Here is a 144,179-nt window from a genome sequence, read left to right on the forward strand (position 1 = left end):
CACGGCTGAGGTTTCGCCCGCCATGGCGACAATCCGGTCGAGCTGGCTCCGCTCCTCGCCAATGACCAATGACTCGGCCAGCTTGGCGCCGTCTCTGGCGCACTCCAGGGACTTGCGGTAGTCGCCGGTAATGGTGATGAGGCCCTTCGGACCCGGCATCTTCATCTTCAGATACACGTAGTGGGGGACCGCTTTGAATTTGGCGAGCGCGGGTCGTCCCAGCAACGCGTGGTATGCGCTGGATAGGTCCACCACCTCGAACCATATTGGTTCACGCCGGAAATGGTTGCTGTCACCGAACAGGACATCGAGCCGGACCCGGCCAATGAGAGAGCAGGAGAGGCCGGGTATGATGCCGTGGAATATTGTCCTGGTCGGTTCCAGGTCCTCGGCCTTGAGGCCGAGCTTGGTCATTGGGTCGCGGTAGAGGATGTTCATGCTGCTGCCGCCGTCGATGAGGACTCGGGAGAACTTGCACGTGCGCCATGCGACAATGGTGGGGTTGAGGGTGAGGGCGTAGCCACTCGGATTCGGCATGACTGTCTGGTGGTCCTCCCGGGTCCAGGTGACTGGGCGACGGTGTTCACCTCCTATCGAAGGAGGCGCTCACTACGCTTGTCATCCCCGAGGCTGGTGAAGACGACGTAGGCCGCGTTCTGGTCCGGGTAAGCGTCGTCGCGCATTGCAGCATCGGCTGGAGGCGGTGGTGGAGGCGGAGGCGGTTGCCCCGCGCCTGGAGCCCGAGCCGGAGGAGGCGGGATGTCGCCCCTCATGATGTGCTTGGTGATGCCGCACTGCCAAAGCGTGTGTGTGGACGGCCTTGTGCCACTGTGGTGCTTGTAGGGGGCTTCGAGCATCTCTTCGAAGCTCATGGCGGGCTGCCACGCTGTCTTGCCGGTCTGTCGGCGCTTGCCTGCCGGTTCCGTCGTGGGCTCGGTGGCCGCAACGAGCCGGTTGTCGTAGCGCTGCGCTGGCTGATCGGCCTTGCGCTTTTGCTCTGGTGATGCTGTTGCCGGCTACTTTTGCCGGCCGGCTTCGGAGGGGGAACCGGCTTTGCCTTGCCGGCTTCATCCAGTGCCACCTGGATCTTCGTGGCGGAGTCGGCATTGACGTATTTGTCCGCTATCACCATGAGCGCGGCCATGGTGGCCGGCTCGGAGCATAAGAGCTTGTGCTTGAGGAGGGTGCCGTCTCGACACCCGTTGACGAAGTACTAGATTGCTTGGACTTCATGGACGCCCTTGCAGCTGTTCCAGATCTCGGTCCAGCGTGCGAGGTACTCACGACCGGTCTCCGTAGGCCCTTGCACGCATATGACAAGATGGCTAGGGTGGCCGGGTCGCTTGTAGGTCCCCATGAAGTTGCAGACGAAGGCTTGCTCGAAATCGACCCACGTGTTGACGCTGCCCTTCGGCAGACTGTTCAACTAGGTGCGGGCTGACCCTTGGAGCATGAGCGGTGCGTAGCGCACATCGAGTTGGCGATTGGCACCGGTGATGCCAATGGTGATGGTGTAGTCGGTGAGCCAATCTTCTGGCTTCATGGTCCTGCGGTACTTGGGCGTGTCGCGGGGAAGTATGAACCCTTTGGGAAAGGGCTCTTCCCGGATGCATGGGACGATGCACGCCGGCCCAATAGCGCCACTTTGCTCCACCTCCAGGGAGTGAGCGAGCTGGTCGAGGCGGTGGCGAGCATCGGCGTCGTCGATGGCGTGCGGGCCGAGTCGACTACCGACCAGGCCACGGGGGGCCGGGTCAGTTGGAGCCAGACGACGGCCATGTTGGCCGGGTCCGCGCTGGATCTCTAGGATGGACTCATCACCCAAACCGCCGGCGGCCATGGCGGCCAGGTCGCACCGAGTCCGGGCTCGGCCGGAGTGCGCCTCGCCAGGTGGCGAGGACGCTGTGTGCTGAAGTTCGACGGGTCCACCGACGCGGGCGGAGCCGGATCCCGCCGGCTTGGCGAGCTGGTTGAGGCATTACTGTTGGGATTTAGCCGCGTTGAGGAGGTCAGGCATCCGCCCGATGCGCTCCTTCAGTTCTTCGCCTGTGAGCTGATCCAGGTCGACTGCGGCTGCCTAGGCAGCACGCATGTTCTTCGCTGGGGTCTCGTAGACGGTCGGGACGGCGCCGAGGGTCCGGTCGATTGCACCTCCCCGGGTGCGCATGTCGGCGACCCGGCTCGGCTCGGCCATGGTGGGCGTGAATCCGTAGGCGGCATTGCGTTCTAGCTGAGCGGAATCCAGGCGACGCTGTGTGGCGGCAAGCGTGTCGAACAGGTCCAGCATCTGTTGGCGCCCTTCCTCGAGCTAGGCTCGGGCCTCAGTGACGTTGGTGGCGTCGATGTCGGTGCCGATGGGGACACGGAGGCTCTGCATCGTGGTGCGCAACAGATTGGACAGCTTGGTCCGTTCCGCTGCGACCTTGGCTTCGGCAGCCTTCCTCGTCCTGCTCGATGAGGACGAGGCATCATCACTTGTGGCTAAGACCTCCACGTGGACATCCATTGCCCGGGCGGAAATGCCACCGCCGAGGAAGAGGGGGGAGTCGGAGTAGCTGAGTACCTTGCTGGGGTACTCGTCGGCCACGGGCGCATCAGAGACGCACAGCGCGGCGACGGAGGCGGCGAGTGCATCGACGACGTCGTTCGCCAGCATGACAGACTCGTCGGAGTAGGAGAAGGGCCCCGTCTGAAGCATGCTCCCGGCCAGCTCCTCGAGCTGCCCCGCGGTTGGCACCAACTGTCGTGGTGGGTGCACGGCAGATGCCATGGGATGGATAAAGAGAGGAGGAGGCTTGAGGGCACTGGTGGGCTCCAAAGGCAGGGTTGGCATGGGCGAGTGCGGGGCGCAAGACATACCCAGGTTCGGGGCTCTCCGGAGAGATAACGCCCCTAGTCCTGCTGAGTGTAGTTTGATGTGCGACAATACAAGGTTGCTCCTAGAGCTGTCTGGAGGAGGAAGGAAGGCTGGCCAAGGCTTAGGCTGCTCCTTCTCCCCGGGTGGATGCTACAGTTTGGTGGCTAGTTCCTCTATGCTTTCATGCTTGCTTACATCTCTACGTGCCCGTGTATGCGTGCGCTCCTGGGGGGGTTTATAGGCCAACCCCCTAGGGATACAATGGTAATGTTACAAATTGGTTGGTCTGGGTCGTCGGCGTCTCGGGACCCGGGCTTGGGCCCGCTGGGGGCCTATGCTTCGCCGGGTTCCCCTAGGTGCGGGCCCCACGTGCCTAGGGTGACTGTGCGCCATCTTGTTGATCGTCAGGGCGTGGCTGAGTCGAGTCATGTACAGTGACGCTCCGTCAGGTCGCCGCCTGCTGTCGTCAGCAATGATGATGGGGGCACTGTAGCCACACCGGCCCTGGTCAGCGGGTAGGTGAGGGGCACTGTTGCCACGGTCCGGCTGACCAAAGGCATGGGCGGTGCACTACTGCCTTGGTCATCAATGGCTGAACACTCGTCCCATCGTATGGCCTGGATGGGACAGGAGCTGACCCATGGCTGGGTTGCGGAACACGCCACGGGTGGAGCTGGCTTGTTGAGGAAGCCTTGGTTGTGCCGGGTTCGGCTGTCTTGTACTAGTTGTTGAGGCCGAGTCGATGTGCCTGGTCGGGTCGGAGATTTTGGCCGGGTTGCGGGGTTTGGCCGGGTTGAGCGACCTGGCCAATCGCGTGACGGCTTGAGGGGCGACACCGGCCCCGTTGTTTTTAAAAAGGATCCGAGTTTCGTTGCCTGCCTGGGGTTCATCCCCCCGACACTCTGCCTCCCAGCCGTCACCCGCACGCGAGGAAGAAGACGATGCAGGGCCAGGGAGGCAGCCCTGCAGCTGGGCCCCATGAGTTAGCGACCCGCCGGCAGCTACGTCATCTAAGTGGAGGCGGGTTTGGCTGCTGGCGCCTCCCCCACACTGCTGGCGCATTCCAAAAGTGCACCATCGACATTGCCTGGGTGCCCCGCACGGCGGAACCACTGGGCCGACCCACGGCTATATCTCGCCTTGTGCGCATGTTAAGGGTAACTCCTTACTTTTTTCTTTTTCAATGAATGTGGTAAAATCCATAAACAATTCAAAAGAACTCCAAATTTGATGATTCAAATTTCTAGTAATTCCTAAATTCATACTCTATCACATGGTGCTATTTGCTCATTTTTCGAGAAACATTTACTTCACAAATATTTATGAAATCCCATTCTTCAAATTTATGTGATAAACTTTAGAAAATAACAGAGAGGTCAAATTTGATCCAACTGCCATGATTCAAATTCCTAGATACTTATAAGTTCAAAGCAAACTCCTAGATGCTTCTAAAATCATTCCTTGTTAAATGGGTGCCTTTTCTAATTTTTCAAAATATATTTCTGTATACTTCTTGCAAATCCATAAAAACCTTGAATCCTTCATATTGAAATGTTCCAAAAATATCCATTGGTCCAATCCCAATGAAACCACCTTGGTCATTTTTCATATGACCAAAGGTATCCTATAAAAGTCCAATTGACATTTTTAGAGCACTTATATTTTTGCCTTGTTGTGTTGCTTATCATGACTGTTTCCGACGTTAGTTAACGAAGTAGAAGGAATACTCGAAGATGGACCAGAAGGATTGAAGACCTTGTGGAGCCTGGCAAGCAGCCCTTTGACCATGATACACCTCTCTTGTTCATCCATGATTTTTTTGTATGCATGATGATGTGTTGATTATGAGCTTGATATAATCGTTGAATTGATGCATGCCCGTTGGTACTTGCATGTCCGTAGCTCTACTTGTGCTAGAGATGCGATGAAAAATATTTGATATTGACGCATGATGTTGCATCTAGGCCATGATCATTTATTTGTTACAATCCTTTGAAAACCCCATCGGGTGCCCCTAATGCCCGTGCGTAATGTTGAACTAGGTCACCACTTGATGAAGAAGTGGTGCATCGAAGCAAGTGAACAGGTGTTGCTTACAAAGACGGATTAGATTTAAAGACTAGTTGACCGTCCCAACCAAACTTGCGCAACCACTCTACCCTTATATGGGAAAGGGCATTATTGATTACCTAGTTCATGCTAGCATGGATGCCCACATTACTAGTGACAGGAGTGCCGTGTTCACTCTCGGGACGGGGTCATGCTTCGATAGGTGGCCATGACTGTTTTCACAGGGTACCAGACACACCATTGGTACCCTGTCCTTGTGTTATGTGATGACTATGGGAGCATGGCTCCACAAAATTTATTATGTGACAATGTTTGGTACGGGGGCTGCTACCAATTGATTGGACTCTTTGTTAGTCACAGGTAGGGAAAGGTAGTGATCGGGTGCTTACCCTGGGTACTTGAGGTACCGCGGGTCGTGGATGACATGGAAGTTCCCCGGATCTTGTGGGTAAAGTGTGCAACCACTGCAGAGTGTCAAACTATTCGAATAGATGTGTCCACGGTCAAGGACAGTTGGTTGGTGCTGCTGAGACTATGTACATATGTTTATGAAAAACAACACGGTTTGGTAATATTGTTGATATGATTCATGAGAGAGTCACAATGAGCTTGAGCATGAGTAGTTCATATCTCTTTATCGGTGTTGATGTCTGTAACCTCCTAATACTTGTTGCAGACGCATTCATGTCCTTCATAAATTTTGATTATACTTGCATGAGAAATACTAGCTTTCCGTAAAAATGCCAATTTAGCAGTAGAGCCTTGCATAATTATTTTGTTATCACTCATGGGTTGCTTGCGAGTACATTCACTCATTGGCTTGCCATTGGTTATTTTATTGGCCAGGCATAAAAGAACAGGATATAATGAAGAGTAGCTTGGTGACGAACATGTGGTCAAGGACGCTTCCCAGTCAGAATGCCTGTATGGTTAAAGCAGATGGCATGGGTTCACGCTATTGTTGAAGATTTTCCGCTACGAGTTTATGAAGACTTGACCATAATGGTCATAATTTGTGTAAGATGGTATGTGTGGATGTAAGACTCTTGTTATTCAGCTTCTTTGTGTTCAGTGAGCATTGATCTTTGGGATCACTGTACACGTGCATTCGGTGATCATGACTTATGAGTCGGGGTCCCCACAAAGCTGGTATTAGAGCCATCCTGGTTGTAGGAAGCCGTAGTTAGCATGGTCATTAGTTAGGGTAAAACTATTTTCAAGACTATCGCTAATTTTCAAAAACTATCTATACTTCCCTTCCCTTATGAAGTTCTCAAAAACTAAGATATATTTTCCTTATTGATCTGTTCTCCTTCAAAATTTTGAAATGGTCGCTAGTACCCATAACCCCATGACCACTGGATTCCCTATAATCCTCGTGGGTAACCTAGAAGGTAGACGCCTTGCCAGACATTCACCCACATCTTTTGGACAAAAGGCTAGCGACACCACGACAAGATGATACCAACAGAAGATACCTTCTGGAGGAATGAGGACGTCAAGATTTAGAAGATGGTGACACCCTTTACACTACCCCTGGATGATGCAACCTTGCCCTACGATGATTAAGGCATAAGATATGCAAGATCATGATATACATCGCTAACAGAGCAACCCTGTCCTTACCGTTGTTGAATCGGCTACCACCGGTGGATGAGAACCTCACCATTTGGTCCGCCTCACTACTGTGAGCAGGAAAACGGTGCTCTTCATCCCCCACTCTTGGTGTCGATCTTGTCCTCAACGTAACTGACAGGTTGGACCTCTACTATGCCTTGTTAATGTCATTGCATAAAGGATTGCCTACCTGGTACCGTCGATGCCTTAGAAGGCAAATGTCGGATTTCGAGTTCCGCAAACCGTTGATAGGTTCGAACTTTGGGGTGCGTGCGGAGATCTCACCCTACCCATCACGCCTACTCGCGATCCTCTAGGCCTAGTGCGTCGAGATCAAAGGGACAAAGAGACACAACAGTTTATCCTGGTTCGGGTCACCTTGCTGTGTAAAACCCTACTCCAGCATTTTGGTGGATTGCCTCGAAGGGCTGAGAATGAACTAGTACATTAGATGAACTGGCCTTAGGAGGTGAGGTGTTCTTGAGATCAAGAGAGCTGGTGAGGTGGTCGGGTGAGAATGGATCTGATGCCCCTCTATAGTGGTGGCTAAGTCCTATTTATAGTGTGCTTGGTCCTCTTCCCAAATGTTGGCGGGAAGAAATCCCACAACGGCCAGATTTGAAGGGGGACAGTAAGTACATCCTATCCTAACTAAAGTGGACTTCGCCTGCGAAAAGCCTCTGGTCATGACGTTGCGGTGGGCTCGGCGATGACCCTTGTCCTGTTGTCCTGGTGGTCTTGGTCCTCTTAGACCAGAATGGAAACCTTTGGCTGATTCCTCGGGACTCCGTGCCTGCTGCTTGCCTCCTTGGCTCCAAAGAGGAAACTGGTACTCTGCGCCTGCTGGCGCCCGCCTGGCACCCGCCTGGCCTTGTTCGTCATGGCTCACGTCAGCCGAGCCTCGTGAGGTGCACCTTGCATAGAACTCTCCGCCCCTCGGGAGCCAGCCTGACAAGGCCGATCCCCTTGGAGGTCTTGGCGTCGTCCGCCTCGCGAGGGTCTTGAGACATTGATGTTGAAGCTGGGCCGTACCAGGCCGTCGATGGAGCCATGCATTGGGCCGCAGGAAGGCAAGTCTGGGTACCCCCATATCCAGAACGCCGACAGTAGCCCTAGGGCCCAAGGCGCTCTCAGATTTGGCTTCTAGGCGAAGCCAAAGGGAAAGTGCGGAGAGCCATGGGCCTAACCACCTGCGGCCTTGAACGACGCGTGGCGATTGACGGGATGTGGGCATCTCCACTTCCACATGCTGCCTTGAAATCCGCCAAGCCTGGCGGCCGCCCATTGCCAGAGCAGCTCGCCCTTGTAGATTGTCGCGCTTGGCCTTCGTTTCTTCTCTTCCCAGGCCTGTGACTCCTTGTGCAGATCTGGTTCTAGTGCCACCCCCCTTCCTGGCTTCCACCATGGCTCCGCAGCAGAGGAAGAAGAAAGGAAGTCGCGCGCCCTGGCTGGACCCCCGCCGTCCTTGGAGCCAGCCCTCAAGCGGTCGACGGTGATCAATCAGGAAGGCTGAACAAGGTTCGCCCCGCTCTCACAGCCGATTCCAACGAGTGGAAAGCGACGGCCATCCGGCCTGCATCTTGGCTTGTGGATGACATGAGCGCCACCAAGATCCCCATCTATCTCCATGCTCTCTTCACGGGTCTGATTCCCCCTTTCTCCTTTCTTTAATGTCATAATTTCGCACTACCAGATCCACCTGCTGCACCTGGACCCCCGCTCCATCATCCTCCTCGCCATCTTTGCCTTCCATTGCTCGGCCATGGTAGGCATTTCTCCTTCCATGGCCCTGCTTCACCATTTCTTCTTGCTCCGACTGGTCGATGCCCGCCAATGCTTAGGGTGCGTGACCTTTGAAGCTGTGATGGCGACTGCTGGCTCGGGTATTGAATTTGATATTTAGCCTGCCGCAAAGGGGTTTCCGAAGCAATGGTTGTTTGTTGATGTTGGTACGTGTAGCCCCCTGCTTCTGACCCCTCGAGCGCTGGCCGCGCCCAGCTCCGGCTAGGGGCATGTGAAGCTCGCCTACCATCATCTTACCCGCGTCTGGAGGAGGTTGGCTAGGCCGCAGGAGCTAGAGGTGACAGCGTCGATGGTGGTGAAGGAATTCGTCCGACAGCGCGTTGCCCCGCTCCAGCGCTATTCTCGCCTGATGTGGGACCTTGCTAGCGCCGACGACTCCATGTGGCTCCAGAAGTCGTCGCTGCTGTCAGGACCCCGACTCAATGCCACATCGATCTAGCATGTAACACCTCATATCACTTTGCGGCCTCACGCACGGTATTCCCACGGGTGTCGCCTTACCTTTGCCCGGGACCGTTTGCGCCTTTTGGCACACGTATATGACAGTGTCGCTAGCATCCATATGACAAGGAGCCCGGGGCTGACATGGCTAGTCGTAAACCCAAAGTGGCACAGACTTACAGGGACAGGCATCCATGACCCAGCATCGAACGTGTCGGTCATCAGCGAGTGAATCCAGGCTGTAGCACTGGGCTAGCAGGACTCCGGTGAACCGGGCTATAGCGGGCTAACAGGACTCCGGTATTCATCGCGTGACATTTCTCCGAAGGGACAGACACAGGAACGAAGAAGGACACATGCCGGCCAGCCTAAGTGTTCCGGAGCAGTAGCAAGCTACCATGGCTCGGTGGAAACACTAGGAGACATTTCCCGATAAGAGAGGCTACTAAAGATAAACAACTAGATAGTCAGATCCCACACATACCAAGCATTTCAATAACATACACACAATATGCTCGATATGTGCAAACACAACATGGCATCACAACATGACTCTACGACTCAAGTAATTTATTCAATAGGCTCCGAGGAGCGAGATATTACAAACAGGGGTCTCATGACCCAACATTCAGAGCATACAAATCAAAGCACAAGCGGAAGCTATCATGTCTGGGTACAGACATCTATAAATGAAAAAGGCTGAGAAGCCTGACTATCTATCAGATCCTGCCGAGGGCACAAGATCGTAGCTGAGGTAACAAGCTAAACGTCGAAGTCCACGCGAAACTACTAGTGAGACCGAAGTCTCTCTGCAAAAACATAAAATAGGCAAACGTGAGTACAAATGTACCCAGCAAGACTTACATCAGAACTAACTACATATGCATCATTATCAACAAAGGGGATGGTGGGGTTTAACTGCAGCAAGCCAGCTTTGACTCGGTGGCTATCCTGAACTACGACTGCAAGCGACTCTTTTGAGGTGGCGCACACGAGTCCACATATTCACCATATCAATACACCACTATGGATCCGCTCCTGTCTCCCTACGAGAGCGCCATCCATAGCACTCACGCTTATCTTGCGTATTTTAGAGTATCCACTTTCACTTGTCTATGAACTGATATAAGCAACCCAGAAGTCCTTTACCGTGGACACGGCTATTCGAATAGATGATGTTAACCCTGCAGGGGTGTACTTCTTCATACATGTTTCCACCACTTAGCGTCTGCACACGACATGTGCTCGGCAGACTTCAAGCGAACGCCGACGTGGGTGTAGACCACGACCTACCTAAACACTCGAGTCTCTAGTCCAGGTTTATCGCCTATTCGGGTTCCATCCATGAGGAGATCCGGCCGGAGTTTCGCTCACAGCCCCAAACGATGTGAACAGGGTTCCGTGACACCAAACGGGCGCCCGGTATACCCGGCCACGTGCCTACCGCATCACAGCCCACCCCTACGGTCAGCGCTATCCACGGCCTCCAGCATACTACAAACACCAGAAACTACTTGCAACTCCTGGACAGAGGACTAGGGTGAATAAGAAGTCGAGCGGGGTCATATTTCAGGGCCCAATGCATGGTAGTAGCTGAATCATGGATCACAAACACAGAACTCAGTTCCTAAGGACGGCTTCAATGGGACAACCCACCATGTACTCCTACATGGCCTCTCACCGACACCTTTTACCAAATCGTGTTCTCACACTTAGCTCACACATAGTAGGACATGTTCACACACCTCTGATTCATCCCCGATGAATCAGACCTGACTCAACTCTAAGCAGTAGCAGGCATGACAAACAAGCATGAATGAGTAGGCACATCAGGGCTCAAACAACTCCTACTCATGCTAGTGGGTTTCATCTATTTACTGTGGCAATGACAAGTCATGCAAAGGACAAAGGGGTTCAGCTACCGCAGCAAGTAACAGATAAATCGTTGTTGTCCTAATGCAGTAAAAGAGAGCAGGAGCGAGAGAGTGGGTTTGTATCGGAATGAACAAGGGGGTTTTGCTTGCCTGGCACTTCTGAAGATAGCATTGAGTCTTCATCAGTGTCAACGATCACATCATCGGTATCACGTCTATCGAGAGGGGACAAATACCGGCAACATAGAAGGGAACACAATCAATGCAATGCACAATATGATGCATGATCATGACATGGCAAAATGAATGTGTTTTGAGCTAATGCAACTAGCAACAGATTAAATGAAGTTGGTTTGAATACAAGATTCAAATTTAAACTCCATATGTGATTATTCAAATGCCATTTAATTGATTTGTGCTAAACAGCAGCTATAAGTTGTTCTAACATGCATGAAAATGGTACAGATGGATTCCTTGAATTTTTCTGATAATTTTTCATATATAATTTATTTAATTTGGAGTTACGGTTGAATTTCTATGATTTTTAGAAGTTTAGGGCATTTTCTGAAATTCCTGAATAATAAATAAATCCAGAAATGATTTACTGCGTCAGCACTGCGTCACTGTGACGTCAGCAGGTCAACAGACGCTGCTGGTGGTCAAACCTGACCAGTGGGGTCCACTGGTCAGTGACTGAGGCTGGTTAGTGTCAATGGCAGGTGGGGCCGGGTCAACAGACACGTCAGCAGGTCAATACTGACGTGTGGGGTCGGTCAACGTCCATGTCAGCATGGTCAAAGCTGACGGGTGGGGCCCATGTGGTTAGTTAAACTAAACAGAAAATAAACTAAGATTAATTAAGGCGTGGGGCCCAGTGCCAGTGACACGGTGCGGTGATTAGTGGCTAACTAAGCCAGCCACGTCAGCAAGTGACGCCGGCGACCACGGCGACGGCGAGACCTCGCCGGAGTTGCTCGGGACGGTGCTACAGCCCGCGGCTGGTCGCGCTGAGCGCACCAAGAGTGAGCCCGTGCTCCCGCGCATCTAGGGGGACCCACGAGAGGGCGTGGGGTGGCCGGAGTTGAGCGCGGCATCGACCCCGGCGGCGGCCGGAGCTCGGGGGTTCGCGGGACCGGCGCTGCGGTGTGCAAACGAGACGGTTGTCGCGCTAGTTTTACTCTACGGGACGTAACGAGTGCAACAGACGCATGCGTGGGACCAAAAGGTCACCGGGGCTTCACCGGCGACGAGCCCGTGCGGCGGAGCGTCTCGGCTCCGGTGGAGGGAGCGGCTGGAGCTCGAAACCGGACATGGGGTTAGGGGGAAACGAAGCAGGGGCTCACGGAGATCACGATGAGACGGTCGGCGTGCTCGGGGAAGGCCTGGAGCGACAGGACAGCGACGGCGATCTCCGGCGACCGAAGCTTGAAGACGAGTCGATGCGGTCGAGTTGGGGCGTCCGAGCGCTCGGGGCTTGCTCGAGGCGACGTAACAGGCGGTGGCGGAGTTTGCAGACTACACGGGGAGGCGAGAGGAGCATGGTGGGCGTGGTGGCAGCGAACGATGGTGGCGGCTCTCTGTTCGGGCGAAGAACGAAGAGGGAGAGGGGAAGGAGAGCAGCGAGTGAGGGAGAGGAGAGAGGGCCACCAGGGGGGGTTCGTGGCATCGTGGTGGCGTGAGGGGGAGGCTCGGGAACGCCTCGGTAGAAGCAGGAGGTGGCCGGGGCCTCTCGGGCGCGCGCCACGCCTCGCCTCTGGTCGTCCTCCTGGCAGAGGAGGAAGATGACAAGGGGGAGGAGGTGGGCTGGGCCGAGTCGCTGGAGGAGCTGGGCCGGCTGGGCTGGACAGGTAAGCGCCAGGTAAGTCTTCTGCTCTGTTTTATTTTTTTCTTCTGTTTTGTTTTATTTAATTTATCTTGCCACTGTTTTGAATTTAAAATAATTCAAACAATGCCAAAAACTCCTCTGAATATTTTATATTGCTAGATGGACTTTTCCAAAAGCTTATAAAATATTTCAGGGGGTATTTGAAATTATATTTTAATTATATGAATATAATTCAAATTCAAATAGCTAATGAATAAAATCCAAAGTCCCAAAAATAATTCCTTAAAAATGTTCAATATTTTGGTTGGGACCAGAACCCTTACCAAAAATTATCAAACATTTAAGAAGAGCATTTTGGAGCAATGAATGAGATTTCTAGGGTTTTTGTCCCTCTTTTATTTAAGTTTTTGAGGCTTCCAAAATTCCTCAGTTCAGGTTTAAAAAAATTTAAACATGATGCTCAGATGGAAGCAGGCATAGGACAGGCCAGAACTAGGGATGTGACAACTCACCCCCACTAAACAAGAATCTCGTCTCGAGGTTCAAGCGTAGGGTAAGATGAAGGGGAAACGCAAACTAGTATAATCTTCATGATCCAGGGTGCACTTCAAATGAATGTTGATTCGATCACCATCATTGTCTTGAAGTCTTGCTCTGAGAAATCCTGCCAACATGACCTGGAGAGAAGGAGACTCTAGAAGGGTCGATCTCCTCGAAGATCGAACAACTCACGGAATGAGACATAGGACCATCTCTCGGGTTGAGACACGAGATACACATCAAGAGGGGTGGAAAGAAACGGATGACGAAGGTTCACTAGGTAGACAACAATTCCACACTTAAGAAGGTGGTAAAATATTGTCCACGTAGCGAGGAGTTTAGTTGCCATGATACCACAACGAGGCATCTTAGGAATGGTGACTCGTAGATATATCCCCCTTAAGTGGCAAGAAGAATTACCTTTGATTCAGAGATCATTGAAACTCTTTAAATCAGCCTAAGACAATTCTCGAGCGATCGTTTGGAGGGGGTCGGTAGAATGGCATACTCAAACTTGGATGATGTGGATTACCTTGTTGAAGACAACGCAATGTATGATTTTTGCTTATCACCGGAAATGGAAGAGACCCATGGTAGAATGACACATTGGCGGTGCAAGCTGGGAACAAAATGCAAATGCTGGGAATGATTCTGGTAACTGGGGAAGAACCCAACAATAGAGAGTGAATTCACTGTTTGAGAAGGTCACAGCATTGCCGAGGGAACTAAGAGCATCCCAATTAGAGCCGATGATAACACGTAGCGCTTGTGCGTGCTCTCAAGAACTTGAGCATTTCCACAATTGTCAAGGTTTTATCAACAACCGCGTCAAGGGTGGTGACAACACAACATACTACCATGATGAACAGCGATGGACGATGCAGATGCAAAGGAGGATAACACTTTCTCAGATATCACCTTAGCGAGCCAAGGAACAAAATCTGGACGATCGACCGAGAGACATTTAGCACTCCCCTTCTAATGTTCTCCTTGATGTACTAGCGTATCCCATTCCTTGAAATGGTCTGGTATCTAGAACATCAAGTAAAGGTCGGACTTCGGGAGCACAAAAATCCATAAGGAACAACTACGGAGTAGATCCTACGAAATCCTTATGGGGAGGTGGCCAACTTCCTCAATCAAGATATTATAATAACAGGTCTTCCGGCTGGGTGTGTTGGCCACGACATCCACTTTACCGGTTTTCGAGGGACCGATATTATAGTTCTTGGGAAATGTTCCAAACCATCATATCTGCCTGAGATTCAGATCTGGTTGGTGTCAGGATATTCCAGACTCATCGAGTCTAGGAAGAAAAACGAAAGTTTGCAACACAAATCGACAGGATGACGTTGCGAGATTCTCGGGGAATGAACTACGATAGTAAGCTCCAAAACATGAGCTGGTTCTGCTACAAACATGTGAACACGTTGTCCCAGACAAGCATGACCACGTGGTAGTCTTATAATAAAACACTATCGAGTTCAGGTGGGGAACCATCAACGAGGATATCGAAATCCTTGCATAAGGCATGCTCTTAAGAAGGAACTTCTTCTCTTTGAACAAATCAATCAGTGGCTTGGTGTGCTCGGAACACATATGGAATGAAGGTTGCAAGTCTCCAAACCATAGAATACTCCGCACATATGCATGACTGACTTGGGATGATTCCAGAGGAAGCAAAACTAACTTTCTCAAAATCATGGCGGCAACTTTCACCAAATGCACGTGTATAAGGGGAAGTCACTCCTTTCATCAAACAAATACTTCATGAGCTAGCATGAAGAAAATGCTTTCAAAAGTTTCCAACACTAGCTTAATGTTCAACAACATCATGGAGGAGATAAGGATGTTGCCAATGGGCTCAACAACAATTCATCTAGGTTTCCTTTTAAAAGGAATTCCATAGTTAAGTGAACACGGTGATAGCATTGGTCAGACCAAAGAGGTAATGGTGTATGCTCGAGGGATTAACCACGAATAAGACAACATTACGAGAATCGTTGGTACTGATTTGATTTGACGATAGCCCACACTCAATCAAAGGATTGATAAGACAATAGGTCCAGCAACTGATCACAGGGACCAATCGATGAAGATATCATCTTTCTTCAACACACACTACACAAGAATATCCCTTTGGGACGAACTAAGTCAGGCAAGCTTTTATCTTCCAACCCTCCAAGTTGCTGTCTAGCTTAACCAACTAGCTCAGGGATATCCAACACAGATTCTTGGAGAAGGGTGGTTCACAAGAAACCAACTTGATCACGAGCTCAACACAGCGGTTAGGTGGCAACCCGGTAATACTTCCGAGAAGATCTTCGGAAAATCACGAACCACCGATATGTTACTAAGCTCGAGAACAATCTTGCTTTTGAGGGCAAGACGATATGATCAAATGAGTGAGGACTAGACAAGATCCTAACTCATCAATCGAAGGGTGCACCGAAATAAGGACTAGGTAGCACGATCAGTCTTAGAATGATGATTCAAGAACCAACACGCTAAGAATGAAATTATTATCCTTTAACTACCAAGCAACAGAGTTGCTAGCAGTATTGATTTCACACGCCATGATTCATTTGTCAGCATTCCGGTTACAATAACACAGGAACCTAGGAATGAACAATGATGGCAAAAGTATCACTGTACCAAGAGTTCATAGGATGGTGTGCAATTCCTATAACAATCCCGATATAAAAGATGGTAATACTCCAAGGTAGAACAGAGCAAAAGCTGGATTGGCATTTTGATCTGCGGAGCACAATTGTTTTGACCCAATCCTAGATATGGAAGAGGTACTGGAGTTTGTTTCTCCTAGTCATTCCGCGATAGAATGGCTTGACGGACCACAAGAGTAATAGGCATCGATAAACGAACGCACGCATACTCTTGACTATCAGTTGATAGACGAGGGTCAGAATGCAACTAAAGAGAACATCTCAAAGGAACATATAATTTTTCTGAGTTGTGGATGCATAGATTAGTATGTCGAACCAAGTTCAACATATTTCTTCCGGATAACCCATGCAGAAAGGTAGAACTGGCAGAGTCACGATTTATGAATGGAGAACTCCTCAAGAGTACTCTAATTGTGATTTTTTTTGATCCAATAAACATCTGCCATAAGTAGTTCATGGTATTTGGAAGAAGAAGATACCACGGACTTCAAGGACTATCGCAAAGGTTACTAATATCCTAAAGGCACTAGCAATTACTATCAACATGAAGTAGGTAGAGTGAATCTCGGGTTCAGAACCCAGGAGTAGAATACCTACTACTAAGTAGCATCACGGGATGCTTCCGAGAATAAAGGCCAGAATCATCACACTGGGAACACAGATCATGGCTAGACCACTAGATGATCCCCTAAGCACTTAGGGTCATAATAATAATTCCAACATATATGTCGAGGCAATAATTATCTCAACACACCGATTAGTGTGGTTAATCTGGCCCAAAGGAACATCGAGGCGGGAGGAAGGAATTTGCAAATTGCTTCAAACTATTTAGAAACCTGGGATGACTCGGACAGCATAACGGCTATAATTGCTCAAAAAGATTTGAGACAATCACAAAATGGTGGCATAACCACTCAGAAGCACAATATCACGGTTTCGAGATCAACAGTTAACGTACGGAAGTAGTAGAAACTGAACTCAAGCTTAAATCCAACAATCTTATAAGTCTACGGATTAGTAACACGTGATCCTGATAGAAAGAAGAGATAGCCTAGTTCTTAATCCCCGTCGGAAAGATAGGATGACTCAGATCAGAAGGGCATAAGGTATAAAGAGTAAAAAGAGCCTTACGTTCCATCCCACAATCAATTCCCTTATATAACTAAAGAATTTCTAGACTCAACTTCGATCAGTTTGGCTTGGTAATCCTACAGGCAGTCAAGCTCTGATACCAACGCTGTCAGGACCCCGACTCAATGCCACATCGATCTAGCATGTAACACCTCATATCACTTTGCGGCCTCACGCACGGTATTCCCACGGGTGTCGCCTTACCTTTGCCCGGGACCGTTTGCGCCTTTTGGCACACGTATATGACAGTGTCGCTAGCATCCATATGACAAGGAGCCCGGGGCTGACATGGCTAGTCGTAAACCCAAAGTGGCACAGACTTACAGGGACAGGCATCCATGACCCAGCATCGAACGTGTCGGTCATCAGCGAGTGAATCCAGGCTGTAGCACTGGGCTAGCAGGACTCCGGTGAACCGGGCTGTAGCGGGCTAACAGGACTCCGGTATTCATCGCGTGACATTTCCCCGAAGGGACAGACACAGGAACGAAGAAGGACACATGCCGGCCAGCCTAAGTGTTCCGGAGCAGTAGCAAGCTACCATGGCTCGGTGGAAACACTAGGAGACATTTCCCGATAAGAGAGGCTACTAAAGATAAACAACTAGATAGTCAGATCCCACACATACCAAGCATTTCAATAACATACACACAATATGCTCGATATGTGCAAACACAACATGGCATCACAACATGACTCTACGACTCAAGTAATTAATTCAATAGGCTCCGAGGAGCGAGATATTACAAACAGGGGTCTCATGACCCAACATTCAGAGCATACAAATCAAAGCACAAGCGGAAGCTATCATGTCTGGGTACAGACATCTATAAATGAAAAAGGCTGAGAAGCCTGACTATCTATCAGATCCTGCCGAGGGCACAAGATCGTAGCTGAGCTAACAAGCTAAACGTCGAAGTCCACGCGAAACTACTAGTGAGACCGAAGTCTCTCTGCAAAAACATAAAATAGGCAAACGTGAGTACAAATGTACCCAGCAAGACTTACATCAGAACTAACTACATATGCATCATTATCAACAAAGGGGATGGTGGGGTTTAACTGCAGCAAGCCAGCTTTGACTCAGTGGCTATCCTGAACTACGACTGCAAGCGACTCTTTTGAGGTGGCGCACACGAGTCCACATATTCACCATATCAATACACCACTATGGATCCGCTCCCGTCTCCCTACGAGAGCGCCATCCATAGCACTCACGCTTATCTTGCGTATTTTAGAGTATCCACTTTCACTTGTCTATGAACTGATATAAACAACCCAGAAGTCCTTTACCGTGGACACGGCTATTCGAATAGATGATGTTAACCCTGCAGGGGTGTACTTCTTCATACATGTTTCCACCACTTAGCGTCTGCACACGACATGTGCTCGGCAGACTTCAAGCGAACGCCGACGTGGGTGTAGACCACGACCTACCTAAACACTCAAGTCTCTAGTCCAGGTTTATCGCCTATTCGGGTTCCATCCATGAGGAGATCCGGCTGGAGTTTCGCTCACAGCCCCAAACGATGTGAACAGGGTTCCGTGACACCAAACGGGCGCCCGGTATACCCGGCCACGTGCCTACCGCATCACAGCCCACCCCTACGGTCAGTGCTGTCCACGGCCTCCGGCATACTACAAACACAAGAAACTACTTGCAACTCCTGGACAGAGGACTAGGGTGAATAAGAAGTCGAGCGGGGTCATATTTCAGGGCCCAATGCATGGTAGTAGCTGAATCATGGATCACAAACACAGAACTCAATTCCTAAGGACGGCTTCAATGAGACAACCCACCATGTACTCCTACATGGCCTCTCACCGACACCTTTTACCAAATCGTGTTCACACACTTAGCTCACACATAGTAGGACATGTTCACACACCTCTGATTCATCCCCGATGAATCAGACCTGACTCAACTCTAAGCAGTAGCAGGCATGACAAACAAGCATGAATGAGTAGGCACATCAGGGCTCAAACAACTCCTACTCATGCTAGTGGGTTTCATCTATTTACTCTGGCAATGACAGGTCATGCAAAGGACAAAGGGGTTCAGCTACCGCAGCAAGTAACAGATGAATCGTTGTTGTCCTAATGCAGTAAAAGAGAGCAGGAGCGAGAGAGTGGGTTTGTATCGGAATGAACAAGGGGGTTTTGCTTGCCTGGCACTTCTGAAGATAGCATTGAGTCTTCATCAGTGTCAACGATCACATCATCGTTATCACGTCTATCGAGAGGGGACAAATACCGGCAACATAGAAGGGAACACAATCAATGCAATGCACAATATGATGCATGATCATGACATGGCAAAACGAATGTGTTTTGAGCTAATGCACAGATTAAATGAAGTTGGTTTGAATACAAGATTCAAATTTAAACTCCATATGTGATTATTCAAATGCCATTTAATTGATTTGTGCTAAACAGCAGCTATAAGTTGTTCTAACATGCATGAAAATGGTACAGATGGATTCCTTGAATTTTTCTGATAATTTTTCATATATAATTTATTTAATTTGGAGTTATGGTTGAATTTCTATGATTTTTAGAAGTTTAGGGCATTTTCTGAAATTCCTGAATAATAAATAAATCCAGAAATGATTTACTGCGTCAGCACTGCGTCACTTTGACGTCAGCAGGTCAACAGACGCTACTGGTGGTCAAACCTGACCAGTGGGGTCCACTGGTCAGTGACTGAGGCTGGTTAGTGTCAATGGCAGGTGGGGCCGGGTCAACAGACACGTCAGCAGGTCAATACTGACGTGTGGGGTCGGTCAACGTCCATGTCAGCGTGGTCAAAGCTGACGGGTGGGGCCCATGTGGTTAGTTAAACTAAACAGAAAATAAACTAAGATTAATTAAGGCGTGGGGCCCAGTGCCAGTGACACGGTGCGGTGATTAGTGGCTAACTAAGCCAGCCACGTTAGCAAGTGACGCCGGCGACCACGGCGACGGCGAGACCTCGCCGGAGTTGCTCGGGACGGCGCTACAGCCCGCGGCTAGTCGCGCTGAGGGCACCAAGAGTGAGCCCGTGCTCCCGCGCATCTAGGGGGACCCACGAGAGGGCGTGGGGTGGCCGGAGTTGAGCGCGGCATCGACCCCGGCGGCGGCCGGAGCTCGGGGGTTCGCGGGACCGGCGCTGCGGTGTGCAAACGAGACGGTTGTCGCGCTAGTTTTACTCTACGGGACGTAACGAGTGCAACGGACGCATGCGTGGGACCAAAAGGTCACCGGGGCTTCACCGGCGACGAGCCCGTGCGGCGGAGCGTCTCGGCTCCGGTGGAGGGAGCGGCTGGAGCTCGAAATCGGACATGGGGTTAGGGGGAAACGAAGCAGGGGCTCACGGAGATCACAATGAGACGGTCGGCGTGCTCGGGGAAGGCCTGGGGCGACGGGACAGCGACGGCGATCTCCGGCGACCGAAGCTTGAAGACGAGTCGATGCGGTCGAGTTGGGGCGTCCGAGCGCTCGGGGCTTGCTCGAGGCGACGTAACAGGCGGTGGCGGAGTTTGCAGACTACACGGGGAGGCGAGAGGAGCATGGTGGGCGTGGTGGCAGCGAACGACGGCGGCGGCTCTCTGTTCGGGCGAAGAACGAAGAGGGAGAGGGGAAGGATAGCAGCGAGTGAGGGAGAGGAGAGAGGGCCACCAGGGGGGGTTCGTGGCATCGTGGTGGCGTGAGGGGGAGGCTCGGGAACGCCTCGGTGGAAGCAGGAGGTGGCCGGGGCCTCTCGGGCGCGCGCCACGCCTCGCCTCTGGTCGTCCTCCTGGCAGAGGAGGAAGATGACAAGGGGGAGGAGGTGGGCTGGGCCGAGTCGCTGGAGGAGCTGGGCCGGCTGGGCTGGACAAGTAAGCGCCAGGTAAGTCTTCTGCTCTGTTTTATTTTTTTCTTCTGTTTTGTTTTATTTAATTTATCTTGCCACTGTTTTGAATTTAAAATAATTCAAACAATGCCAAAAACTCCTCTGAATATTTTATATTGCTAGATGGACTTTTCCAAAAGCTTATAAAATATTTCAGGGGGTATTTGAAATTATATTCTAATTATATGAATATAATTCAAATTCAAATAGCTAATGAATTAAATCCAAAGTCCCAAAAATAATTCCTTAAAAATGTTCAATATTTTGGTTGGGACCAGAACCCTTACCAAAAATTATCAAACATTTAAGAAGAGCATTTTGGAGCAATGAATGAGATTTCTAGGGTTTTTGCCCCTCTTTTATTTAAGTTTTTGAGGCTTCCAAAATTCCTCAGTTCAGGTTTAAAAAAATTTAAACATGATGCTCAGATGGAAGCAGGCATAGGACAGGCCAGAACTAGGGATGTGACAGCTGCCCTCCGAGACCCTGAGCAAGGTACTCGAGCTTCTGATGGGCGAATCCAACCCCGCCGATCTTCCAGGAAACGGCTGCCTCCTCTACCAATGCTCGAACAAGGTGGCCTTCGTGGAGCACATAACCCTATTCGATGAGTGGGGGTTACGTACGGAATGCCTTGATGGGCCTTGTGAGAATCCCATCCTCGTGGATCCCCTACTGCTCGACCCTGCGGCGTGTGCCTCAAGTGTGGAAGCAGGGAGGTGCACGCCACCAGCTGCTGCTGAAGGTACCTACAAAGATCCTGCACCACCGGGGGCTCCGGAGTCCGAGATTCCTGAGACCCAGAAGAGGGCCACTACAGGGTCGGTGCAACCCGATGCTCCGGAGGTAGAGGCTCCTGAGGTTCGGGATGATAGTTACAACATGGCTACTGATGGTGGGGCGCCCCCTGGTGGCTCCGAGGCTGCCGCCAAGGAACCCTACCAAGTGCTTCTACTCCGGAGACCACCGCCCGGGGTACATGTCGGATATCGGGTTCCGGCAAAACCCTTAAGGTTCGAACTCTAGGGTGCGCGCAAAGATCTTCCCCCTACCGATCCACGTCCCAACGCCTCACTGAGAATCTAGCTACACGATGAACAACACAAGGGACACAAGGTTTATACTTGTTCGGGCCACTGTTGTGGTGTAATACCCTAATCCAGTGTGTGGTGTGGGGGATTGCCTCAGGGGCTGATGGTGAACAGTACAAAGGAAGAACAGACTCGTGAGAGGTGTTCTTGGGCTGGTGCGGTGAACTACTTGGGTGAGTTTGATCGCCTCTGGATCTGATGAGAACTCGATACCCTCTACTGTGGTGGTTGTCTCTATATATAGAGGCCCTGGTCCTCTTCCCAAATATTGAGCGGGAAGGGCGCCAACAACGGCCATTTTGAAGGGGAACATCTAGTACAAGTTACCCTGACTAAAGTTGTCTTCGGCTGCCAAAGGCACTGGCGATGACGTCGTCTTGGGCTCCACGGTGACCTCCGTCCTGCCGCTCTGCTGGCCTTGGTCTCGTTGCACTGAAATGGTATCATTTGCTTGATGCCTCGGTACTCCGCGCCTGCGCTCGCCCCCTTTGCACCAAAGAGGAAACAAGGACACTGCGCACGCCGGCGCCCGCCTGGTGCCCGCCTGGTCTCGATCGTCATGGCTGGCGTCAAGAGCACCTCGCGAGGTACCCTTGCCTTGATCTCTCCGCTTCCTCGCGAGCCTGCCTGGTGAGGCTGTTCCTGAGGAAGCCTTGCTTCGTCCGCCTCGCGAGGCTTGGCCCCTCGCGAGGGTCTTGAGCTTGAGTAGATGAAGATGGGCCGTACTGGGGCACCCCTTGAGCCATGTCGCAGGCCGTAGGCAGGTAAGTCTAGGGACTCCCGTTCCCAGAATGTCGACAGTAGCCCCCGGGCCCAAGGCGCACTCACACTTGGCTTAGCGATGAAGCGAGAGGGCAAGTGTGGAGCGCCGCGGGCCCCAATAGCATGCGGTCTTGGTCGCCGTGTGGTGGTTGATTGGACGTGGGCGTCTCCTACATGCAAAAATGAGTCATGATTACCTGCGATCGTGGAGGCCGACGGTTGGCCTCCTCTGGACTATAAGTACGGAGAGGCGTGAGCCCCCGCAGTCCATCTCTTCTTGCTCTGCTCCTTCTTCCTTGATCCTCCTCCATCTTGACGCCAATGGCGCCGATCAGACGGTTCTCAGCCGAGGAGAAAGGAAAGGCCCCTCGAGAGGGGCCTGACCCACTCCCACCGAAGAAGCGGCCGGTCCCCAGCCGCCGTGACGAGGTTGCTCGGCCGGAGAAGTCGAGGCCTTGGTACGAGCGGCCACCTCCTGGGTTTCCACTGCCTTTGTATGCCCGGGCTAAGGGCCCTAGAGAAGAAGACGCTGAGCGGCGCCGCCCGTGTCGTCGACGGCGTCGACGGGTCACGGCGGTGCGGGCTGTCGCTCATGGAGTCCACGCCGCGGACTCCTCTCGCGAGCTCGTGATTCACGCCATGCCTCCAAGCTCCTGGATTCGCCTTCCTTCTTCCTTTGACTTCGAGATGCCGTCGAGGAGGCCTCTTGAGCGCTGGCTGCAGCATGCCGACTGCGGTACCCCCGTGACTGAAGCGGAGGTTGAGGTCGTCGCTCCGGGCAAGGTCTACATGACTCGAGGCTGGGGCGAGATTGCCCGGGTCTGCTGAACGGGGGGAGCCTTCGTGATTCATTTCGAATACGATGGCGCCTCCTTGATGCTCTTCAAGGTCTTCGGCGCGGAAGGACGCCGACTGGAGTGCTGCCCCAGAGGAGGCGGCTAGTACACCGGCATGGCAAGGGCCAGGACACCGGCATGGCAAGGGCCAGGCCTGCCTTCCGCTTCCTCAGCAGCTCCTCTAGCAGCAGCGGAGATGCCGGAGGGTCGAGCGACTCTCCCGAGCTTCTTGTGACTCCGGAGACGAGCGACGACAGCTATGAGCCCCCAAGCTCGCGCTGCACCCAGAGCAAGCGGCTGCGGCAGGCCGTCGACGTGGCTGATCTGGATGGGGTTGCCGCCGGCACCTGGTGGCCCACTGTTGATGATGGCGTTAGCCGTGGAGGCACATGTAGTCAGGGCTCCTTAGGATTTGCGTTTTTTGTTTCCTGTGAGGAACCAAGGAAGTACCCCATGGGGGCATGTAAAGCGTCTGTTGTGTCTTTTGTTGATATTATCCTTATCGTGAAGTGGTGCAAGATGCTTGTCCTGTTCTAGCTTGGTTCCCCCTTTCTAACCTCACGACGACCTGGTGCTCTATGCTGAGAGGTCTTGGTCCCCAGGCAGGCTTCAGCCGTCGCTGGTATGCCAGGTGGCCATGCCGTGGTCAAGGCTAGGAGGTGAGCGGCGCGAGGTCCAGTAAGAGCCCCTGAGGCGCGATGCTCAGGAGGTCCTCTTTATCGCTCGAGCAGCCGCCGCTGGGCGAGAAAGGAAGGCAACATCGCCATCACAGAGCCGCATTAAGTGAGGGTTTGGTGTCGCGTCGATTAGCTATTCTAGGAGCGTGACTTATCTCAAAATCTTGGAGCCGTTCCTTCGCGAGGTGCCGGACCTGCGTGTCGGCAGCTGGGATGTCGCTGGGTGAGGCTGTTGTGAGGTTCTCCTCCCTTCCCCGCACTCTCCTTCGTGCTCTACGTCCTCAGGTCCCGGCCCTCAAGCGAGCTCAGCCACCGCTGGTATGCCAGGTCGCGATGCCGTGGACAAGGCCAGGGGGTGAGGGCTGGAGAGCCAGTAAGAGCTCCTGAGTCGCGATGCTCAGGAGCCCCCCTTTCAAATCGCGAGTGGATCGCACGGGTAAGAGAGAGAGAGAGAGAGAGAGAGAGAGAGAGAGCTCGCGACGCCCCCACGTTATTCCTTAGGTGAACCCTGTAAACCAATACGAGGGAAGCAAGGTCTGCCATTAAGATTGTTGGTGAGCCAGTGGTTGCTCCGTGGGAGTGATGAGGGCACTAAGGGCCTAGTGAGGTAGCGCTTTGCGGGGCTGCCGCGGCCAGAGCTCGACCACTCAGGTTTGTTGACGTTGCAGGGACGGACCCATGTGCAAGCGCTGTGCCAGAGCGAGCGGTTCCAAAGGAAGATGTCAATCGAGCAGGCGACTATCACAGATAGGTTAAGCATGAAGAGCAAATCAGCTTAGATAGATGTGGGAAAGATACATGTCACTGGGTCAGGCCCGAGCGGCTTGGGGATGATGCAGCCCGAGGGGCGCCCCCAACAAGGTAAGCTAAAGACATAAGCAAAACGGATACATGCCGCAGGGACGGACCCACACGACCTGGGAATAATGCAGCCCTGAGGGTGCTCCCAGTTGAAATGAAACTCGAAAGATGTCACCTGATATCATTGCAGGGCGGGTGTTGGAGTAGCTGACGACGCACGGTGAAGAAGCCGTTCCTCACGAGCCATCGGAGCCCTGAGCCTCGGGAGGTTCTGAGGGTTTCGGGTGGCTCCCCAAGGTCCATCTCCATCTCCGCCAGGAACGCGCGGTGCCTGACCTCCTGAGCTTCCAGAATGCTCCGCATCAGGCGCTGGTGGGCAGCAGTCGCGTTCGGCAGGCCGAAAGGCATGCAAACGTAGCTGTGTGGTGGACCCTCGCAGCATCCCACCTGCGAAGGCCAGAAACACTCCTGAGACGCGACTCGGTTGAGCCCTGGGTAGTCGATGCAGACGCGCAGCCCACCATCCTCGCCTGGATGGGGAGCTACGCCGGGCAATTGGCGATTGCCGCGCATGACTCTTAATTCCTGCAACTCCTGAGTAACCTTGGTGATGAACACCTGAGGGCTGGGCCCTCCTTGCCTCATGCCTTCCTGAGGGAAACGTGCCGCGAAGCACACCTCCAAGTGGTGCCCGAGCGCCTCCCTCGTGACCTTGTCAAAGTCTGAGGCCCTCCAGGAGAGAGCCCTCAAGCCTTGCCCGAGGAGGGCGCCAGGCGCGCCTTCCTATGCGACGGAGGGAGGCGCCCCTTGGACGGGCGCAGATCCTGGCGTGGCACCTCCGGAGACGCCCGCCTCCTGAGGCCTTGAGCTGGGTGATGTCTTCTTCTTCTTGGGAGCTGCCTCGAGAAGGTTCCCACTCTTGCTGTCTGGGTCCTCAACTGATGCAGCTTGGAAGGCACGCTCGAGAGAGAACACCGCATCCTTCTCTTCGTAGGGTACTATAATAACTCCACCGCTTCCCGGCATCTTGAGGACATTGTATCCATGGTGAGTCACTGCCATGAACTTGGCCAGGGCTAGATACCCGAGGATGGCATTATATGGCAGGCGAAATTGGGCAACGTCAAAGTCGATGAGCTCGGTATGGTAGTTCTTGCGCTGTCCAGAGGTGACAAGGAGGCGGACTTGCCCTATCGGGGTGGTGGAGCCGTCAGTGACTCCTGAGAAAGGCTTAGTCGGCTGAAGCTCTTCATATGGCACTTGGAGATTGTTGAACGTCTCAACAGACAGAACGTTGAGTCCTGCACTGCCATCGATGAGGGTCCTGGTAACTTGCACATTGTTGATGACTGGGGAACAAAGCATTGGGAGGACCCCGGCTGTAGCCGCGCACTTGAGCTAGTCCGCTGAGCTGAACGTGTTGGCGCACGTGGACCACCTGAGAGGGCGCGTGGCCTCAAGCTTGGGGAGGACTGCATTCACCTCGCAAGCAAACTGCTTGAAGATGCGCTAAGAGGCTGGGGCCTGGGCACCGCCCAAGATGCAAGCCATAGCACGTGGCTCCTGGAAGCTCCCAGCCCCTCATCCTGATGATGGTCGTCATTCCTTCTTGGTGGTGGTGGCAGAGGAGGAAGGCCTGCATTGCCCTACTGGTGATCCTCGCGAGGCTGATCCCTCCAAGCCACCTCACGAGGCTGGTCTTGCCAGCGGTCCTCGCGAGGCTGGTCACGCCACCCTTGGCGACGGCCTCTGTCGTCCCATCGTCCTCCACCTCTTCCTCCTCCTCGGCCATAGCCCCGATCGTTGCGCTCGAGGCGTCGACCGATACGTCCTTCTCGCACGGCCCTGAGCTCTTGGCATTCGTTGGTGTTGTGGGTGTCGAGGTCGTGGTACACGTAATACCGGCTGCCCTTGGATGACTCCGGCTGGTCCCTGTCGTGCTTCGTGTCTAGCTCTACTGCGAGCACGGCTGCTCCTTTGCGCTTCACGTCCTCGGCTTTGGCTTTCTTCTCTTAAGGCTCAGCAGCTGGGAGCTCGAGAAGGAAGAGGCGTCCCTCCTTATCCCTTGTGCACTTGGTCGCTAGGTTGAACAACTCCAGAGATGTGCACAAATCCTCGTGGATTGCTAGTTCCTCCTTCATCTTGACGTCGCGGACGCCATCAGAGAATGCTGAGATGATGGCCTCCTCGGTCACCTTGGGAATCTTGAGGTGAGCATTGTTGAAGCGATGGATGTACTTCTGCAGGGTCTCTCCAGGTTGCTTCTTGATGCGGCGCAGGTCACCCACGACCAGAGGACGGTCGCGCGTGCCTTGGAAGTTGGCGATGAAGCAGGTGTGCATCTCGTCCCAAGAGGAGATCGTGCCGGGAGGCAGGTTCAGGAGCCAGGTGCGGGCACCGTCTTTGAGCGCCATGGGAAACCAATTCGCCATGACCTTTTCGTCTCTGATGGCTGCCTCGATGCCCAGCTCGTAGAGCTGCAGGAACTCCGCAGGGTCGGCAGTGCCGTCGTTGCGAGGAGGCAGATCCGGCTTGAACTTGCCCGGCCAGGCGACACTGCGTCGCTCGGTCGTGAAGGCACGGCAGCCTGCGGTGGCCACCGGAGCCCTTTGCTGACGCGGGGCTTGCTCCTGGGGATTCCCGTGCGCCGCTGCCAGTGGCAGCACGGGGTCTTGACGTGCTGGCGCAGGGATGCGGGCATGGCATGCCAGTGTAAGGAGCACGCGAGCACCTTCTTGGGGATGAGGGATTTCTTGGCAGCTCCTTTCTTGTTGCGCGGGCGCTGGACGCGGTGGGTCTCGTCCAGGGGCCGCGCGCCTTGGAGCCAGGGCGCCTTCTTGTGGAGGAGGTGGCGGAGGCACCTCCTGAGCTGCATCACCCATGCAGGACGGGGGGCGAGGAAGCGAGAGGGACGGCCCAGGAGAGCCCCCTGCGGTGTTGACGAGATCGGTGATGCGAGCGAGCCACTCCTCGTAGAGGTCGTCTACGGGGCAGTAGTACAGGAGCTCACGTGCCAGGAGCAACATGGCATGCGCGTCTGTGGGTGCACGACGGGCGTGCGACGACGAACCAGCTGGAGTCAGCGATGGACTGGCGGTGCGGCCTTCCCGCCACACCGAGGGATGCAGCGACGACGCCTGCTGCTTGATCCCCGCCGGGCCGATGGCGGCGTTGGCGGCAGGCAACGGGGAATGACGGGGAGGCCCACCGACGGGAGCCATCTGGGCGACGCGGGCGGCGAGAGCAGCCCGATGCTCGGGCGAGCTCGGTGAGCATCAACCATGGATGCGACGAACGATCGAACACGGAAGAGCAGAAGAAAGATTCCGGCGCCCCCCTACCTGGCACACCAAATGTCGGATATTGGGTTCTAGCAAAACCCTTAAGTTTCGAACTCTTGGGTGTGCTCGAATATCTTTGCCCCACCGATCCACGTCCCAACGCCTCGCTGAGAATCTAGCTACACGATGAACAACACAAGGGACACAAGGTTTATACTGGTTTGGGCCATCATTGTGGTGTAATACCCTAATCCAGTGTGTGGTGTGGTGGATTGCCTCAGGGGCTGATGATGAACAATACAAAGGAAGAATAGCCTCGCGAGAGGTGTTCTTGGGCTGGTGCACTGAACTACTTGGGTGAGTTCGATCGCCTCTGGATCTGATGAGAACTCGATACCCTCTACTGTAGTGGATGTCTCTATATATAGAGGCCCTGGTCCTCTTCCCAAATATTGAGCGGGAAGGGTGCCAACAATGGCCATTTTGAAGGGGAACATCTAGTACAAGTTATCCTAACTAAAGTTGGTCTTCGGCTGCCAAAGGCACTGGCGATGACGCCGTCTTGTGCTCCACGGTGACCTCCGTCCTGCCGCTTGCTGGCCTTGTTCTCGTTGCACCGAAATGGTAGCCTTTGCTTGACGCCTTGGTACTCCGCGCCTGTGCTCGCCCCCTTTGCACCAAAGAGGAAACAAGGACACTACATAGGCCGGCGTCCTCCTGGCGCCCGCCTGGTCTCGATCGTTGATGTCTACTACACAACCTTCTTCTTGTAGACGTTGTTGACCCTCCAAGTGGAGAGGTTTGTAGGATAGTAGCAAATTTCCCAAGTGGATGGCCTAAGGTTTATCAATCCGTAGGAGGCGTAGGATGAAGATGGTCTCTCTCAAACAACCCTACAACCAAATAACAAAGAGTCTCTTGTGTCCCCAACACACCCAATACAATGGTAAATTGTATAGGTGCACTAGTTCGGCGAAGAGATGGTGATACAAGTGCAATATGGATGGTAGATAAAGGTTTTTGTAATCTGAAATTATAAAAACAGCAAGGTAACTAATGATAAAAGTGAGCGTAAACGGTATTGCAATGGTAGGAAACAAGGCCTAGGGTTCATACTTTCACTAGTGCAAGTTCTCTCAACAATAATAACATAGATCATACAACAATCCCTCAACATGCAACAAAGAGTCACTCCAAAGCCACTAATAGCGGAGAACAAACGAAGAGATTATGGTAGGGTACGAAACCACCTCAAAGTTATTCTTTCGGATCGATCTATTCAAGAGTTCGTACTAGAATAACACCTTAAGACACAAATCAACCAAAACCCTAATGTCACCTAGATACTCCAATGTCACCTCAAATATCCGTGGGCATGATTATACGATATGCATCACACAATCTCAGATTCATCCAACCAACACAAAGTACTTCAAAGATTGCCCCAAAGATTCTACCGGAGAGTCAAGACGAAACCGTGTGCCAACCCATATGCAAAGGTTCATGGGCGGAACCCACAAGTTGATCACCAAAACATACATCAAGTGGATCACGTGTTATCCCATTGTCACCACAGATAAGCATGGCAAGACATACATCAAGTGTTCTCAAATCATTAAAGACTCAATATGATAAGATAACTTCAAGAGGAAAACTCAATTCATCACAAGAGAGTACAGGGGGGGAAACATCATAAGATCCAACTATAATAGCAAAGCTCGCAATACATCAAGATCGTGCCATAGAGAACACGAGAGAGAGAGAGATCAAACACATAGCTACTGGTACATACCCTCAGTCCCGAGGGTGAATTACTCCCTCCTCGTCATGGATAGCGCCGGGATGATTAAGATGGCCACCGGTGAGGGATCCCCCCTTTGGTAGGGTGCCGGAACGGGCTCCCGAGAGGTTTTTGGTGGCTACAGAGGCTTGCGGCGGTGGAACTCCCGATCTATCTTCATATTCGATGGTTTTAGGGTATAAGGGAATATATAGGTGAAAGAAGTCGGTCAGGGGATCCTCGAGGGGCCCACGAGACAGGGGGGCATGCCCAGGGGGGTGAGCGCGCCCTCCTATCTCCTGGCCTCCTCGAAGGTTCCCTGGCTTGTACTCCAAGTCTCCCGGATCATGTTCGTTCCAAAAATAACGCTCCCGAAGGTTTCATTACGTTTGGACTCCGTTTGATATTCCTTTTCTTCGAAATACTAAAACAGGCAATAAAACAGCAATATGGGTTGGGCCTCCGGTTAATAGGTTAGTCCCAAAAGTAATATAAAAGTGTATAATAAAGCCCATAAACATTCAAAACAGATAATAAAATAGCATGAATGCTTCATAAATTATAGATACGTTGGAGACGTATCAGCATCCCCAAGCTTAATTCCTGCTCGTCCTCGAGTAGGTAAATGATAAAAGAAAGAATTTATGAAGTGTGAATCCTAGCAGGTGCACAAGTTTGATCAATGATAATTTAAATCACCTTTTCTAGCATGATTATATGTCATAATAGTAGTTCATCTCATAAAACTTCTGAGGATCAAGTAACAAGCTTTTCACATGTTAAAGCATAGACCATAAACTTTCTTGAAAACTAGCAAACTTCGTTCTCAGTCATCAAACAATTGCACTTCATATTATTTTCAGGAAGGGTCTATGTGAGAGCTTTGATTTAGCAAACTCCACATACTCAACTATCATATAGTCTTCTACAATTTCTAACACTCACGCAATACTTAGGGTTATGAAGTTTTATTCGGACACTGAGAAAGATAGGGGCTTATAGTGTTGCCTCCCAATGTATTCACCTTTGGGTGATGTCAACAATAATAGTTCATGTTAACTTACATCTAATTGGATATATATATATATCAGGATCTTTCCAACACGAGGTGCTTGCCAAAGGATAAAATGAAAAAGGGAAAGGTGAAGATCACCTTGACTCTTGCATAAAGTAAAAGACATAAAGTAAAAGATAGGCCCTTCGCAGAGGGAAGCATAGGTTGTCATGTGCTTTTATGGTTGGATGCACAAAATCTTAATGCAAAAGAACGTCACTTTATATTGCCACTTGTATATGGACCTTTATTATGCAGTCCGTCGCTTTTATTGCTTCCATAACAAGATCGTATAAAGCTTATTTTCTTCACACTAATAGATCATACATATTTAGAGAGCAATTTTTATTGCTTGCACCGTTGACAAGTTACTTGAAGGATCTTACTCAATCCATAGGTAGGTATGGTGGACTCTCATGGCAAGACTAGGTTTAAGGATATTTGGAAGCACAAGTAGTATCTCTACTTGGTGCAAGGACTTTGTCTAACATGAGGGGGAAAGGCAAGCTCAACATGTTTGAATGATCCATGACAATATACTTTAACTGAGATGTGAGAAAACATAACCCGTTACGTTGTCTTCCTTGTCCAACATCAACTCTTTAGCATGTCATACTTAATGAGTGCTCACAATTATAAAAGATGTCTACGATAGTATATTTATATGTGAAATATCTCTTCCTTCAATATTCTTTCATGAATTGTTCAAATGACCAACACAATGCTTGCTAACCTTCAATAAATTTACAACCTCTACTTCTTAGATGTGAAGTCATTACTGCCCATGGGATAAGCAAATGAAACAAATATAATTTCAGATTTATGACATTCAACTCATTCAACCATTTACTCATAGGATATAAGTGAAGCACACGAGTAAATGACAAACTACCCCAAAAAGATATAAGTGAAGATCAAAGAGTAGCTAAATAATTATGCAACTATGTGAAGACTCTCTCTCATTAAAGAATTTCAGATCTTGGTATCTTATTCAAACAGCAAGCAAAGCAAAATAAAATGACATTCGAAGGATAGCACAACTCCTTGGAAGAATCAAAAACTTAGGCTCAACTGATACTAACCGATAGTTGTTGAAGAAGAAAGGTGGGATGCCTACTGGGGCATCCCCAAGCTTAGATGTTTGAGACCTCTTGAAATATTTTCTTGGGTTGCCTTGGGCATCCCCAATCTTGAACTTTTGTGTCTCCTTAATTCCTCTCATATCATGGTTTCTCTTTTTATCAAAAGCTTCATCCACACCAAACTCAACAAGAACTCGTGAGATAGGTTAGTACAAACCAATGCAAAACCTTATCATTTTCTACTGTAACAGATCACTAAAATTATTATTCAACATTGCATACTAAATGTCTCTGCATATTTAAAACTCATATCCTCAAATAGAATCATTAAACAAGCAAACATATGCAAACAATGCAACCGTAACAGCAATCTGCGAAAACAGTATAGTCTGTAAAGAATGCAAGATGCATCATACTTACCTAACTCAAAAAATTGTGAGAAAAATACTACGTTGTAGAATATTTATCAGAGCTCATTATGCAAAAGAAATCAACATTATACTATTCCCTGACTTTTCTAGGGAATATTTGCAACAGCGGTAAACTTTCTGTTTTCAAACAGCAACATGTATACTAGCAAAATAAGCATGGCAAAGGCTATCCTTGACATTTTTGTTGAAACTAAAGATTAAAAACATTATTCTAAATAACATTAAGCAAATACTAACAAGAGAAAATGACGCTCCAAGCAAAACACATATCATGTGGTGAATAAAAATATAGCTCCAAGTAAAGTTACCGATGAACAAAGACGAAAGAGGGGATGCCATCCGGGGCATACCCAAGCTTAGGCTCTTGGTTGTCCTTGAATATTACCTTGGGGTGCCTTGGGCATCCCCAATCTTAGGCTCTTGCCACTCCTTATTCCATAGTCCATCGAATCTTTACCCAAAACTTGAAAACTTCACAACACAAAACTCAACAGAAAACTCGTAAGCTCCGTTAGTACATGAAAATGAAACCACCACTTAAGTACTGTTGTGAACTCATTGTAAATTCATATTGGTGTAATATCTAATGTATTCCAACTTATATGTGGTTCATACCCTCCGATACTACTCATAGATTCATCAAAATAAGCAAACAACACATAGAAAACAGAATCTGTCAAAAACAGAACAGTCTCTAGTAATCTGTATCAAACATATACTTATGAAACTCCAAAATTCCTACTAAATTAGGAAGTCCTAAGCAATTTTTGTATCAATCAATAGCAAAAAGAATCAGATTAATATCATGTTTCTGTGAATTAAAAAAACTAATTTACTGGGGGAAAAAGTTTCTGATTCTCAGCAGGATCAACACAACTATCACTGTAAGCTATCCTAAAGGTCTTACCTGGCAATTTATTGAAACAAAATCTATAAAACATGATTACTACAGTAGAATAATCATGTGAACACACAAAAAAATTAAAGGTAGATATTGGGTTGTCTCCCAACAAGTGCTTTTCTTTAATGCCTTTTTAGCTAGGCATGATGATGACAATGATGCTCACATAAAAGATAAGAATTGTAATATAACAGGAGCATCATGAAGCATATGACTAGCACATTTAAGTCTAACCCACTTCCTATGCATAGGGATTTTGTGAGCAAACAAATTATGGGAACAATAATCAACTAGCAAAGGAAGGTAACACAAGCATAGCATCAAAACTTTAAGCACATAAAGAGGAAACTTGATATTATTGCAATTCCCACAAGCATATGTTCCTCCCTCATAATAATTTTCAGTGGCATCATGAATGAATTCAACAATATAACGAGCTCCTAAAGCATTATTTTCATGATCTACAAGCATAAAAATTTACTACTCTCCAGATAAGCAAAATCCTTCTCATTCGGAATAGTGGGAGTATCATAAGAGACTCGAATACTAAAATTGTTTCCACATTAAAAGAGTAATGTTCAGAAAAAGGGTAATGATATTCATGACAAGTTTTATAAATATAATCATCACTACTTTTTGTAGCATAAGTTTCATCACAGTAATCATCATAAGTAGCAACTTCGTTCTGATCATAATCGATTGAAACCTCTTCCAAGATAGTGGAATCATCACTAAATAAAGTTGACACTCTTCCAAATCCACTTTCATATTCATCACAATAAGATTCAACATCCTCCAAAATAGTGGGATCACTACTTCCTAAAGTTGACACTCTTCCAAACCCACTTTCATCAATATAGTCGTCATAGGTAAGAGGGGTGCTTTCATCATAATTAATTTGCTCATCAAAACTTGGGGGACAAAAAATATCATATTCATCAAACATAGCATCCCCAAGCTTGTGGCTTTGCATATCATTAGCATCATGGATACTCAAGGAATTCATACTAACAACAATGCAATCATGCTCATCATTCACATATTTCATGCCATGCATTCTATGTAATTCTTCTTCTAGCACTTGAGCACAATTTTCCTTTTCATCATACTCACGAAAGATATTAAAAAGATGAAGCTTATAAGTCAAACTTAACTCCATTTTTTGTAGTTTTATTTTATAGACTAAACTAGTGAACAAGAAACAAAAAGATTCGATTGCAAGATCTAAAGATATACCTTCAAGCACTCACCTCCCCGGCAACAGCGCCAGAAAAGAGCTTGATGTCTACTACACAACCTTCTTCTTGTAGACGTTCTTGGGCCTCCAAGTGCAGAGGTTTGTAGGATAGTAGCAAATTTCCCTCAAGTGGATGACCTAAGGTTTATCAATCCGTGGGAGGCGTAGGGTGAAGATGGTCTCTCTCAAACAACCCTGCAACCAAATAACAAAGAGTCTCTTGTGTCCCCAACACACCCAATACAATGGTAAATTGTATAGGTGCACTAGTTCGGCGAAGAGATGGTGATACAAGTGCAATATGGATGGTAGATAAAGGTTTTTGTAATCTAAAATTATAAAAACAGCAAGGTTGATAAAAGTGAGCATCAACGGTATTGCAATGGTAGGAAACAAGGCATAGGGTTCATACTTTCACTAGTGCAAATTCTCTCAACAATAATAACATAGATAGATCATATAACAATCCCTCAACATGCAACAAAGAGTCACTCCAAAGCCACTAATAGCGGAGAACAAACGAAGAGATTATGGTAGGGTATGAAACCACCTCAAAGTTATTCTTTCGAATCGATCTATTCAAGAGTTCGTACTAGAATAACACCTTAAGACACAAATCAACCAAAACCCTAACGTCACCTAGATACTCCAATGTCACATCAAGTATCCATGGGCATGATTATACAATATGCATCACACAATCTCAGATTCATCCAACCAACACAAAGTACTTCAAAGATTGCCCCAAAGTTTCTATCGGAGAGTCAAGACGAAAACGTGTGCCAACCCCTATGCAAAGGTTCATGGGCGGAACCCGCAAGTTGATCACCAAAACATACATCAAGTGGATCACGTGATATCCCATTGTCACCACAGATAAGCACGGCAAGACATACATCAAGTGTTCTCAAATCATTAAAGATTCAATCAGATGAGATAACTTCAAGAGGAAAACTCAATTCATCACAAGAGAGTAGAGGGAGAAACATCATAAGATCCAACTATAATAGCAAAGCTCACGATACATCAAGATCGTGCCATAGAGAGAACATGAGAGAGAGAGAGAGAGATCAAACACATAGCTACTGGTACATACCCTCAGCCCTGAGGGTGAACTACTCCCTCCTCGTCATGGATAGCACCGGGATGATGAAGATGGCCACTGGTGAGGGATCCCCCCTCTGGCAGTGTTCCGGAACGGCTCCCGAGAGGTTTTTGGTGGCTACATAGGCTTGTGGCGGCGGAAATCCCGATCTATCTTCGTATTCGAGGGTTTTAGGGTATAAGGGAATATATAGGAGAAAGAAGTTGGTCAGGGGAGCCTCGAGGGGCCCACGAGACAGGGGGGCGCACCCTCCTATCTCCTAGCCTCCTCGAAGGTTCCCTGGCTTGTACTCCAAGTCTCCTGGATCATGTTCGTTCCAAAAATAACGCTCCCGAAGGTTTCATTCCATTTGGACTCCATTTTATATTCCGTTTCTTCGAAATATTGAAATAGTGTCAGGACCCCGACTCAATGCCACATCGATCTAGCATGTAACACCTCATATCACTTTGCGGCCTCACGCACGGTATTCCCACGGGTGTCGCCTTACCTTTGCCCGGGACCATTTGCGCCTTTTGGCACACGTATATGATAGTGTCGCTAGCATCCATATGATAAGGAGCCCGGGCTGACATGGCTAGTCGTAAACCCAAAGTGGCACAAACTTACAGGGATAGGCATCCATGACCCAGCATCGAACGTGTCGGTCATCAGCGAGTGAATCCAGGCTGTAGCACAGGGCTAGCAGGACTCCGGTGAACCGGGCTGTAGCGGGCTAACAGGACTCTGGTATTTATCGCGTGACATTTCCCCGAAGCGACAGACACAGGAACGAAGAAGGACACATGCCGGCCAGCCTAAGTGTTCCGGAGCAGTAGCAAGCTACCATGGCTCAATGGAAACACTAGGAGACATTTCCCGGTAAGAGAGGCTACTAAGAATAAACAACTAGATAGTCAGATCCCACACATACCAAGCATTTCAATAACATACACACAATATGCTCGATATGTGCAAATACAACATGGCATCACAACATGACTCTACAACTCAAGTATTTATTCAATAGGCTCCGAGGAGCGAGATATTACAAACATGAGTCTCATGACCCAACATTCAGAGCATACAAATCAAAGAACAAGCGGAAGCTCAACATGTCTGAGTACAGACATCTACAAATGAAAAAGGCTTGAAAGCCTGACTATCTACCAGGTCCTGCCGAGGGCACAAGATCGTAGCTGAGGTAACAAGCTAAACATCGAAGTCCACGTGGAACTACTAGCGAGACTGACGTCTCTCTGCAAAAACATAAAATAGGCAAACGTTAGTACAAATGTACCCAGCAAGACTTACATCAGAACTATCTACATATGCATCATTATCAACAAAGGGGATGGTGGGGTTTAACTGCAGCAAGCCAGCTTTGACTCGGTGGCTATCCTAAACTACGACTGCAAGCAACTCTTTTGAGGTGGCGCACACGAGTCCACATATTCACCAACCAATACACCACTATGGATCCGCTCCCGTCTCCCTACGAGAACGCCATCCATAGCACTCACGCGTATCTTGCGTATTTTAGGGTATCCACTTTCACTTGTCTATGAACTGATATAAGCAACCCAGAAGTCCTTTTTCGCGGACACGACTATTCGAATAGATGATGTTAACCCTGCAGGGGTGTACTTCTTCACACACGCTCTCACCACTTACCGCCGTTTACACGACATGTACTCGGCAACCTTCAATCGGAAGCCCAACGTGGGTGTCGGCCACGGCCTACCTAAACACTCAAGTCTCTAGTCCAGGTTTATCGCCTATTCGGGTTCCATCCATGAGGAGATCCGGCCGGAGTTTCGCTCACAGCCCCAAACGATGTGTGCAGGGTTCCCGAGATACCTAACGGGTATCCGGTACACCGTGCCACGTACCTACCGGATCACAGCCCATCCCTACGATCAGCGCTGTCCACGGCCTCTAGTAGGCTACAAACACCAGAAACTACTTGCAACTCCTGGACAGAGAACTAGGGTGAATAAGAAGCCGAGAGGGTCCATTGGTTTCGGGCCCAATGCGTGGTAGTAGCTGAATCATGGATCACAAACACAGAACTCAGTTCCTAAGGACAGCTGCAATGAGACAACCCACCATGTACTCCTACATGGCCTCTCACCGATACCTTTACCAAATCGTGTTCACCACTTAGCTCACACACAGTAAGACATGTTCACACACCTCTGATTCATCCCCGATGAATCAGACCTGACTCAACTCTAAGCAGTAGCAGGCATGACAAACAAACATGAATGAGTAGGCACAACAGGGCTCAAGCAACTCCTACTCATACTAGTGGGTTTCATCTATTTACTGTGGCAATGACAGGTCATGCAGAGGATAAAGGGGTTCAGCTACCGCAGCAAGTAACAAATGACTCATTGTTGTCCTAATGCAGTAAAAGAGAGCAGGGCGAGAGAGTAGGATTGTATCGGAATGAACAAGGGGTGGGGGGTTTGCTTGCCTGGCACTTCTGAAGATATTATAGTTCTTCATCGGTGTCAACGATCACATCATCGGTACAACGTCTACCGAGGGGGAACAACACGGCAAACACAAAAGAAACACGATCAATGCAATGTACAATATGATGCATGCTATGACATGGCAATATGAATGTGTTTTGGGCTAATGCACCTAGCTATGATTTAAATGAAGCTGGTTTGAATACATGATTCAAATTCCAACTCCATATATGGTTATTTAAATGCCCTTTATTTGTTTTGTCCAAAACAGAGGACAAACATTGTTCAAACATGCATGAAAATGGTACAGATGGGTTCCTTGAATTTTTCTGATAATTTTTCATATATAATTTGTTTCATTTGGGGTTACGGTTGAATTACTATGAATTTTTGAAGTTTTGAACATTTTCTGAAATTATTAAATCATTTAAGATTTATTTAAATTCCAGAAAGGAATTATTGCGTCAACATGACCTCATAGTGACGTTAGCAGGTCAACGGGCGCCGTCCAGGTTAAACTGACCTGTGGGCCCTGCGTGTCAGTGTCTGGAGTAACTAACCTAATTAAAATTAACCCTAACTAACTTGGTTAGCCGGGCGGGGCCCGCATGTTAGTGGCTCATCTAATTAGCTAAGTTAATTAACACTAACTAACCTAACAGTAATTAAGCAGGCGCCTGGGCCCACACGTCAGGGGAGGTCAAACCCCGGGCCGATCAAGTTAAACCTGCCAGCGACTTGTCGCCCACAACGACAGAAACGGCGGGGCGGCTCGGGATTGCAATACAGGGAACCATTCGAGGCGCCGTTGGGCTCTATGGAAAGCTGGCGATCCCGCGCATCCAACGGTGCAACCGGGGCGAGCTGGGGTGGCCGTAATCCTCGCCGGCGTCGAGCTCAGTGGCTGCCGGACCTCGGGCGTTGGCGGAAACGGCGCTACGGTGCACAACAGGGCGAACCCGTGGGTGCTGCAGGTTCACAGGAGCGCGGCGAGCACGATGGTGATGCTCGGGCGAGCGGACGAGCTCAGGAGCATGGAGCTCGTCGGCCATGGCGGCGGTGAGCTTCGGCGGAGGTGGGGAACGGAGCTAGAGCAAGAACGCGAGCAGGAGAGGAGGGGGAGTCGGTCCATGAGCTCACTGTGGTTGCAGAGCGCGTCTTAGTGGGCTCGGGGGCGACCTGGAGACGGAGAATCGGGCCGGCGATCTTCGGTGCCCGTCGGTGAAGACGGCGGCGATGGCGTCACTGCAGGGCTCCTGGTGTTGCTTGGAGAGGTGGGGAGGAAGAGTAGGTCGAGGCGGAGCTTTGGGAGGCGTCGGGGAGGCGAGGCGGTGGCTGTGGCCGCGGCGAACGGCGTCGGTGGCGACGGAGGCGCTCGGGCGGAAAGAACAGAGGAGGGGGAGAGCGTTCGGGGGAGAGAGAGGAAGGTCCAGGGCGTCCAGGCGTCGCGCTGGTGTCGTCCAGGCGCGACGAGGGGGAGCCAGGCAGGCTAGGAGGGAGCAGGTGGCCAGGGCGCGTGCGTGCGCGCGTCGGCCGCACGCGCGTCCTCTTGGCAGAGGAGGAAGGCGACAGGGGGGTAGCGGTGGCGGGCTGGGCCGCCAGCTGGAGTTGGGCCAGGTGGGCTGAGAGGTGAGCGCCAGGTAGTTCTTCTGCTCTTTCCTTTTAGTTATTGTTTTCTATCTTTTTCTTCCTCTGTTTTGATTTAGTTTAGCAACTAAATCATTTTAATAAATTATGTAGGTTTTTATGTGGCTTGCTAAAATATATACAAAGCCACTCACAAACTTCCAGAATTATTGGAGTCGTATTTAATATATATCAAATATAAATCCAAAGCAAATAGTTATTGGATTAATTCAAATGGCCAAAATAAATATCTCTGTGACTCCAAAAATATTGGTTTACATTTTACCTCTTACCAATATTTCCATGGAATAACAGGAACATTTTCTTGGACTCATTTGAGAAGATTTAAATGTTGGTTATTTTTAGAGGTTTCCTGAGGCTTTTGAAAATTCCTCAATTCAAATTTCATTTGAATTTAAACATGATGCACACATGGAAGAAAGCATAGGTCAGGCCAGAACTAGGGATGTGACAACTCACCCCCACTAAACAAAAATCTCGTCCCGAGATTCAAGCGTAGGGTAAGGTGAAGTGGGAACGCAAACTAGCACAATCTTCACGATCCAGGTTGCACTTCAAATGAATGTTGATTCGTTCACCATCATTGTCTCGAAGTCTTGCTCTGAGAACTCCAACTAACATGACAACGAGAGGAAAGTAAAGACCCTAAAAGAATTGTTCTTCTCGAAGGTCGAACAACTCAGGATTAACCCACGGAATGAGACATAGCAACATCTCTCGAGCTGAGAGACGAAGCACACATCCATTGGAATGGAGTGAAGCAGATGACGAAGATTCACTAGGTAGACAACAATTTCACGCTTAAGAAGGTGGTAATCGGTTGTCAACGCAGCGAGGAGTTGGGTTGCCATGATACCATGTCGAGACACCTGAGGGATGGTGACTCGTAGATATATCCCCTTAAGTGGCAAAAAGAATTACCTTTGATATAGAGATCATTGAGACTCTCTATATCAGCCTAGGGCAATTCTCGAGCGATCGTTTGGAGGGGGTCGGTAGAATGGCATACTCGGACTTGGATGATGTGGATTACCTTGTTGAAGACAACGTAATGGATGAATTTGCTTACCACCGGAAATGGAAGAGACCCATGGTAGAATGGCACATTGGCGGTGCAAGCTAGGAACAAAATGCAAATGCTGGGAATGATTCTGGTAACTGGGGAAGAACCCAACAATAGAGAGTGAATTCACTGTTTGAAAGGTCATAGCATTGCCGAGGAAACTGAGAGCAATCCCAATTAGTGCCGATGATAACACCTAGCGCTTGTGCGTGCTCTCAAGAACTTGAGCATTTCCATATTCATCAGGTTTTACCAACATCCGTGTCAAGGATCCTGGCAACACAACGTACTACCACGATGAATACTGACGGACGATGCAGATGCAAGGGAAGATAACACTTTCTCAGATTTCACCTTAGCGAGGCCAAGGAAATAAAATCTGGATGATCGACCGAGAGACATTTAGCACTCCGCTTCTAATGCTCTCCTTAATGTGCTAGCGTAATCCATTTATTGAAATGGTTTGGTAACCAGACCATCAAGTAAAAGGGTCGGACTTCGGGAGCACAAAAATCCATAAGGAACAACTAGGGAGTAGATCCTACGAAATCCTTATGGGGAGGTACCCAACTTTCTCAATCAAGAGCCTACAATAATGGGTCTTCCGGCTAGATGTGTTGGCCACGACATCCACTCTACCGGGTTACAAAGAGACCAATATTATAGTTATTGGGAAAACGTTCCAACCATCATATCTGCCTGAGATTCAGATCTGGTTGGTGTCAGGATATTCCAGACTCATCGAGTCTAAGAAGAAAAACGAAAGTTTGCAACACAAATCGACGAGATGACGTTGCGAGATTCTCGGGGAACGGACTACGGTAGTACGCTCCAAAATACGAGCCGGTTCTGCTACAAACATGTGAACATGTTGTCCAAGACAAGCATGACCACAAAGTAGTCTTATAATAAAACACTACCGAGTTCAAGAGGGGGAACCATCATCGAGGATATCGAAGTTTTGTACAAATCCGTCTGGTACCTTCGGGACTAGCACTTAGAACTTATTAACCTTGAACAAATCAATCAGTGGCTTGGTGTGCTAGGGACACATATAGAATGGAGGTTGCAAGTCTCCGAACCACAGAATACTTCGCACGTATGCATGACTGATTTGGGATGATTCCAAAGGAAACAACATTGACTTTCTCGAATCCACGGCGGCAACTTGCATCAAATGCACATGAACTGGAGGAAGTCACTTCTTACATCCGAACATATGCTTCATGAGCGGAACACGAAGATAATGCTTACACAAGTTTCCAACGCTAGCCTGATGTTCATCATGAATTATGGAGGAGATAAAATGTTGCTGATGGGCTCAACAACAACTCATCAGAATTTCCATATCACTGGAATTCCGCCATTATGTGAACAAGGTGATAGTATTGGTCAGACCAAAAGATGGAATGGTGTATGCTCGAGGGATCAACCACGAGTAAGACAACATTACGAACATCGTTGGTTTCTGATTTGATTTGAGGATAGCCCACACGCAAATCAAAGGTTGGACAAGATGATAGGTCCATTAACTGATCACGAGGGTCAGTCGATGAAGATATCATCCTTCTTCAACACACACACACACACAAGAAGATATCCCTTAACATGAACTAAGTCAGACAAGCTTTTATCTCCCAACTCTCCAAGTTGTTGTCTAGCTCAACCAACTAGCTTAGGAATATCCAACACAGATTCTTGGAGAAGGAGTGATTTATAAGAAAACCAACTTGGTCACGAACTCAACATAGCGGTCAGGTGACAACCTGGTGATACTTTCGAGAAGATATCCGGAAAATCACGAACCACCGATATGTTACTAAGATCGAGAACAATCTTGCTTTTCAGGGCAAGACGATATGATCAAATGAGCGTGGACTTGACAAAATCCTAACTCATCAATCGAAATGTGCACCAGGAAGATGGACAAGGTAGCACGATCAATCTTAGAATGATGATTCAAGAACCAACACGTTAAGAATGAGGTTATTGTCCATTTAACTACCAAGCAACGGAGTTGCTAGCAGTATTGATTTCACACATCACGATTCACTTGTCGGTGTTCCGGTTACTATAACACGGAACCGAGGAATGACTAGTGATGGTAGGAAGTATCACTGTGTCAAGAGTTCGTAGGATGGTGTGCAATTCCCATGACATTCTTGATATAAAGATGGTAATACTCCAAGGTAGAACAGAGCAAAAGCTAGATTAGCAATTTGATCTGCGGAGTACGACTGCTTTGACCCAATCCTGGAAATGGACAAGGTACTGGAGTTTGTTTCTCCTAGTCATTCCGGAATAGAATGGCTTGACGGACCACAAGAGTAATAGGAATGCACGCATACTCTTGACTATCAAATGATAGACGAGGGTCAGAAGTCAACTAAGAGGGACAACTCAAAGAACATATAATTTTCTGAGTTGTGGATGCATAGATTAGTATGTCGAACCAAGTTCAACATGTTTCTTCCGGATAACCCATGCAGAGAGGTAGGACTGGCAGAGTCACGATTTATGAATGGAGAACTCCTCAAGAGTACTCTAATTGTGATCTATTGATCCAACAAACTACTGCCATAAGTGGTTCATAGTATTTGGAAGAAGGAAAATACCACGGACCTCGAGGACTATCGCAAAGTTACTAATATCCTAAAGGAACTAGCAAACACTATCAACATGAAGTAAGTAGAGTGAATCTCGGGTTCAAGAACCCAGGAATAGAATGCCTACTAACTAAATGGCATCACGGGATGCTTTCGATAATGACGGCCAGAATCTTCACACTGGGAACACAAAACATTGCTAGATTACTAGGTGACTCCCTAAAACACCTAGGGTCATAATAATAGCTCCAACATATATGTCAAGGCAATAAATTACCTCAACGCACCGGTTAGTGTGCTTATTCTGACCATAAAGGACATCGGGAACGGAAAGAAAGGATTTGCAAATGCATCAGACTATTTAGAAACCTGGGATGACTCGGACGGCATAACGGCTGTAAATGCTCAGAAAAGATTTGAGACATTCACAAAAATGGTGGCATAACCACTCGGAAGCACAATATCAAGGTTTCGAGATCAACAGTTAACGTACGGGAGTAGTAGAAACTGAACAGAGGCTTAAGTCCAACAATTCTATAAGTCTACGGATTAGTAACACGTGATCCTGATAGAAAGAAGAGAAAGCCTAGTTCCTTAACCCCGTAGAAAAGATAAGATGACTCAGATCAGAAGGGCATGAGGTATAAGGAGTAAAAAGAGCCTTACGTTCCATCCCACAATCAATTCCCTTACATAACTAAAGCATTTCTAGACTCAACTTCGACCAGTTTGGCTTGGTAATCCTACAGGCAGTCAAGCTCTGATACCAACGCTGTCAGGACCCCGACTCAATGCCACATCGATCTAGCATGTAACACCTCATATCACTTTGCGGCCTCACGCACGGTATTCCCACGGGTGTCGCCTTACCTTTTGCCGGGACCGTTTGCGCCTTTTGGCACACGTATATGATAGTGTCGCTAGCATCCATATGATAAGGAGCCCGGGCTGACATGGCTAGTCGTAAACCCAAAGTGGCACAAACTTACAGGGACAGGCATCCATGACCCAGCATCGAACGTGTCGGTCATCAGCGAGTGAATCCAGGCTGTAGCACTGGGCTAGCAGGACTCCGGTGAACCGGGCTGTAGCGGGCTAACAGGACTCCGGTATTCATCGCGTGACATTTCCCCGAAGGGACAGACACAGGAACGAAGAAGGACACATGCCGGCCAGCCTAAGTGTTCCGGAGCAGTAGCAAGCTACCATGGCTCAGTGGAAGCACTAGGAGACATTTCCCGGTAAGAGAGGCTACTAAGATAAACAACTAGATAGTCAGATCCCACACATACCAAGCATTTCAATAACATACACACAATATGCTCGATATGTGCAAATACAACATGGCATCACAACATGACTCTACGACTCAAGTATTTATTCAATAGGCTCCGAGGAGCGAGATATTACAAACATAGGTCTCATGACCCAACATTCAGAGCATACAAGTCAAAGCACAAGCGGAAGCTATCATGTCTGAGTACAGACATCTATAAATGAAAAAGGCTGAGAAGCCTGACTATCTACCAGATCCTGCCGAGGGCACAAGATCGTAGCTGAGGTAACAAGCTAAACGTCGAAGTCCACGTGGAACTACTAGCGAGACCGAAGTCTCTCTGCAAAAACATAAAATAGGCAAACGTGAGTACAAATGTACCCAGCAAGACTTACATCAGAACTATCTACATATGCATCATTATCAACAAAGGGGATGGTGGGGTTTAACTGCAGCAAGCCAGCTTTGACTCGGTGGCTATCCTAAACTACGACTGCAAGCAACTCTTTTGAGGTGGCGCACACGAGTCCACATATTCACCAACCAATACACCACTATGGATCCACTCCCGTCTCCCTACGAGAACGCCATCCATAGCACTCACGCTTATCTTGCGTATTTTAGAGTATCCACTTTCACTTGTCTATGAACTGATATAAGCAACCCAGAAGTCCTTTTCCGCGGACACGGCTATTCGAATAGATGATGTTAACCCTGCAGGGGTGTACTTCTTCACACACGCTCTCACCACTTACCGCCGTTTACACGACATGTACTCGGCAACCTTCAAGCGGAAGCCCAACGTGGGTGTCGGCCACGGCCTACCTAAACACTCAAGTCTCTAGTCCAGGTTTATCGCCTATTCGGGTTCCATCCATGAGGAGATCCGGCCGGAGTTTCGCTCACAGCCCCAAACGATGTGTGCAGGGTTCCCGAGATACCTAACGGGTATCCGGTACACCGTGCCACGTACCTACCGCATCACAGCCCACCCCTACGGTCAGCGCTGTCCACGGCCTCCAGTAGGCTACAAACACCAGAAACTACTTGCAACTCCTGGACAGAGAACTAGGGTGAATAAGAAGCCGAGAGGGTCCATTGGTTTCGGGCCCAATGCGTGGTAGTAGCTGAATCATGGATCACAAACACAGAACTCAGTTCCTGAGGACGGCTGCAATGAGACAACCCACCATGTACTCCTACATGGCCTCTCACCGATACCTTTACCAAATCGTGTTCACCACTTAGCTCACACACAGTAGGACATGTTCACACACCTCTGATTCATCCCCGATGAATCAGACCTGACTCAACTCTAAGCAGTAGCAGGCATGACAAACAAACATGAATGAGTAGGCACAACAGGGCTCAAGCAACTCCTACTCATACTAGTGGGTTTCATCTATTTACTGTGGCAATGACAGGTCATGCAGAGGATAAAGGGGTTCAGCTACCGCAGCAAGTAACAAATGACTCGTTGTTGTCCTAATGCAGTAAAAGAGAGCAGGGCGAGAGAGTAGGATTGTATCGGAATGAACAAGGGGGGGGGGGTTTGCTTGCCTGGCACTTCTGAAGATATTATAGTTCTTCATCGGTGTCAACGATCACATCGTCGGTACAACGTCTACCGAGGGGGAACAACACCGGCAAACACAAAAGAAACACGATCAATGCAATGTACAATATGATGCATGCTATGACATGGCAATATGAATGTGTTTTGGGCTAATGCACCTAGCTATGATTTAAATGAAGCTGGTTTGAATACATGATTCAAATTCCAACTCCATATATGGTTATTTAAATGCCCTTTATTTGTTTTGTCCAAAACAGAGGACAAACATTGTTCAAACATGCATGAAAATGGTACAGATGGGTTCCTTGAATTTTTCTGATAATTTTTCATATATAATTTGTTTCATTTGGGGTTACGGTTGAATTACTATGAATTTTTGAAGTTTTGAACATTTTCTGGAATTATTAAATCATTTAAGATTTATTTAAATTCCAGAAAGGAATTATTGCGTCAGCATGACCTCATAGTGACGTCAGCAGGTCAACGGGCGCCGTCCAGGTCAAACTGACCTGTGGGCCCTGCGTGTCAGTGTCTGGACTAACTAACCTAATTAAAATTAACCCTAACTAACTTGGTTAGCCGGGCGGGGCCCGCATGTTAGTGGCTCATCTAATTAGCTAAGTTAATTAACACTAACTGACCTAACACTAATTAAGCAGGCGCCTGGGCCCACACGTCAGGGGAGGTCAAACCCCGGGCCGATCAGGTCAAACCTGCCGGCGACTTGTCGCCGGCGACGACAGAAACGGCGGGGCGGCTCGGGATTGCGATACAGGGAACCATTCGAGGCGCCGTTGGGCTCTACGGAAAGCTGGCGATCCCGCGCATCCAACGGTGCAACCGGGGCGAGCTGGGGTGGCCGTAATCCTCGCCGGCGTCGAGCTCAGCGGCTGCCGGACCTCGGGCGTTGGCGGAAACGGCGCTACGGTGCACAACAGGGCGAAGCGTGGGTGCTGCAGGTTCACAGGAGCGCGGCGAGCACGCTGGTGATGCTCGGGCGAGCGGACGAGCTCAGGAGCATAGAGCTCGTCGGCCGTGGCAGCGGCGAGCTTCGGCGGAGGTGGGGAACGGAGCTAGAGCAAGAACGCGAGCAGGAGAGGAGGGGGAGTCGGTCCATGAGCTCACTGTGGTTGCAGAGCGCGTCTCAGTGGGCTCGGGGGCGACCTGGAGACGGAGAATCGGGCCGGCGATCTGCGGTGCCCGTCGGTGAAGACGGCGGCGATGGCATCACTGCAGGGCTCCTGGTGTTGCTTGGAGCGGTGGGGAGGAAGAGTAGGTCGAGGCGGAGCTTTGGGAGGCGTCGGGGAGGCGAGGCGGTGGCTGTGGCTGCGGCGAACGGCGTCGGTGGCGACGGAGGCGCTCGGGCGGAAAGAATAGAGGTGGGGGAGAACGTTCGGGGGAGAGAGAGGAAGGTCCAGGGCGTCCAGGCGTCGCGCTGGCGTCGTCTAGGCGCGACGAGGGGGAGCCAGGCAGGCTAGGAGGGAGGAGGTGGCCGGGGCGCGTGCGTGCGCGCGTCGGCCGCACGCGCGTCCTCCTGGCAGAGGAGGAAGGCGACAGGGGGGTAGCGGTGGCGGGCTGGGCTGCCAGCTGGAGTTGGGCCAGGTGGGCTGAGAGGTGAGCGCCAGGTAGTTCTTCTGCTCTTTCCTTTTACTTATTGTTTTCTATTTTTTTCTTCCTCTGTTTTGATTTAGTTTAGCAACTAAATCATTTTAATAAATTCTGTAGGTTTTTATGTGGCTTGCTAAAATATATACAAAGCCACTCACAAACTTCCAGAATTATTGGAGTCATATTTAATATATATTAAATATAAATCCAAAGCAAATAGTTATTGGATTAATTCAAATGGCCAAAATAAGTATCTCTGTGACTCCAAAAATATTGGTTTAAATTTTACCTCTTACCAATATTTCCATGGAATAACAGGAACATTTTCTTGGACTCATTTGAGAATATTTAAATGTTGGTTATTTTTAGAGGTTTCCTGAGGCTTTTGAAAAATCCTCAATTTAAATTTCATTTGAATTTAAACATGATGCACACATGGAAGCAAGCATAGGTCAGGCCAGAACTAGGGATGTGACAAATAGGCAATAAAACAACAATTGGGGATGGGCCTCCGGTTAATAGGTTAGTCCCAAAAGTAATATAGAAGTGTATAATAAAGCCCGTAAACATTCAAAACAGATAATAAAATAGCATGAATGCTTCATACATTATAGATACATTGGATACGTATCAATCGTCATGGCTTGCATCATGATCACCTCGCGAGGTACCCTTGCCTTGATCTCTCTGCCTCCTCACGAGCCAGCCTGGTGAGGCCGTCCCTGAAGAAGCCTTGCGTCGTCCGCCCTGCAAGGCTTGGCCCCTTGCGAGGGTGTTCAGCTTGAGTAGATGAAGATGGGCCGTACTGGGCAACCCCTTGAGCCACGCCGCAGGCCGCAGGCAGGCAAGTCTGGGGACCCCCTATCGGTGTCAAAACTGGTGGACCTCGGGTAGGGGCTCCCGATCTGTGCGTTAAGGCTGATGGTAACAGAAAGTAAGGGACGCAGATGTTTACCCAGGTTCAGGCCCTCTCGATGGAGGTAAAACCCTACTTCCTTCTTGATTAATATTGAAGATATGGGTAGTACAAGAGTAGATCTACCACGAGATCGTAGAGGCTAAACCCTAAGAGCTAGCCTATGATGGTATGATTGTAATTCTGATCGGCCTTCTAAGGACCAACCTCTCTGGTTTACATAGACACCGGAGAGGGCTAGGGTTTACATGGAGTCGGTTACAAGAAAAGAAACACAATATCCGGATCTCCAAGCTTGCCTTCCACGCCAAGGAGAGTACCTTCCGGACACGGGCCGAAATCTTGAGTCTTGTATCTTCATGCTTCAATAGTCCGGACGTTGTACACAGTCCGGTTGTCCGGATACCCCCTAATCCAGGACTCCCTCACCCCCGTTCCCAGAACGCCGACAGTACCCCGCCGAACGCTCCTCCTCCTGGGGACCGTCCTTCTAGACCCGGCTGGCTTCGCCTGAATCTTGAAGCGCTCCACAAGAGGAAAGGATCTACGAGCCGCAGTTGTGACGCCCGCCGACCGCTAAAGCTGAGGAAATACATGGTTGTGGACGAGTAAGTACCTTATTTTGTGATTTCTTGCGCGCCATGCTCTTTTCTAACCAGGGCCTCGGAGGGTCCCCATGACGGTGAAGCCTCAGGAGAGGCACCCTTCCGAGGATCATGGCTCGATCCCAGAGCCCAGCCCCTCATGCCCGGGCTCCGCGCAAGGCACTGGGCCGACCCCAGCTGTTGGGGTGCCGCAAGGGGGGCCCGGACTAGAGCCTCCTACCTCCTTCATCCGTGACCCGGCCTGGGGGGCGAGGGACGCACCGACGACTCTCCCTCTGATCACTACTGGTAGTTGGGTGCCCCTTGGGCGATCTTTGTCTTCGGATTGCGAAGCTGCGTCGGCCAGCCCCCGGCCAAAGGAAGGCGAAACGTCCAATGCCTCTTTGACGGCTCTCGGGGGCCGAAGAAGGGCTTGGCAGTGCGCTGGCGCTTACGCGTGAGCGCAGTACCGTCCGCTTCGAGCTCTTCGGTGAGGCGATGCGCGTGATGATCCGGCTTGGTGGGGAGCTTGTCGGCATCGACACCACGGTCATGGCAAAGGACCACCAACTGGTACACGAGTGGCACTAGCGGAAGGTCGCCATCAACCTTGGGCGGCTTCGGCACGATCAAGTCGACACGCTTGCGGCGGCCATCCTTGCAACTTCTCGCGAGGCTTGCGTCCGTGCCTTGGAGGATGCCGAAGCCGCCAACTGCCGTCACGAGGCAGCTGAGGAGCGAGAGCGGGAAAAACTGTCAGGACCCCGACTCAATGCCACATCGATCTAGTATCTAACACCTCATACCACTTTGCGGCCTCATGCACCGTATCCCCACGGGTGTCGCGTTACCTTTCCCCAGGACCGTTTGCGCCTTTTGGCACACGTATATGAGAGTATCGCTAGCATCCATATGATAAGGAGCCCGGGCTGACATGTCTAGTCGTAAACCCAAAGTGGCACAAACTTACAGGGACAGGCATCCATGACCCAGCATCGAACGTGTCGGTCATCAGCGAGTGAATCCAGGCTGTAGCACTGGGCTAGCAGGACTTTGGTGAACCGGGCTGTAGCGGGCTAAGAGGACTCCAGTATTCATCGCGTGACATTTCCCCGAAGGGACAGACACAGGAACGAAGAAGGACACATGCCGGCCAGCCTAAGTGTTCCGGAGCAGTAGCAAGCTAACATGGCTCAGTGGAAGCACTAGGAGACATTTCCCGGTAAGAGAGGCTACTAAGGATAAACAACTAGATAGTCAGACCCCACACATACCAAGCATTTCAATAACATACACACAATATGCTCGATATGTGCAAATACAACATGGCATCACAACATGACTCTACAACTCAAGTATTTTCTTCAATAGGCTCCGAGGAGCGAGATATTAAAAACATGGGTCTCACGACCCAACATTCAAAACATACAAGTCAAAGCACATGCGGAAGCTTAACATGTCTGAGTACAGACAACTACAAATGAAAAAGGCTGAGAAGCCTGACTAACTACCAGATCCTGCCAAGGGCACAAGATCGTAGCTGAGGTAACAAGCTAAACGTCGAAGTCCACACGGAACTACTAGTGAGACTGAAGTCTCTCTGCAAAAACATAAAATAGGCAAAGGTGAGTACAAATGTACCCAGCAAGACTTACATCAGAACTAACTACATATGCATCATTATCAACAAAGGGGGTGGTGGAGTTTAACTGCAGCAAGCCAGCTTTGACTCGGTGGCTATCCTGAACTACGACTGCAAGTAACTCTTTTGAGGTGGCGCACACGAGTCCACATATTCACCATATCAATACACCACTATGGATCCGCTCCCGTCTCCCTACAAGAACGCCATCCATAGAACCCACGCTTATCTTGCGTATTTTAGAATATCCACTTTCACTTGTCTATGAACTGTATAGGCAACCCAGAAGTCCTTTACCGCGGACCCGACTATTCAAATAGATCATATTAACCCTGCAGGGGTGTACTTCTTCACACACGCTCTCGCCACTTACCGCCATGTACACGTCATGTATCTCGGAAACCTTCAAGCAGAAGCCTGGCGAGGGTGTCGGCCACGACCTGACTAACCACACAAGTCTCTAGTCCAGGTTTATCGCCTATTCGGGTTCCATCCGCAAGGAGATCCGGCCGGGGTGTCGCTCATGGCCCCGAACGATGTATGCAGGGTTCCCAAGCCCACCATCCGGGTGCCACTTGGTACGACGAGCCACTGTGCCTAGTCTGTCCCAAGCCCACCTGTACCGGGTGCCACTTCGTAGACTACTAGCACTACCTACAAACACCAGAAACTAGTTGCCACTCCTGGACAGGGATCGAGTTGGTTAATAAGTGGAGAGAGTCAATTAAGGATCCCAATGTGTGGTAGTAGCTATTCATGGATCACAAACACAGAACTCAGTTCCTAAGGACGGCTTCAATGAGACAACCCACCATGTACTCCTACATGGCATCTCACCGCTACCTTTACCAAATCGTGTTCACACACTTAGCTCTCAACAGCAGGACATGTTCACACACCTCCAATTCATCACTGATGAATTAGACCTGACACAACTCTAAGCAATAGCAGGCATGACAAACAAGCATGAATGAGTAGGCACATCAGGGCTCAAACAACTCCTACTCATACTAGTAGGTTTCATCTATTTACTGTGGCAATGACAGGTCATGCAGAGGATAAAGGGGTTCAACTACCGCAGCAAGTAACAGTTGTACCGTTGTTGTCCTAATGCAGTAAAATAGAGCAGGAGCGAGAAAGTGGGATTGTATCGGAATGAACAAGGGGGTTTTGCTTGCCTAGCACTTCTGAAGATAGTATAGTTCTTCATCGGTGTCATCAAACTCATCGTCGAACACCGTCTACTGAGAGGGGACAATCACCGGTAAACGAGAGGGAACACAATCAATGCAATGCACAATATGATGCATGATCATGACATGGCAAAGTGTGTTTGGCTAATGCAACTTAGAACAGATTGTTTTGAGTTCATTTGAATCAAGGATTCAAATGCAAACCCAAAATAAGAGGTCATATTAGTGCATTAATTTGTTTCACTTAAACATAAAGGTTAGAGTGTTCTAATATGCATGAAACCAATGCAGATGGAAAGATTGGATTTTTTTGATCATTTTTCATATATAAATTATTTCATTTGGAGTTATAGATTAATTTATATGATTTTTAGAAGTTTTGGGTATTTTCTGGAATTTCCTGTATAAGAATAAATCCAGAAAAAGAGTTACTGCATCAGTACTACGTCACTGTGGCGTCAGCGGTCAACGGGGCCGGTCTAGTCAAACTGACCAGTGGGTCCTGTCTATCAGTAGTTAGTTAAACTAACTAAGTTTAGTTAGCATTAAACTAATACTAACCTAGTTTAGTTAGTGGCCTGGGGCCCACACGTCAGTGACCCAGGGGGTCAAACTGGGTCCACCCGGGGTCAACGGTCAGCGGGGTCACACTCACCGGCGACTCGACGCCGGTGAGGCCAGACACGGTGGGTCGATGCGGGTTTCGTGCTCCGGTGACCAAAATGACGGGGGAGCACGTCTACGCGTAGCTGAGAGCGGGCCGCATCCATTGGTGGTGTTGGTTAGGCTCGGGGTCACCGGAAATGTCGCCGGCGACGAGCGGGGCGACTTCCGGGGTTCAGGTGAGGTCGAGCTCGTCGTTAGGGGGCACGGCGAGGCGCGTGGGGTGGTGTTTTGGGCTCCTGCGAGTGCGGTGAGGGCGGTGGTGTGCTCGAAATCGAGCCAACGTGGCTGTGGCCATGACGGCGACGTGCGGTGGCGGCGACGAGTGCGGCCGAGCTTGGTGCGGTCGATGCAGGGCTCAAGAGCGAGAAAGAGAGGGATGGAGAGGTGTAGCAGCTCACGGCGAACAGGATGGTGCAGACGACGCGGTCGGGGACGAGGTGGTGCGGCGGATACGGCGAGGAGGATCTGCGGCGGTGTTCGGTGAAGACGAGCTCGATGGAGATGAGGGAGAGCGTGCGAGCGCTTGGGGCTTGGCTAGCTCGATGTTGCGGACAACGGCGGAGCTCTTGGACAAGTCAGCGCGACGCGGGGACGACGGCGGACGTGGGTTTCACGGTGGCATGGGCGCAGCAGCGTCGGCCATGGCGGGAGAGGGCGAGGGAGAGAGGCAGGGGGGCGTGTGAGGTGTCTATGGGGTCGGGGCGGCAACGTGGAGCTTGCCCAGGTGTCCACGGGTGCGGGCGGCAAGCAGGTGGCGCCGTGGCGAGCTCGCGCTCGTCGGCGTCACCTCTGTGCCTGCCTGGCGAGGACAAAGCAGCTGGCTGGCATTGGCCAGCACAGTGTTGGGCCTGCCAGGTGGGTTGCCAAGTGGGTTGCGGCCCCGTAAGTTCCCTCCTTCTCTTTTAAATTCTGTTTTTCTATTTTTCTGTAAGTTTGTGCCTTTATTAAAAATAGTTAGACACCTTCAGAAATCCTGAAAGTAATCATAGGCTCTGTTTAGATTAATTCCAACAGCCCACACTTATTTCCAGAATTATTTGAGCATTTAAAATATTTACTAGCATTTAGATACCCAAATGCAAAGTACATATGATTTAATTCAGTGACCAAATATGTCATGGAAAAATGTGCAACACCTCTGGTTATGGTTCTAGCATTTTCCAGAAATGATGAACATTTTTGAAAGCCATTTGGATTCACTGAAAATATTTTTAGGTTGAACCTATTTGAATTCCATTTGGTACTAGGGTTTGCACATCCCCATTTCAAGTTTCTTTCAAAGTTTAAACATGATGCAGACATGAAGTTAGCCTAGTGCAATGCCAGAAGCTAGGGATGTGACAACTCACCCCTACTAAACAAGAATCTCGTCCCGAGATTCAGGCGTAGGGTAAGATGAAGGGGAAAACGCAACTAACACAATCTTCACGATCCAGGTTACACTTCAAAAGAACGTTGATTCAATCACCATCTTTGTCTTGTCGTCTTGCTCTGAGAACTCCAGCCAACATGACAACGAGAGGAGAAGGAGACTCTAGAAGGATCGATCTTCTCGAAGATCGAACAACTTAGGATCAACTCACGGAATGAGACATAGCAACATCACTCGAGCTGAGACACAAAACACACATCTAGAGGGATGGAGTGGAACAAATGACGAGGGTTCACTAGGTAGACAACAATTCCACGCTTAAAAGGGTGGTGAACGATTGTCAACGTAGCGAGGAGTTGAGTTGCCATGACGCCACAGCGGGACATCCTGGAGGAGGGTGATTCGTAGATTATTACCTTAAGTGGCAAAAAGAATTACCTTTGATATCGAGATCATTGAGACTCTTTATACCAGCCTATGGCAAATCTCGAGCGATCGTTTGGAGGGCTTCGGTAGAATGGCATACCCGGATTAGAATGGATGATATGGATTACCTTGTTGAAATCAACACAAAGGATGATTTTAGTAATTGGGGAAAAGCTCAACAGTACAGAGTGAGTCCACTGTTTGAAAAGTTTTAGCATAACCGAAGAAACTAGGAGCAATCCCAGTTAGTGCCGATGATAACACCTAGTGCTTTTGCAAGCTCTCAAGAACTTGAGCATCTCCATATTCATCAAGGTTTTACCAATATCCGTGTCAAGAATCCTGGCAACACAACATACTACCATGATGAACAGCGATGGACGATGCAGATGCAAAGGAAGATAACCTTCTCGGATTTCACCTTAGCGAGGCCAAGGGATGAAATCTGAATGATCGACCGAGAGACATTTAGCACTCCGCTTTTAATGTTCTCCTTGATGTGCTAGTGCAACCCATTTATTAAAATGGTTTGATACGTAGAACATCAAGTAAAGGTCGGACTTCGGGAGCACAAGAATCCATAAGGAATAACTACGGAAGTAGTATCATACAAAATCCTTATGGGGAGGTGGCCAATTCCTCAATCAAGATACTATAGTAATAGGTCTTCCGGCTGGACGTGTTGGCCACGACATCCTCTTTACCGGTTACTGAGAGACCAATATTATAGTTCTTGAAAAATGCTACAACCACCATATCTGCCTGAGATTCAGATCTGGTTGGTGTCAGAACAATCCAAACTCATCGAGTCTAGAAATAAAAAAGAAAGTTTGCAACACAAATCGACGAGATGATGTTGCGAGATTCTCGGGGAATGAACTATGGCAGTAAGCTCCAAAACATGAGCTGGTTCTGCTAAAAGCATGTGAACACGCTGTCCCAGACAAGCATGACCACGCAGCAGTCTTATAGTAAAACACTACCGAGTTCTGGCAGGGAACCATCATCAATGATATCGGAGTCTCCATGCATGGAGGTCCAAAGATTTCACCTTAAAACAGACTCCTTTATCTTGAACAAGTCAATCAGTGGCTTGGTGTGCTAGGGACACATATAGAATGGAGGTAGCGAGCCTGTCAAACCATAGCATACTTCGCACATGCATGACTGACCTGGGATGATTCCAGGGAAAACAAAACAATCTGTCTTGAACTCACGGCGGCAACTTGCACCAAATGCACATGAATTCGAGGAAGTCACTTCTTCCATCCAAGCATAAGCTTCATGAACGGAACACGAAGGCATTGCTTACAAAATTTTCAACACTAGGTTGATGTTCAACATGAATCATGGGGGAGACAAAATGCTGCTGATGGACTCAACAGCAACTCATCGGAATTTCCATATCACTGGACTTCCACCATCATGTGAACACGGGGATAGGATTGATCAAACCAAAAAAAATATAATGATGTATGCTTGAGGGATCAACCACGAGTAAGACAACATTATGAACATCGTTGGTTCTGATTTGATTTGACGATAGCCCATACTCAAATCAAAGATGGGGTAAGACAATAGGTCCAACAACTGATCACAAGGACCAATTGATGAAGATATCATCTTTCTTCAACACACACACACACACAAAAAGATATCCCTTAATATGAACTAAGTCAGACAAGCTTTTATCTTCCAACTCTCCAAGTTGTTGTTTAGCTTGACCAACTAGCTCAGGGGTATCCCACACAGATTCTTGGAGAAGGGGTGGTTTACAAGAAACCATCTTGATCACGAACTCAACATAGCGGTCAGGTGACAACCTGGTAATACTTCCGAGAAGATATTCGGAAAATCACAAACCACCGATATGTTACTAAGCTCGAGAACAACCTTGCTTTTCAGGGCAAGATGATATGATCACAAGAGCGAGGGACTGGCACAATCCTAACTGATTGATCGAGCAGTGCACCGGAAATAAGGACTAGGTAGCACAATCTATCTTCGAATGATGATTCAATAATTAGCATGCTAAGAATGAGGTTGTTGTCCATTTAACTACCAAGCAACAGAGTTGCTAGGGCAACAGAGTTGCTAGGAGTATAGATTTCACACATCATGATTCACTTGTCGGCATTCCGGTTGTGACAACACGGAACCGAGGAATGAGTAATGATGGCGAGAAGTATCACTACATCAAGAATTCACAAGAGCTGGTGCAATTCTCATGAAAATCCTGACATAAAGACGGTAATACTTCAGGGTAGAACAGAATCAAAAGCTGGGTTGGCATTTTGATCTGCGGAGCACAACTATTTTGACCCAATCCTGGATATGGATGAGGTACTGGAGTTTGTTTCTCCTAGTCATCCTGAATAGAATGGCTTGACGGACCACAAGATTAATAAGCATCGATAACACGAATGCACAATTACTCTGACTATCAATTGATAGATGAAGATCGGAATACGACTGAAGAGGGACAACTCAAAGGAACATATATCTTTCTGAGTTGTGGATGCATAGATTAGTATGTCGAGAAAAGCTCAACATTTCTTCTGGATAACCCATGGAGAAGGTAGAACTGGCAGATTCACAATATAGAATGGAGAACTCATCAAGAGCACTCTGGTTGTGATCTTTTGGTTCAAAAGAACTCCTGCCAAGAATGGTTCATGGTATTTGGAAGAACGATATACCACAGACCTCGAGGACTATCGCAAAGGTTACTAATATCCTAAAGGAACTAGCAAACACTATCAACACGAGGTAAGTAGGGTGAATCTCGGGTTCAAACCCCAAGGAGTAGAATACCTACTACTAAGTGGCAACACGGGATGCTTTCGAGAATAAAGGCCAGAATCATCACACTGGGAACACAAATCATGGCTAGCTTACTAGGTGGTACTCTAAGAGACCTAGGGTCATAATACTAGCTCCAACATATATACCGAGGCAATGAAGTACATCAACACACTAGTTGGTGGGGTTAATCTGGCCAAAGGAACATCGGAACGGTAAGAAGGGATTTGCAAATGCATCAGACTATTTAGAAACCTGGGATGACTCGGACAGCATAACGGCTGTAAATGCTCAAAAGAATTTAGACATGGTACATAAATGGTGGCATAGCCACTCGATCATCATAACAACAATGTTTTGAGATCAACTATGAATACACGGAGATAGTAGAAACTGAACTGAGGCTTGGATCCAACAATCCTATAAGTCTACGGATTAGTAACGCACGATCCTGATAGAAAGATGAGAAGCCTAGTTCTTAATCCTCGTAGAAGAGAAGAGGTTGACTCAGATCAGAAGGGCATAAGGTAAAGGAGTAAAAACAGCCTTACGTTCCATCCCACAGTCAATTCCCCTACATATAACTAAAGCATTTCTAGACTCAACTTCGACCAGTTTGGCTTGGTAATCCTACAAGCAGTCAAGCTCTGATACCAAAGCTGTCAGGACCCCGACTCAATGCCACATCGATCTAGCATGTAACACCTCATATCACTTTGCGGCCTCATGCACGGTATCCCCACGGGTGTCGCCTTACCTTTGCCCGGGACCGTTTGCGCCTTTTGGCACACATATATGATAGTGTCGCTAGCATCCATATGATAAGGAGCCCGGGCTGACATGGCTAGTCGTAAACCCAAAGTGGCACAAACTTACAGGGATAGGCATCCATGACCCAGCATCGAACGTGTCGGTCATCAGGGAGTGAATCCAGGCTGTAGCACTGGGCTAGCAGGACTTCGATGAACCGAGCTGTAGCGGGCTAACAAGACTCCAATATTCATCACGTGACATTTCCCCCAAGGGACAGACACAGGAACGAAGAAGGACACAAGCCGGCCAGCCTAAGTGTTCCGGAGCAGTAGCAAGCTACCATGGCTCAGTGGAAGCACTAGGAGACATTTCCCGGTAAGAGAGGCTACTAAGGATAAACAACTAGATAGTCAGACCCCACACATACCAAGCATTTCAATAACATACACACAATATGCTTGATATGTGCAAATACAACATGGCATCACAACATGACTCTACAACTCAAGTATTTTATTCAATAGGCTTCGAGGAGCGAGATATCACAAACATGGGTCTCACGACCCAATATTCAATACGTACAAGTCAAAGCACATGCGGAAGCTTAACATGTCTGAGTACAGACAACTACAAATGAAAAAGGCTGAGAAGCCTGACTAACTACCAGATCCTGCCGAGGGCACAAGATCGTAGCTGAGGTAACAAGCTAAACATCGAAGTCCACACGGAAGTACTAGTGAGACTGAAGTCTCTCTACAAAAACATAAAATAGGCAAACGTGAGTACAAATGTACCCAGCAATACTTACATCAGAACTAAGTACATATGCATCATTAACAACAAAGGGGGTGGTGGATTTTAACTGCAGCAAGCCAGCTTTGACTCGGTGGCTATCCTGAACTACGACTGCAAGTAACTCTTTTGAGGTGGCGCACACGAGTCCGCATATTCACCATATCAATACACCACTATGGATCCGCTCCCATCTCCCTACGAGAACGCCATCCATAGCACTCACGCTTATCTTGCGTATTTTAGAGTATCAACTTTCACTTGTCTATGAACTGTACAGGCAACCCAGAAGTCCTTTACCGCGGACACGGCTATTCGAATAGATCATATTGACCCTGCAGGGGTGTACTTCTTCACACACGCTCTCGCCACTTACCGCCATGTACACGTCATGTATCTCGGCAACCTAAGCGGAAGCCTGGCAAGGGTGTCGGCCACGACCTGACTAACCACACAAGTCTCTAGTCCAGGTTTATCGCCTATTCGGGTTCCATCCGCAAGGAGATCCGGCCGGGGTGTCGCTCACGGCCCCAAACGATGTGTGCAGGGTTCCCAAGCCCACCATCCGGGTGCCACTTGGTACACTGGGCCACTATGCCTAGCCTGTCCCAAGCCCACCTGTACCGGGTGCCACTTCGTAGACTACTAGCACTACCTACAAACACCAGAAACTAGTTGCAACTCCTGGACAGAGATCGAGTCGGTTAATAAGTCGAGAGAGTCAATTAAGGATCCCAATGTGTGGTAGTAGCTGTTCATGGATCACAAACACAGAACTCAGTTCCTAAGGACGGCTTCAATGAGACAACCCACCATGTACTCCTACATGGCCTCTCACCGCTACCTTTACCAAATCGTGTTCACACACTTAGCTCTCAACAGCAGGACATGTTCACACACCTCCAATTCATCCCTGATGAATCAGACCTGACACAACTCTAAGCAATAGCAGGCATGACAAACAAGCATGAATGAGTAGGCACATCAAGGCTCAAACAACTCCTACTCATACAAGTGGGTTTCATCTATTTACTGTGGCAATGACAGGTCATGCAGAGGATAAAGGGGTTCAACTACCGCAGCAAGTAACAGTTGTATCGTTGTTGTCCTAATGCAGTAAAATAGAGCAGGAGCGAGAAAGTGGGATTGTATCAGAATGAACAAGGGGGTTTTGCTTGCCTGGCACTTCTGAAGATAGTATAGCTCTTCATCGGTGTCATCAAACTCATCGTCGAACATCGTCTACTGAGAGGGGACAATCACTGGCAAACGAGAGGGAACACAATCAATGCAATGCACAATATGATGCGTGATCATGACATGGTAAAATGAGTGTGTTTGGCTAATGCAACTTAGAACAGATTGGTTTGAGTTCATTTGAATCAAGGATTCAAATGCAAACCCAAAATAAGGGGTCGTATTAGTGCATTAACTTGTCACACCTAAACAGCAAGGTTAAAGTGTTCTAATATGCATGAAACCAATGCAGATGGATATATTGGATTTTTCTGATCATTTTTCATATATAAATTATTTCATTTGGAGTTATAGATTAATTTATATGATTTTTAGAAGTTTTGGGTATTTTCTGGAATTTCCTGTATAAGAATGAATCCAGAAAAAGAGTTACTGCGTCGGTACTACGTCACTGTGACGTCAGCGGTCAACGGGGCCGGTCCAGTCAAACTGACCAGTGGGTCCCGTTTGTCAGTAGTTAGCTAAACTAACTAAGTTTAGTTAGCGTTAAACTAATACTAACCTGTTTTAGTTAGTGGCCTGGGGCCCACACATCAGTGACCCAGGGGGTCAAACTAGGTCCATTCGGGGTCAACGGTTAGCGGGGTCAAACTCGCCGGTGACTCGACGCCGGCGAGGCCAGACACGGCGGGGCGATGCGGGTTTCGTGCTCCGGCGACCAAAACAACGGCAGAGCACGTCTACCCGTAGCTGGGAGCGGGCCGCATCCATTGGTGGTGTTGGTTAGGCTCGGGGTCGCCGAAAATGTCGCCGGCGATGAGCTTGGCGGCTGCCGGGGTTCGGGTGAGGTCGATCTCGTCGTTAGGGGGCACGGCGAGGCGTGTGGGGTTGTGTTTTGGGCTCCTGCGAGTGCGGTGAGGGCGGTGGTGTGCTCGAAATCGAGCCAACGTGGCTGTGGCCACGACGGCGACGTGCGGTGGCGGCGGCGAGTGCGGTCGAGCTCGGTGCGGTTGATGCAGTGCTTGGGAGCAAGAAAGAGAGGGATGGAGAGGTGTAGCAGCTCACGGCGAACACGACGGTGCAGACGACGCGGTCGGGGACGAGCTGGTGCCGCGGATACGGCGAGGGGGATCTGCGGCGGCGTTCGGTGAATATGAGCTCAATGGAGACGAGGGAGAGCCTGCGAGCACTCGGGGCTCGGCTAGCTCGATGCTGCGGACGACGGCGGAGCTCTTGGACATGTCAGCGCAGCGCGGGGACGACGGCGTACATGGGTTTCACGGTGGTGCGGGCGCGGCAGCGTCGACCATGGCGGGAGAGGGCGAGGGAGAGAGGCAGGGGGCGTGTGAGGTGTCTGCGGGGTCGGGGCGGCAACGTGGAGCCTGCCCAGGTGTCCACGGGCACGGGCGGCAAGCAGGTGGCGCCGTGGCGAGCTCGCGCTCGTCCGCGTCACCTCTGTGCCTGCCCAGCGAGGACGAAGCAGCTGGCTGGCATGGGCCAGCACAGTGCTGGGCCTGCGAGGTGGGCTGCCAAGTGGGCTGCGGCCAGGTAAGTTCCCTCCTTCTCTTTTAAATTCTGTTTTTCTATTTTTCTGTAAGTTTGTGTCTTTATTAAAAATAGTTAGACACCTTCAAAAATCCTGAAAATAATCATAGGCTCTGTTTAGATTAATTCGAACAGCCCACACTTATTTCCAGAATTATTTGGGCATTTAAAATATTTACTAGCATTTAAATGCCCAAATGCAAAGTACATATGATTTAATTCAGTGACAAGATATGTCATGGAAAAATGTGCAACACCTCTGGTTATGGTTCTAGCATTATCCAGAAATGATGAACATTTTTGAAAGCCATTTGGATTCACTGAAAATATTTTTAGGTTGAACCTATTTGAATTCCATTTGGTACTAGGGTTTGGACATCCCCATTTCAAGTTTCTTTCAAAGTTCAAACATGATGCACACATGAAGTTAGCCTAGTGCAATGCCAGAAGCTAGGGATGTGACAGGGAGCTCCTTTCTTCAAATGCTACCCTTGAGCAGGAGATCAAGGAGCGGCATGCCCTCCTGGCTGCGTCGCCGGGCAAATCACCTCTCGTCGTGGCGGAGCTTCTAAGGGGCCAAGATGACCTGGCGCTGGAGGTTGTGGAGCATAGCCTGGCATCAAAGCTGTTGGAGGTGAGGGAGCACCAGGCTGTTGTGGCTGAGGATGCCGTCACCACCCGAGAAGCCTGGGTCCAGCTGGAGGTGGAGGAGAGGGTAGCAAAGGCGCGCGCGGACCTGGCTAAAGGGCACCGCCTGGATCTGGAGCTGCTCAAGGCCGAGCTTGAGGGCAGGACCACCGCCCTGAAGGCGAAGCTAGAATCTGCAGAACAGCATGAGAATGCCGCCAAGGAGGCTCTGGCTTCTTCCGAATACGCCTTGACCTCTGCCCGCGCCGAGTTATCCTCCCTTTAGCAGCAAGTCAAGGACACCGCATCCCTCTCGGAAAGGGCTGTGAATGAAATGAACCGTCGCCTGACGCTGCAACGCGAGCACGGCTCGATGCTCCAGGATATCCGAGCCAGAGCTAACCGTGCCTTGGGCACCATCTTTGACGAGAGCGATCCTCATCCGCACGAGAACGACTACGCCAGCCACCTCGACTTCTTCATCAACATTGTGACCCGCCTGGAGGATCAGGCCACGAAGGCTCACAGGGGTGTTGGGGAGAGGAGTCGGGGCCTTCTTGGGCGTGCGTTCTCGTGTGTCTTTAGCAACCTCCTCAGCCGTGATTCCTACTTTGACTTTGATGCTATGCTAGCCCCTGTTCTTGCTGCCACTCAGGACAGACTTGCCAGGTGGGTGGATGACCATGTGGACGCCCTGGTGGAAGAGTTTTCTTCTAAGGATGACACGGTCGTGCTTGCGGCCGGAGCAGGTGGCACGGGCGGCGGTGCTGAAGAGAACGGCCACGACGACTCGGGTAGTGCAAGCGGCGCGGATGAAGGTGATGAAGAGGGCACACCCAGCTAGGCCTGCACTTATTTTTGCCTTAACATGTATGACTAAACTTGAACGCTTCCTCGTGAGAGCATTTTGAAAGGGGGAGCCCCTTATGATGTATATAATTATGAAATGTCTCTGAAGTAGTGTGTGTGGTGCGACCCCTCAGGTTCGCAGCCTCAGGCAGGATGGCTATTATGACTTATCTTTGGTTCCGCGGGTCTCGTGTGAGCCCTGACGCTGTAGGAACGCTTGTCCTCTCAAGGCGAGCCTACCTATGGGCTCGTGGGGGTCTGGACCTCCCGAGGAGCCTGCTGACCTGTCTTGGAGTGCTTCGCGAGGGACCAACTGCCGGACCATGGCTAGGTGCGCGCGTGGTGGTCGAATCCCTAGTCCCCTGGGGGAAGCCTTGCAGGCTCGGGTCTGGCTTGATCATGCTTAAGGCGAGGTGCTCAGGGGAGGGGCAGTAGGCACGAGACCCACTCAAAAGCGCAAAACCAGAAAACGAGAGATCGGCACAAGACAAGAAAACTCACCCCCCCCATTTTTCTTTTAACAAACACACAAGAGCCAAGTTCATTCCAAAAAGTCGGTGAATTGGGTACAAAAAGAGAGGTGAAAGCAAACAACCGCGTCCGGCGCCTAGCTAGTCTTCATGTCTTCTCGCCAGCGTGAAGCGAAGTGCTTCCACTGGGCGTTGGCATATTCATTGGGGGACAGTGTCAACGGCCAGCGCGGAGCATGGTGCTTCCACTTGGGCGTGGGTGGGAGCCCCAGTGAGGCCCCAGGGCGACGTTCGGGACACTCCGGGGCATGTATAGTCCCACTCATTATTACATGAGTGTCACAAGCGGAAACCTTCACAGGCCGGAGCCTTGATTCATGTCGTCCAACGAGGACCCCGCCCTACACCACCCCGTACCACCGTTGGGGAGTCTGGAAACCAGGACGAGGCCAAGGGGCAAGGGGGATGCTGTCGGCGTCCTCGGCGACCATAGGCCCTACGCCGAGGGGAAGGGTCACCGACGCCTTCCCCAGTGGGGGACCTACCTCCGAGCAGCATCTTGCTCTATGCAGCGTGGGGGAGTCCCTAGCCTCGGGCTCCCCCCACGCTGCTCCCAAGGCCCTTCATGTTCCCGCGGCTGGGGCGCCGCCCTGAGAGCCCTCGCAGTGGCTACACCCTGGTGCACCTGCTATCCATGGTTATAGCAAGTGTGCCCCTGTGGCGTTAGCTGTACCCAGTGGTTGTTCCTGTCGAAGATGTCGGTGGAGCCCTGCAGCGGCTCAAAAAAGAGCCTCGGCTTCGTGCACCTCCAGCGCCCAGCCGGCGTGGGGGATCGGCTAGGGCCTTCTCCCGGTGCGTACCTCAGGTCCACTACAATGGGTACATAGGCTTCCAAGCTGGCCGCGCCCGAGTCGCTACCTGGTTATCTCACGCTCCCGCCTTCTTCGGTCGCCATCGGGTCTTGATGACCGAGGGTCGGTGCCCTAGCGCGGCCATAGGGGAGGTTGCCTGGAGTTGCCCAGCCCCGAGGTGGCATGGTCGAGGCAGCGCGGGCCACACCGTGAGGTTGGCCGATGCCGAGAGGCTCTTCAGGAGCCCTGGTAAGGGGCGCGTGGGAGTGGCGAGAGTGAGTGTGCGCCTCTCCACGACCTGCGACATGGGCAGGGTGCAGAATGGTGTTGCGCCCCTACATGTTGCGTCCAGCAGCTAGGCAACTCGCTCCAGCAGGGCGTCGCGTCAGCTTTCCACCAGCCTACACCTCAACAGTTCTCGAGCCACGATGACCACAACTCGCATCTTCGCCTGCTCCCGCATGTGTGCGGTGATGTTGCCGCGGCATAGCTTGAATATCGCGCGGCAGCACGGTTATAGCACGGCACCAGAGGAGAGGGTTGCGGCCGGCGCCTCCCGCGGCCAGTGGCCCCAGGCAGAGCGCTGGCCACGAGTAGAGCAGAGTGGAGATCTTCCTCGTCGGCAGGTGCTGTTGAGGAGGCCCGGACAACCCAGTGCTCAACATGGGTTCTCGGGGCATCGGCCATGGTGTCGGTGGAGTAGCGGCGGACTGGTTGACGGAAGAGAAGATCCGACGCACACCTACCTGGCGTGCCAAATGTCGGTTTTCGGGTTCCGCAAACCCTTGATAGGTTCGAACTATGGTGTGCGTGTGGAGATCTCAACCTACCCAGCCCGCCTACTCGCGATCCTTTAGGCCTAGCGCATCAAGCTCAAAGGGACAGATAGATGCAGCAGTTTATCCTGGTTCGGGCCACCTTGCGGTGTAATACCCTACTCCAGTGTTTTGGTGGATTGCATCGAAGGGCTGAGGATGAACTAGTACAGTGGATGAACTAGCCTCAAGAGGTGAGGTGTTCTTGAGCTCAAGAGAGCTGGTGGAGTGGTCGGGTGAGAATGGATCCAATGCCCCTCTATGGTGGTGGCTAAGTCCTATTTATAGTGGCCTTGATCCTCTTCCCAAATGTTGGCGGGAAGGGATCCCACAACAACCAGATTTGAAGGGGGATAGGAAGTACATCCTATCCAGACTAAAGTGGTCTTCACCTGCGAAAAGCCTCTGGTCATGACGCTGCGGTGGGCACGGTGATGACCCCCGTCCTGCCGTCCTAGCGGTCTTGGTCCTGTTGCACCAGAATGGAAACCTTTGGCTGATTCCTCGGGACTCCACGCTTGTTGCTTGCCTCCTTGGCACCAAAGAGGAACTGTTACTCTGCGCCCGCTGGAGCCCGCCTAGCACCCGCCTAGCCTTGGTCTCCATGGCTCACGTCAGCTGAGCCCCGCGGGGTGGACCTTGCATAGAACTCTCCGCCTCTCGGGAGCCAGCCTAAGGAGGCGGATCCCCTTGGAGGTCTTGGCACTGTCTGCCTCGCGAGGCTTGGCCCCTCGCGAGGGTCTTGAGTCGTTGATGCTGAAGCTAGGCCGTACCAGGCCATCAATGGAGCCACGCAGTGGGCCTCAGGCAGGCAAGTCAGGGTACCCCCATATCCAGAACGCCGACAGCAAAAAGGATCATCATGAATAAGAAGACAATAGAAGACCGAGTCAATGCCAGCTACGAGGAACCACTTTCACCCCGTCAGCTCATCCAGTGAGAAGTTGTTGAAGATTTTTCAGGCCCAGCCCGGATCATTTCATCGAACAACTATAAGAGATGTAGCAACACCTGTGGAAGACCCAGAAGACTTCATGAGACACGAAGCAAGCACGACTATTGAGTCCGAGAACACCTAGGGTAGGAGGAGATGTGTATCCCCTATGCAAAGTCGATTTTGTGCGATGGTTCAAAGGGAACCATGTTCTCTGGTGCTTGTTTTTATTTGTTTGTGTTTTGATATAAGTCGCACTTTGCACTAGGCAACAAGTACGCGACTATATCACCTGCCTTATCTTGATGCTTGTGCTTGGCCCTTTTGGCATTTGTTTGTTTACACTTGCACTATGGAACCCCCTTTAGGCATCCCCCTCTATGCTACTTTTCCCTCTCGTCTCTTTCATCAACTAAAGACCAGCATGTCGTGTTGCACCAAGGATTCCCCCTCAGCAACCCACGAGCAATGAAGACTTTTGTTACAGCCTCCTCGACCAAGTGCAACCCCGTAGAGTTATGTTTACCCCTCAAGACTGGAAACCCATCCCTAGACCCTTCGAGACTTCACAAGATACCCTAGCTCGAATCCTTAACCTTGTGCTAAACCCACAGAATTGCAAGAGAACCAGTTAAGCCTCCGCAACCTTGCTTAGCACTGGGTTCATTATGGAACTAGTGGACATAGTGAACAAGCACATTATCATCCTAAGATAGCACCAGAACTGACGATGCCATAGGGAAGACCAATTTGAGGACAAATGACTTGATGAGGCTATAATAGTAACCTTGAGGAAATATCTGAGACCCTTTGGAGGATTATTAGGCTTTCATGTTCGTAGATGAACTTGGTGGGATCATGATAATAGAGTAGCATAACTTTCGTTAACCTGAGCAAATTGGATTTAGTAGGACAATTATGATCACAAGCTGAAATTCTTGGAAGTATAAGGATTTGACTCAACCAGGGGATATTGATAGGAAGTGGTAATGTTATGATGATGACTTGGGGGAACATGTAGGAATTCACGTAGGACATGAGATTTGGATTAAATAGGCGATCCTACTAGGGAATTGATGATAAATGGGACTACATGGTTTGGATTAGATTGGATTTAGTCAGATGATCTCGATCGAGATACCATGTTTCTTGTTGGACAAAAAACTAGGAATGTTGGATTGTTATCAAAGTTGATTCGGCGGTCGGTATTAATTTGACATTGGAGTTTATTAGATCGTGATAATGGAAATTGGTGGACTAACTATAGTAAGGATAGCCGTTTTCAAGGATTTAGGAATTATAGGGACTTTAGAAGATCATGTGGAACACCATAGATATTGGATTTGTAGGATTAATGGGTCATGTAGTGACTGATGCAAGCTAATGGATTGTTGGATTTGATTCATAGGAAGGAAACAAGATCTTGGATTGGTATACAACGTGTTTCCGATGAGTACTTGGATTGTGGTGTTTAGTTCAAGTTTTGCAAGTTGTATGGATTTTACATGAGGATAATCATACATATGAGTTTGGGGATAGTTGACATGTGTGATTTTGTTAGACCTCCCCTCGAGAGTCATGAGGATATGAATAACATGAGTGATGATTGGAGTTGACTTATATGAGATGATGCTTTTGGTGGTATAAGGTGATTTGTTTAGGGGACTAGATAGAACAATTGGCATCTCAGAAACTGTGCTCAAGGTTAAGATGATAAACATTCACTTGTACCCTAGAAACCTTGAAACCCATAAGCCCTACCAAGCCACACCATGGTTGGATCTTGACCGTGAGTTTTGTCTCTAGGTCGAGAAGACCTTGTCCAATACATAACCACCACCAATGCCCCAGCCTACTTTATGTACCTCGTGAACAAGTCTTCATGGATTACTTGGATACGTTGGTTGTCATCTTTACATGGTGACCTACTCATCTAACTGAAGATGGAAGAAGAGTCGTTCAGCTGGTTAGGAAACATTTGAAGACCGCCATACCAAGGAGGAAGAACTATACCAACCACCGTCGTCAAGAAGTGAACTTTCTCATCGAAGACCATGTGTATCTGCATGCTACTCCTCTCAAAGGAACCAAGCATTTCCATGTCAAAGGAAAAAGCTCACACCAAGCTTTATCGCCCCCTCCAAGATCACTGCAAGACGAAGAGTAGACGACCAACATCTGGAGTTGCCACCTGAGTTGCCCGATGTGCACAACATTTCCACGTGTCACAACTCTGGAAAAATTTCCAACATCCTAAGTAGCCCGATCTCTACAATGACATCGATCACCGAACCATTGACCTTTAGCCCGATATGACCTATCGCGAGCTACCCATTAGCAACTACGATCAACAAGAACGTCATTGACGAAGCCACACCATCAATTACTTCAAGTTCAATGGAGCACCACACAGAAGCAGAAGCAATATGAGGACGTGAAGACTACCCCAGATCCAAGTTTCTCTATTCCTTTCCGCGCCTAGTTTGGGAATCTCGGGGATGAGATTATTGTCACACCCTGATTTTCATACCACCACACTTAAGCTATTCAATCATGACAAAATGTGGTTTGACAAAAACTTTTGACTATTTTGAAATTTGCTTGATTGGATTTTTGTTTGCTATTTGCAAGTGCTCTAAAAATCAAATACATCCTACAACTCTTATATTCCTTCTCCTTGATTCAAAAATTTGCCCAATTATCATGCCATGTGTATAGGACAGAATAACATTTTCTTTCAAAAATAATTTGGCCAAAAAGTATTTTGTAAATTAGGTTTTCCAAAAACCCTTGAATTGAGGCTTGAACTACAAGTACTTAATTTAGGGCATGAAAAATCTTTCAAAGGTATATTGGACTCCTATTGGATATAGGACTCCCCAAAACCACAAAAATATTATTTTAAAACTTATTTTTCTATTTTATTTAAAGGCTTTATCTTAAGGTCAGAAATGGTATTTAATAGGTTAAAATTATTTTAAAACTTCAAAAATATTTGCGAAAATTCAGGGAGACTCAGTGGACATATATTTTCCATACATATGGGTTTCAACACAAGGTCATGTTTAAAATATTGGAGAGAGCCCTCCAAAACCATTTCTGCATATTTCAAGTATTTGAAATAGTTATGTCAGAAATATTGTCAAATAAATCCAGGAAAATTCTAGCAATTCACATATGCATAATGTAATAATCTTGCAAAGGTTCGTGTCAATCAAAATCATTTTTGTTCACAAAAGTGCCCCAAACACGTCCCTGTCCAGATCCAAATTTGAGCAACTCTATATTGCCCCATTTCTCCTTTTAATCTCAATTTTTGTGGACATGCTCAAATCTCCAAATGATGACACTACACCAAGTGGTCCATCAAGGAGAAGAGATTAGTTTAGCTAGATCTAAGCAAATCCATTTTTGTTGATTTCTAGGGTTTACAAAAGTTGCATTGGCCACTTTATCCTTTTGACCTCAAAACTTGGTAGGCACTACTAATTTGTGTTGACACTCACTCCTTGTTAAGTCTCAAAGCAAGTTGAAAAACCTAACTAGCCCAAACCTGCATCCAACACCTTTTGTGATTTTACCAATACCACTTTTATGACCCCTTCCACTATTCTCCATGAGTTTAAATTTTTACCACGGCTTACCCTGATCATCTTCTACCTCCAGTAATTATTACAAGGTCATGGACCAACAATTGGTGGGTCAAAACCCCACTTTCTTTCTCTAGACAACATTATTTTCTCTCTCTCTCTCACCACCCTTCTCTCACCAGACCTCCTCTAGACCATCCAATGCTCCCACCCCATTATTTACTACCTCCTAGCACTACTGGACACAAGTGGTCGCGCCCACTTTGCCTTTTTTATGCCATGGCATGCCATACGCGTGCTCAGAGCACGCTACAGTGCACCAAGGTATTGTAGCTGCTCTCTACCCAATGCCCCCAACCGCCTCGAGCCTCCCCAACGTGTCTCCCGAGGTCGCTTCCGCGTCGGGGACACACCACGCTGCCGCCCCCCTCTGGAACCTCTCTCCTATCCCCTCCACGAGCTCACCCGAGCGCCGCCTCGACTGCGGCCACCTAGATAGGTCAGTGCTCTCTCTCGTCTCTGTTGATCACTCTCACTCCCGTGCACCTCCTAGATAGGTCCCCTCTCCCCCTCGTACCCTCTGCCCACCTCGATGGACGGAGTGCCGCCACCATGCCCTCGGGCATACCCGAGCCTTCACTGCTTCCCCCGCTTCCTCTGGTCGCTCTCGAGGACCCCCACGGCCTCCAAGAACCTCTCCACCGTCGAGTTCTTCTTCTCCACATCCAAATTCGACGGCTCCATACTCATCTTCATCTCCCTCCGCCCCGTTCAACAGAGGGCTCGCTGTCGAGCTCGTCGGTGGCCCTCTCGACCACCACAGGATGCGGCGGGCTCCCCTGAGATCTCCGGCACAAGCATCCTTACTAGGGATGGCCTGTGTCACTGGCGCGGGGCGACACCCGAACCTCTACCTCCCCAGCCATCACCGCGCGCGGGGAAGAAGATGACGGAGGGCAAGGCAGGCGCCCCTGCAGCTGGGGCCCACGAGTCAGCGACCCGCTAGCAGCTACGTCATTTAAGTGGAGGCAGGTTCGGCTGCTGGCGCCTCCCCCACACTATTTACGCATTCCAAAAGTGCGCCATCGAGGTTGCCTGGGCGCCCCGCGCGGCGGAACCACTGGGCCGGCCCATAGCTATATCTCACCCCGTGCGCATGTTAAGGGTAACTCCTTACTCCTTCTATTTTTCCGGGAATGGGCTAAAATCCATAAAAAATTCAAATGAACTCCGAATTTGATGATTCAAATTTCTAGTAATTCCTAAATTCATTCTCTATTACATGGTTCTATTTGCACATTTTTGTAGAAACATTTACTTCACAAATATTTATGAAATCCCATTCTTCAAATTTCTTTGATAAACTTTAGAAAATAACAGAGAGCTCAAATTTGATCCAAATGCCATGATTCAAATTCCTAGATACTTATAAGTTCAAAACTTAGTTTTCGAACATTTTCCCCAATACTTTATATGCCACATGAAATATTGGTCCATTTCTCCATATATTGCCAACTTTGCAAATTCATAGGAAAATCATTTGAACTCCAAAACCTGTGAAACCAACTCCTAGATGCTTCTAAAATAATTCCTTGTTAAATGGGTGCCTTTTCTATTTTTTCAAAATAATATTTCTGCATACTTCTTGCAAATCCATAAAACCCTTGAATCCTTCATATTGAAATGTTCCAAAAAATATCCATTGATCCAATCCCAATGGAACCACATTGGTCATTTTTCATATGTCCAAAGGTATTCTCTAAAAGTCCAATTCACATTTTTAGAGCACTTCTATTTTTGCCTTGTTGTGTTGTTATCGTGATTGTTTCCGACGTTAGTTGACAAAGTAGACGGAATACTCACCTAATATGATCCTGGATGAAGTGATACCGAATCTCAATATGCTTCATCTTGAAGTGTTGCACCAGGTTAAGAGAGATCTTGATGGCACTTTCATTGTCACACCAAAGATGCACTTCATCACAAATGACATTGTAATCCTTCAAAGTTTGCCTCATCCATAGAAGTTAAGCACAACAACTACCAGCGGCCACATACTCTGCTTCGGTAGACGAGAGAGACACACAACTTTGCTTCTCATAAGACCAACTCACCAAAGAGAAACCAATAAATTGGCACCCTCCGGAGGTGGACTTCCTATCCACTCTGTCTCCTGCCCAATCTGAGTCTGAATAGCCCAAAAGGTTGAATTTTGCTCCTCTTGGGTACCATAAGCCAAAGTTTGGGGTATGAGCCAAATATCGAAAGATTCGCTTGACCGCCACATAGTGGTTTTCCTTAGGTGCGGCTTGAAAATCGTGGACAAATTTCCACACTCAACATGATATACGGTCTAGATGCACAAAGGTAAAGCAAAGAGCCAATCATGGAGCGATATACCTTTTGATCCATCTCTTTACCATTGGGATCTATGTCAAGTTGGCATTCGACGGGCATTGGAGTGGAAGCTGGCTTGACATCACTTAGCTTGAATCTCTTGAGCATGTCTTGAGTGTATTTGGCTTGGTTGATGATGGTTCCTCCTCTTCTTTGCTTGATTTTGAACCCGTGAAAGAACTTCTACTCTCCCATCATGGACATCTTGAACTTTGAGGTCATGAGAGCCGCAAATTCCTCATTGAAAGCTTTGTTAGGGGAACCAAAGATAATATCATCAACATATAGTTGGCATACAAACAACTCCCCTTTGACCTTCTTAGTAAAAACAGTGGGGTCAATTTTCCCAATTTCAAACCCACGATCTTGCAATAACTCGGTAAGGTGGTCATACCATGCACATGGGGCTTGTTTAAGGCCATAGAGTGCCTTATCGAGTTGGTACAAATGATCGGGGAAATAGGGATCCTCAAACCCCGGGGTTTGTTTGACATACACCAACTCATTAATAGGACCATTAAGAAAAGCACTCTTCACATCCATTTGTTGCAACTTGAAGTTATGATGAGAAGAATAAGCAATCAACAAACGAATAGATTCAAGGCGAGCAACGGGAGCAAAGGTTACACCGTGGTCGATACCCTCGACCTGGGAGTAGCCTTGTTCTACGAAACCAGCCTTGTTGCGAACGATCATTCCATGAGCATCTTGCTTCTTATTGAATATCAAATTGGTTCCAATGACATTATGGTTCCCCGTTGGCCTTGGCATCAATCTCCACACCTTGTTGTGCTCGACGTTGTTGAGTTATTCATGCATGGCATTGAGCCAATCCGGATCCTCGAGCGCCTCATAGACCTTTTGGGGTTCAACACAAGAAACAAACACGTGATGTTCACAATAGTTTGCTAATTGTCTATGAGTGCTTACCCCCTTTCTTAAGCTTCCAAGCACATTCATCATGATATGATCTTTGGTAGTGAGCTTGGATGCAATCTTAGTGGCACGACGCTCCAATTCCTCCTCAGGAGTGAGTTGAGGAGTGGTAACTTGATCATCTTGAACGTCGTCTTGAGCTTGTTCTTGATCTTAATCTTCCTCTTGATCTTGAACTTGCTCGGAATGGAGAACTTGACCTTGGGCATCACTTGGTGGTTCCTCACCATCTTGAGATTGGTCTTGCCCTTGATCTTGTTCACTTGGTTGATGGCCTTCACTTTGTTCTTCGAAAGCGTGCGGGTCTTGGCTTGGTAATGGCTCCACTTGAGTGCAACTTTGTCCTGCTCCTTCGGCCACAAGGGTTTCCTCAATGGGTAGGATATGACCAACACCCATTCTTCTTATGGCTTGGGGAGGCATTTCATCACCCACATCACAAGTACCACTTTGCTCCACTTGGGAGCCGTTATTCTCATCAAACTCCATGTTACACGTCTCCTCAATGAGTTCTGTGGACTTGTTGAGGACATGGTAAGCATGAGAGTTTGTAGCATAACCAACAAATATGCCCTCATGATCTCTAGCCTCAAATTTAGACAAACAAACACCTTTCTTGAGAATGAAACACTTACAACTAAACACCCGGAAGTACTTGAGGTTGGGCTTGTTACCGGTAAGTATCTTATATGGAGTCTTGTTCAAGCCCTTCCGTAGAGCCGATTGGACGCATGTCAAGCGGTGTTGATGGCTTCGGCCCAAAAGTTGTAGGGGGACTTGAGCTCCGCCATCATGGTCCTTGCCGCGTCCATCAATGTCTGGTTCTTCATCTCTGCTACACCATTTTCTTGAGGGGTGTAAGGTGCGGAATATTGATGCTTGATCCCCTCAGCATGAAGAAACTCATCCAAGGTGTAGTTCTTGAACTCGATGCTGTTGTCACTTATTATTGTCAAGATCTTTGCATTGTGTTGACGTTGAGCTTCATTTGCAAAGTCAATGACAGTTTGTTGAGTCTCACTCTTCCTCTTGAAGAAATATACCCGAGTATATCTTGAATAATCATCCACAATCACCAAGCAATACTTTCTACCCCCAATACTATCAAAGGATGGAGGCCCAAAGAGATCCAAGTGAAGGTGCTCCAAAGGTCTCTTCGAGTAGATGATAGCCGTGGGAGGGTGAGCCTTATCATGTAGCTTTCCTTCGATACAAGCACTACAAGCACGATCTTTGGCAAAACTAACATTTGTTATTCCACGGACATGGTCCCCCTTGACAATACTTTGCAAATATATCATATTGACATGGGCTAAACGGCAATACCAAAGCCATCCCACATCAACTTTAGCCATTAGGCATGTCGCGGTCTTAGTGGGTTGCTCCGAAAAGTTAATCACATATAGACCGTTCTTGACATGCCCAACAAAGGCTCCTTTAAGAGTCTTGCTCCAAAAGATGGCCACGGTATCAATATCAAAGAAAGTGGCAAAGCCCATGAGTGCAAGTTGATGAACGGAAAGTAAATTGTATGCAAGGGACTCAACAAGCATGACTTTCTCGATCGTGAGATCATGAGAAATGACAACCTTGCCAAGACCCAATACCTTATAAGACGAGGCATCACCCCACTCGACATTGGTGGGCATAGATGAGACCTTGTGCACGTCCACCACCAAGTCCTTTCTTCCAGTCATATGATTTGTGGCTCCACTATCGAGCAACCATGATCCCCCACCGGAAGCAAACACCTACAAGAGATCAATGCTTGGTTTTAGGTACCCATTTTGTAATGGGTCCTTTGATGTTAGAAATAATGGTCTTAGGAACCCAAATAGACCATTCATGTACTCATAAGGAGAACCAACAAATTTGGCATAGACATGCCCATCACTAGCACGACATAGCACATAAGAAGGGTTAAAGTCGCCGGCTTTGTTGGAAGGGGGGGCAATGCCTTTATTGACACCACCACCACCCTTCACATTGTTCTTCTTCTTCTCCTTAGGAGCACCCTCTCCCTCCTTCACAAAATTTTGCTTGAGAGGAAGAGGTTGTTTGGCCTTGTCCTTCTTCTTCTTGTTCTTGGACTTGGGTGCAAACCCAATTCCCTCCTTGCCCACAACTTCCTTTTGATTGCGCAAAAAATCGTTGAGCTTCTCACTTTGTATGCAAGACACAAGGCCTTTCTCAAGTTGCTCCTTCAACTTGTCATTCTCCTCCACAAGATGCACATGCTCACAACACGGGTTAGTACCATTTGCATTATCAATTAAGACCATATGAGGAAAAGTGGCTTTCTCCTTGGTTAGCTTCATTTGGAGTTGATCATGAGACTCCTTTATGGTAGCATGAGCACCCTTCAAGGACTTGTGAGCCTTATCAAGGATAGAAAACTCCTCCTTGAGTCTATCATGGTCAACCCCAAGCTTAGCCTTCTCGGAATTGAGCATGTGAGATACAACAAGAGCATGATCAAGATCTTTCTTTAATTTAGCATGATCATCGTTGTGTGACTCCTCAATAGCCAAATGACGACCATGCTCTTCCTCAAGCGCATTAGAGAGATCTGATATCTCATCGGCATAGTCATGACTATGACCTTCCATCTTAGAGATGGTTTCTTCGTGAGCCTCGATCATGTCATTGGCTTCACCAAGTTGTTCCAAGAGTGCAACAAAGTGCTTCTTGGATTTACCCTTGAGCTTACTCATAAAAGGCCCAAATTCATTTACTTCCTCATTAGGCCCCTCACTTTCATCAGTGTAGTCTATCAAGGAAGGACTAATAGTGATGGTAGTTTTGTTGTTGGGGGTGAGCTTGTTGGTGGCTTTGGCCATGAGGCACTTGGCGGTGATGTTCTCGTTGGGTGAGTCAAAGAGGGACACCTGTGGAGTTATGGCAATGGCAACGAAGGCCATGGCCATCGCCTCATCGTCTTCATCATCATCTGATGGTAGTTTTGATGTTGGGGGTGAGCTTGTTGGTGGCTTTGGCCATGAGGCACTTGGCGGTGATGTTCTCGTTGGGTGAATCAAAGGGGGACACCCATGGAGTTATGCCAATGGCAACGGAGGCCATGGCCATCGCCTCACCGTCTTCATCATCATCATCCTCATTGTACTCTTCTTGTGCCACCAACCCCTTGGGAGGAGTCTTCTTGGTGAAGTTGTTCTTGTTGGGGAAGAACTTGGCTTTGTCTTTTCAGATAAGCTTGCCACCATTGTCTTCCAACTTCTCGTAAGGGCACTCCGCAACAAAGTGGCTCACATTGCCACGGTTATAGCAAGTTCTCACACATTGGTTGCCCTTGATGCCACTTGAGTTATTCTTGTTGAAGTTGGGCCTTGAGTTCTTCTTGCTCCAAAATTGCCTTGAAGCAAGAGCCATGTGCTCATGGTAATCATATTTTGTATCTTCGGGGTTACTCTCCTCATCTTCCTCTTCATCCTCTTCTTCCATACTTGCCTTGGCCTTCAAAGCTAGGTTGGGTTTCTTTTCCCATTGAGAGCGCATTACCGCATTGTCGGCGGTCTTGTCCAAGATTCTCGTAGTAACAAACTCATCAACACTTCACTTGAGGACAAGGTATGGAAGTCTGGCCTTTGACGAATGACGGATGACATGGCCTTGTGGTAGGGCATCATGGCCTTGAGAAACTTGTGCTTGATCAAATTGTCATATGTATCTTTGCTCCCATGATCTCATAGTGAGACCGCGAGAGTGGTTAATCTCTGGTAGAGCTCACGAGGTTCTTCATCTTCATTCATCACAAACTCATCGGCTTCATCTTGCACCACTTCATAGTTGGAGTGCTGAATGCTTGCGCTTCCCTTGTAAATGGAAACAACATGTTCCCAAGCTTCCTTGGCCACGGTGAAGGGTCGGAGATGAGCAATATCTTCGGGTGGAATTGCATCTTGAATAATGAAGAGAGCGGACTCGTTGAATTGATTATCCGTGGCTTCTCTAGAGGTGAAGTTGCTTGGGTCATGTGGGTAGAAACCTTGCTCAATAATTGTCCAAAGGTTAGTGTTACTATGATTTAAATGACGTTTAAAGCGATAGACCCAAGAGGAAAAATCCTCATTTTTCACAAACTTAGGAGGACCAACATGATCTAAATAAGTGGAGGGAACCGGTCCTCCGTAAGTAAGAGGTGGTTCAACATGGGCAAAGATGCCGTTTCCACTTCTACCACTAGGCAAGGGAATTTTATGACTAGAAGCTTCCCCCTTATCGGAGTTAGCATCCGCCACCTTATTAGTGGGAGCGACCACTTCCAACGGTGCGGTGGATAACTTAATACCATCAAGAAACTCCTTGAACGTGCCTTTGACCTCGGTCGTCATGGAGGTTTTCAATGTGTCCAAAGCCGCAATGAATTCCTCACATGAGACCGGGGATCCCCCATCGGCCGTAGACAAAGAAGGATTCACACCGGGGTGCTCCTCCTCACAGTCTATGGTGTCAACCATACTCTTAGTGTCAACCATACTCTTAGTGTCAACCATACTCTTAGGACGGTAAAGTCCTTAATAAAGATACGAGGCTCTGATACCAATTGAAAGGATCAATATAGTTGACTAGAGGAGGGGTGAATAGGCAACTAACAATTTTTACGTTTTCTTTACCAAATTAAACTTTGCATCAAGTAGGTTGTCTAGATATGCAACTAGGTGAGCAACTTATATGATGCAACAACAACAAGCACACAAGCAAGCAAAGGATAGAACACAATATAAGCTTGCACAAGTAAAGGTGAGAGATAACCAAGAGTGGAGTCGGTGGAGACGAGGATGTGTTACCGAAGTTCCTTCCCTTTGAAGGGAAGTACGTCTCTGTTGGAGCGGTGTGGAGGCACAATGCTCCCCAAGAAGCCACTAGAGCCACCGTATTCTCCTCACGTCCTCACACAATGCGAGATGTCGTGATTCCACTATTGTGCCCTTGGAGGCGGCAACCGAACCTTTACAAACAAGGTTGGGGCAATCTCCACAACTTAATTGAAGGCTTCCAACAACACCATGAAGCTTCACCACAATGGAATATGGCTCCAAGGTGACCTCAACCATCTAGGGTGCTCAAACATGCAAGAATAACAAGATCAGCAAGGGATTAGTGGGGGGAATCAAATTTCTCTTGGTGAAAGTGTAGACCGGGGCCTTCTCAAGCAATCCCTAAAGAATCAACAAGTTTGATTGGCTAGGAAGAGAGATCGGGCGGAAATGGAGCTTGGAGCAACAATGGAGCTTGAGGATGGAAGAGGTAAATGGTACAGGCAAAGGTGTCCCGTCTTTCGATGAGATGGTGGCTATCATTTTGGTGGAAGTCGACTTTGACGATCCGACTACGAACATGCGAGGACGTCGCGCCTTAGCAATCGCTAAACCAACTCCGAGAGGTTATTGACCACGCCGGAGCATGATCAACCTGACCACGAAGGTCTATTTCCTGCAAGCAAACAAAGAACAAGCAAGAAACTAAGATTGCAATCTGGATATTGCGAATTACAGTGGAAAGCTTTATTAATGAAGGTGGGGTTCAGTGACGCCTTTGTCTGGTCGTTCAACACAAATGAAGTACGCGAAGTTCCAGCTATGGCGAACTTTTAATCTAAACAAAACCCAAAGTCTAAACGGTGCCCTAAGGGCTGTATATATGGAGGAAGAGGGGGGAAATTTCGGGGCCCTTGGTGGAGGGGTCCGAAACCAACCCTATCTCTTGTTTCCCCACACATACGGACTCTAAAAATAGCCTATACTTATGTATTTCGAAATTACATGGGTCTGGACCAATAAAGAGGTGACGTGGCACCTAACATAGCCTCTGGACGAAATTTATGAAGTGGCATCTTGTATATTTCGTCCAAGGCTTCATGCACTCATTATGGTGGCTTCAAAGCCCTGAAATCATCACTTGTAACTCCGTTCTTGTTCCCCTTGCACAGTCCATCATCTCCATGCTTGTTCTTTCTCCAATGTTCATCCTTCTCCAAGCTAGGCCCTTCATTTGTAAGCAAAACAAATGTATCCAATTTAGGCAGCATCATATTCTCATGAACATTAGAATCATTACCAAGAAACGAAAGTACCTGGTAATTTAGTTGGCGTGCGCGAGCTCTAGTAATTGGTCCAGTATGTATAGCAGCAGGGGCTGTGGGTGTAACAATGGTATTGATGTCCTCATCATCCTCCCCTTCTTGAAATGAAGTCATCCTCGATGGATGTTCATCTTCCTCACCCAAATAAGGCTTCAAATCTGCAATGTTAAAAGTGGGACTAACCCCAAAATCTGTAGGCAGCTCAAGTTTATATGCATTATCATTTATTTTCTCTAACACCTTAAAGGGACCATCAGCACGTGGCATTAGCTTTGATTTGCACAAATCAGGAAATCTATCCTTACGCAAATGTAACCAAACAAGATCTCCAGGTGCAAACACAACATGTTTTCTACCCTTATCTCCAGCAAGTTTATATTTAGCATTCATACACTCAATGTTTTCCTTAGTTAACTCATGCATTTTTAAAATCAATTCAGCACATTGTTTAGCATCAAAATTAATTTTCTCCGAAGATGGAAGAGGCAACAAATCAATAGGTGCACGAGGTAGGAAACCATACACAACTTCAAAAGGGCACATCTTAGTAGTAGAATGCAATGAACGATTATAAGCAAATTCAATATGAGGCAAGCATTCCTCCCACATTTTCTTATTATTCTTCAAAAAAGCCCTAAGAATAGTAGACAATGTTCTATTGACAACTTCAGCCTGTCCATCAGTTTGGGGGTGACAAGTAGTACTAAAAAGCAGTTTAGTCCCCAACTTAGCCCATAAACATCTCCAAAAGTGGCTAAGAAATTTAGTATCACGATCTGAAACAATAGTATTTGGCACACCATTCAAGCGAATAATTTCACGAAAGAATAAATCAGCAACATTAACAGCATCATCGCTTTTATGACATGGTATAAAGTGTGCAATTTTCGAGAATCTATCCATGACAACAAATATGCTATCCCTCCCCTTCTTTGTTTGAGGTAAACCTAAAACAATGTCCATAGATATATCCTCCCAAGGAACACTAGGTACAGGCGAAGGCATATATAAACCATGAGGATTGAGTCGTGACTTAGCTTTTTGACATGTAGTGCAGTGAGCAATAAGACGCTCAACATCCCGTCTCATCTTTGGCCAAAATAAATGTGTAGCAAGTACGTCCTCCATCTTCTTCATGCCAAAGTGTCCCATTAATCCTCGTCCATGCGCCTCCTGCAACAAAAAAAGACGAACGGAGCTAGCTAGAATGCATAGCTTGTTTGCACGAAACACAAATCCATCATTAACGATGAACTTGTTCCACATTCTTCCTTCTTTACAATTCTGAATTACATCTTTGAAATCAGCATCATGCACATATTGATCTTTGATGGTCTCCAAACCAAATATTTTAAAGTCAAGTTGTGAAAGCATAGTATAGCGACGAGACAATGCATCCGCAATAACATTTTCTTTTCCGTTCTTGTGTTTAATGACATAAGGGAAAGTCTCAATGAATTCAACCCATTTAGCATGTCTACGATTCAGTTTAGCTTGACTTTTAATATGTTTCAAAGATTCATAATCAGAGTGTATAACAAATTCTTTGGGCCATAAATAATGTTGCCATGTTTCTAAAGTCCGAAGAGGAGCATATAATTCTTTATCATAAGTAGAATAATTCAGACTAGGCCCACTCAATTTTTCAGAAAAGTATGCAACAAGTTTGCCATCTTGTAATAACACACCTCCTAATCCAATTCCACTAGTATCACATTCAAGGTCAAAAGTATTATTAAAATCAGGAAGTTGGAGTAAAGGAGCATGTGTCAATTTATCTTTCAATACTATGAAGGCTTCTTCCTATGTGGTACCCCAAAGAAAAGGCACATCTTTCTTTGTAAGATCATTGAGAGGTGCAACAATGGTGCTGAAATCTCTCACGAAACGCCTATAGAATCCAGCGAGGCCAAGAAAACTCCTCACTTGTGTGACCGTTTTGGGCTGCGGCCAACTCTCAATAGCTTCAATCTTGGCTTTATCAACTTCAATTCCCTGTGGAGTAACAACATAGCCAAGAAAAGATACTCGGTCGGTGCAAAAGGTGCACTTCCCAAGGTTACCAAACAAACGTGCATCACGTAGAGCAATAAAAACAGCACGTAAATGTTCCAAATGTTCTTCCAAAGATCTGCTATAAATCAATATGTCATCAAAGTAAACTACCACAAATCGTCCAATGAAAGCACGTAAAACTTCGTTCATTAATCTCATGAAAGTAGTAGGTGCATTAGTTAACCCAAAAGGCATGACTAAGCACTCATATAATCCAAACTTAGTTTTAAATGTTGTTTTCCATTCATCTCCCAATTTCATACGAATTTGATGGTATCCACTACACAAATCAACTTTGGAGAATATTGTAGAGCCACTCAATTCATCAAGCATATCATCTAGCCTAGGAATAGGATGACGATAACGAATAGTAATATTATTAATGCCTCTACAATCAACACACATACGTGATGTACCATCCTTTTTTGGCACTAGAATAATAGGAACAACACAAGTACTAAGGGATTCGTGTATATAACCTTTGTCGAGCAGCTCCTGTACATGACGCATAATCTCCTACGTCTCCTCTGGATTGGTTCGGTATGGTGCACGGTTGGGTAATGATGCACCGGGAATTAAGTCAATCTGATGCTCAATCCCTCGAATGGGAGGTAATCCCAGTGGCACATCTTGTGGAAAGACGTCAGTGAACTCCTGCAAAATGTTAATGACAGCAGGAGGCAAAGAGGAAGGCACGTCCTCGAATGAAAATAATGCCTCTTTGCACACAAAAGCATAGCAAACAGATTTGCTGGAATCTAGCTCATCAATATCAGATTTAGTGGGAAGTAAACATGCACTTTTCAATTTAATTTCAGAAGCAACACTAGATGGTTTACTATTAGGCTCATTTGTTGCTCAAATTCTTTTGCCACAATCTGATTTTCACTCTTATTTTTCTCCTATTTTGCTTTATTAGCTCTATTAATATCATCTTCCAAAATGGAATCAGGAGTCATAGGAAGCAAAGTAATATTTTTATCCTTATTTTTATCCTTATGAACAAGAGTATACTGATTGTTTATACCATGGTGTACAAATTTTTTATCAAATTGCCATGGTCGACCAAGTAATAAGGAACATGCTTGCATAGGTACCACATCACAATCAACATAATCAGCATATGTAGATATACTAAAAATGCACACGAACAGTACGTGTTACCTTAACCTTGCCACTGTTGTTGAATCATTGGATGTAGTAAGGATGTGTATGTGGTCTTGTGGTGAGAAATAGCTTCTCCACCATCTCCAAGCTAGCCAAGTTGTTGCAGCTCCCTCCGTCTATGATGACGCGCACAGAATGTTCCTTCACAACTCCCTTTGTATGGAACAAATTGTGCCTTTGATTTTGCTCAGCTTGTGTGACCTGCACACTCAAAACACCTTGAGCAACTAAACATTCATACCTGTCAGCGTCTTCAGGAGCCATTTATTGCGTCTCATGATCAGAATCATCTCCACCATGTTCTTCACATGTAATAAGAGCCAAAGTCTCCTCATCATAGTCACTAGCGGACTCATACCCACCATCCTCAGTAGCAATCATCAAATGCTGAGATTTGCATTCTCTCGCATAATGACCTCTTCCCGTACAACGACGACAAATAATACCACTTGTGTACCCTGTTGATGCCATGGAAGAAGAAGAACTCTGTCCAAGCCCAATAGGTGCGCTCTTGGAAGATAATGGTGGTTGTTCCTGCTTTCTTGTATTACGGCTAGAGGTGGCACCTGATGGAGGTGCTGGTGCAGTTGAAGTAGAAGATGCATGTGGTATCCATGATGAAGGTTGGCTTGCAGAAAAGTTAGTTCGCGTCAATGCTTGCCGATCCTGCACTTCACGTTCAGCTTTACAAGCAAGATGGAATAAACGAGTGATATTAGTATACTCCTTATACTCATAAAACGTGCAAGCATAGCTTCATTCTCCTCAACAATACCACATCTAATCATGCCAGTTTGTAATTCCTGATAATATTCTTCTACCGAATTTTTCCCTTGTCTTAAACACTACAATTTTTGAAGCAAATCACGTTGATAATATAGTGGAACCCAACGAGTATGCATCGCAGGTTTAAAAGTAGCCCAAGTAGTTGGAATAGGATATAATCTACAATGTTCAGACCACCATACACATGCAAAACTAGTGAAAGCACAAACAGCAGCAGCAACCCGTCTCTCCTCGGGGTATTGTAACATGTAAAACATTGTTCAGTTTCTAACTCCCAAGTAAGATATATATCAGAAACATATCTACCCTCAAATGGTGGAATATTCAATTTCAGTTTAGGAATATGGTCATTATCTTGTACCTGAGGTGGCGATGCAGGCCTACCGTTGCAAATATATACCTGAGGTCGACCTACTGGTGGTGGTGCTGGTGGCTACACGTAGTTCAGATTTTGATCAACCTCATCCTCGTAATAGTCCTCCACCTCTACAGTAGCAGCAGGAGCTACAGAAGCACCAACAACAATAGCAGCGGCACCAGAATTGTCCTGGGTCAATAGGAACACGCTATGCTCGCCCCACTGTATCGTGGCGTAGAGCTGGTTGTGGGAGACGTTTGAGTAATTCATCAAACTTGGTGTCCAACTTGGTGTCAATTGACTTCTCAATGTCATCCATCTTCTCCATTGCCTTTCCAAAGTTGACCATCACGTCTTCCACCTGTTGACCCAACATTTGACGAAACTTATCATGAAGCTCCTTGTTCGTCATGTTCTCCCAGTCAATCTCGTCGGCTTGTGTTCCTGCCATAGTTAACAGCAATAGAAACAGACAAGAATATGATCCTACAGACTACTGGAATATGATGGTGGTGGGGTGTGCTACGTCTTGAGCTTGCGTTGGTTTTCCTTGAAGAGGAAAGGGTGATGCAGCAATAGTAGCGTAAGTATTTCCCTCAGTTTTTGAGAACCAAGGTATCAATCCAGTAGGAGGCTCCTCAAAAGTCCCACGCACCTAGACAAACAAACAAAGAACTCGCAACCAACGCAATAAAGGGGTTGTCAATCCCTTCACGGCCACTTGCGAAAGTGAGATCTGATAGAGATAATATGATAAGATAAATATATTTTTGGTATTTTATAATATAGATGCAAAAAGTAAAGATGCAAATGAAAGTACATTGAAAGCTTATATCATAAAAGATAGACCCGGGGGCCATAGGTTTCACTAGTGGCTTCTCTCAAGATAGCATAAGTATTACGGTGGGTGAACAAATTACTGTAGAGCAATTGATAGAAAAGCGAATAATTATGAGATTATCTAGGCATGATCATGTATATAGGCATCACGTCCACAACAAGTAGATCGACTCCTGCCTGCATCTACTACTATTACTCCACAGATCGACTGACTCCTGCCTGCATCTAGAGTATTAAGTTCATAAAGAACAAAGTAACGCATTAAGAAAGATGACATGATGTAGAGGGATAAACTCAAGCAATATGATATAAACCCCATCTTCTTATCCTCGATGGCAACAATACAATACGTGCGTTGCTGCCCCTGCTGTCACTGGGAAAGGACACCGAAAGATTGAACCCAAAGCTAAGCACTTCTACCATGGCAAGAAAGATCAATCTAGTAGGCCAAACCAAATTGATATTTCGAAGAGACTTGCAAAGATAACTCAATCATATATAAAAGAATTCAGAGGAGATTCAAATATTTCTCATAGATAAACTTGATCATAAACCGACAATTCATCGGATCTCGACAAACACAACGCAAAAAGAGTTTACATCGAATAGATCTCCACAAGAGAGGGGGAGAACATTGTATTGAGATCCAAAAAGAGAGAAGAAGCCATCTAGCTAATAACTATGAACCCGAAGGTCTGTGGTAAACTACTCACAACTCATCGGAGGGGCTATGGTGTTGATGTAGAAGCCCTCCATGGTCGATTCCCCCTCCGGCGGAGCGCCGACGAAGGCTCCAAGATGGGATCTCGCGGATACAGAAGGTTACGGTGGTGGAAGTTGTGTTTCGTTGGCTCCCTGGATGTTTTCGGGGTATGTAGGTATATATATAGGAGGAAGAAGTACGTCGGTGACCGCCTGTGGGGCCCAGGAGATAGTGGGAGCGCCCAAAGGGGATGGGCACGCCCTCCTGTCTGCTGGCCACCTCGCAAGCTTCTTGACTTGCACTCCAAGTTCTCCGGATCACGTTCGTTCCAAAAATCATGCTCCCGAAGGTTTCATTCCATTTGGACTCCGTTTGATATTCCTTTTCTTCGAAATACTGAAATAGGCAAAAAAACAATACGGGCTGGGCCTCCGGTTAGTAGGTTAGTCCCAAAAATGATATAAGTGTGTAAAATAAAGCCCATAAACATCCAAAAGGGGTGATATAATAACATGGAACAATGAAAAATTATAGATACGTTGGAGACGTATCAAGCATCCCCAAGCTTAATTCCTGCTCGTCCTCGAGTAGGTAAATGATAAAAACAGAATTTTTGATGTGGAATGCTACCTAGCATAATTCTCAATGTAATTTTCTTTATTGTGGCATGATTGTTCAGATCCAAATGATTCAAGATAAAAGCTTATAAAACATAACAAAAATGCTTCAAAGCATACTAACAAATAATCATGTCCTATCAAAATAGCATAGCCAAAGAAAGCTTATCCCTACAAAATCATATAGTTAGGCCATGCTTCATTTTCATTACACAAAATACTCCCATCATGCACAACCCCGGTTTCAGCCAAGCAATTGGTTCATACTTTTTAATGCGCTTCAGCTTTTTCACCTCTTACGCAATACATGAGCGCATGCCATGGACATAGCACTATGGTGGTAAATGGTGGTGGTTGTGAGGACAAAAAGAGGTAGAAGATAGTCTCACATCAACTAGGCGTATCAACGGGCTATGGAGATGCCCATCAATAGATATCAATGTGAGTGAGTAGGGATTGCCATGCAACGGATGCACTAGAGATATAAATATATGAAAGATCAACAAAAGAAACTAAGTGGGTGTGCGTCCAACTTGCTTGCTCATGAAGACCTAGGGTATTTTGAGGAAGCCCATCATTGGAATATACAAGCCAAGTTCTATAATGAAAAATTCCCACTTAGTATATGAAAGTGACAACATAGGAGACTCTCTATCATGAAGATCATGGTGCTACTTTGAAGCACAAGTGTGGAAAGGAGATAGTAGCATTGTCCCTTCTCTCTTTTTCTCTCTTTTTCTTTTTTTTTCTTTTTTTTGTTTTCTTCCTTTTTTTCTTTGGACTTTCTTTTTTTTGGCCTTTCTCTTTTTTTTCCTTTTTTTCTTTTTAAAGTCCGAAGTCTCATCCCGACTTGTGGGGGAATCATAGTCTTCATCATCCTTTCCTCACTGAGACAATGCTCTAATAATGAAGATCATCACACTTTTATTGATTTACAACTCAAGAATTACAACTCAAAGCTAGAACAAGATATGACTCTATATGAATGCCTTCGGCGGTGTACCGGGATATGCAATGAATCAAGAGCGACATGTATGAAAATTATGAAGGTGGCCTTGCCACAAATACGATGTCAACTACATGATCATGCAAAGAGCAATATGACAATGATGAAGTGTGTCATAATAAACGGAACGGTGGAAAGTTGCATGGCAATATATCTCGGAATGGCTATGGAAATGCCATAATAGGTAGGTATGGTGGCTGTTTTGAGGAAGGTAAATAATGGGTGCATGATATCGGCGAAAGTTGCGCGGTATAATAGAGGCTAGCAAAGTGGAAGGATGAGTGTGCGTATATCCATGGACTCACATTACTCATAAAGAACTCATATACTTATTGCAAAAGTCTACTTGCCCTCGAAGCAAAGTACTACCACGCATGCTCCTAGGGGAAGGGTTGGTAGGAGTTAACCATCGCGCGATCCCGACGTCCACTCATAAGGAAGACAATTAAAAGAGCACCTCATGCAACAAATTTGTCACACAACTTTTACCATATGTGCATGCTACGGGACTTGCCAACTTCAACACAAGTATTTCTCAATTTCATAATTACCCACTATCATGACCCTAACATTACTACCTTTATATCTCAAAACAATTATCAAGCATCAAATTGATCCTAGCATCCAATTCACTTCCTATGATAGTTTTTATTATACCCAACTTGGATGCTCATCATTCTAGGACCAAATTTGTAACCAAAGAAAATACCATGCTGTTATAAAAGACTCTCAAAATAAGTGAAGCATGAGAGACTAGCAATTTCTCCAAAATTAAGCCACCGCCGTGCTCTAAAAGATATAAGTGAAGCACTAGAGCAAAAACTATCAAGCTCAAAAGATATAAGTGAAGCACATAGAGTATTCTAGCAAATTCTAATCAAGTGGGCTTCTCCAAAAAGGTGTGTACAGGATGATTGTGGTAAACTAAAAAGCAAAGACTAATATAATACACCATGCTCCAAGCAAAACACATATCATGTGGCAAATAAAAATATAGCTCCAAGTAAGTTACCAATGAACGAAGACGAAAGAGGGGATACCTTCCCGTGGAATCCCCAAGCTTAGGCTTTTGGCTATTCTTGAATATCTTGGGGTGACATGGGCATCCCCAAACTTAGGCTCTTGCCACTCCTTATTCCATAGTCCATCAAAGCTTTACCCAAAACTTGAAAACTTCACAACACAAAACTCAACAGGAAATCTTATAAGCTCCGTTAGTGAAAGAAAACAAAACCACCACATAAGGTACTGTAATGAACTCATTGTTTATTTATTTTGGTGTTAAACCTACTATATTCCAACTTCTCTATGGTTTATAAACTATTTTACTAGCTATAGATGCATAAAAATAAGCAAACAACGCACGAAAAACAGAATCTGTCAAAAACAGAACAGTCTGTAGAAATCTGTAACTAACGCAAGCTTATGGAACTCTAAAAATCCTACCAAATTAGGAAGTCCTGGAAAATTTGCCTATTGATCAGAAGCAAAAAGAATCAACGCAAAATCACGTTTCTGTGATTTAACAAGACTAATTTCATGCGCGCAAAGTTTCTGTTTTTCAGCAGAATCAAATCAACTATCATCATAGGTTATCCTATAGGTTCTACTTGGCACAAACACTAATTAAACATAAAAACACATCTAAATAAAAGGTAGATGCAAAATTTATTACTAAGCAGTAAAAAAAACAAAAAGCACAAATAAAATTGGGTTGCCTCCCAACTAGTGCTATCGTTTAACGCCCGTAGCTAGGCATAAAAGCGAAGATAGATCTAAGTAGTGCCATCTTTGGCACTCAATTCATAAGTAGATCGCATGATAGATTAATAAGATAATTTTACTTTCTTTTTTGGAAATTACTCCATGCCCTTCTCTAATGGAAATTGGAATCTAATATTCCCTTCCTTCATATCAATAATCGCACCAATTGTTCTAAGGAAAGGTCTACCAAGAATAATAGGGCAAGAAAGATTGCAATCTATATCAAGAACGATAAAATCTATGGGCACCAAATTTCTATTTGCAACAATGAGAACATCATTGATCCTTCCCATTGGCTTTTTAATGGTGGAATCCGCAAGGTGCAAATTTAAAGAGCAATCATCAAGATCATGGAAACCTAGAATATCACATAAAGTTTTCGGAATCGTGGAAACACTAGCACCCAAATCACACAAAGCAAAACACTCATGATCTTTAATTCTAATTTTTATAGTAGGTTCCCACTCATCATTAAGTTTTCTAGGTATAGAAACTTCCAAATTAAGTTTTTCATCATAAGATTGCATCAAGGCATCAACGATATGTTTGGTAAAAGCTTTATTTTGACTATAAGCTTGAGGAGAATTAACAACGGATTGCAACAAGGAAATACAACCTTCTAAAGAACAATTATCATAATCAAATTCCTTGAAATCCGAGATAATGGGTTCAATACTACTTAAAGTCATGACCTCTCCAATCCCACTTTTACCAAATTTAGCATCAAGATCAAAAAACTCTGAATTCTTGGGATGCCTTCTAACTATAGTTGACTTATCTCCAGTCCCATTTTTATCAAGATTCATATTGCAAAACAAAGATCTAATAGGAGACATATCAATAAATTTAAGATCTTCATCATTATTCTCATCTAACTTTTCTGGGTTGGCAGCCATCTTATTGACTAAGGTAGCTTGCTTATCAGAAATTTGGGTTATAGCATTCTCAAGCCGGGTAATTTGAGAGTTCACACCATAAAATTCTTTAGACATATCATCAAGCTCCGTATTCATAAAACCCAAAAAACCTTTTTGTTCTTTAAGCTCTTTTCTGAAGAAATTATTATGCTCAATTTGCAAATTCATAAAGCTTATAATATTTGATTCAATCTCTTCCAACCTTCTAAGAAGGTGGTCGGTACTCTTAGGCAAACCCATAAGGACAAACAAGAACACATGCAAACAGAAAAAGGCAAGCAAAATAGAGAGAGAGCGAGATTGGGAAAGAGAGGGAAAATAAAACGGCAAGGGTGAAGTGGGGGAGAGGAAAACGAGAGGCAAATTGCAAATAATGTAAATGCGAGGGAGATGATTTTGTGATGGGTACTTGGTATGTCTTGACTTGAGCAAAGACATCCCCGGCAACGGCGCCAAAAATCCTTCTTGCTACGTCTTGAGCTTGCGTCGGTTTTCCTTGAAGAGGAAAGGGTGATGCAGCAATAATAGCGTAAGTATTTCCCTCAGTTTTTGAGAACCAAGGTATCAATCTAGTAGGAGGCTCCTCAAAAGTCCCACGCACCTACACAAACAAACAAAGAACTCGCAACCAACGAAATAAAGGGGTTGTCAATCCCTTCACGGCCACTTGTGAAAGTGAGATCTGATAGAGATAATATGATAAGATAAATATATTTTTGGTATTTTATAATATAGATGCAAAAAGTAAAGGTGCAAATGAAAGTAGATTGAAAACTTATATGACAAAATATAGACCCGGGGGCCATAGGTTTCACTAGTGGCTTCTCTCAAGATAGCATAAGTATTACGGTGGGTGAACAAATTACTGTCGAGCAATTGATAGAAAAGTGAATAATTCTGAGATTATCTAGTGAAAGTGCAACTATCCCTAGGTGGTTTTGGTAATTCATAACAACATATAGCTCATTGAGCTAATGCTATTCCAAGACTACTATTTCAGGAAAGCTCAATGAATGGCATGGCATGGATGATGAAAGTGGATCCCTCAAAATACTAATGACAAAGGATTTGCTCAAGCTCAAAAGCTCAAGATTCTTCATTTTACATTTTAGTGATCCAAGATCACATTGAGTCTATAGGAAAAGCCAATACTATCAAGGAGGGATGAGGTGTTGCTTAATGAGCCTCTTGCTTCATGTGCTTGGTGATATGCTCCAAAAACCCTCAACTACTTTCCCACATCCACAAATGACCCAAACCTAAAGCCAAAGTCGGTCACACCGATTCTTCCTATCCGGCGCCACCGAGTTCTAATGTCATAGCCACTACCACAAACCCTAGGCAAATCGGTCCTACCGATAGGGATCTCGGTCTCACCGAGATGGGATTGTAATCTCTCTGTTTCCCTTCGTAACATTTTGGTCTAACCGAAGTGAGCGATCGGTCCCACCGAGATTGCAATGTAAACTCTTTGTTTCCCTTTTGTAACATTTCGGTCTCACCGAAAAGAGCAAATCGGTCCCACCGAGTTTACCTGACCAACTCTCTGGTTAGCTAATTACCAAAATCGGTCTCACCGAGTTTGTGTAATCGGTCTTACCGAGATTACGTTATGCCCTAACCCTAACCATATCGGTCTTACCGAGTTGCATTTCGGTCCCACCGAAAATCCTAACGGTCACTAGGTTTACTAAATCGGTCCGACCGAGTTTGATGATTCGGTCCCACCGAGTTTAGTAAATTGTGTGTAACGGTTAGATTTTGTGTGGAGGCTATATATACCCCTCAACCTCCTCTTCATTCGTGGAGAGAGCCATCAGAACAAACCTACACTGCCAACTTACCATTTCTGAGAGAGAACCACCTACTCATGTGTTGAGGCCAAGATATTCCATTCCTACCATATGAATCTTGATCTCTAGCCTTCCCCAAGTTGCTTTCCACTCAAATCTTCTTTCCACCAGATCCAAAACCTATGAGAGAGAGTTGAGTGTTGGGGAGACTATCATCTGAAGCACAAGAGCAAGGAGTTCATCATCAACGCACCATTTGTTACTTCTTGGAGAGTGGTGTCTCCTAGATTGGCTAGGTGTCACTTGGGAGCCTCCGACAAGATTGTGGAGTTGAACCAAGGAGTTTGTAAGGGCAAGGAGATCGCCTACTTCGTGAAGATCTACCGCTAGTGAGGCAAGTCCTTCATTGGAGACGGTCATGGTGGGATAGACAAGGTTGCTTCTTCGTGGACCCTTCGTGGGTGGAGCCCTCCGTGGACTCGTGCAACCGTTACCCTTCGTGGGTTGAAGTCTCCATCAACGTGGATGTACGATAGCACCACCTATCAGAACCACGGCAAAAACATCCGTGTCTCCAATTGCGTTTGAATCCTACAAACCCTTCCCTTTACTTTCTTGCAAGTTGCATGCTTTAATTTCCGCTGCCTATATACTCTTTGCATGCTTGCTTGAATTGTGTGATGATTTCTTGACTTGTCCTAAGATAGCTAAAATTTGCCAAACTCTAAAATTGGGAAAAGGCTAAGTTTTTAATTGGTCAAGTAGTCTAATCACCCCCCCTCTAGACATACTTCAAGGTCCTAAATCTAGGCATGATCATGTATATAGGCATCACGTCCGCAACAAGTAGACCAACTCCTGCCTGCATCTACTACTATTACTCCACACATCGACCGACTCCTGCCTGCATCTAGAGTATTAAGTTCATAAAGAACAGAGTAACGCATTAAGAAAGATGACATGATGTAGAGGGATAAACTCAAGCAATATGATATAAACCCCATCTTTTTATCCTCGATGGCAATAATACAATACGTGCCTTGTTGCCCAGTTGTAACTGGGAAAGGATACCACAAGATCGAACCCAAAGCTAAGCACTTCTCCCATGGCAAGAAAGATCAATCTAGTAGGCCAAACCAAACTGATAATTCGAAGAGACTTGCAAAGATAACTCAATCATACATAAAAGAATTCAGAGATTCAAATATTTCTCATAGATAAACTTGATCATAAACCCACAATTCATCGGATCTCGACAAACACACCACAAAAAGAGTTTACATCGAATAGATCTCCACAAGAGAGGGGGAGAACATTGTATTGAGATCCAAAAAGAGAGAAGAAGCCATCTAGCTAACAACTATGGACCAGCAGGTCTGTGGTAAACTACTCACAACTCATCGGAGGGGCTATAGTGTTGATGTAGAAGCCCTCCATGGTCGATTCCCCTTTTGGCGGAGCGCTGACGAAGGCTCCGAGATGGGATCTCGCGGATACAGAAGGTTACGGTGGTGGAAATTGTGTTTAGTTGGCTCCCTGGATGTTTTCGGGGTACGTAGGTATATATAGGAGGAAGAAGTACGTCGGTGGCCGCCTGTGGGGCCCAGGAGATAGGGGCGCGCCCAGAGGGGGTGGGCACGCCCTCCTGTCTCGTGACCGCCTCGCAAGCTTCTGGACTTGCACTCCAAGTTCTCCGGATCACGTTCGTTCCAAAAATCACGCTCCCGAAGATTTCATTCCGTTTGGACTCCGTTTGATATTCCTTTTCTTTGAAATACTGAAATAGGTAAAAAACCAGCAATACGGGCTGGGCCTCCGGTTAGTAGGTTAGTCCCAAAAATGATATAAATGTGTAAAATAAAGCCCATAAACATCCAAAAGGGGTAATATAATAGCATGGAACAATCAAAAATTATAGATACGTTGGAGGGTGTCACAAATCCGTCAAGCGAATCTCAAATTCTTATCAGTTTTTACCAAGCAGCAGGTGGTGATCGGCAACCGTTGTAGTCAAAACTCTCAAAGTTTGGGTAGAGAGATTACCGGGGAGAGTCAAACGCACGACGTAGATGTATGTGGAGCTGGGAAGGTTTATAATATGGTAGCAAAAAGGGTCAGCAATAATCAATTCAGAGATACAAAGTTGAATAAACGCTCAACGACGGTACTGTGCTGGTCCTAGGCTAGACCGTGCTAGAGACGCGAGCCTAGAACACTAACAAAGTCACGGCGCTGCACGTAAACAAGGGGGCAGAGCACTCTGGAAAAAAAATCTTCTTTTTTTCAATTTTTTTGCACTTTTTTCCTCTTTTTATTTTTTTTTGCTCTGCAACAATTTTTTTTCGAAGAAGTCTACAAATGGTCTAGAAACTGCCTAGCCAGAATTTTCCAGACTTAGTTTTTTTTGGCAACTGGAACTATTTTTCTACTACGGGTAGCACGAAAGTTCGGGAGTCCTTCTCTGTCACGACTCGGAGTATGGCCTGATCTCGAAATCCAGAACAGAGTAACAAATACTGGGCTCGGACTAGGACTGGTAGCGGAGATGAATCTGGTGGAACTCGGACTGCTGGCGGCGATGAATCTGGTGGAACTCGGACTGGTGGCGGATATATGTTGTAGGTGGACTCGGATTGGCGTGATGGTGGCGGATATGTGGTGGAGCCTATGGACTCGGATTGGCGGTGAATATGTGGTGGTGGTATATGGCAGCGGCGATGAAGTTGGTGCAATGGTGGTATATGGCAGCAGCAATGATGATGATGATGCGGTGGTGATATATGGCAGAGGCGACGTGACAACTTGTGAACAGAACTCGAAACTCTAAAGGAGTAGATGCTAAGACCAGCAACTTGACATGACGATGCAACCGCAAATTCAACCAAGCAAATACAGAAAAGATTATGCAAAGGCTCAGATTGGTTCGGATAGGATGAACTAACCCTAAATTATTATTTTTGGCTTTTTCGTGGACTATAGGTATAAAGAAAAAGAATCGATCTAAACTACGAAAAACTGCAAAATATCACCGAGTAACCTACAATCTAATACCACTTGATAGAGACAAAAGTTTTCCGTCTTTCGATGAGATGGTGGCTATTCATTTGGTGTAAGTCGACTTTGACGATCCGACTACGAACGTGCGAGGACATCGCGCCTTAGCAATCGCTAAACCAACTCCGAGAGGTTATTGACCACGCCGGAGCACGATCAACCTGACCACGAAGGTCTATTTCCTGCAAGCAAAAGAAGAATAAGCAAGAAACTAAGATTGCAATATGGATATTGCGAATTACAGAGGAAAGCTTTATTAATGAAGGTGGGGTTCAGTGACGCCTTTGTCTGGTCATTGAACACAAACGAAGTACACGAAGTTGCAGCTATGGCGAACTTTTAATGTAAACAAAACCCAAAGTCTAAACGATGCCCTAAGGGATGTATATATGGAGGAAGAGGGGGGAAATTTCGTGGCCCTTGGTGGAGGGGTCCGAAGCCAACCCTATCTCTTGTTTCCTCACACATACGGACTCTAAAAATAGCCTATACTTATATATTTCGAAATTACATGGGCCTAGCCCAATAAAAAGGTGACGCGGCACTTAGAATAGCCTCTGGACGAAATTTATGAAGTGGCATCTTGTATATTTTGTGCAAGGCTTCATGCACTCGTTATGGTTGCTTCAAAGCCCTGAAATCATCACTTGGAACTCCGTTCTTGTTCCCCTTGCGCATTCCATCATCTCCATGCTTGTTCTTGCTCCAATGTTCATCCTTCTCCAAGCTAGGCCCTTCATTTGTAAGCAAAACAAATGTATCTAATTTAGGCAGCATCATATTCTCATGAACATTAGAATCATTACCAAGAAATGAAAGTACCTGGTAATTTAGTTGGCGTGCGCGAGCTCTAGTAATTGGTCCAATATGTATAGCAGCAGAGGCTGTGGGTGTAATAATGGTAATCATGTCCTCATCAGTAAATCAACTTGGAGAAGAAGACCTCCTTTTATAGTTGGAGAAGAAAACCAACCGGTACCCCTCATTCAGCCCGCATAGAGCGGCACTACCGCTGGGGGTAGCAGTACAACTGCTGGGAGCAGCGGTACTACAGCTCCCCCTCATGGTACTACCGTGTAGACAGGGAGAGACCTGAGGCAGAACGAGATCTAGACCCAGGGCGATACTAGCAGCGGTGGTAGGGGCGGTACTACTGCCTTTACTGCCGCTGCTAGTGCCGCAAAACCCGACACGAGAGGCGACACTTCGAGTCGAGACGGTAGTAGCACAACACCTCAACGGCGCTACGGCTGAGAGGCCACTGGCGGTACTACCACTGGGCAGCGATACTACCGCCAGTGCGGTACTACCGCTACCGAGCGGTACTTCCACTTGTGGCTCTTGAGCGATACTTCCACTGGGAGCAGTAGTACTACCACTAGGACTATAACAAGCTCACAAAAAGAGGCAATGAAAGATCCTCCATTGAAGCGGGAAGGACCAATGGGTGCAAAGGAGATGTCTATGTGTTGATTCCACCCTAACCTTTTTCAATGCGAACCCCCTCTTGATAGTACAGTGACTCCTTTGAATCAAGTCCACCAAAACCGAAACGAGAGAAACTACGCCATCTTCACTTAAAACTCTGAGGGGAAGGAATCGTCTCATACCAATGAATGAATCTCTGAAATACTCAACGTACACATTAGTCTGCAAAAGCATTGTCATCAATCACCAAAACTCCTTAGAGAGAGACATGCCTTAACATTAGTGATCATCTTGCATGGGATCATGCTAGGAAGGAGAACGAGTCAATGAAGTAGACGAACGGGAGTAGTCGAACAAATCCTCACAACCGCAACATCATCAGAACTAAGAAGCAACACCCAAAAGAAGAAAACAACATGATAAATGCACAAGCATAAACATGGCATGATGCACAAACAAGTATGATGCATGTCAAGTTTAAATATGCATGACATAGGAAAGTGCAACAAATAATGCTACAAATTAAGAGGAGCTCAATACGCAACTAGTTGCATACGAAACACCACATTCAAATATTTAGTTTGATCCCGGTTATGTACACAACAATTTTAAAAGTTGGTTAAAATGGCAAGAGTTGAGACAAGACAAAGCTACCTATCTAAGCAAGTTTAAATGAGGGCGGAAATAACAAACAATAATTCCGGAAAATCCTCATGTGCATATTTGAATTTGATACTGTTCTGCCCTAAACCATATTTAGAGTTGTTAAATAGGAAAATAAAATGCATTATGTTAATCTATGCATTTTTCTACCCCATTTAAATATAAAGCTTATTTAATTCGGAGCTACGATTATTTAATTATGAAATAAATCATTTTAACATGGCATTTATGGAAAACTAAATGCAAATAGAAATTTAAACATTTTAAACATGATAGTTGCAAATTATTAAACTAGATGAAATTCTAGGCATTTTACATGTAAAGTTTGTTTAATTCCGATGCATGTTTATGAAGTTATTAATGCATGAACTTAAGGGATTTTTTTTGTAAAAACTGCAGCTATCCGGTTGATTAGCAAATTCGCAGAGGCAGGAAAAAAATGCAACAGGCCGAAACTGGCAGGCCCAAAAGTGCATAGGGGAGGCTGGGGGGTTTCTCACCATTGGCCATGGCCCAGTTCGGAGGTAAGGTGAGGCCGGCTGGGGGCGGATGTAGGACGTGGGGCAGGGGAGGCCCACGGGCGGCGAAGACGACGAGTGGACGAGGTGTTGCTGCTCTGGCACGGTCAACGGGGCGCGGGCAGGGGCGAACAAGGGGATGGGGCACCACTGGATCACCGAGACGCACCAATGCAGGGCAGCGGCAGAACTTGGCGCGGCTTCAGCGGGATCGCGCGACAGGCGGAGGTCGGTAGGGCAGCAGCGGCTGGAGCCGGGTGCGAGCAAGGCAGGTGAGGCATCTCCAATCGGTGGTCAAGGCTGCTAGTTGCAGCGAAGACAGAGAGAGAAGTCGAGAGAGATGTGAGCGAGAGAACAACAAAGGAAGAACCGAAGGAGAGGAAGGGTTGGTGACCTGCGGGGCTCCAGCGAGGTTGGGGAGGTCTAGCGCGCGAGGAACGGCACAGGGAAGGAAGGCTGGGCACGGGTCCATGGCGCGGGGAAGAGGAGTGCGGGCGAGGCTCTCGTTCGAGGAGGCAGCAGAGGACGCAGGGGCTGTGTCCGCACGCAGTCAACGACAATGACGGAGATGCGTGGGGCTCCGGCGAGTAGCGGGATGGAGCGGACGGGTGGATACAGGCGAGAGAAGATGGATCCGGCCGGTCTTGGGGGAGATCAAGGAGTGGGAGGCCCGGGGCGAAGCTGCTTGAAGTTCCCCCATGGTGGGCTCCTGCGAGGAAAACAGAGAGAGGGAACGAGATGTGAGGGGAGAGGGAAGGAACAGGGGGAAGGAAGGGAAGGGTGAATGGAAGCGGAGCTCATCTGCTCTGCTGCTGCTCGTGGCAGATCGATGCGGCTGGCGAGCTCCGGCTTGAGGTGGCCAGGGGCACACGCACGGGCCTGCGGGAGGAGGCTCCGGTCTCGGTGTGAAGCAGACAGGTCACGGACGCTGGCTGCTCGTGTCGCACGTCGGCGGAGGCTTGGGCAGAAGCTGGTTCGGGGCGGGATCCAACACTGGTTGCTGCGTGTGCGTGTGGAGCGTTAGAAGGGAGAGAGAGATTTGGTGCAATAGTTGTCGTATTGCTTGAGCCTCGTTGGTATATATATAGGAGTACAATGATTTATTTTGAGTACAAGACAAGCCAGAACAAATCCTAGTCTATCTCGTCTTTTCTAATAATCACGATACTCAACATTCCCCGCAGTCACAATGGTAGTGACGCATACGATGAGACTGGAGAAGAATCTAAAGGCAAACTAACGGACACCCCCCATAGTCGTAACGGTCGATGCATCGCAGAGTCGTGGTTGGAGTGAAAACCGATGAGGTTGCTCAAGTAGGCGGTAGCCCTTTGTGCCGTTTGTCGATGTAGCCGAGAGCGTGGGTGGTGGAGCCGTGGTCGAGGTAGCCATGCGAAGAATTCCGTGGTCGATGTCGAGTCGGGGTAGCCGGTTTCGAGGAAGTCACCGTGGATCCGCGGGCGCAAGGAGGCGCCGAGTTAGTCATGGGCGTGCGCCAGGAAGTAGACGATGTTGACGACGCGTCACGTCGGGGTTGCCAATCACGGGGACACATCGTAGACGAAGGCATGCGTCGGTGTTGCCAGCACCGGGCATGCGTAGATGGACAAAGACGAAGTTGATGAAGCGCCGCACCAGGCCTGCCAGACCCGGGGACACGTCATGGACGAAGGCACGCGGCGGTGTTGCCAGCACCGGGCATGCGTAGACTGGGACCTGCACGAGCTGTACGCCATGTCGAAGAAGTCGGAGAGGCCAGCAGATAAGGACTCGACGACGGTTGCGGCACCAATCGGCGTGGGGCCAATGTCGCCTGCGGTTGTTGAAGTAGATGAAGCGGTCGGGGTAGATGACGGCGACGCTGGTGACGGGCTGGTGCTGGACGACAACAGAGGGGGTGAACGCGCGGCTGTGGTGGCTATGAGGGTAGCGGCAGCGACGGCCGAAGAAGAGTAGCACCGGCGGCCTGACGGTGGCGGAGGCAAGATTAGGAGCACGGCGGGGATGCTCAAAGTAGGCGAAGAACCCTGACAGCGTGACGAAGACCGGTATAGACAATGGCGTTCCCGCGCCAAGGGAGATGGCGCGGCGCGTACCACGGGAGGTCGACGCATCGTGACGGCGGAGTGGACCGCGGGCCACGCCGCTACAGCCCGAAGGGTGATGCAGTGGCGGCGGGCAGGTCGGGGCGACGACAAGAAGACCTTGGGGCGGCGGCGGGGACCGCGGGCCGCGGTGCTACGGCCCAAAGGGGCGATGCAGTGGCGGAGCGTGGGACGGTGCAACCGCGGGGACGGCCTCGGGGCGGCGGCTGGGATCGCCTATCGTGGCACTACGACCCGTAGGGGCGACGCAGCGGCGATGCACGAGTCGATGCAGCCACGAGGAGAATGACGGGGCGGCGGCGCTGCGGCCAGACGGGGCGACGTAGCGGCAGCCCGTTGCTCGATCGGCGGAGGGGCACGCTAAACTCGGGGACAATATTCACGGGACCTGCAGAGCCGCGCGCAACCGACGGGCCAGGTTGGTCACGCGGCATAGATGGGGTGGATTGCAGCGGCGAGGGGGTGATCAAGTCGATCGCGCGCGAGGTTTGGGACGCCGCTCGTTGGAGACGTGGTGGCGGCGGAGTCCGGGATGAGGCCGGCAATGACGGACGGCGTGGGACGTCGTGTGGACGAGCATGTCAGCACCGGCACCCGGACAGTGAGGCTCGAGCGACCAACAGAGCAGCTGCGCCCGAGTTGAGGCATCCCACAAGCATGACGCAGTCGAGGACGAGGCCGACAAGGTAGACCGCCAGGCCGCCGTGCAGACACGGCGGGGGCAGGTGACGTCGATCGATGGGCGGGCCAGCGCGCGAATGGCGGCTATGATCTACCGTCGCATGGAGCGAGGCCGCCGGGTCGGGGCGATGCAGGTGTCCCGGTGGGAGCAAGGCGGTGACGGCTGGTGTAGATCGACGGGCGGGGGCAGTGCGCGGACGACGGTCGTGAGGGGCCGCTGGGTCAGTGAAGGGGCCGTTCGGTCATGCCGGTGTCGGAGTAGAGGCGCATGGGGGTCAACAGCGGTGGTGGGCGACGCAAACCGATCCAGTGGATCAGAAAACCAAAAAGTAGACGCCGAGCAAATCGACCGGCAAGAGAGAGAAACCCGGATCAAGGGATCGGGAAAAAGACTCTCTAGGGCAGCCAGCTAATACGGCCGGCGGAGGAACCCTAGGTACAGGCGGCGCGGCCCTCGGCGGCAGTCATGGAGGCCGACCGTCCCGGGGGCGGCGCGCGGGTGCGGATGCGGCGACGGCTAGGGTTTAGGATCGATTAGGCTGATAACATGTTAGAAGGGAGAGAATGATTTGGTGGAATAGTTGTCATATTGCTTGAGCCTCGTGGGCATATATATAGGAGTACAATGATCAACTTGGAGTACAAGACAAGCCAGAACAAATCATAGTCTATCTCGTCTTTCCTAATAATCATGATACTCAACATGGAGGAATGGGAGGATACCGAGGTGGGAGATGATGGCGGCAGCGGAGGACTACCGATGCAATGCAAATGATGCCATGATGAAATGCAACAAGCAAATAAAACATGCAGCAACAATGAAATAAATAGAAGGCCTTTGGAGCGTCGGTTCCGGGCGTCATAGTTCGAGACTACTACGCCTCGACTGGTATTAAGAGGTTCAAGACGAAGCGTCACGTCAAGTTTCTAAGTAAGGAGAAATACATGAAGGCAATTACCAGTTTTTAAGGCTTTGTATTTAGCTTTCTTGATTTGATTCATAGGTGTAGCGCTGAAATTTCTCTTGACTAACTTAGGTGCCCCCAAGATGGTGTGCGGATAGGATGGACTATTGGGAGTCATTGGTGGATGAGTGATTCTCTCCCCAATGGCTTGCCGTCCACAACAAGGCCAAGGATAAGCATGCCCAAATGCAAGGTGTGCCACACCATCAAGGGAGCTCCAACCTGTTTGAGTATGGGATAATTGGGTATGTGGTTTGCTTCACGATTCATACAATTTCATTATTCATGCTAGCTTTAGCCCTTAACTAATATTTTGTTCCTCTCTCTTAGGTGTGACACAAGAAGAAGGAGGTGCCAGGGGTTTTCGTCCTCTATGCCGTGGCCCATACTGCCCCATACAAGAAGGCCAAGGTGATAGAGGCAAAGGTGTCCTGTCTTTCAATGAGATGGTGATTATCGTTTTGGAAGAGTAGATTTTGACGATCCGACTACGTACGTGCGAGGACATCGCGCCTTAGCAATCGCTAAACCAACTCCGAGAGGTTATTGACCACACTGGAGCACGATCAACCTGACCTCGAGGCTCGATTTCCTAAGAGCAAACGAAGAACAAGCAAGAAACTGAGATTGCAATCTGGATATTGCAAATATAAGATGAAAGCTTTATTGATCAAGATGGGGTTCTGTGACATCTTGGTCTGGTCATTGAACACAAATGAAGTACGCGAAGTTGCAGTTATGACAAATTTTTAATCTAAACAAAACCCCAAAGTCTAAATGATGCCCTAAGGGTTGTATATATGGAGGAATAGGGGGGAATTTCGTGGCCCGTGATGGAGGGGTCCGAAACCAACCCTAACTCTTGTTTCCCCACACATACGGACTCTAAAAACAGCCTATAACCCAGTATTTCAAAATTACATGGGCCTGGCCCAATAATAAGGTGACGTGTCACCTAGAATAGCATGTGGACGAAAATTATGAAGTAGCATCTTGTATATTTCATCCAAGGCTTCATGCACTCATTATGGTGGCTTCAACGTCCTGAAATCATCACTTGTAACTCTGTTCTTGTTCCCCTTGCGCATGCCGTCCTCTCCATGCTTGTTCCTGCTCCAATGTTCATCCTTCTCCAAGCTAGGCCCTTCATTTGTAAGCAAAACAAATGTATCCAATTTAGGCCCTGTCCACGACCAATGGAGCTCGCCATCGAGGCTAGGGCCAAGGAGCTTTTGGCGGACGCAAACAGGCAGGCGACAGAGAGGGAGAGGGACACGGAGGAGAGGATGGCTAGGCTGTTAGAGGAGGAGAGGAACCGGACCGGCGCATCTCACCGGGCCCTATACGAGCTCCTCGTGGTAAGTTTCTCCTGCATATTAGCCAAATCATGCACGTAATGTCTGTTTCAGTACTAACTAATATGACTGACTCGTGAAAACAAAATGTGCAGTCTGTGTGCCAGAGCAACGGTCAGACCCCTCCACCGATGCCCCAGATTGGTATTAGCACCCACGGTGAGTTTCATTTGAATGGTCATTAGTTACTAGTATTCACATTTGAGTTGCATCATGCTAACGACACATGGCAAATGATCTTTGCTCCAGCATGCCTCCCAACAAGCATCGACCGATCCTTCTCCGTCTGCCACTGGCGCAAGCCCGAGCGGTCCTTCACGTCCGTGATGATGGTAAGTTTTCCCAAGTGTTTTGCTTAACAAATGCATACTTAGCTTAATAAATGACCTATACTTAGCTTATTTTTCTCAAAATTGACATAATAACATTACTTAGCTCCAAAATGACATATTTTACCTAGGATAGCTATAAAATGGCCTATAGTTAGCATTTTTTTCCACCAAAATGACTTAATATGCTTAGTTAGCTAAAAATGGCATAACTACCTAAGATAGCTCAATAATGATCTATACTTAGGTTAGCTAGTTCATTTATGACATAATTACCTTACTTAGGTAAAAAAATGGCATAATAACCTTGGTTTAGCTCCAAACTGTCATATAATTAGTTTATTTTCCTCCAAAATGACAAAATAACCGTACCTAGCTCCAAAATGACCGATTTTAACTAGGATAGCTCTAAAATGACCTACACTTACCATTTTGTCCTCCAAAATGAATAAATAGGCTTAGTTAGCTCAAAAATGGCATAACTACCTAGGTTAGCTAAAAAATGACCTATACTTAGCTTCTTTAGTTCATTTATGACATACTTAGAATATTTACGTCAAAAATGGCATAATAACCTTGGTTTAGCTCCAAACAGTCATATAATTAGTTTATTTTCCGCCAAAATGACAAAATAACCTTACCTAGCTCCAAAATGACCGATGTTAACTATGATAGCTCTATAATGACCTACACTTACCATTTTGTCCTCCAAAATGAATAAATAGGCTTAGTTGGCTCAAAAATGGCATAACTACCTAGGTTAGCTAAAAATGACCTATATTTAGCTTCTTTAGTTCATTTATGACATACTTAGCATACTTAGGTCAAAAATGGCATAATAACCTTGGTTTAGCTCCAAAATGACATATACTTAGGTTATTGTCCTTGAAAAAATGACATGATAACCTTACTTAGCTCCAAATGACCTATTTACCTAGATTAGCTCTAAAATGACCCGCACTTAGCATTTTTTCCTCCAAAATGACTTAGTATGCTTAGTTAGCTAAAAATGGCACAATTACCTAGGTTACCTTAGTTAGAAGAAGAAGAAGATAAAGAAGAGGAGAAAAAGAAAGAGAGAAACATTTCTTCTTCTTCTTCTTCTTCTTCTTCTTCTAACTTTCTTCTTTCCCAATTTGCAGATTTGCTTTAGATCACGGAAGCTTGCAGATTTGGTATGTATATGTGAAATTGATTGAATTTAAGAAAAAAATAGAAAAAACAGGGGCAATACACGCACTTCGATGTCTGCTGGCAGACGACAAAGAGGTTTGTCGTTTGCCAGCGAACGACAAAGCTGCAACGTGGCAGCTACTTGTGCAACCTGGGGCATTGGGCTGGCCTATATGGTTGCTTTGTCAATGCTGGAAGACTTCAAAGACCTTTACATCTTCGCCGTCTACCAGCAGACGGCATAGCAAGCCACGTGACAACTACCTGGGGGGGGCACCTGGGCTGGCCTATTTAGGCACTTTGCCATCTGCTGGCAGACGACAAAGATGCAAAGGTCTTTCCTGTCTGCCAGCAAACGACAAAGCACGCCATTAACCCCTTAATGGACTTAACCCTAACCTCTGTTATCCATGCCCTTTGCCGTCTACTAGCAGACGACAAAGACCTTTGCATCTTTTCCGTCTACCAGCAGACGGCTACGTGCCCTTTGCCGTAGTTCATTCAGCCGGATGTGGTGCCGTCTGCTGGCTGATGGCAAAGGCCTTTGCCGTCCGCCAGGCATGCCTTTGCTGTCAGCCATGGCCGACAGCAAAGTGCCTGATATCTGTAGTGCATGAAGGCCGGGCCTCCTGCCTTGATGTTGTCCCGCACCACGTGCCTCTGTTACCTACCCCATTTTATGGATGCATCATACGTGGCTAAGGATAATGTCGTGGTGGGAAGAGTGAATTGGTAGTTACTCACCCATGCATTAAAGTCATCCACGGGCCATTACAAGAGTGGCCCCACTACAATTGGCATAACATGTCGCGCGGGAGAACCGGAAACTGACCTGGGCTCAGGTTAATGAAGAAGGGAAGAAGATCTCAAAATGGCGAGCCACTGCTACGCTCCTGCCTATGCATTGGTTAGGACCTACCTCGACGAGGCCCGATAGCGCGTTCGGGCCAGGCCCGGGGGCTCTTGTCGGTGAAACAAACCCTGGGTCCATTGCGCAGATGGTGCACATGCCTAAGAACAAGATTAGAACACCAAGATCAGATCAAGCATGAAGGGATCAGCTCTTTTGAGGAATCAGAGAGTTGGTCGAGAAGACCAAGTCAAACAAGAGAAGGCAAGATATCACTAAGGGAAAAACCTCCCTTGCTGGGCAGGCGAGCCTGGCGAAGGATGGGGTTGCCCCGGAAGTAAGCCTCCAGATCATCCCGGCAGGCCTGCCGGGACTTGCGGAGGCAAACCGCACCACCTCACAGCGACGCAAGTCATCGATCGGTGCGGTGTCAAGCTCCTAAATGACTAAGTGGCTGCTTCGTGCCACATGGCAGCCACATCCTACAGAAAATACCTCCATATGACACCTGTCCAGAGACGTGTCAAGAAAGCAGGCACAAAGCTGGCAAAACAGCCCGACAAGGTTTGCCGGCCACGCTGTGATATGACACTAAGCGGCGCATTTAATGCACTCTATCCATTTGCAGAGTTCAGTATGATAGCACTGTTTGCTATCTAATCAGTATGTAAAGACCGATTTGCCACTAGGATGACCCCTTGATCTATAAAAGGAGGCCCATGGCAACCATAGAAAGGATTTGGACCCTCGCACATTCATACACGCGTAGCTACTCTCGCCCCGAGGCAACTGTGTTGGGCAAGAGTGCCATGTTCTCCACCATTATCCACCATCAATCCACCAAAGCAGGAGTAGGGTTTTACGCCTCGCGGCGGCTCGAACCTGGGTAAAAACTACCCATGTGATCTTTGTCATGTTGTGTTATGCTTCTCTATTCTTTGTGCAACATGCCCATCCCCCCCCCCAACCAAAAGGGGCTCATGGCCCCATATGTGGCCGTGGTTCCCCATGACAGTGGCACACGGAAACACACACACACACACGGATAGATAGATGGGGTCGTGCAACCAAGGAATGAGAACAAAATGTGGAATCCAAGAAAAACTCTCGTGTTGCACAACTCCAGAGAGACGCTAGCATGATTGCTCAATAGGCGGATACGAAACTTGTGCACAACCTGTAAGATGCAAAATGTATCGACATTCTATTCCAAGTATGCTATGTATGTATGGTTCCCGATGTTTCGCACACGATGATCCAAGATGATCAATGATGGTATATGATGTCCAATGTGGCAATGCTATGGCTATTGCTTACAAGCTCTTTGTTCAATCTTTTTCTTTGCTTAAGATCTTATTCTCTTTCTATTTTTTTGTGGCCACTATGCGGAATGCACAAACCAAGATAACACACTACTGGAATCAGGAACTTTGTCGTCCGCCACGGCTGACGGCAAAGGCACACATGGCGGACAGCAAAGACCTTTGCCATCAGCCAGTAGATGACAACATGTCCGGCTGAATAGGCTACGGTAAATGCCTCTTTGCCGTCTACTGGCGGACGGAAAATATGAAGAAGGCTTTGACGTCCGCTGACAGACAGCAAAGACCTTGGATGGCACACGTGGCAGTTCAGGTCCGTTACGTGGTTAACGGCGTGCTTTGCCGTCAGCCAGCAGACGACAAAGATGCAAAGGCCTTTGCCGTCTGCTGGCTGACGGCAAATCTGCCAAATAGGCCAGCCCCTAATTCCCTCGACACGACTCGCCGACCCCTTGACCCTCGACACGACACCCCGACCCCTCGACCCTCGACACGACACCCTGACACCCCGACCCCTCGACCCTCGACATGACACCCCCGACACCCCGACCCCTCGACACGACACCCTAACCCCTCGACCCTCGACACGACTCCCAGACCCCTCGACCCTCGACACGACACCCCGACCCTTTGACCCTCGACAAGACACCTTGAAACCCCAACCTCTCGACCCTCGACATGACACCCCTGACACCCCGACCCCTCGACATGACACCCCGACCCCTCGATCATCGACACGACACCCCGACACCTCGACCCTCGACACGACACCCTGACACCCCGCCCCCTCGACCCTCGGCACGACACTCCCGACACCTCGACCCCTTGACCCTCGACACTAAACTAAAAAACCTAAACTAATTAAACTAATAACCTAGACTGGTTAAACCTAAACTAACTAAACTAGAAAACCAAAACCAATTAAATCTAAACTAACTAAACTAAACAACCTAAAGTAAGTAAACTAAATAACCTAATTAATTAAACTAATTAACCTAAACAAACTAAACCTAAACTAAATAACCTAAACTAATTAAACTTAAACTAACTAAACTAAATAACCTAAACTAACTAAACTAATTAACCTAAACAAATTCAACCTAAACTAAATAACCTGAACTAATTAAACCTAAACTAACTGAACTAAATAACCTAAACAAATTAAACCTAAACTAAATAGCCTAAACAAATTAAACCTAAAACTTAACTAAAAAACCTTAATTAATTGAACCTAAAAACTAACAAAACTAAAAAACAGAATATATATATATATATATATATAAACAGGGTGGCAGGGGCTCACCGTGGGGGCGGTGATGGGTGAGGGGGCGGCGATGGGGCATGGTGGAATTGGGGCGAGGAGGGGGCGGCGACGGGCGGCGCTCCTCGGGGGCGGTCCACCGGTGGCTGCGGCGGGGAGGCTCGGGAGGGGGGTGGGAAGGCAGGGAGGGGGCAGCAACGGAGAGATGGTGGGCCGGTGGGGGCGGCGGGGTGGTGTGGGGCGACGGGCGGCACGGATCTCGTTGGGCAGAGAGGAGAGGAGGAGAAAGAGAGATGGCAACGGCGGGTGTGCGGGCCGTTATCTTATTTTGATGTGTTGTCGTCCGTGTCGCCTTTGCCATCCGCAAGCTGATGGCAACGACCTCTTTGTCGTCTGCTGGCGGATGGCAAAGAGGGAGCCCGTTAGGGCTTAATAGCTAGTGGGCTAAACACCCTCTTTGCTGTCTGCTAGCAGATGACAAAGAAGCTTTGCCGTCCGCTTGCGGACGGCAAAATAATGGCTGATGGCAAAACATTACTTTGCCGTCTGCTACCACTTTTCCGTCCGTTTTCTCGTGATTGATGGCAATGACATTCTTTGCCATCCGTTAGCACACGGCAAAGAAGTGGCAGACGACAAATCTTCTGATTCTAGTAGTGACAATTGTGTATATGCGGGAATAAACTTGTTACACAAGAGATAATATGATACCAAGATGATACCAATATGATATGGTACGTATGCAAAGGAAGGTGTAGATCGATGATCACTAATGTGCACAAGTAATGTTGCTAGCAATACTCAATGGCTAGTCTCGATAGGCAATGCGCTAGGGGCTATCAATGCAATGGCAAGAATGTACAATGACGGGATACCACGGTACCAAGATGATATGGAGGTTACCGTCCGTGGTGATGATGAGTGGTTGTGTTCTTGATGTAGATACGAAGATGATGTAGACCCGTCCCTAATTAGCCGGAACAACTTAGGAAACAGAAAAACCGTGAACTCAAAATCTTAAAGGCAAATGTCAAATGGTGGTAGCAAAAGAGTGGTGGTGGTTGCGGAAGTATTGGTGGAAACCCGGTCAAAATGGTTAATGTGGCGGAAGGGTATGGTGGGGCTATACACCTTGTCGGAGTTGAAGTCACGGTCCCTAAGTAGCCGAAACACCTTTGGAGACACAAACCAACACTCAAACAAGCTCAAACAAAATTGGGTTAAGTTGAGGTGGCGGAAGTGTATGGTGGGCAAGGTTATGAGGAAGTTATAGTGGTGGTTGATGAATAAGTAACAGTCCCTAAGTAGCCGAAACACCTTAGGAGACTCGAATCACTACTCAAGCAACCACTAATGCTATGGTGGACAAAATGGGTTAGGTTGCGGAAGTCGGCGGTGGTAATGCAGATGATGTGGTGAAGGCCCTATGCAAAGATGCCAAAGTCCCAAATATTAGATGGAGTCAAAAGGTGGTGAAACCAATGTGAGGACCTTGGGCATGTCGATAGCTTCAAAACGAGCCAAGGAACATTCAAATCGGAGTTCAAAGCGAAAAGTTGTGACCAAAACGGTGAAAGAGGCTGATGCTGAAATTTCGGATAAAGTCTCTGGTTAGGCCAGAAGTTCCAGGGGTCGCGGAAAAAGTATCGGGGAAGCCAAGGGATTTTGGGTAAACTCTTTAGTTAGGCCGGAAGTTCCGGGGTATGGACGGAAGTTTCGGGGCGCGGAAGTTCCGGGTGTCATGGAATTTCTTCCGGGACGAACCCTAAATTCCAGATATGACTGTGGGGGCGGAAAACTCGATTTCCAAGGTCAAAATTGAGATGTTTTTGTGGATGGAAAGTGGGGAAAATATGGGGAAGGCTATATCCACTTGAAACACAACAAACCAATGGATCAAAATCAACAAAACATCATCAAAACCAACAAATCAAAAAAAATCGGGGCTATTTTTGGTGTGGATTTTCAAATATAGGACGAAATCAACAAAATTAGGCTAGAAAACGAGGGGTATGGGGCTCTAAATTCGTGATCAACATGGCTCATGATACCAAGATGATGTAGGGTGGAAACCCTAAGGCCGATGTTCCACAAAATGGAGGGGATCCCACAACGAACACGAAGAACACGAGGGGAAATGAGAGGAATCACTCAAATCAACGAGAAACGATCACACGTGTGCTAGATACATGAACACAAAGAGAGATATGCAATCCAAAGTCAACAAAAGGTGATACAAACGGTAACTAGTTCATCTCCGTGAGGAGGCCTTGAGTCCACGAGGGTCTTCCCGTGAGGGGTCTTGAATCCAAGCATGGATGTTCTTCGTAGAGGCCACGGTCTCTTGATGGAGGAGAACCACATGGATGAGCAAATCTCTATCTCTAAAATGAGCTAAACCTATGCTAACCCTAGAATGGAGGAGGGTGTGTGTATATATAGTGGTAGCCACGAACAGGTAAGTGAGGGGCAAAAGGGTACATGGGATTCGGCCCGAGTGTCTGTGCACACGCAGGGTCGGAAGTTCCGGGGACGGTCGGAAGGTCCGGGCACCGGAGGTTCCGGGCAAAGGTCCGGGCTATCTAGAGAGTTGGCACGCTCTGGAGGGCTTCGGCGTAGCAGGGCCGGAAGTTCCAGGCGTCGGAAGTTCCGGGTAGGCGGCCGAACATTCCGGGCTTTCCTGGAGCTTGTGCATGCTTCTTCTTCCTTCTCTTCCACACTTCCCTCGCGGATGGTGTAATTGTACTCTTGTGCTCGCACTGCTCGTCCGTGGTGCTCCAATAATACCTATGCATGCACATGTGAGAAGTGTCAAGTAGTATACCATCCTCGAAGGGGTCAAGTGAGCACGTGTAAAGGAGATGATTCACCTTTATGTATGTGAAGTCGATGTCACACGTGTTACTTGTCAAACGGACTCTTGACATGGTGTTGTCCGTAGGATGCTCCGCATCAAATAGGAGAGGAATGGACGTGCAAAGCAGAGCATTTGCAAACAAAGGATTTATGTCAACCTGGGTATTTAGTTCACATGAATTAGAAGAACACATGAATGGAGAAACATGGTCAAATTAAAGTCAAACCAAATGAAAATGTAAAATAAGAATCGTATTATGCCAGTAATGCACTTAGTCCTGTTCTTCCTGCATAGTAATTTCAATAGGATGCCCAAGTGGATATTAAAATTGCTACATTTTCTCTTTGAAAGAGATGCCAAAGGAAAAAATCCTCCAGTTTTGCTTTGGTCCATTCCTTCTAACCAAATGCACGAATAGTAGTACCATAGTAAAGTTTCCAATTCCTATGTTTCCCTTTACTTTTTGTTTGAACCAGTGGCGATTCTAGTAGGCAGTCTTCAATAGGCAGAAGCCTGCCCTCGAAATATTTGTGAGCTTATTTGGTCCGCATGAATATCATATAAAGGCTATCTTGCTAAACCGATTCAAATTGTGGTTAAAAAGAGCATTTAGTTTTCTCCCTGTTAACTTTGTGACCAAGGTTCATTTCTTTCTAGATTTGCAACTGCTTTGAACCAAAGGATCCCTGAGGGATCAACACTAATGTAGAGTAACAAAGTGATGTGATGAGTGTACAACCTCTTTGGCGTAGCCTTGTCAACCTCAGCATCATTGGGTTCGACGTGGAGGATGGTGACTGTCGGAGGCGTCGAAGAAGATCTGAGGCCTCTGGAGACGGCACCGACGGTATTGCTCCACTGTGATAGATGGTTCCATCATTGGAGCAGCTCCGTTGAGGTGTACGACGACAAGGCTGAATCAGGACAAGACGGAAAACGTTAATTTGAAGTGGGAGTCTAATAGCATCTGCAATAGATGATGTAAAATACATCACTAAAAAGTGCTAGATGTAAAATGCATCGGCCATGCTGCGACCGCTCCCATGGATGCTGTAAATACTGCTGACTCCGAACTTACCTGAAGAAACTGAACTTCAAAGTCAAAACTGAATTTTATTGTCGAAACTTAATTTTACTAATGAAACTGATTGAACTAGTAGCAGAGCACTACAATAGAAGTTGAGGGCGTTCGAGCACTAGTAGCAGAGAAGCAGTGATCTAAATCAGCAGCCGCTCGAGCAAGGAACGGACTAGCACAGAGAAGCTCGTGCAACAGCATTGTGAGCAAGTGCTAAAGAAGCAACTCCTGTAGCTGCCGCATGTCGTGTAGCGGCAGTAGCAGAAGTAGCAGCAGTGTGAGCGAGAGCAAGAGCAGAGAAGAGCAGCAACACGAATGAGAGCAAGAGCGGAGCAGGAACACGAATGAGATCAATAGCATAGCAGCAGCGCGACCGAAATCAAGAGCAGAGTAGAGCTGCAACAACAATGAAAGCAAGAGTAGAGTAGCAACGCGACTGACAGCAAGAGCAGAGCCATAGTGCGAGCGAGAGACGGAGCAGTAGTAGCAGCAGCGCGAGTGATACGTCTCCAACATATCTATAATTTTTCATTGTTCCATGCTATTATATTATCCATCTTGGATATTTTATATGCATTTATATGCATTTATATGCTATTTTATATTATTTTTGGGACTAACCTATTGACCTAGAGCCCAGTGCCAGTTTTTGTTTTTTCCTTGTTTTTAAGTTTTGTAGAAAAGGAATATAAAACGGAGTCTAAACGAGCTGAAAATTTACAATGATTTTTTATGGACCAGAAGAAGCCCCCGAAGCAAAATAGTTGGGCCAGAAGAGTCCCAAGTCATCCACAAGGGTGGAGGCACCCCCTAGGGTGCGCCCTCCGGTCTTCTGGGCTCCTCGTGAACCCCCCTGACTTGTTCTCGACGCCAACAATTCCTAAAAATATAGAAACCCCCAGAAATAAACCTAGATCGGGAGTTCCGCCGCCGCAAGCCTCTATAACCACGAAATATCATTTGGGAGCCTATTCCGGCACCCTGCCGGAGGGGGAAACCATCACCGGTGGCCACCTTCATGACTCCGGCGCTCTCCATGATGAGGAGGCAGTAGTTCACCCTAGGGGCTGAGTGTATGTACCCGTAGCTATGTGTTTGATCTCTCTCTCTCTCCCTCTCTCTCTCTCTCTCTCTCTCTCTCTCTCCCTCTCTCTCTCTCTCTCGTGTAGTTGATTTGGCACGATCTTGATGTACCGCGAGCTTTGCTATTATAGTTGGATCATATGATGTTTCTCCCTTTGTACCTTGTGATTAATTGAGTATTTTTCTTTGAGGTTTTTATATGTCGGATTGAATCTTTGGATCTGAGAGCACTTGATGTATGTCTTGCGATGGGATATACATGGTGACAATGGGATGTTTTGTTGATCCACTTGATGTATGTTTTGGTTATCAACTTGCGGATTACCGTGGTGACATTGGGGTAATCTATGCATAGGGGTTGATGCATGTTTTCATATTCATTTCTATGGTAGAAACCTTGGGATGCCCATGAAGTTCTTTGTCTTGGATTGAATATTATGAATCTGAGATTGTGTGATGCATATCGTATAATTAACCCACATATACTTGTGGTGACACTGGAGTATCTAGGTGACATTGAGGTTTAATTGATGTGTGTCATGTGGTGTTATTTTACTACGAACTATAGGGCTGTTTGTGACACTTATAGGAATAGCCCAATGGATTGATCGGAAAGAATAACTTTGAGGTGGTTTCGTACCCTACAAGCAATTTCATCTTATGTTCTCTGTGATAAGAACTTTGGAGTGACTTTGTTGCACGTTGAGGGATTGTTATGTGATCCAATTATGTTATCATTGTTGAGAGAACTTGCACTAGTGAAAGTATGAACCCTAGGCCTTGTTTCCAAGCATTGCGATACCGTTTTCGCTCACTTTTATCCCTTGCTACCTTGCTGTTTTTATATTTTCAGATTAGAAAAACCTATATCTACCATCCATATTACACTTGTATCACCATATCTTCGCCGAACTATTGCACCTATACAATTTACCATTGTATTGGGTGTGTTGGGCACACAAGAGACTCTTTGTTATTTTGTTGCATTGTTGTTTGAGAGAGACCATCTTCATCCTAAGCCTCCCATGGATTGATAAACCTTAGGTCATCCACTTGATGGAAATTTGCTACTGTCCTACAAAACTCTGGGCTTGGAGGCCCAACACGAGTCTACAAGAAGAAGGTTGCGTAGTAGACATCAAGCTCTTTTCTGGCACCGTTGCCAGGGAGGTGAGTGCTTGAAGGTATATCTTTAGATGTTGTAATTGAATCTTTTAGTTTCTTGTTTTATCACTATTTTAGTCTATAAAAGAAAACTACAAAAAGATGGAATTGAGGTTGCCTCATATGCTTCATCTTTTTAATGTCTTTCATGAAAATGATGGAAAGGAAAATTGTGCTCAAGTGCTAGAAGAAGAAGTCAATAAATTGTTTGGCACTAAATATTTGAATGATGAGCATGATTGCAATGTTGTTAGTATGAACTCTTTGAATATCCATAGTACTAATTATAGTTGCACTAGTCATGATAAAATGTTTCTTATAAGCATGCCAACTTTTGTGGAGTGCATAGAGTTTGCTGTTACATACCAAAAATGGAAGATATATTTTGCAAGAGGCATAAGTATTTAGAAACTAAATGGTTGCAAGATAGGCTAGATCTTTGTGCTGAAAAATTTAATTTTTTCGCCATCCTTGTGAACTTTGCAATGTACATGGTCATTTAAATCTACAGTGCAAATTGTTTCATGATCGAATTATGTCCAAAATTGTGATGAATTGATTTCCCTTGCGCATCATAATGAACTTAGTTTTCTTCTGGGATATGAAGAAATGAAACGTATAATTAAGGATATTCCAGAATATAACCTTAAGAGATTTCTTGATTTTGATCTAGAGTTAATTTATATGTATTGTGTTGTAAATTGCATTGAGAATCCATATATTGACAATTACTTAAAGACAAGAAAACAAATAGAAGATGAATAGAATACTAATGAAAGGAAGAGGTTTCCCAATATCCTCCTACTTTCTCTTATGATGAATCAGGTAACGAGGAGGAGCTTTCTATTCAACAAATCTCATCAATAAGGAGCTCCAAAAAGGTGATTAAACACACACATGATGTGAAGAAGAAAAAGGAAAGACGGAAAAGTAAAGGTAAAAAGGTATCCCTCCCGAATGATGTTGCTCCTATTAATTTTATACCTCATGAGAATGAATCAAAAATAAATGCGGAGGATGATTTTGTTATGCCTATTACTCATTGTGATGATTATGACTGGGAAAATAACGATACTTCTTGTAATCTTAAGAATCTTTTTGTCACCAACCTAGAAAATTGTGATGATAATAATTGCTATACTATTGGTGCTATTCGTACTATTAATGATGAAAGTGATTATGCTTATGATATGCATAGGCACAACCTTGGGGATGCTATGTTTGATGAAAATGACATGCTTGAGAATTTATTTGCAGCAATTAATGTTTGTCCCAAGCTTAGGGATGCTATGTTTAGTGAAGATGATATTTTTAGTCCCCCAAGTTTTGATGTGCAAATTTATCATGATGATAGCATGACTCGTATTTATGGTGATTATATTGAAGAAAGTGGGTTTAGAAGAGTGTCAACTTTAGGAAGTAATGATCCCACTATTTTGGAGGGTGTTGAATCTTATTATAATGGTAAAAGTGGATTTGGATAGGTCATGACTTTATTTAGTAATGATTCCACTATTTCGGAAGAGGTTTCAATCCATTATGATGAGAACAAAGTTTCTACTTATGATGATTATTGCGAGAATACTTATGTTATAAAAAGTAGTGATAATTATTTTCATAATTTTGAATATCCTTTTACTGAACATTACTCTTTTAATGTTGAAACAATCTATAGTATTCAAGTTTCATATGATGCTCCCACTACTATTCATGAGAATAAATTTGCTTATGTGGAGAGTAGTAAAATTTGTATGCATGTGGATCATGAAACGAATGCTTTATGTGGTGGTTATATTGTTGAATTCATTCATGATGCTACTGAAAATTATTATGAGGGAGGAATATATGCATGTAGGAATTGCAATAATATCAAGTTTCCTCTCTTTATGTTGCAAATCTTGAAGTTTTGTTTGTTTTGCCTTCCTATGCTAGTTGACTCTTGTTCCCATAAATTGTTTGCTCATAAAATCGCTATGCATAAGAATTGGGTTAGACTTAAATGTGTCAGTCATATTCTTCATGATGCTCCCATTATGTTTCAACTCTTATCTTTTATGTGAGCATTATTGACATCATCACGCCTAGCTAAAAAGGCATTAAAGAAAAGCGCTTGTTGGGAGAAAACCAAATATTTACCCTTAATGTTTTTGTGTGTTCACATGATTAAGCTACTATAGTAATCATGTTTTATAGATTTTGTTTCAATAAAGTGCCAAGTAAAGCCTTTGGGATAGTGTCGATGATAGTTGACTTGATTCTGTGCAAAAATATAAACTTTTGCGCTCAGTCCAGGAATTTTGATAATTCATTGGAACATGCTTTTGATCTGAACTTTTTTACACATGATTGATATACAAATTGTCTACGTTTTCCTAATTTTTCATAATTTTTGGAGTTACAGAGGTATGGAAACTTTCTAGATTACTACAGACTATTCTAGTTTTGACAGATTCTGTTTTTCATGCGTTGTTTGCTTATTTTGATGAATCTATGAGTAGTACCGTAGGGTGTGAACCATGGAGAAGTTGGAATACAGTATATATAACACCAATATAAATTTCGAATGAGTTCACAAAAGTACCTAAGTGGTGATTTGCTTTATTATACTAACGGAGCTTATGAGTTTTCTATTGAGTTTTGTGTCGTGAAGTTTCCAAGTTTTGGGTAAAGATTCGATGGACTATGGAATAAGAAGTGGCAAGAGCCTAAGCTTGGGGATGCCCAAGGCACCTCAAGGTAATATTCAAGGACAACCAAGAGCCTATGCTTGGGTATGTCCTGGATGGCATCCCCTCTTTCATGTTCGTTCATCGGTAACTTTACTTGGAGCTATATTTTTATTCACCACATGATATGTGTTTTGTATGGAGCGTCATTTTTAGGACTTGCTTGTTGTTTGAATAAAATATTAAGATCTGAAATACTTTAATAAGAGAGAGTCTTCACATAGCTACATAATTATTCAACTAGTCATTTATCTTTACTTATATCTTTTTGGAGTAGTTTGTCCTTTACTCTCGTGCTTCACTTATATCCCATGAGTAAATGGTTGAATGAATTAAATATCAAAAATCAGAAATTATATGTGTTTCATATGCTTGTAACATGGGGAGTAATGAATTCACATATAATAAGTATAGGTAGTAAAGTTATTCAAAGTTAGCAAACATAATATTGGTCACTTGAATAATTCATGAAAGAATATTGAAGGAAGAGAGGTTTCACATATAAATATACTATCTTGGACATCTTCTATGATTGTGAGCCCCATTAATTATTTTAAAAGTTGATCAAATTAGTTGAAGTTGGACAAGGAAGACAACTTGATGAGTTATGTTTGGGTATATTTGTATAGAAGTTATATTGTTATAGATCCTCCAACATGTGGTGCTTGCTTTTTAGAATCTTTTGCTAGCCAGAATTTCTGTACTAAGTAGAGATACTACTTGTGCATCCCAAAACCCTTGAACCAAGTTTCTTCCATGAGTGTCCACCATATCTATCTAACCAGAGGCTAGATGAATTATTCAAAGCAAAAAAGGAATGAAAAGCAAAGAAAAAAAATAAAAATTGGGTTGCCTCCCAACAAGCATAAAAACATGAATAGATCTAGGTATTGTCATCTTTGGTATGCAAATCTTTTATCATAAAATCCTCGAATACTCATCTTAACAAATATATCCTTTCCTTTATTTTCCCTCTAGTAGATGAACTCATATCATGAAAAGGACTTCGATTAGTTATTTTTACATTCATAAACCCATAATCAGGATCATAAAATAGATATCATCATAAAGAACACGAATCTTGTTTCTAACGGGTTCCTTCATCATTTTATTCAACCAATCTCTATTGAATCATGCATGAATACCCCTCGTAATCCAATCAAATTCCCCATAGGCCTCAAGGTACAAAGATTGAGAGATTTCTGCATAGGGAACTCTCCTCCTAAGGTTTTCACTATGAGATTAATAACCCCTAGATTCCAAACTACGCATAGTTTCTTTGTCATGGAGGATACATTCAATTGGAGGGTGTTCAACATCCTTTTTATAGGAAGAAAAAATATCCCTAGCTTCTTGTATTATAAAATCAAATTCACACATAAGAATGATAGTGGCAATCTTTTTATCTATAGGATGATTAATGTTGGGAAGTTCATAAAACACTTTTTGCAAAGCAGGATGAATGTGCACAAATTTTCTTTCTAGGTTCTCAACAAGCATAACAATGGCATCCACATAACAATTTGTATCAAGAAGAATAGATCTTTTATTAACAGGCATAGATCACGTAAACTCAAAGAACTCGTGAATAACACTTTTCCAATAATATTACCATCACCCACATGAATTTTTTTTGCTTTGTAATTAGGGGGATTTGCAGTTTCATGATCCAAAGAACAAGATCAAAGTTTTTCCTCAAGATTTTCAGTGATAACTTCCACAGGTTCAGACATGATGGCAACAAACCTATCTAGCAAAGGAGCAAACCGAAAGCAAATGAAGACGACAAACGGAAGAGGGGCGAAGAAAAGGCAAATATTTCCGATAATCATTTTAGAAGTGGGGGAGATGAAAATGAGAGGAGAGTTTATGATGGGTACTTGCTATGCTTGACTTGGCGTAGATCTCCCCGGCAACGGTGCCAGAAATTCTTCTTGCTACTTCTTGAGCTTGCATTGGTTTTTCCCTTGAAGAGGAAAGGGTGATGCAGCAAAGTAGAGATAAGTATTTCCCTCTTTTTGAGAACCAAGTTATCAATCCAGTAGGAGAAAATGCACAAATCACCGAATATCTGCACAGACAATCAAACAAACTTGCACCCAACGCGATAAAGGGGTTGTCAATCCCTTCACGGTTACTTGCAACAGTGAGATCTGATAGAGATAGATAAACAATAAAGTAAATATGTTTGGTATTTTTGGATTATAGATCGGAAAGTAAAAGATTGCAAGAATAGTAGATCAAAAACTTGTATGATGGAAAATAGACCCGGGGGGCATAGGTTTCACTAGAGGCTTATCTCAAGATAGAAAATAATACGGTGGGTGAACAAATTACTGCCAAGAAATTGATAGCAAAGTGCAAAGTTATGACGATATCTAAGGCAATGATCATGAATATAGGCATCACGTCCGTGTCAAGTAGACTGAAATGATTCCGCATCTACTACTATTTCTCCACACACCGACCGCTATCCAACATGCATCTAGAGTATTAAGTTAATAAAGAACGGAGTAATGCATTAAGTAAGATGACATGATGTAGAGGAATTAACTCAAGCAATATGATGAAAACCCCATTTTTATCCTCGATGGAAACAATACAATACGTGCCTTGCTGCCCCTACTGTCACTGGGAAAGGACACTGCAAGATTGAACCCAAAGCTAAGAGCTTCTCCCATTGCTAGAAAAACCAATCCAGTTGGCCAAACCAAACCGATAGTTCGAAGAGAATTACAAAGATATCAAATCATGCATATAATAATTCAGAGAAGATTCAAATAATATTAATAGATAAGTTGATCATAAATACACAATTCATTGGATCTCGACAAACACACCGCAAAAAAGTATTACATCGAATAAATCTCCAAGAACATTGAGGAGAACGTGGTATTGAGAATCAAAGAGTGAGAAGAAGCCATCTTGCTACTAGCTATGGTCCCGTAGGTCTGTCGTAAACTACTCACGCTTCATCGAAAGAGCAATAGAGTTGATGTAGAATCCCTCCATGGTCGAATCCCCCTCCGGCAAGACGCCGGAAAAGGCCCCTACATGGGATCTCACGGGTACAAAAGGTTGTGGCGGTGGAAAAGTGTTCTCGTGGATTCCCCTATTGGTTTGGGGATATATGGGAATATATAGGCGAAAGAATTAGGTCGGGAGGGTCACGGGGGGCCCACAAGGGTGGGGGGCGCGCCCTACCCCCTAGGCGAGCCCTCCGTCCTTGTGGCTGCCTCGTGGATCCTCTGACTTCATCTCCAAGTCTCCTGGTTGTCTTCTGGTCCAAGAAAGATCATCATGAAGGTTTCATTCTGTTTGGACTCCATTTGGTATTCCTTTTCTGTGAAACTCAAAAATAAGGGAAAAAACAGGAATTGGCACTGGGCTCTAGGTTAATAGGTTAGTCCCAAAAATAATATAAAATAGCATATTAATGCATATAAAACATCCAAAACAGATAATATAATAGCATGGAACAATCAAAAATTATAGATACATTGGAGACGTATCAGCCACCCGACAACCACCTTTTGTACAAGTCTGTGGGCAACACATGTAATCCTTTGTACAAAGCCAGGGACAGACCCTATGCATACTGAAATAAATCTAAGTGTTTCACAACTCTTGTCAATTCACATGTTTAATTATATGTGTTTACCTGTGATGTTGTGATATGCTTGCCTCGTAGGGATGTTAAGGAACTATCAAGGTTCCATACCTTTATTTTCTCTCCTTTACTTTTCTCCAAGGACAGAAGGTTGCCTCGCATGCATGTTTGCCAGGGGGGTGATGGTATGGACACCAAGAAATGAAGTTCAAGATAGCATTCCATGACAAGAAGTATAGCAAAGAAGAGCTAAGTTGAAATTTTTTCGAACAAGTTCTTTGTTGTAGAGCTACTTTCGCTTGAACGTTTTTGGATTTTGTATGGAGAACATGCGCGCGGAGGAAGCTTGTCGTGATTACCTACGCTCTTATTTTGTTTTGAGTCCGCTAAACAATTTATGTAGCTGCATGAGACCGCCAAGGGACCTTGCCGACAGCGGCATTTCTAGCAGGCTGCTAAGGACCCGTTCCTCAAAGCGCTTGCGGCAAGTGTGCGCACCGGAAAGTTTCCAAAATAGCATGGGGTGTACATCATGCAAAAACAAAACTGAATAAGGAAACAACATACATTCATCAAACACGACAAATAGTGGATATTTAGTCAAAAGTGCCCGACAATGTTTCTCTGACGTCCCCACAGGGTTACATTGGCTGCGATACAAGAGCAAAAGGAAAAGAACGTACCTAGGGCACTACTCATCTTCAGGATTCAACTAAAGAGCCATCTACACCTAGTCAGAATCACCACCCTCGCTGTTAACAATTGGGGAGCTGTTGTCGTCTTCACCATCGCTGGAAGGGTTAACGTCGCTGCTTCTCGAGCTTTCCGCAACACTCCAAGCTGCTGTCGGGGGCCCAAAAGAATTTCACAAAAAGCATGGCAGACCCGTCATACCTAAATTGGCGGAGATGTCCTCATCCTAGGTTGCGGGAGTGAGCGAATGACTTCCACCCCATGTCAGATACATGAAGTCGTTGGGGGAGATTTCGGCCACCACCCAAGCGGGGCCATTGCAGCAGATGTCCGCCTGCAGCCACAGGCCTGACGGCCAGTTGTCTTTCGTGGCCCTTGCAAAGGGGTTTGGAAGTTGTAGCTAGTTGCGTGGCCAATGGTGCGGTTCCATGATGAACTCATATGTCGTCTCCGTCGTGTGGGCTTCCACGTGGGGTGGAAGGGCGGGAATTCCGCCATGGCCAGCCCAACTCTGGATGCCGCGCCTTCCACCATCGTGATTTGCACCTCTTCCATGGACACTAGAGCCAGCGCCCGGAGCCATGACAAAGATACGCCCTTGGCCTCTAGGGGAAGCCCTCGTGGAAACAACTGATGCTTGAGCTTAGCCGCTACCCCTCTCCATCGAAACAATAGATTTTGGAAGAATATAGAAGGGCAGGGACGAGGAAAGAAGACAGTGGTGTATGATAGATTGGAATGGGAAGAGGTAAATGAGCAACGCTCTCCATGGGTTCCTTCTTATGAGGAAGGCGCGGGGGCTGTCTGTTTACTGTTCAAAGTGACAACACTTTGTCAGGCGCACTACTCCAGCAACCTCCCCATTTCACCAATCCCACGTCTCGCATTTAACGCGCATGGTGGAGGAGCATAGTAAAAGAGAAGAATATGACAAATTGTGGCAGTTTTCTCTGCCACGTGTGGCTGTGCATTGTTTTGGGCCTAGCCCAATGATGCCTCGCATGCCAGGCCCGAGAGCTCCTGTCAGTGTACTAAGATTTGGGTCCTTAGTAACCCATACTTATGCACAGGCAGTAGCAGCTTTCCCGACAACAAGGCTTGTCAGAGGATAACTAAAGACAAACTCAAGACCAAATTACAAGAATACAAGGAAGATCTCCAAGATTGAGGTCAAAAACATAGAAGATCCATGTGAAGACCCCGCAAGATCCTTGCCGGGGGGAGGCTACCGAAACCCACCAAGTTCCAAGCCCGACAAGCTCCCAGCCCAACAAGAATCGCACTACTTTGCCACCACTCCACCTCATCGATCAGGTTGTCACTTGTCGGTTAGGTGTCGAGTAAGCAGATAGTTAGGTTAGTCTTGTCTGGGCACATGGCTGCTTGCCGCCAAAGATATAGTTTTAATGACACCCGTCCTAGGATTGTGTCAAGGAAATAGAAGGTAGATGGGCGAATGACACAGAAGGAGAGACCATCCTTGCCAGGGAGCTTCATCCACGAGACACCTCACAACGCAATAAATGTGTTTCTCCTAACCCGTCAGAATTAGGTATTTGGCATTGTACACACTATTTATACTGCGTATTTACCATTTTGCCACTTTGGTGACCCCTTAGTCTATAAAAGAAGGCACATGGCTACCTTTACAATGGTCTAAACCCCGTCCATTTGCACGCGTAGCTGCACCTTTCGAGCACCTTGCCGGGACGTGCACACCTTGTAACTGGAAGAATTCACGGTACGCATCCGACAACCTCACTGGATATGCAAGTGAAGCAAAAACCAATGGGTGATGCAAGAATCGACAAGTCTGGAAGAAAGACAACATTGAGGCAATAATCTTGGGAGTAATTCTCGAGATTAGCCCCGCACATCCGACAAGGTGATGCTATTAATCCGGTCACTGTCTGGCATATTCAACAATAGTATTGAGATCTGTATAAGCCCACGTGAACTGGATAAATATACCGAGATTGGAGACATGAACAAGACCAAGGTATGGTTGCAGGTATTGCACATGACAGTATGCAGTGCCGCGAAAATAATCAAGGATATATAAGGCCCCGCTCTTTCAGTTAAGGATTGAGGTGAAGAAAATAAAAATGAAAGAGCAAGACCAACAAGACATGTATGCCGGTTATGGTGTGAGAAATGTGGTATGTACGCCCAAAACAGTCTGATATTTCATATCAAATACCAAGTGAACATAGAGAGGTCTACTTCAATGCGGTAAGGACCTCATAGCAAGGCAATCAGCTCAGTCCACATCATGCTCAGAACTGTCAGCATTGAACACCCAAATCTGTCAAGTCCGACCCAAGGATAGCTCAATATATTGACCTCCGCAACTGCGCTGCAGCATCACATAGACTATTATCCCCATGAATATACCGGCAAAATGAACAATCAGTGTGAGAGCACATACTTTGAGGATTGTTATCACTCGCATATGGGAAGCAATTACAGAATAGTCTGTGTGAACGGAATTATTTGCCTAGATCACCACCAGTCAAGTCTACAAATGTGATCATCCGATGATGGTGCACTCTTTTGTCAGTCACGTCAAGCGACAGTCAACCTTTTGGTACAGATTGGATATGAAAGCCAGTGAAGTCAGGCAAGATAAGTTAGAAAACTCCAACAAGAAGTCAGAATCCATCAAAAAGACAAGTATGATTCCTATCACTGTTTTGAACCTAGAAGGATGCATGTATTCAAGCCCTTTGATATCTGGATAGAAGGGATACCTAGTTCTAGGGGAAGATGTATTCCCAACTCAGTGGAATATGTAGCATCCTGGCTCATAGAAACCGAAACGCCCCATATTCCAGCCCAGAGATCAAGGAGAAGTCTTCTGGAATACGGCACTGATTAGCATAGAACAAATCAGCTCTTTATTACAATCTATATTGGGTACAAGGGGATTCCGATATAACAGGGAATTACATCGGCAAGGCGACACTACGCCTACCACGGTTGCTCTATGCAAGTAGCAGAACAACACGAAGCAGCGGAATAACTTCTAGTAGCAGATAACGATGGTGGTGGTGAACTCCACTCCGTAGGGACTCTGGCTGGAACGCTAATCTAAGCTCGAAAACAAAGAGTCCACGGCAAACAAGCAATCAAATCCGGCACGACCTGTAAACTGGCATGACACGCCAGGTCAGTACATTGAATGTACTTGCAAGCTCACAATAACCAGAAGCATTCAAGACAAACAACAACATGGCAATTACAGCTTAAGCAAAAACTAACATGGTATCATCAGAACAACACGGCATGAACAACATGATAACGCTAGCACAATATAAGCATGGCATGAACATATAAACTTGATTATACTACAAGCAACATTATAACACTATCATGCACCAACTTACTCTTCTCAGGTTACCTCGTAACCATTTCATGCATCACTAACCATCCTCGGACATCAGATGATCATCTCAGGATCAAATCAAGCTTGGTATAAACAATACTATAGTAATCAATACATGACCACAAGGAGCTTGACCTTTACCCATGATTCTCGCACAACATCGCAAGTATTCAACAACTCGGTATCCTTGATACCATGGTGATCCTCTCACGATCACATAAATATCAACCAACTTCTTTCATCATCGAACCGGGGTTGTTATTAAGCACGTCATTATTATTACTGTTGACCCATAGAGTGACCGACTTCGAACTAGGCCCTTATCTGCGGGCATGGCTATCGATAGATTTAACACACTCTATAGAGGTTAGTGCACTTTACCCACACTACGGAACTCATGGCATTGCTCTCCCATTCGGGTGGACTAACGGAGTTCCGACGAAACCCTTTGAGAAAGATATGACCCAAACAATTTATGAGAATTATTTGGGAATTTTAGGAGTGATGGAAATATAGGTTGCTTCACAACTAGGGAAATTTGAGCTATTCCTTTAATAGAAAAGGAATATTCCCAATAAAAATAATATTGGGATTTGGGCTAGGCTGGAAAGGTCTAGGGAAGCATTTGGGAATGACAAGCCACTCTGAAGGAAAGAAGAAGGCATCTTCTTCGGTTTCCAGACCACAAAGCCATGGAAAAAGAAACCTCAAGCAAAAACCTCAAAAAATCAAAAGAAAAAGGAAGGGCCAAAAATTGGGGTGTTACAACTCTTACCCCCTTAAAGTAATCTCGTCCTCGAGATTTGGTTGCTCAGGGAACAAGTATGGATATATCCGACCTTAAGGAAACCGTTTCCAACTCGGGTATCCTTTCTCCTTTATTGTTGTTCCCACTAAAGTTTTCATCTGACTTACCTCACTGGCTCTTGGGTGGTTTGCTTTACTATATCCACATTCTGACAGATCTTACCTTGCTGGTTCATGCTTATACTGGCTCCAATTCTTTTCATATCTGCTGACTTAGCAGACTATGATAGATTATCCTGACTGCAATATATGCCTGTCTCACAAATTCAAGGGTGATTTCTGATGGCTGTGTCTGTACGGACAATCTTCCATGAAGTGGTGACCAGATTTTCCTGATGAACACCCAAGCTCTGACTCCTTGCATTGGGTTTCTCCACTAAAGGCAGGTCCTTCGGGTTCCAAACAGTGAGTTGAGACATAACCGTTTCCTGACAGATTTTGACTCATCGCAAAAGTTTCTGATTCATCTTAACTAGCTCCACTGTCTTTACTATCAGATCAGTACCAAATATTTAACTGTCTCGTGTCATGGCCAGCATGAAGGGTATATACGATAATATCCTCAGACTATACTGACGGTAGTTCTGACAGAATTTTTTTGCTCATGACCGACTATCCTTTGGTTATTCTCATAGTTGAGGGCACATGCTTCTAGAATGTTATTCCTCATACAGATTACTCATGCTATAGGCATATCCATGTGGATCAATACTGACTTAGACTGTTCGGGTATCTGCCTCATGCAGTTCCTGCAACAATTTTCATATCTGCATTACCGGTCTTGCTCCTTAATAACTGTTTTTACTTTTTGAATCCTTGGCCAAAGGAGCTGGGTCATATTGTTCCTCTGTGTGACCATCAGTTCTGTCGGGTGCAATATTCTGACAGGCGTACTCTTATCCGCATCTTCTGACATGGAAACCCATTAAATGGCAGGTTCAACAGCTCTCATGTTCTGACCGTAGAAAAATGAGCATCCGAACCCTGGCAAGAAATCGGCAAATCAATCAGTAGCCACCAGAACGGTCTTTACAACTCAGATCTGGGACATTATTGAAATAACTCAACCACGGCTCAGGACAGCCAAAAAGCAGCTCAAAAGATGAGACCGGGTCGATAAGAAGAAAGTGGCAGCTCCCTAAAATAGCCAAAAAGCAACTATAAGGCTACTGTCACAAAAATAAACTCAATAGCTATACGAGACGGCCGAAAAGTAGCTCAGAACTCGTGACAGTTGTTGAACAGAGAAATAAAGATCAACATCCACCCCGGATAGCTAAAAACAGCTCAGATCATAGGCGTGGTGCCTTTACTGGGGAAAAGGCGACAAGGGCTCATGAGGATCATCTTCCAGGTTCACAGGTACTGGTAGTGAGCTCATTGATGTCATCAATCTTCATAATCCTTTGTCACACTGTGGTGTATAGCAAGCTTCCTTCTTTTAAGAATCCTCATGTGCTTGTCAAATCTACGTTCGAGTGACTTGCAAGACCTTGGTGGTATGTTGACCACATATATATATATATATGAGAATCTAACTACCAAGGCAGACTTGCGATCTGACTGTTTCTTGTTTCTGACCAAACTGTTGCTGATCTGATTCTTGGGATGCACTGCCATAAGTGGTCAATTCATTGTGTACGATCTTGTACCAATGCCGTACTAAGGAAGATGGGATAACCTATGCTGGACTATCCTCCTTTCTGAGTATATGGCACATCCTTGGTTTGACTGATAATGCACTATTGATCTTGCACACAATTCATCTCATTGCTGATTTGATCATCTCTGCCATAAAGAGTGCACACTGAGGCAAACCTGATTATCTGTATCACGATCAGATATCCGCAAATCTCAATGCAGTCGGATGAAAATTCCATACCGTTGTGAGGAGTGCATGCTACTGCAAACTTGATATTGACAGTCCATCCAGGATTTCTTTTGCATTTAGACGAGATATTCCAAATTTCACCGCAGTCTGCTGATAATTCCTTTCTGTTTAGCTGAGCTTCCAAACATTTGAACTCCTTGCTGATTCTTCGGGTCTGGTGTCGGTTGACGAGCAACTTTAATAAGGGGAAAATTTGTAACACCGAAGGCCCAAAGAAAGAAACAAAAGAAACGACAAAAACAAAAGCACACAAGCACACAATCAATGGAACTAATCACAAGCAATCATCACATATTACTGCTACTCACAAAACAATATGCATGCACACCTAAGCACACAAATCTCGCGGAAACTCCGGTATTACGGTCTAATACGCTGTGACGGTGTGCACGAAAGTGAAATCCATGCGTGGAAAGGGTTGGTGTAACCAAGGCTACACCAAGCGCTGGCTGAACTCCAGTTACATCTGGATGGACATGGAGGCAAGGACGGACTTGGTGATCATGGAGCGAGACACAAAGGTCACAACCACATCATCATCAAGCGTACGAAAGGGAATCATACACATCCAAAGAACAAGATGACATGGCAAACTAGGGGAGGAAAAGCAAGGCTTGACGGCATTTCCCTTTTCTCATAACAAAGATCAGTAAGGGTTGCCAAAGGGATGAGATGGAGGGCATGATTCAGGATAGAGACGAGTCTATCAACGAAACGATATGGGTGGGTGGCGGAAAAGATATCGACACGATATCTGAGCATAACTCCTGCAAACGGTGTCTGGAACACACAGCATCAGCGCATCACTCTGCTGGGACAGAGGACCCCGAACGCCGAAGAGCAGGCATGCAAAGACGGAGGGTCCAGGTAGTGGATCAAAACCGATGCCACCTACTCTCACAAGATTAACTGTTAGCGACAAGATAATGAGTCTATATGCATGCCATGCAACAAACAAATGCAGCAATCAAATGCAATAAACCGACTGGCTCTATACTACCATTTTATAACATTCGCACGGGCTAGGGCATCCTACGGCCAGACCTGCTCTGATACCAAGCCTGTGGCACCCTGGCTCAGAGAATCTGGAATGCCCCTTATTCCAGCCCATAGATCGAGGAGAAGTCTTCATGAACACGGCACTGCTTAGCATAGAACAAATCAGATCTTTATTACAATCTATATTGGGTACAAGGGGATTCCGATATAACAGGGAATTACATTGGCAAGGCGACACTATGCCTGCCACGGTTGCTCTATGCAAGCAGCAGAACAATATGAAGCAGCCTAATAACTTCTAGCAGCGGAATAACGATGACGGTAGTGAACTCCACTCCGCAGGGACTCTGGCTGGAACGCTTATCCTAGCTCACAAACAAACATCCATGGCAAACAAGCTATCAAATTCGGCATGACCTGCAAACTGGCATGCCACGCCAAGTCAGTACATTGAATGTACTTGCAAGCTCACAATAACCAGAAGCATTCAAGATAAACAACAACATGGCAATTACAGGTTAAGAAGAAATTGACATGATATCATTAGAACAACACGACATGAACAACATGATACCGCTAGCACAATATAAGCATGGCATGAACATATAAACTTGATGATACTACATGCAACATTATAACACTATCATGCACCAACTTACAGTGCTCAGGTTACCTCGTAACCATTTCATGCATCACTTACGATCCTCGGACATCACACGATCATCTCAGGATCAAATCAAGCTTGGTATAAACAATACCGTAGTAATCAATGCATGACCACAAGGAGCTTGACCTTTACCCATGATTCTCGCACAACATCGCAAGTATTCAACAACTCGGTATCCTTGATACCACGGTGATCCTCTCACGATCTCATAAATATCAACCAACTTCTTTCATAATCGAACCGGGGTTGGTATTAAGCATGTCATTATTATTACTGTTGACCCATAGTGTGGCCGACTTCCAACTAGGCCCTTATCCGCGGGCACGACTATAGATTTAACACACACTCTACAGAGGTTAGCGCACTTTACCCACACTACAGAACTCATGGCCTCGATCTCCCATTCAGGTGCACCAACGTTGTTCCGACGAAAGCCTTCCCACGCGGGGCTAGTGTCACTGGAGAGGGGTCCCCACGAGGCAGGGGAGGGGCCGTGGTCGTCTTCTCCCCCCTGCTCGTGCCCCGATCGGGAGTAAGGAGCGAAGCAGGGCAGGGGCGAAGCCAGCGATGGGGTGGCTGGCTCTAGCGATGCCTGGCCAAGGCGAGACCACCGTAGGGAAGGGTAGGGCCTGGCACCTTCGTTCCCAGCAAGAGGAGGCGCGGTGGAGGCCGGGAACGGCGACGAGAGGTGGCGACGGGAGGGACAGAGGCGGCGGGTGGTCTTCGAGGCACGACCCTAGAGGGTCTCCGATGGCAGGAGAATGGAGAGTGGAGGGTCTACGGGCTCTATGGAGGCTGCTGGTGGAGGAAGGAAGGGGAGAGGAGCTCGAGATAGGGCTAATTTAGCCGTAGGGGGAGCGGCGGCCATGGCGGCAATGGCAACCACAGAGAGCTCCTCTTGCTTGAGGGGGTTGCTAGGCGGGGCTCTGGGAGAGGAGTGAGGCAAGAGATGTCCTTAGGAGACCCTGGGGAGGGATACTTATAGCCGGGGGAGGCGGTTCGAGCTCGGGTGTTGCCGGGGACGCGTGTCCAATGCTGCAGACGTGTTTGCGTGCTCGGGAGGCGGTTCACGATGGAGACGGCTCACCGGGGAAGAGGACGGAGGGGGCAAGGGCTCCAGAGGGACGGTGACATCATGGGGAAGGCGCTAGACATGGTCGCGCATCGAGGGAGCAAGAGCACAGAGGGGGAGAAGAAGACAAAGGTGCCAGAGCGCGCGTTTGGCCTTGCCTACCTGTGATCACCATGGACAAAGCGTTTCCAGGCTGCCTCCTGGGTGCCAACTCATGTCTACGGTGTAGTCCTTGATCCCCAAGGCATCCCAGAATTTAAATAACAAGAGAAGGAGACAAGGAGAGGTGTGAGGCATCAATTAAAGTTTGCTGCATCAAACTTTATCAAGCCACTATGCTCAACAGGGAACTAATTGGGTCAAATGGTGTTGTCTGGGATGATTGAATATGGAAGGACAAGAATCATGGGGTTTTTGAGGCAAATGGATCGAAGTTGGATATAGTTGCTTCACAACTTCATAATTTGGTCTAGAAACAAGATCATGAAGAAGCACTCATATGGAGTGTCAACTTGAGCTATAGTTGGGCATGGCATAGTTATTTTATCATATGAAGATGTTGCAAAAGGTTTCATACCAATTGGATCAACCAAAATGGTACTTGCTTCACAAGCATCACCACTGACCAAAAACTTGCAAAAATTCTAGAGGAAAGTTGGCTAGATGAAATATGCCCAAATTGGGTGGAGATAAGTTATATGGATAATAGAAGGCCTAGGAAAAATTGCAGCCATAATGGAGCAAGATAAAATATATTTGCTTCACAAACTGAAATTTTAGACAGAAACAAAGATTTGAAGATGTGCTCACATGGAGGCATTACATGAGCTCAACTTTAGTGGAGGGCTATGATTTGATTATATGAAGGACCATGCAAAAGTGCAACTCATTTGGATATGCCTAGCTTGTACCTCCTTCACAAAGTTTCTTTCTGGACAGAAACTTTAGAAACTCATAATTAAATGACTACTAGGAAAATGACGTTGCATTTTGGCATGTGGCAATGATATGGACAGGAAAATATGTCCAAGGAGTTTGAGGCCAATTGGGCAAAGGAATATAGCACTTGCTTCACAATGTGCCATTTAGGGTAGAATAGGAAATGAATTATTTTAGGATGATGATAAACATAACAAATGAAATATTTTGCCACATTTGAGAAAGATATGACCCAAACAATTTATGAGAATTATTTGAGAATTTTAGGAGTGATGGAAATATAGGTTGCTTCACAACCTAGGGCAATTTGAGTTGTTCCTTTAATAGAAAAGGAATATTCCCAATAAAAAGAATATTGGGATTTGGGCTAGGATGGAAAGGGCTAGGGAAGGATTTGGGCATGACAAGCCACTCTGGAAGGAAAGAAGAAGGCTTCTTCTTCGGTTTCCAGACCACAAAGCCATGGCAAAAAACTCGATACGAGAAAGGGCCAAAAATCAGGCAGTTACAGAATATTCTCGGCACTCGATACGAGAATAACATCTCTAGCAAGGATCAGTATCGAGAAGGACACCTATGTCAGTAACGATAATATTTCAGACCTCACCTAAGCCAACAGAGATGAAAGAAAATTGGAGTCAGTATGAACAGGAACATATGAGGTAAGTCCTGTTAGAGTGTCAGATACATTGAAGCAAACCACCCGGATGAAGGCAGTTAGTTAGATCCAATTCAGTGAGAATATATGAGAATGAATAAAATAAACCCGAGTTGGAAATGGTTTCTTCAAGTCAGAAAAATTATTTATCCCTGAGCAACCAAATCTCGAGGACAAGATTTCTTTAAGGGGGGAAGGTTTGTAACACCCTGGATTTTGCCCTTTTCTTTTTCCTCTGATTTTCTTGGATTTCTTGATTTGAATTGCTTTTCCGTGGGTCTGTGGTTCCAAAACATGGGAAGATCATGTCTTCCTAGGTTTTATTGTGGATTGTCATCCCCAAAACCATCCCTAGCTCATGTCAATTCCATCCTAGCCCAAATCCCAATATTCTTTTATTGGGAGTATTCCTGTTCTATTAAAGGAATTATCCTATATGCCCTAGGTTGTGAAGCAAACCATCTTTCCATCACTCCAAAAGTTCCCAAATAATTCTCATAAATTGCTTGGGTCATATCTTCCTCAAATATGGCAAAACTTTCGATTGCCATGTTCAAAATAATCCTCCAATAATTCTATTCCTATTCTGCCCTAAATGGCACTTTGCAAAGAAAGTGCTATTTATATTTGCCCAATTGACCCCAAACTTCTTACGCATCTTTTCCTGTCCATATAATTGCACCATGCCAAAATTCAACTCAACCTGCTTAGTAAATATTCCTGAGCAATTCTTCAAAGTTCCTGTCTGAGGGAAGACATTGTGAAGGAAGTACTAGCTAGGCATATCTAAATGAGTTAAAATTTTGCAAGGTCCTTCATAGGATCAAATAATCATACTCCACTAAATTTGAGCTCATGTAACCTTTCTCTGTGAGCCCAACTCCAAATCTTGGCTTCTGATCAGATTTTCAGTTTGTGAAGCAACCATATTTTATACTGCTGCATTTAAGCTGCAAATTTTCTAGGACATTCTCCTATCCATATCAACTCCCTCCACCAAGCTTTGTCTCAATCCACTACTCCATTTGCCCTGTACAATTTTTCCAAAATTCTGTCCAGAGAGATGCTTTATGAAGCAAGTGCTATTTTGGTTCATCTAAATGGCATGAAACTTTTTGGGCATCTCCAAATCATCAAATCATTGGGCCATGCCCAATTTCAGCTCAACATGCCTCTTCATGTGAGTGCAACTTCATCATCTCTAATTCTGTCCATGTTGACATTTTCTACAGCAACCACCCTCTAAAATCCTCCTCTTAAGCTGATTTTTGGTGATCAAAGTCACCTTAGTGTGCGATAAGCACCAGACAAATCAGTTCCTTCATGGCCAAGTTTGTGCCCCCTCTAGACAGCACAAACAGGTGGCTGCTGATATGTTTTGGCTCCTCCTGCTTTTCTCTTCTTTCACCCCTGAACCGACTTGTTGCTTCATTTAGACTCAGGGCACTAAGGTAAATGCATTGGACATGGTCGGTTCGGCCAGAACGTGCCACGTATGCTAGCTCACACGGTGACCACGAGGTGCATCAGCCAAAATCGTGCTATGGTACGTTGTTGCCCCTGTTCCCATCATTTCCCTCCTCGTCTAGACGACATACCTTGTCTAGTAGCTTGCCCATGCTCGACTGCATCAATCTGCATCGCTGCCCCGCCCAAAGAGGCTGCGGTGTGGTCGCCGTTGCCGTGCTCATGACACTAGCTTCCCCTGTCCACCATTGGAGCCTAGTTGGAGCTCTCCCGTGAACTCGAGAAGCCTCCACCGCGCCTATATAAGGACCCCAAGCCCCTCCCGCAGCTCATAGCTCCCTTCCCCGCCTATTTTGGTCACCGGAATCACCCAATCTTGTTGTTTCTTCCTCGGACCGCCGTGACCTCGCCGGAGATGATCTCGGTTCGTCCTCCACATCCCTCTTCTCTTCCTCCCGAGACCTTCATCATGTTCCCCCCGTCCCCACGCGTTGTCCCACCCACTTGCCCGTCGCCGGAGTTGGCCATAGCTCCGAAAACCACCACCACAACCGCCGCCTCTATAGCCTGCTGGCACCGCCCTCCCCTCCGTTCCACCCCTCCCGGTGCCTCCTTGGCCTCTGAACGAGTGCGCCTTGTTGCCCCACACCCTCCGGTGGCCTCCTTTCATTCGTTGGTGATGTAGGGCGGAACCCTATGGTGACGATCTTTCACGTTTGGAGTGGATCCTACGGGGAAACGCGAAGAACGCACGGAAGAACACGAGAGAATCACAGGGAGGAATGAGGGAAAACACTCAACCAACAAGGAATCGGTCACACAAGTGCTAGATCAAAGAACACAAAGAGATACACGAGATCCAAAGTCAACAAAGGTAAGGATACAAAGGTAACCGAGCTTCTCCATGAGGAGGTCTTGAATCCACAAGGGGATCTTCCCACGAGGGGGTCTTGAATCCGATAGGATCTTCTCCGAAGAGGCCGCGGTCTTTCACGAGGAGGAGATCCGATGGATGAGCGAAGGGGTAAGTGAGGGAGAAGGGGTACATGGGCTTGGCCCAATACAATGTGCACAGACAGGGCGGTAGTACCGGTCCTTCGGGCAGTAGTACCGCTTGAGGTGCGCAAGCGGTAGTACCGCTATGATGGGCGGTAGTACCGCTCTGGAGCCGTTCGATCTCCGAAGTTTGTCAGACTTTGCGGAAGTGGAGCGGATGTAGAGCGGTAGTGCCGCTTGTGATGATAAGCGGTAGTACCGCTGGGCCTGGGCGGTAGTACCGCTTGCTCCCGCCTTCTTCTTGCTTCTCCTCTTTAATGCTTGGCCTTGGTCCTTGGATCCTCCATGGTCGTTCCGGTTGTACCTGAGTGTATGTAAGGTCCATGCATGAGGTAGTAGCCATGTCTCACATGTGGAAAGTGATGGTTCGAAGAGGAGCGAGTTCACCTTGTGTCCAATGGCGTATGTTCGAGGTCTCGTTGTATGTATCCTTGGGGCTTGGAGAGTAGTTGGAGTGTACATGGGGATGGACGTGGGATGCTCCACATCATCTCCCCCCTTGGGAAAGATCCGACCTCGGATCGTGATCCACATCACCCTGGAAACGGTTGTCCTGGATGGACTTGTAGTTGGACGAAATTGAAGACATGGCGCAATCCAAGTAGTCCAAGGTGTCGCCGGAGTGAGAGACATGCAAAAAGAGCAAACACAAGCAACACTCGGAAATACAATGGTTAGCGCACACAAAGTGTCCATCATGTAAGAATGAGTCCGTGTGGCAAGATTGGTCGTGACAAAGCGCATGAAGCTTATCAAGTTGATCTAGAATGAGATGCAAAGCATTCATGGGAGGAAAAGCAATCATTGTGTGCACAAAAGTGTTATGAATATGAGCAATGCAACCACGATGCAAAATGATGTCATAATGGAATGGTTTATCAAATGCATGGACATGGCAATGGATGCTCAACATGTGGATATTATCATGCAATTGATGGTCGACAATATGATCATTATGTATGAATATGCCATCAAGGAAGATCACAACAAATTTGCTAAGGAAATGCACAAGCTCATATATCATGGATGACATGGAAATAGATGCAACAAGACAAGCATAATGTGAGTCAATCCATGCATAGCATGCAAACTTGTGGTGAGTATGATATGTCCATCGAGCATGACATGTATGAGCACAATCAACAAATATGGAGGTGTTGGTGTACCATAGCTCGATGTCGAGGCATGAGTGGAGTTTCGAAGGTGCATGCAATAAGTTCGAGCGCTCCTCAATGTGAAGGTCCATGTAGCCAATCTCCAATGTCAATCCTCCGTTCACGAGATGGATCATGTAGACAACAAGAAGGAAACAACAATGAAAGAGTGACCCATCCAATATGCAAACTTGAGGATGGCTCAAAGGGAAGGAGGTCACCTTTAGGAGTGTCTCAAGGATGATGTAGTTGCGCATCGAGTATGCCTTCTCATAACCAAAATGTCTCATGATCGTACCGCCTTGTGAATCCTTAAAAACGAAAGAACATGACAAACACTCGGAAAAATAAATGAGGTTAGCGAAAGTGCAAAACCTATCATTCGTGTGGTAAGATACCAAACAAGTGTATGCGTCATGCTCATCATAAGAAAGGACAAGGGAGCATTTCATAGTATGAAGGCATAAGATGCAAGAACAACCAAATACAATAGGCTCAAGTAAACAAGCATGCATCACAAGTAAGTTGTCAAAGTCTCTAGAATCAATAAGTATAGTATGGTTGCACTCAATACAAGTGGATATGAAAGAGGCAACTAATGGAGACAAGAGACAATGATCATGACAAATCAAGTGAGAGGCATGAACATATATGTCATCAACCCAAGAAAGTGAGTAAGAGTGGAACATGGGTGATGCAACATAGCAAGCAATCATAGCGATCAAGTCAAGCATTCTAGTAGTGCGAAGATGCAACATACTAGAAGGAATCATGGCAAGCATGTCATGTGTGCAAATAGTGGGCATGAATAATTCACATGTCATAGCACAAGTATGAAAGCAAGATATGAGGAAAGTAGGTTCATGGTGTTGGCAAGAAGTCCTATGTAAATAGCAATGTAACATCATGACTCTCCCAACACAAGAATCAACAATAGTATGAGGCACATGATAAACATGGCAATAGCAACAAGGATCTCCACCAAGCATCCAAATACACATAGAAGTATCATAATGGTGAATCATGGGTACATGCAAGCAAGGGTCACAATTGCATGGCAAATGCATAGAAGCAAGTATAACATGCAAAGTGAACGCGGGAAAATGAGCATAAGGTGAAAAGTGGTAAATAGCCCATAGCCGTGTGAGAGCCAAGTAGAAGAGATGCGCGTAGTCCTTGCGCGAATGGAACGGTGGTAATGATAATCCACGGGATCCCAAAGCATCGTTGCTCTCAAGAGCTCGTTTCATCAACTCTTGGAATTGAGAGGTTGACGAGTATATGTGAGTACCTACACAAAACAAAGACAAAGAGAAAATTGTGTGTGCATGGTATATGTACACATCATCCATCAGGATGCGCACGTGCTTGTGTCGGTTAGCACAAAATATCCAATGCTCAGATAAATGAGATGCACGATATAGAAACATGTCATCCATCATGAGAGGTTTGTTATGATGTATGTCATAATGGAGACTCAAAGGATGTAATGTATCATGAGAAATATCTAGAGCATTATTATTCATGGAATGCATATGGTGTACACTATCATGGGAATCATGCAAAATCTAGAATGCATCAAAATCTCCTAATATGTATGAGGAAACTATGGGGGTCTCCTCATGGGCATTAGTAGGAACATCACATGGAGAATATTGACAACATCCAAAACAATGCATATTTGGTTCAATGTGATCATGACATGGCATAGTAGATGAATTGCACAAATCATGTAAAGGAAGCATGGCAATATCATCACATGAAAAACAAAAGCCAATGACTATCATCTCGTCATCTATGCCATAAGTGCAAATGGGATTGATTTTAATGGGGCATGCATAGTTACTATGTTGAGATTGAAATGAGGCAATATGGGAGATCTCACTCATAGCATATGACAAGTTCAATGGGTTGTGAAACATGAAGTGACCAATAGAATTTTCACAAGATATCCTATGGAGCATAGCATCACAACTAGGCAACTCAACATGCTCATCATCATATTCATCATAAATAGGTAAGTCAAGGCATGAAGAATTTTCACTAGCATGAAGCATGGTAATAGGTGGGTCAACATCATGGGAGCAATCGATGTCAAGAGAGTCCACTAGTGGGACAAGAGAAGCACCATCACCTATGTTACCTTTGGAGCATCGCTCATGTGTTGTAGGTGAGGTGTTGAAGATCGTCTCGTTGTCATCTTCGTCTTGATGGAACCATATGGGGGGTGCATCATCGTCCACCATGGCCATCGGTTTCTCCATTGGAGGGATGGACTCATCGAGGATAGGCATGTCGTCATGTAGGAGACCTAGCACCAAAGAAGAAAACACACTAGGAGCAGAGGTTAAGTCGTTAGATATCATAGTGGCCTCACATGCCGTGTCAACTACCTCACTCTCTAAGTGTTGTGGTTCACTCACTCCCTCAAGGATGATCTCACTCATATGGTTGGTGGAGTCACTCAAATGGTGCTCAACCTCACATAGGATGTGTGGCATGCTCTCATGTGTGGGGCTAGTGGTGGTCACACTCATCCTCTCATAGGAAATGCTCTCAATGTCACGTATGGTGGAGTCACTCATGTCACTCATGTGGTGGTGGCTCTCCTCACATGGCACTTGGGGCATCTCGACATATGTGGGTGTCGGAGAGATGTAGGTGCAAATGTCTCCATGCGCGGTCGCGTAGCTTGACTCGGAGGAGGAGTCCAATGTGGGCGCCGTCTTCATGTTGTAGAAGAGGTTCGCGCTCGTCGCCGTGGTCGAAGGGGATGGCCCTTGCTCGACCTTCTTGTCACCGTCTTGGTGTTGGAGGCCCATAAGATGTGGCACCTCGTAGCTCGTCTCCATGACCGAAGGGAGTTTCCCATGCTCGGCCATCTTCATTGAGGGGCTTCCGAAGATGGAAGTGTCGCCCTCGCTTGTAGGTGGTCGCCTTGGACTTGATGAAGTCGATGTAGGCGTACACGTGGGAAGTAGGCGAAGATGCCGTACGTCCAAAGGCGAAGATGCCTTGATAGCACTTGGCGAAGATGCCGAAGTGGTTGATATAGCCGTAGCGCCGTCTTGGTGGTGGTCGTCTCGCGGTCTTCTCTTGTGCTTATGAAGCTTGGACTTGGCGTGACGTAGGTCTTGTTGTGACTTGTAATTTGTGCTTGTGGAGCATCTTCATGATGATGATGTCGTGGTCGTGCTTGATCTCCATGGCATTTGTCGTCGTCGTGCACATGATGCTTGGAGGTGACTTTCCCTTCATGACGATGTTGATCACGAACGTGATGGTGGTCTCCATGTAGATGTGGACTTGGACGACTTGCGCTTGCATCTTTTTCGCGCTCCGAAGACTTGTGGCTTGAATGTCGCCGTCTTGAAGATGATGAAGGGGAAGTAGACTTGAGCAAGGTCCGAATCTCCTCCATCCTTGCATCTTGCTCCTCTTTACGTGCGGCAAGCTTCTTGTCGATGTAGTCCCTTCTCCTTGCTTCGGAGTGACGAATGTCGATGGAGATGTTCTTGATGCGCTCTCGCAATCTTGATTGTGTGCCTTGCACTTGTCCTTGTAGATCGAAGATAGACGCTTTGGTGATGTAGTTTTTGACGCCGTCGTTGTTGTCGTAGACCGGAGATGAAATGCCTTGCCTATCCATCACAAGACTCGAGCAAATATGAGTGGTAGAAAGAGAAGAACTTATACCAATGTACCTTGACCGATGTTGACAATGAATCAAGTTCACTCAAATGCGGACAATGAAATAGCACTATTGGTACCAATCCTTGTCGGTTCTCACACCTACACAAGTAAAGCTTATGGTGGAGCTCGGTGAGGATAGTGGCACAAAAATTTAATGCAAAATGTTAGCAAGAGTCAATAATGTTGAAAGAGATTCACAAATTCGCAAGTGAAACAAATGGACCAATAGCAATATGTGGCACACGGAAACACACACACGGATAGATAAATGGGGTCGTGCAACCAAGGAATAAGCACAAAATGTGGAATCCACAAAAAACGCTTGTGTTGCACAACTCAAGAGAGACGCTAGCACGATTGCTCAATAGGCGGATACGACACTTGTGCACAACCTATAAGATGCAAAATGGATAAACTTCTATCCCAAGTATGCTATGTATGTATGGTTCCCGGTGTTTCTCACAAGATGATCCAATATGATCGTATATGATATATTGTGATTCTATGGCTATTGCTTACAAGCTCTTTGCTCTCTTTATCTTTTGCTTAAAAGCTTTATTCTCTTTTTTTTCTATGGCCACTTTTGCACAATGCACAAACCAAGATAGCAATTGTGTATATGCGGGAACAAACTCGTGACACAAGATATGATACCAATATATGCACCACGATGATATGGTATGTATGCTATGGGAAGTATGATCACTAATGTGCACAAGTCACATTGCCGGCAATACTCAAATGGCTAGTCTCGATAGGCAAGTAACGCAAAATGGGCTGGAGGTTATCAATGCAATTTGCAAGGGAATATACAATGGAGGGATACCACGATACCAAGATGATATGGAGGTTACCGTCCTTGGCAATGATGAGTGGCGGTGTTCTTGATGTAGATACCAAGATGATGAAGTCTCGTCCCTAAGTAGCCGAAACACCTTAGGAAACGGAAAAAAAACCGCAAACTCAAAATCTCAAATGTCAAATGTCAAAATGGTGGTAGCGGAAAGCGGTGGTGGTTAGCACTTGGCAATGCGAGAGTGGAGTGATGGGATATACACGGTGTCGGAGTTGAAGCAATGGTCCCTAAGTAGCCGAAACACCTTAGGAGGCACAAGCCATAACTCAAACAAAATTGGGTTAAGTTTGGGTGGTGGAAATGTATGGTGGGCACGTCTATGCGGAAGTGGTGGTGGTGGTTGATGAAGAAGCAATTGTCCCTAAGTAGCCGAAACACCTTAGGAGACTCGAATCACTACTTAAGCAACCACTAATGCTATATGGATCAAAATGGGTTAGGTTGCGGAAGTCGGTGGTGGCTATGCGGATGATGTGGTGGAGGGCCTAGGCAAACTTTCCAAATTTCGGAACATTTGATGGAGTCAAATGGTGTTGGTAGTATTTTTGTGGGATGGGGGATGTCAATAGCTTCAAAACGAGCTAAAGAACGTCAAAATCGGAGTTCGGATGAATTAGTTATGGCCGAAACGGTGAAACTCGAAACGCTGAAACTGGCATGGGCGGTAGTACCGCTCGTGTCGGGATTTTTCGATTGTTTCAGTAGAAACAGGGCCTGGCGGTAGTACCGTTCGCGGGGCGGTAGTACCGCTTGTGGTTCTCAGCGGTAGTGCCGCTTGGAGGGCGGTAGTACCGCTCGTGTCGGGATTTTCTCGACTTCTCAAATCGTTGCGCGATTTTGGGGCAGAAATGGATGATTTCGGGGTCAAAATTTGATGGATTTTGTGGATGGAAAGAGGGGAAACTTGGGGGAATGCTAGATCCACTTGAAACCAAGCAAATCCACGGACCAAAATCAACAAAACAACATCAAACCAACAAATCACAAAAATTTTGGGGCTATTTTTGGTGGGGATTTTCGGATTTAGGACGAAAACAACAAAATCAAGCTAGAAAACACAGGGTAGGGGCTCCAAAAACATGATCAACGTGGCTCATGATACCAAGATGATGTAGGGCGGAACCCTATGGTGACGATCTTTCACGTTTGGAGTGGATCCTATGGGGAAACACGAAGAACGCGTGGAAGAACACGAGGGAATCACGGGGAGGAACGAGGGAAAACACTCAACCAACAAGGAATCGGTCACACAAGTGCTAGATCAAAGAACACTAAGAGATACACGAGATCCAAAGTCAACAAAGGTAAGGATACAACGGTAACCGATCTTCTCCGTGAGGAGGTCTTGAATCCATAAGGGGATTTTCCCACGAGGGGGTCTTGAATCCGATAGGATCTTCTCCGAAGAGGCCGCGGTCTCTCACGAGGAGGAGATCCGATGTATGAGCGAAGCTCTATCTCTAACTTGAGCTAAATCAATGCTAACCCTAGGTAGGAGGAGGTGGAGGAGTATATATAGTCTAGAGCCACGAAGGGGTAAGTGAGGGCGAAGGGGTACATGGGCTTGGCCCAATACACTGTGCACAGACAAGCCGGTAGTACCGGTCCTTCAGGCGGTAGTACCGCTTGAGGCGCGCAAGCGGTAGTACCGCTATGATGGGCGGTAGTACTGCTCTGGAGCCGTTCGATCTCCGAAGTTTGTTGGACTTTGCGGAAGTGGAGCGGATGTAGAGCGGTAGTGCCGCTTGTGATGATAAGAGGTAGTACCGCTGGGCCTGGGCGGTAGTACCGCTCGCTCCCGGCTTCTTCTTCCTTCTCCTCTTCAATGCTTGGCCTTGGTCCTTGGATCCTCCATGGTCGTTTTGGTTGTACCTGAGTGTATGCAAGGTCCATGCATGAGGTAGTAGCCATGTCACACATGTGGAAAGTGACGGTTCGAAGAGGAGCGAGTTCACCATGTGTCCAATGGCGTATGTTCGAGGTCTCGTCGTATGTATCCTTGGGACCTGGAGAGTAGTCGGAGTGTACATGGGGTTGGACGTGGGATGCTCCGCATCAGTTGGTGGCCAGAGTTGGCCGTGCTCGTCGCTGGAGCCCGGCACTGCCGCTTGCCGCCGCGGTCGCCTCGTCCCGTCCCCGCCTCTCCTTCGGCTACCCCTGGCCGCGCCGCTCCACGGCGAGCTCCCCGGTGGCCGCGCCCTCGCCGGAGACGGCGGAGCCGTCCAGGCTAGTCGCCGGCCGAGCCCCTCCCCTGCTCCTCCTCTGTCTCGATCGGGATAGAGGGAGGAGGAAGAAGATGAGCGCCATCCTGGCCCCATTGCCCTATTGGCCCCTCACATAAGTGAGATAACCCTAGGCCGAGCCCTGTTAAGTGGAAACGTATTTGTAAAATATGTCTTCATTTTTCAGAAAGCGTATTCTCTCATTTTCTTATCCAAAATGCACATTCCCTCCTAGAAAGCGTATTTCCAATAACTACAGATCAAAATGCGTTTTCCTTTTCAGAAAACGTATTCCGCCAATGCAGCTGCCTATTTTTCAGCTCAGGAATTGTTTGTGGAGAAAACACTTACATATTGGTCCCTGATCTTCCACCCATCACAACTTTTCAACCGCAGCTCCGATTGAGGTGAAACCAACGCTCACGTCTTTGTCTCATCGATCTCTGTCTTTTGGTAACATTTTCACTAGGTGTTCCCATAATGAAATTGACCATTTTCCCCTTGCCTCTAATCAGCCCCCTCCGAGAGAGAACCGTCCGACGTTTCATTTTCGCGACTTCACCGCACTTCTTCCTGGAGTCTCCGTCACCCCAGGCAAGCCACAACCACCATTTGCATGATAGCCATGCAGTAGCATTGGTTTTCAACTTGAATGTTTAATAACTGTCTGTTTGTTTTGCTACTACTATCGTTATTTCGGTTATTCTTATGGATCGGTGGTTACCGTCATGCTATGTTTTCTTGCACTCTGTTATCATGATCTACTTGCTAGTATTACTTTCATATGTTCATGCTTGCTAGTAGTTCATGTTGATGTGGTTATGTTCTCTGGTGCATGACTGTCGTCTGTTACCGAGTACCGTTGATATGCATATTTCGTTGCATCTAGCTGTTTATGCTCACCTCGTAGTATTGTCGTTATGTTCTTGCATGGTATTTATGTATGATGCTAGTGGCCATGCTATGCTTATGATAGAGTTATGTTTGTGTTATTCATGCTCGTCAATATGCCATGCTCAGTCGGATATATGCTTCATTGTTGTTATGCTCAATGATTTATTATGGTTGCATATCCATAATCATGTTGGTATTATGCTCATGGATTGTAGTTGCATCATGTTATTTTTAATATGACTCAGCTTATTGCATTGAAGTTTAACCGGACTTAATTGAACTTGAACGACTGTTGGCTGAGTCATGGTGCCACTGAATCGAGCTGACCAGTGCAACCGCATTTGCCTTTGTAGGAAGGTCCTAACTAGGTATATTGTTATGCCTCTCGCCGGTGCCTCTAATGAGGGAAGGTTATGCGCGGACGCTACCTTGACCGGGTAGGACGTCATAAGCCTTGTGTGCCCATGTTTGGCTTTGAGCTCATGTCCCGGTTTGGGACCGTTTGTTTTGCCACGACTATGGCCGTTGATGCCTTTTGTAGGCATGGGGCCACACATGACTTAGCCCAGAGGGGAGTTGGTCGGAGTGGCCGGGAGAGTGTCATGGGCAATAGAGCAGTTTGGTTGGAACACCGTTGGTCCACCCGAATGGGAGTGCGAGGCCATGGGTTCCATGGTGTGGGTACATTGTGGTAACCTCTGCAGTGTGTGTGTGTGTGTGTGTATGTGTGTGTGCTAAATCTATCAATAGCCACGCCCGCGGATATGGGCCCAGTTCGAAGTCGGTCACACTATGGGTCAACAGTAATAATAATGATGTGCTTAATAACAACCCTGGTTCGATGATGGAAGAAGTTGGTTGATCTTTATTTGATCGTGAGAGGATCACCATGGTATCGAGGATACCAAGTGGTTGGATATTTGTTGTGTTATGCGAGAATCATGGGTAAAGATCAAGCTCCTTGTGGTCATGTAATGATTACTACGGTATTGTTATACCAAACTTGGTTTGATCCTGAGATGATCGTGTGATGTCTGCGGTGGTAAGTAATGCATGTTTTGGTTACGAGGTAACCCGAGCAGAGTAAGTTGGTGCATGATTATGTTAACCTGTTGCATGTAGTATCATGATGTTCATATGATCGTGCCATGTTAAAATTGTATCATGTTCAGTTGTGCATGCCATGTTGTTCTGCTAGTATCATGTTCATGATTGTTTTAACCTGCTAATGCCATGTTGTTCTTCATCTTGACTGCTTCTGGTTATTTTGAGCTTGCAAGTACATTCAATGTACTAACCTGGCATGTCATGCCAGTTTGCTGGTCGTGCCTAGATTCCCTGCTTGTTTGGTGTGGTTCCTATGTTCCCGAGCTAGGATAAACGTACCAGCGAGAGTCACCAGGGATTGGAGTCCATCATCATCGTTTGTTATTCCATTGCCAATAGAGGTTCCGCTGCCTCGAGTTGTTATGCTGCTTGCATAGAGCAACTGTGGTTGGCCTAGTGTCGTCGTGCCGGTGTTATTCATTGTAATATCGGAGACCTTGTATCCATATTCAGGTTGTAATAGAAAGCTGGTTTGTTCTATGCTAAGCAGTGCCGTAATCCAGAAGACCCCACCTCGATCTCTGGGCTGGAATATGGTGCGTTCCTGTTTCTCTGAGCCGGGGTGCCACATGAATCGAGGGACTCAAGGTGATAATGCCAAGGGACATCAATGAATACTGCTAGGCATATGTAATTAACCATAATGCAGGCGGGCAAACCTTCCAGAGAAATAGCTTGTAGAGGATTCTCAGAAGATCAGAGAGTATTATGAAGTACTTTGTGAAACACATGAACATCTAAGGATGAACAAATCCTCGATAAGTGTGAGGAATTATTCATCGGTGTATTCATGCGGAAAGGAGCTACAAGGCAGTAGGCACAATGGATTGTTAGAATATAGAAAAATGTTTCAAGCTATCTTTTAATAACAAGAGCAAGGGAGAATGATTGTATGAATGGCAAGTGTATGTAGTTATCCATAGGGACTTAACGGTGGTAGAGAAT

Source organism: Triticum aestivum, chromosome 2B (genome assembly GCF_018294505.1).
Source record: "Triticum aestivum cultivar Chinese Spring chromosome 2B, IWGSC CS RefSeq v2.1, whole genome shotgun sequence".
Classification (NCBI taxonomy): domain Eukaryota; kingdom Viridiplantae; phylum Streptophyta; class Magnoliopsida; order Poales; family Poaceae; genus Triticum; species Triticum aestivum.